Genomic DNA, 144179 nt, shown 5'->3' with positions numbered 1-144179 from the left:
TTTGGACATAGCATCTAGGAGTAACTCCCAGTCGAATACAACTCCAAGTCTACGCTTGACGGTCCATGCCCATACCTGCCAGTCTGCCACAGTGAAGGCACAACTAAAGTGCCAATACGATAATGGAGACTCCGAATGTGGCCCTGTCGTTCATTTTTCTTGTTTATCTCCAAGACTACAAAGCGCCGTTGAACGAAATTTCGGACATAGCATCTAGGCGTAACTCCCTGTCGAATACAGCTCCAAGTCTACGCTTGACGGTCCATGCCGCTACCTGCTAGTCTGCCACAGTGAAGGCACAACTAAAGTGCCACTACGATAATGGAGACTCCGAATGTGGCCCTGTCGTTGATTTTTCTTGTTTATCTCCAAGAATACAAAGCGCCGTTGAACGAAATTTTGGACATAGCATCTCAGCATAACTCCCAGTCGAATACAACTCCAAGTCTACGCATGACGGTCCATGCCGCTACCTGCCAGTCTGCCGCAGTGAAGGCACAACTAAAGTGCCACTACGATAATGGAGACTCCGAATGTGGCCCTGTCGTTCATTTTTCTTGTTTATCTCCAAGACTACAAAGCGCCGTTGAACGAAATTTTGGACGTAGCATCTAGGCGTAACTCACAGTCGAATTCAACTCCAAGTCTACGCTTGACGGTCCATGCCGCTACCTGCCAGTCTGCCACAGTGAAGGCACAACTGAAGTGCCACTACGATAATGGAGATTCTGAATGTGGCCCTGTGGTTCATTTTTCTTGTTTATCTCCAAGACTACAAAGCGCCGTTGAACGAAATTTCGGACATAGCATCTAGGCGTAACTCCCTGTCGAATACAGCTCCAAGTCTACGCTTGACGGTCCATGCCGCTACCTGCTAGTCTGCCACAGTGAAGGCACAACTAAAGTGCCACTACGATAATGGAGACTCCGAATGTGGCCCTGTCGTTGATTTTTCTTGTTTATCTCCAAGAATACAAAGCGCCGTTGAACGAAATTTTGGACATAGCATCTCAGCATAACTCCCAGTCGAATACAACTCCAAGTCTACGCATGACGGTCCATGCCGCTACCTGCCAGTCTGCCGCAGTGAAGGCACAACTAAAGTGCCACTACGATAATGGAGACTCCGAATGTGGCCCTGTCGTTCATTTTTCTTGTTTATCTCCAAGACTACAAAGCGCCGTTGAACGAAATTTTGGACGTAGCATCTAGGCGTAACTCACAGTCGAATTCAACTCCAAGTCTACGCTTGACGGTCCATGCCGCTACCTGCCAGTCTGCCACAGTGAAGGCACAACTGAAGTGCCACTACGATAATGGAGATTCTGAATGTGGCCCTGTGGTTCATTTTTCTTGTTTATCTCCAAGACTACAAAGCGCCGTTGAACGAAATTTTGGACATAGCATCTAGGAGTGACTCCCAGTCGAATACAACTTTAAATCTACGCTTGACGGTCCATGCCCCTACCTGCCAGTCTGCCACAGTGAAGGCACAATTAAAGTGCCGCTACGATAATGCAGACTTCGAATGTGGCCCTGTCGTTCATTTTTCTTGTTTATCTCCAAGACTACAAAGTGCTGTTGAACGAAGTTTTGTACATAGCATCTAGGCGTAACTCCCAGTCGAATACATCTCCAAAACATGAGAAATTGATGTTCTCAGGCTGGGGGAACACATAGAAAGGACAAGTACATACAAAGCCTCAAAGTGCCTAAGAAATTAATGATGAAAGATGGAAGTTACTGAAAAGGTTAGCCAGCTGTAGGACTCGAACCCTGGATTACCGCTCCAGGGCTCTACCAATTGAGCTAAGCTAACACACCTCCCCCAGCGACTTCCAAAGGCGTGTCATCTGAAGGGACAAACCAACCACTCTCTCACTCATCCCCCTTTCACTCTTACATTTTTCTCCAGGGTGTCGGAGCGAACCGAAAACCGGAACCGAAAAAAACCGCTATTTTGGTGCGAACCGGAACGGAATCGAAACCGTATACGTTTTTTTCGCTCAGGAGGGAAACCGAAAAATATATTTAACGGTTTTCGGACCAAGAAAAAACTTCGCCGGTTTGGACTACGGATAGGCGAATGAAACAGACGTCGTGTGCTCTGAAGTCATGTCATGGATACTATAGGATTACGGTTACGGTGGACTGTATGTCGGTATACTATGACCCTTAGGCTCCCTTTGTAATGGTTTATCGTTCACGCACGCATACAGACTTAGAGGTACATGTGACTCCATAGCAATGTGCCGTAGTGTTCGTTTTAATTTGACCCCCGCAAACTCTCCTCAACTAAACAGCGACCCAAGGGGGCTGCATAACGGCTTCTTTATCGGTAATGTCGCGCAACGCGTCCCTTGTTTGAGAGCAGCTAAGTTGAATACATTTACGTACACGCAAGGCAAGCCCGTGCGAAGTGGCAACTCTTTTGTGGACAGGACACGAAGAAAATAAAACGGAGCCGTCGAGCGCGTTTGTGAGTGAAGGTGTTCCTCGATTTGCGTCGTACTCGTGCGGTGGTACTTGCTGGCTAGACACTAGCAACAGACATTCGGATGGGACGCGATCGCTCCAGTCCAGCAAGAAAGTACTTTACGTATGACATCACGACAAACAAGTCCGTTTGTAGCATGTGCTTCAAGAAAGGAGAAAGTCCATTTGAACAGACAGTAACTTACAGAAACCAGGAGCTACCAATTTCACAGCTGTCTATTAATATTAAATACCATGTATGCTGAATAAACGGGTTTACATTTTGTAACATTGATTTTTTTTTTGTGGGGATGAATATTCCCAGGAGAAGCGGAACCGGTTAAAAACCCGTATGAACCGTTATTTTTTGCTCTGGAGCAGAACCGGTACCGGATCGTTTATGATGTAACCGGAACGAAAAACGTTTCGGTTCGACACCCTGTCTCACCCCCTACCTGCCAGTCTGCCAGAGTGAAGGCACAACTAAAGTGCCACTACGATAATGGAGACTCCGAAAGTGGGCATGCGGTTCATTTTTCTTGCTTATCTCCAAGACTGCAAATCTCTGTTGAACGAAAATTTTGAAAATGCCATCTACGCTTAACTTACAGTCGAATACAAATCTAAGTCCTAAGCGTGGCGGTCGAGGCCACTACCTGCCTCAATGAGGGCACAATTAAAGTGCCACTACGATAATGAAGACTCCGAAAGTGTGTGTGTGGGGGGGGATATATTTATTAGACCAAAGGGAAAAAGAACGGGGGAAAGGTCAGCCAAACGGGACGTCGGCCGAAAGTGGGCATGTGGTTCATTTTTCTTGTTTATCTCCAAGATTACAAAGCTCCGTTGAACGAAATTTCGAAGATGTCATCTACGCGTAACTTACAGTGGAATGCAACTTCTAAACTTGACGGTCCAGGTCGTTACCTGCCACAGTGAGGGCACAACTAAAGTGACACTACAATAATGGAGACTCCACAGGACCGCAATGGCGTCCGAATCGTTGATATCACACGGCAGGGTAAGGAAGGTGTCACAAATGTGAATCGGGCTTTTGGGGTGACCAGCAAGCGAAGCGGTACTTTTGTATGCGATACTTCTCAATGAAATTTCGTACCATATGGGTCCTGCACATTCCGAACAGTACGTGGTATCGCTTGATGTGCAGAAGCGTGCGTGGCCTGTCACACCTTCAGCGTGTTCAGATACCTTTCTTCCGCCCCGTATGCTGAATTGCCAATAACGGGTGCTAACGTGCGAAAAGTGACGCCTGGACGTGAGCGACGAACCGGAAAAGAGCTCCAGACTCGAGACAAAGTTGAATCGATTCACTTGCAGGGCCTGACTTCTTTTCCTTTCTCTCTTTCTTATCTCGATCTTCTTTCTCTTCACAATGCCCCATAATCAATAGAGAGCGCACGTCTATAGTCGATCACAGTTGTTTTGTAGAACTGCTATGCTACACGCATGGTAATTTAGAAAACTTCCCTTTCCCCTCTCGAACCCCTTTCACTTTTTGAAATTGTTCCTTCGGAGCAAGTAAAAAGTATATGGATACGCACAGGACTTGTAGAGGTATTTGCTCGACAGCACAAGGTACTACTTCTTTGCATTTCCATTAAGTCAAACATTATGTGTTCACGCAGTTACTTGCTGAAGGAGTAATTCGAAAGAAACGACTTCCCGTTGCACTAAGGAGAACTAAAGAGAGTACCATACTATATAATTTTTTGCAAGGATCATGTATCTTATCTGAAGAGTCCAGCAAAAGAAGCGAAAGAAACTGGCTCCTATGCAACATTCCGTTTCATCCAATATGTACACACACGAATAATTCATCTAGGCAGCGGAATGTCTCCAGGGAGTCAAAAAGTAAAGTACTTCCACAAGGCACGTAAGGCATTCAACGTGATTAGCAAACTGGAATCCGCTAATGATACATTAGTATGATTAGGGCCTGCAGTTGTGCTACATATTACTTTTCATTAAGTTAGTGGACGTTATCCACATAATGCGAAATAAATATCTATCCTCAATTACCGTGATCCTGTGTGACCTGATCAGATAGTTACACAAAACGTTTGGGCCTTTAAAGAGACAATAATCAATCACATAAAACAGGGGGAAAGAATGAAACAAAAATACTATTAACACGCTTCTTTCTAACGGGTTTTCTGACTGTAGCTATTGGTGCATCATCTGGAGAAGTTGAGTTATGAGGAAGGAAATGTTTGGTTAGCAAGTTCTTCATAACTCGGGACCTACACAAACTAAATCAATCACCTGTAAAGGATGAGGTGGGGGGGGCGAGAATGTTAGGAGTAGCAGAACAAGTCGGGAGACGGGTTCAATTTCTCCTCTTATTTTCCTGACAAACAAACTACAAACAACCTGTAAATGGTGTGGTCTCCGATACCGAGGCTTCCCATTACTTTTTAATTGTTTTTTTTTTTTCATTCCTTGTGTGCTGCGGGCGTAGACAGCGCAACAATATGGCTTGTTGGTTGGCCGCTAGGCTGCAGTCCAGGACGACGACAGGAGCATAGGGGTCACTATATCACTCGCTGATAACATGATATTGCTTATGGTTCAAATATTTCTACGAGAACCAATCTAGCAAATATTATCTACGAGCTGGGTTTAGGAACCAGTGGTTCGTGGCTCGTTTTTCGCTCTTTCTTCTCCGCACCATGGGGTCTTCTCCTGCGTACCGATTCGTTGAATCCATTCGTTGATGCCATCATTTTTATCAACATTACTACCGGGAGCGTTCAATAAGTTTTGAACTACGTATGAAGCAATACAGTGACAATATTGCAATGTTCCATACGAGCCCCACGTCCCGAGATTCGAGTCACATATCAGTGCGCTCTGATACAATTTTGTGTTGCACTGCGTTGAACTTCACAAGACGACAATTTCCAAGGCGGATGTAAGCATTAACTAGGGATTTGCGCAGGATTTCGAATTACGCAGGATGTTGGAATTGAGTGGAGGGGGTGACACCTGTATACCTGTTGTCTTTGCGAGCTTTACTGGCCTTTTTTTCTTGCCAGGTATTTCAGGAGGGTGTTGTGAGATCTTTTGGACAGGGTTAGGGGTTTGTGTGTGGGGGGAGGGAGGGGAAGATCCCTGGCATGGGTCATCCTGCAGTTATTGCATTTTTGACTAACGAAAGAACAACACCGGTCGGTATTCATGTGAGCATGATAAATATGCAGTGTGGAATCTGCACCTTCGCATGCGACTGTCACAAGATGGACAGCATTTCTTAAGCGTGACGGGGAGTCGTTGGAAGATAACACACCGGCAGGTCACCCACTTGAAATACTTACTAAAAACATCGGTTGCAAAGTGCAAGTCACGATTATGGGTAACAGGCGCGTGGGGCTCTTTAGAGTGCTACAGAGCTGGGTATTAGTATTTGTATGTGGAAAGCACCTCACAAGAATGTTTGGGAACGTGGAAGGTCCCTTCACGCTGAGTACTGAAAATGCTGATGCCTGAAATGAACAGGAATCGAGTGAGGTGAATGTGAGTGAATATCGAACGAGAATCTATGAAATGTTGGTCAAGATGAACACTTATGAGCACTTCTTTTACGGCCGTCTGAGGACGGGGGATAGAAAGTGGATTTACCATAGAGACACTAAGGGCAAGCACGAGAACGTGACGTGGAAACATCACGATTCTCCGCCACCCCGAAAATTCAAGGCACTATATGCAGGATAGATAATTACAAGAATTTTTCTTTTTCTTTTTTTTTTCTGTTTTGGACGAGGATGTTTTTCTGCTCGTTCACTACTTTTCGTCAAAAACGAAAATAACAGGAGCATATTAAAGTCAACTACTCAGTTGACCGCGCCAGTCTGTCTTACAGAAAAGGGAGGACATAAATTAAGCCGAAAAACTTACGGTTTTCCGTCTATCCCATCGTCTACCGTCAAATACAAGAACGCAGCCTCGGAGTTGCATTTCACCTTCCTTTTCTTGAGACCTCATGATAATGATAATTCATGGCTTTACCTCGCGAGACAACTGTGATCATGACCGATGCCACAGTGGTCAGTCTGTGGATTAATTTTACCTACCTGAGCCAGAACCTTGCACTCAGTTTCTTTTACTTGTTCCGTCAGAGTCCGGTTGTTGTCCGCTGTTATTACATCATCAACTGAAGGAAGTGGTTCAAGAATATTTCAGGGAATGTATCACAATACAACAGAGCAAAGGCAGCCAAAGAGCCAATGTATCACAATCACAATACTCCTTTTTATACGTTTATTTGCACACTAGAATACCTACCATTTCATAAAACAACCGAACAACAGACAACATAAAACAGAATACATCCCTATCTAACAACACATCCAAGCCAGTCAAAGAGTCATTGTATCTTATCACAATGTTCCCCCTAATAACGTTTCCTAGCACACTAGAATACTTACCCTCAATCACAATATGACAACGCAGCCAAGCCAGCCAGAGCGCCAATGTATCCCAATCAATGTACTCGCCTTAATACCTTTCTCACCACACTACAATACTCACACTCACAAGAAGTGAAAATACAGTTAACATAAAACAACAGAATGCACCTCAATGCAGCACAGTCAAGCCTGCCAAACAACCAATGCATCCTCGCATTACTCCCCTTGATGTATTTTCTAGCACATTACAATACATATCCTCACGTGAAACACACACCTCAAATGGAAATGTAGTAACATAACATGACAGAATACATCACAATATAGCAACACAGCCAAGCCAGCCAGAGAGCCAATGTATGCCAATCAGAATACTCCCATTAATACATTTCCTAGTACATTACAATACTCAACCTCACCTCAAATGAAAATGCAGTTAACATAAGACAACAGAGTACATCACAATATAACAACACAGCCAAGCCAGCCAGAGAGCCAATGTATGCCAACCAGAATACTCCCATTAATACATTTCAACATTAATACATGTAACAACAACTTTCCCTCACCGTTTTAGCCCGCTTGTTAACCGTATCTTGCGTATTGCTCTTCCTGAGTCAACAACTGAGACAAGTTCTAAAACATTGCCACGTTGCACAATTTTTATTTCAAGATGATGAATGGGGAATTTCATCGCCAGGGGCGACACTCTACCCCATTGCTGGTGGTGATGTGAGGGATGAAATGGCCTACGGTGTCCAAAAAGGTCAGAAGAGCTTTGAGGGCAGAGCGTTGGTGGGATGGATTTGGCCATGAGCCAAGCAATTTCGAAAGAGAGGGGGGACGAGAGTCCAGCTGGTTAAGAGACCCAGTGAGTGCGGTTCGGGAAGGTTGGTAGTGTGGGCAATGAAAAAGAATGTGCTCTAGATTTTCGACGGCACCGCAATGAGAGCACCTGAGAGAGTCAACTTGCCCTAGGCGGTAACGCCACTTAGCTGTAAAACCCACATCGAGTCCCATTCGATGGATTAGTGCAGCATCTGGACGAGAGCAGTTTCGTGGCATGCGGAAGGCTAGCGTTGGATCAACTCGTTTCAGCATAAATGGGGGGAGAATCTGAGTTGTCCATTTGCGGGGTGCATTGTCCATTGTTAATATAAAATAACAGAATACATCGCAATACAGCACAGCTAAGCTAGCGAAAGAGCCAATGTCTCCCAACCACAATGCTCCCTTAATGCATTTCCTAGAACACTATAATGCTTACCCTCTCCTGAAATAGAAATGCAGTTCAAACAAAACAGAATGCATCGCAATACAAGAACGCAGCCAAGCCTGCTAGCGAGTCAATGTATGCCAGTCAGAATGCACCCCTTAATACGCTTCCTACCACACTAGGATCGATACTCACCTTCGCCTGGGTTAATAAAAATGAAGTTAACATAAAACAACTAAGCACATCGCAATAACTAACAAGCTGACATATAACTGGCGTTAGAGGCTTCTAGTTAGCACCACCACCGAGAGCAATCGTAATGTAAGTCGGGATGGCGAATACTACCGCAAGCAGAGCAGCAAAGCGAAGAGATGCTCATTGAATGAATATTTAATACACTGTCGTTCTTAAGAAGTACCCGCGACAACTTTAGACGAAAAAAAAAACGTTATCGACGTGTATGGATTTTGTGAGAAATATATGAAAACCGGGCAGCAATTTGTCTTTCTTGCAGCGCAGCGTGAGCGAAGATACAAAAAAAACATGACTGCCGACGGATGAAGCTCATTTTGACGAGCTGGACTGACCCGTAGGTACAGAATAGTGTCCTATAAAAGTTTACTCGTGCCGGCATACCGTGCTTAATTAGTAAATGCTGGTGGAGCATTGTGTTGTCCGCATGTAGAGCTCTGAAGATAATTACATCCTGGTAAATTTCAAAGTGATTTAGCTACAAGACTACAATGCTGGACATACGAAACCTGTAATCAAGCGTATCGAAATAGCGCTGTTGCGAAGAGCAGTTGAGACGGTGCGCCCCCAGGCGCACAAAACTGAAGCGGCTGTAATTGCAGAACAGCTGACTGTGATCCCAGCCGCTTCAGTGTGCTAGTAATTGCTGAGCATGGCATGTCAGCACAGGTAAACTTTTGTAGGTTGCTACCCTGTCGACAGAACAAACTTAGGATCCAAAATATGAACACAATGCGCTCGCAAGTTATTCGACGTCAAAGAACAAGAAGTCTCGTTGAAAAATGATTGCGCGATGACGATGCACGAAGATAGCGAAAACCTGCCTGCCTTCGACAGGAAGATACGCCATCTTGACACCGACGAACTCGGAGTTCGGTAGCACGCTTCATCGTACATAGTAGTTCAAGTACTGTGCATCACATTATGAATCAACATCACAATGAATCCCCTCCAGCTTAGTTGTCGCAACTTAAATCCGTATTCTTTCGGGAGAGGTTCTCAACATTACTGTTAAAAATAGTATTGTGAAGAAAGGATACTTGCTAAGTAAAGGGCGGGAGGGACTTCAAGTCGGGATGCCAAAAGTAGCAGCAATTACGGAGTGTAGGTACGACGAAATTTCTTAGCATTTTCGTTTTGGAATTTGACGATTTCTTACATACTTGAAAACACAATATGCAATAGCTTTGTCTTCAAAATATCTTTCAAACAAACTGTTTCGAAACAGCTTCGCGCAAGCACAACGCTCCGCCGGAGAACGCTTGGAAAACTGTCGTCTGCAAACGCCCCACTTGTGCGCTCCCGTGTCGTCGTCTGCTTTGGTTTGCGACACGCTACCTTCTAAAATACGTCCTTGTTCACTGTAATTAGCATGCACGAAAGCGAACTTTACCTATTAGTAAAAGAAGTTACATATTACAGTAACACTGAACACATTCATGTGCTAAGTAGGGAGTGCGGCTGCCACTTGCGTAGATTCCGTAGATGGCGCTGCATTCGACGCTGAGAAGTTCTGCAGACAGAAGCCTGGAAGCGCTTTTTTCGTCTGTGTTTTAGTATCTCTTCAGTATGCAACACTTTCTGCACGCATCGGAAGTGCTGCGCAGGGTGTGTGCAGGTAAAGTAGCCCCACATTTCCGCACATAGCGCGTTCCCTGCATACCGTACGAACTTCCGGCGGCGCACGACGGTGCATTTGTGCGATGAAAATCGAGAAGAAAATTCGTGGTAACCAAACTCTGCGCAATAAAATCGTAAGCGACGCGAACTTCGCTCCGTGTATTTCCAATGGGACATGGCAGTGTAGCACAGTTGCGTTGCCCTACCGCTCGGGGTGCCACCCACGCAGAAACAAAACAGTGCCGTGTATGCCAAAGGGAGTCTGGCCATTAGGAGGAGCCTAAAAAAGAGGCTCGACCTGTCAATCAAACTTAGGCGTATGTCATTGGTTACCGTTTTCTATGGGAGCTTCCATGACACCAAATTTTCACCAAGATGGAGGATGGTGCTTGGAACGGCGAAGCGGAAATTTCGTGACAAAATATTTTCACAGACTAATTTAATTTCATACTTTGAACATATATCCTTATGTACGTATCTGCAAAATCAGCTTCAACTTTCGCTCCGCCATCATTATTTACGCGAAAATGGGCTGTTTCGGTTCTAACGTTAGGCCTATATAGTTAAGACCGTGATACCAAGAAAATAGCAAGAAGGACGACCCTTATACGTAGGATTTTGCATTATGTAATTGCATTTTATTTATACATACATCTTTGCTCATTTTTTATCTACAGGGTGTGTGCAGAAAAACATGACCCCCATTTAGGCACATAGCTTGTTGCCTACCTAACTAACGAACTTCCGGTGGCGCACGATGGCGCATTTATGCGTGCGAAATCTGCAGAAAAATTGTGGAAGCCATACTCAGCTTAAAAAATAAACGGAACAACGAAAACGTCGGCTTCCGTGCATCAGAATAGGGCAACATGGTGGACAACAGGGTGTATGTGAAAGGGCAACACGGTAGACGTAGGAGAGTTGTGTTCAAGTACCGCTAGGGGAGCTATCGGTGCATAAATCGAAACGATGTCCCACATGGATGCTCATCGGCAGTACCCCTAGCGGTGCCTGCACATAACTCTCCGGAGACCGAAATGCACTACCATGCACTGTCATGCCCGCCCTATTCTAATGCATGGAAGCCCATGTTTTCGCGCACTGTTTATTTTTTTACACTGAGTATGCCTTCCAGGATTTTTTTGTAGCTTTCGCACGCATAAATACGCCGTCGTGCGCCACCGGAAGTTCCTCGGCTAAGTAGACAACGAGTTACATGTAACGAGTTACATGCGGGTCATGTTTTTCTGCACACACCCTGTACTTACATTACGCGATTTAAAACTTCACACCGGCAGTCGTCTGCTACGAAGAAACGGTTGTACAGCTCTCTTGGCCAATCACTTCTGCCAGCAACCATTCCTGCAATTCTGAGCCTTCCCAACATGCCTCTATCCATACCAGCTCTACTACACCGCATATTGTTCTACACCGCATCTTGTATATACCATTGACACATTAAAATCAGTTTGATTGAAAAAAAAAAAAAAAAAAAAAAAAAACCAGCTCCGGTGGCGCAGCGGTAACGCGTGCGCTTGGAGACTGGGAGGTCCGCGGTTCGAATCCGCGGGCCGGCTGTGCCGTCTGGGGTTTTTCCTGGGTTTCCCTCAGATGTGTAATAGGCGTATGCCGGCACAGTTCCCCTGAAGTCGGCCCATGGACGCAGCTATCCTCCCCCCGAGCGGATTCCGCTCGGTCTTCCACTTCACCCTCTCCTCCTCTCCACCACCTTTCCCTTCCCGAGAAACATGCCGCCTAATCAGGCAGGCAGACCTCTCGGGTTCCTCCCAACAACACTCCTCCTCCTCCTCCTCGCCTCTATCCATGCAGATGGTGTTGATAAAAGTGGGTGCAAAATCCGTCGTTTTGGTTTGCCACCAGTGATATCCGTGTCAATCCAAATCAATCGAGTTTCTCCAAAATGGTGGCACCCAGTAAATAAGGGTGAAGTATAAGTACTGGATGGATGTAGTAATAGTACCTATGATTGGCTAGATACCTCAAAAAGTGGGTGGAGCCTCAGGTATAGGCAGGTCCCATTAATGGCCAGACTCCCTTTGGCATAAACCGCACTGAAACAAAACGATATCTGGTATGCCTAGCGGTAGCGAGACGCAACTGTGCTGTGACCGCCATATTGACTTCTGCATAGGAAAATCGGGATGCACGGAAAGCAACGTTTGCATGGATAACTTTTTTGTTACGTGGAGTTTGGTTACTATGATTTTTTGTTCCTTTTCATCGGATAAATGCGTCATCCCGCGCCACCGGAAGTTCATGCGGTAAGCAGGGAACGCCATACGTGCATAAATATGGGGCTACTTTATCTGCACCCACCCTGTATATATTAGTCCAGATAGAGAAAACTGAGGTTCTGTAACACAACTGGCGATTTCGCATTCGGTGATCGGTGCTATACAAATGAACGTGGTGTATGCTTGCCACTTTCACTTACAAGAAATCCAATATTCGTACCAACACCAATATTGTACATGAGAGAACTGATGTTCAACAGTTGCCGCTTGCGTCGATCCCGTCGTATGATTGTGTGTATGAGTGAGAAAAATGTAAGAGTGAAAGGGAGATGAGTGAGGGAGAGTGGTTGATTTGTCCCTTCAGATGACCCGCCCTTGGAAATCGCTGGGGAGATGTGTTAGCTTAGCTCAATTGGTAGAGCCTTGGACCGGTAATTCCAGAAGATGTGGGTTCGAGTCCTACAGCTGGTTAACCTTTTCAGTGACTTCAATCTTTCATCATCACCAATATTGTGTTCCTCTTGATAGAATTATATATACCGGATTTCCCCTAGTATGTTCTATGCGTCGTTGTGACAGAGTTTCTTATCCAATAATATTTCAAAAGCACCATCCATTGCTGTTAGCACGTACTGCACCTTGTAACTAACAGCAACTTGTAAATCTTTTGAGCTACTCCATGACGCATGAATGAAATTTCTAGCGAATCCCGCGTTATTTGAAGGCAAAACGAAGGATTACGATGTTGTCGGGTACAAATAACTTAATAAGGAAAAACAAGAGCGTATACGAAGAGGGGAGTCAAGTCCCTGTAGATCACATAAACAAAATACAGAAGCCGACACTGAAGATTTTTGTTTAAGTTTAATTTGTACAAGCTTTCGCGTGGAGGTCCACGCTTCCTCAGGTACAAAGTGAGGTGGTGACACACATAAGTATATATAGTATACAAACACACTGCTGTACAAAGAAAGGGAAGGGGAAAGGAGATATGGTGCCACATGTCTGTGTACCATGAATAGCTGGGCAGACGGTGAAAAGCAACGAAAAAGTTTTATGTGAATCACCTTGCAATAAACGGCTGTACTTTAATAGAAAAACTGGGCTGCTCTTGCACAGACGGAAAGGTAACCGCGAGAAAGAAAAAAAAAGGAAAGAAAACTTGCTTGGGCGCTTAATTTAAAAGGAGCGGGGCATGCAGTCTCTTAAAGTGGCTGTTTTAGTGCAACGTTGCGTTTCTTCTAACTGCACAACTAAGCAACTACGTATGTTTGTAGGTACACGCAAACAGGACACAACGAATCCCAGAAGTCACGGTGCTGAGAAAAAGACAAGAAAGCCGCCAAAGACGAGCGAAAGTTTTCATCGTTCTGTTTCTGCTATCTCCAAGGGCCTTTCATATACTGTTTGGGATATAATGTGAATCTCGGCAGAGTAAAGTGAGGCAGAATAATCAGTGTAAGCGGTGAGTAGATTAATGCTCCTGTTAACCGTTGCGAGAGTCATATTAATGTATCAAATTCAGTTTTGGCGAGACGGCAAGGCGTATTCTCCCTTGTTCGCATATATTCTTCATCCCACATGATATATTAAAGATTCAGTGCTGGTTTTTAGTCTCTCCTGTCCACTCCGTTATGTCACCCGCCTTATTACTCAAACTCAAGGAAGTTATGTCTGTTTCACGTAGTATATAAATCGGGGGGGGGGGTATATGTTTATTAAGAAGAAAAAAAGAAAAGGAAAGGTTAGCCTGGCAAAGAGCCGGCTTGCTATTCCAAAAAATTTAAAAAGAAAAACAGAAGAGAAAAAGAAGGAGAAGGAAAGAAAGGAAAAATAAAGAAAGAAAGAAGAAAAGAGACACTAGAACAACGTCACATGCTGTTAACGAGTCCTGCGACTCGGAGAAAACCGAGGAGAGCGGCAGTGACAGCCCACTGGTTGGGGTGCAGGACGGGGCCAAGGAGAGCGACCAACGAAAAGTCGTTACTGCCTATCTGGAGCACACGGCAACGGAGGGTGTTCCTATGGTGAAGGTGCTGGTGACAATGCAGGAGCTGGTGTGGGATGTCAGCTTCCACGTCACAGACATTGCAGTTTGGTGAATTTAGCCGACCCATTTTGAAGAGAAGTGAGGGTGTACGGGCAACATTGAGTCGTAGGCGGTGGAGAAGGGATTCTCCCTTACGACTGCTGTGGCAAGTGATGCCAAACTTCATCAATTGGTCGATAGACCGTAGGAATGGATTGTAAGTCGTAGTTTCCGCCGGGAACTGCTGAGCACATGTGGCGCACCGACGGCGAATATGTAGACGGCATGTGGAGGCTGTAAGTGGCAGAGGTGCCAGGGCCGAAGTGACATCAGGCCCAGCGCGTCTCGCTACTGCGTCTGCTCGGGTATTTCCATACAGGCCTATGTGGCCAGGGACCGCACTTCTTCTTCTACCTGAAGAAGTACAGTCTCTTGCACGAAAGTTCTTGTTCAAATAAATCTTAGTTGCTCCTAACCGTTTTTCATGTTACGTGTGTGACTCCCTCATCGCGGGCTCCTTGACAGTGTTTCTCTATTTTTTTCCCCTTTCCGACGTGGCCAGGGACCCATTGAAACGTAATGTTGTAACCAGGGGGTAAAAGTTGATTAGAATTTCTGAAGCGTCATGATGTGCAAATCGCTTATTATGCTGCGGCGAGATGACAACAATATATCTAATGATGCCTTGCTGTCGGGAAGAATGACTCACGTTTCGTGCCCTGATCCGATAATATGCTCCAGTGCTGCCAGGATACCGAACAGTTCGGCTTCTGTCGAGGACCTGCATAGGGGAGTTTATGCAGGTTTTATAAAATGGTTTTATAAAACCACGCCCCAGGTCTTCATCCGGGATGTAGAAAGCCGCGCTCGAATTATCATGTGTTACTGAGCCATCAGTGTATATATGGCGACTTAGACGGTGTGTTGAGGCGAGATGCTCCAGTGTGAGCTGGTGGGCCACGACGGTGGGGACGTCTTTCTTTCGTTGGATACCAGGGATGGTAGAGTAAATACGGGGCCTTTCAAGAGTACACGTCGCCGGTGCATAGGATGGCGTAGACGCGGGAGATGGAATGTTCCCTTTCAGACGAGCAATGGCACTGCCAAAAGCAGACTCCGAGCAGTCCTCATCAATGCGACAAAGATAGTGGAGCGGGTGCCGTGTAATGTAGCGTGTATAAGCGCGAAGGGTATCATCGTCCCGCAGAATGTGAACAGGCTGCTCTCGCGCCTCTGCCAAGACAGAGTACGTCTCCGTTGTCCTGGGGACTCCCAAACAGACGCGGAGAATACGGGCCTGGATGTTGAGTAGTTCCTGTTCTTGGGTTCCACTTAGAGCATGCAGAATGGGTAAGCTATACCGCAATGCCCCCAACACCAGGGCCTGATGGACACGATAGAGGTCAGAGCATGATAGGCCCCAGGATGCACCAGCAATACGCCTGAGTACATTTACAAAACAGTTTGCCTTGGTAGCAAGCAGCTTCACATGGTGGGACCACGTTAGGCCACGGTCAATTGTAATACCCAGGTATCGACAGGTCGTGACAAAGGTCAGGGGTGAGCCATCAATGAAAAGCGGGTACTTACGGAATGATCTTCGTGAGAATGCCATGGCTACCGTCTTACTAGGCGAGACAACCAAGCCGCGGTCAAGGAGGTGTCTTGAAATGATGTTTAATGAACCTTGTAGTCGGCGTTGGATCGTGTCACGCCGAACGGCCGAGGTCCAGATACAGATGCCGTCAGCATATATTGTAATGTGAGTGTGATTAGGAAGCTGCGCAGGCAGAGAAACCATAATGATATTGAATAGGAGGGGACTGAGGACGCTCCCTTGTGGGACACCACGATGCACGCGGCGCAGTATCCCCGTCAGTGGTGCGCACAAACAGGGAGCGGTGAGCCAAAAAGTCTTTGATCCATGACCAGGGGCAGCCCCCGACTTCAGCTTCTGAAAGCGTCCCCGTGATTGCGCTATGGAGGACACTGTCGTACACTTTCTTGGCGTCGAGGAAGACAGCTGCTGTCAATAAACCGTCGGCCCTTGCCTGTTGTGTCTTACTGATTAGAGAGTTATGACGCTGTCCATCGCTTACCGGCCTGGGCGGAATCCCGCCATCACCTCGGGAAAAAAAACGTGCTCTCAAGATACCAGCTCAAGCGATTGAATATATATTGAATATAGAACGCGAGGTGGCTAAGGACAGGGAGCGGAACGGGTGCAGTTGAGCCACCGGAGCAGAGAGTCCCTTGAGCACTCCCCAAATCCAAGACATCGGGGTACGGGGAGACAGAGATGCCGGGAAACGACGCCAGTGATCCCGTCCGAGTTTACACAAGTGCCGGTGAACAGCCTTCTGCACCCGTCGCGCTTCTTGGCGGTCGTGTGGTAGATAGGTGCGTCGCGCACGTCGTTCCGTGCGGCGACGAGGGGCGCGGAGCCGCTCGTATTCGGCGTCCACAGCAGAAAAATGAAAAGGAAGCCGGAATACCCTTGTAGCCTCCTACGTTGCATTAGCCACTGCGCGATGGAAGTCCCGCTCATTTCGGCGCCCACCACTTGAAAAAGCACTCTCGATAGCGTCTTGATAGTGTTGCCAGTTTGTCCGTCTAGTGCAATGCGAGGCAGAGGACTGGCGGACATGTCGTATGCTGATCAAAATCGGTAGGTGGTCACTATACCAAGTGTGTCAGCATCCACGCGCCATAGAGACCGGCGGGCTACTGATGGCGATGCAACGGTGAAGTCAAGACACGATGAAAGGTACGGGGTGTGAATAAACGTCAGAGAGCCATCATTTAGAACACATAGACTCCTGTCGACAAACAGACCCGCAAGTCTTTCACTTCTTGCATCACAGCGTATGGTGCCCCAAATCACATTGTGGGCGTTGAAGACCCCACAGAGCACAAAAGGCGCAGGGAGCTCATCTATAAGTGTGCCCAGTTCGTTCACGTTATAGTTGATCGCCCGCGGGAGATAGAGAGACACGATTGTAAGGTCAAGAGAGGCAAAGCGAACTGCGCAGCAGACATATTCACCAATTCCAGTCACACGCAGATGGCGTTGGATGGCCGGAATATCAGAACGGACAAAAAACGCCGCACGCTTGTCCTACCACAGGGCTCAGAAACGAACGTAAGGTAGTTAGATAGTCGAAAGTCCTTGGTGATACCACATTCTGCGATGTACAGCACGGGAAATTTATGCCTCCATACAAACTGGCGAAAGTCCGACGTCTTCGACTTCATGCTCCGCGAGTTCCATCGAAAAATAGCCGTTTTTGTAGGTGGTGCTGCATTATTCATTGCGGGTTGCAAGGGAACCACTAGTACTTAGTAGAGGTTCGAGAGCGAGCACGGCTTGAACCGCTGGTTAATTAGTTCGGCTGACGCAGTGACTTGCTGGACGATGGTGCGTAGCGCAGCAAATAACATAACGAGTACAGAACCAAAGACGTTGTCTTCTCCCTCCGGTTCACGGCGAGTTTACTGCTTGAAGCTGGTCATGCGCCGGTGCGTTCGCGCTTGGCCACGTGACTCGTAATTATTACCTAGAATGATTATGCAATATGCATGCAACATGGCATTACCGTCACTCTATTCATCATAATTAGACTTGAAACTTATTGAACGCCCCACGTGTGTTTACGTAGCGAAGGAGCGAGAAGAAGCATCAAGCAGACCATCTGCATCTGGATGGCATTGGAAGTAGCCACTGGCTCGCAGTTAACGTTGCTCAGGGTAGAAGTCGTTGTACTGAATTCTATAGACAGACTTAAATGAACACTGTGCACCTTATGCTAAGGAATGCAGTGAACATACCTGCATTCTTCAACAACTGCAGTGTAAGGCCTTCTCATCTTATTCACGTGGTCACCGCTGTTTGAGAGAATTCATTGGTGGGTGTGCGAGCTGTCGTTCAGACTTCTGGTACTCTTTCAAAGAGTAGGAAATGAACTGCTTAAAACGTAGATAGAAGACCGTGAAAAACCGGCTTCCGCACTTTCTCCTCTTCAACGAGAAAGCAATCATAAAGTGATCAGTGAGCATGGCTCCCTCGTACGAAGTCAGAAACCTTTAGAATAGGTAAAGTGGTGCCAGCGAAAATAAAAATGTATAAAGGAGGATAATTGCCTTCTGTGTCTGAGAAAGGGACAAAGAAAGGCTTCCCATGGAAAAGGTCTCTTTCGTTAATCATGCCTAGTGACCAAGCAGCACCATTAGATAGAGAACACAGAAGGGTCTTCAAGGACCATCTTTCGACAACAATACTTCACACGTTGTTCAGTTTCACTTGAACAAGCGAACAAAATGAAATTGCCTATTAAATTGCCTGTAACTTTCCAGATGACGAGGGCGGTTCCATAAGTTTCCGACCCGAGGTAGAAAATGCGCGCGAATTTGAAAATGCGATTCAGGACGCGTGGCGCCATCTGTTGGAGGGCCGGAGCACCACCCTCAACCCTCTCCATGCTTTTGTCGGTTGGAGAGCGGCATTTCAAACAGCCAGGGTGCCCTCTTCAGTTAAAATGGAAAAAATCGAGTACCGCGCTGTGATGAAATTCTTGACAAAAGAGGGACTTTCGCCTAAAGAAATTAAAGCGCGACTGGACAACGTGTACAGGGAAGCCTCTCCGTCGTACACAACGGTAAAAGACTGGGCTAAGCAGTTCCGACTGGGGCGAGAGTCCATTGAAGATGATCCACGCGATGGTTGTCCAGTGGAAGTGGTGACACAAGAAAATTTGTCACTTGTCGAGGAGGAAGTGCTGAGCGACAGGCGTCTGAAGGTCAAGGAAATCTCAGAAAGGCTGGGGCTTTCCAAAACAACCGTTTTCGGCGAGGGCCTTCACATGAAAAAGGTCAGTGCGAGATGGGTGCCACGACTTCTCTCGTCAGTTCAAAAGCAACAGCGCGTCGTCTGTGCCAAAGAGTTTTTTGGAGCTCCGTAAAGAGATCGAAGAAGAAATATTGAAGTCAATTGTCACAGGGGATGAAACTATGGTGCTCTACTATGATCCCCTTTCGAAACAGGAGTCGATGGAATGGCGCAAACCAGGAGAAACACCCCCAAGAAAAGCCAAGGTCACACAATCCACAAAGAAGATCATGACAACAATATTTTGGGATTGTCACGGGATCCTCCTCATCGACTTCAAGCAGAGGAACACCACAGTGAATGCGACTTATTATGCTTCACTCCTGCACCGACTGCGAGACGCCATCAAGGAAAAGAGGCGCGGCAGGTTGAGTCGAGGTGTCCGGTTGCTCCAGGACAATGCTCCTGTCCACATGGGTTCTGTTGCCAAGGCTGCACTGAAGGAGTGCGGCTTCGAAGAAATCCACCTCCCACCCTACAGTCTTGGCACCGAGTGACTACTTCCTGTTCTCAAACTTGAAGAGGGATCTCAGAGGACGGAGATTTCAAAACGATAGTGAGGTGCAAGAGGCAGTTTTCCAGCATTTTGCGGACAAAACTTCGGACTATTTTTTCAAGGGTATATGAATGCTGGTTGAAAAGTGTCAAAAGTGCATCGAAGTTAAGGGTGACTATGTCGAAAAGTGATACACTTGTTTCGTCTCTATGACTTTTAAAAGTTGGTCGGGCCGGAAACTTATGGAACCACCCTCGTATCTTCACCTATATCTGATGCTAGGTGCCGGGACTGTGGAAGCAGAGTCACGAGGTAAATTTACCAAACGCCTGAAAATGAGTCAGAATGATTCAGCAGCACCGTCACCACACATCGCTAAATCACCGTTTAGGGAGGCTGAAAATTGCATCTCTAAACAAAGTGTTAACGACAACACCAACAACACTAGATGATGACGATGAGATGGGGTGTTTCCCCGCGGTGCTGCGGTACCCTACCCCGTTGCACGTGGAACATTATATGAAGATGATGAAGGAAGGATGAAAATACGAGAAGGAATTAAAGCGTCTCGAGCAATCCAGTGCACGACAGTAAGTCCATGAACAGGTGAACAACCAGACGATGGAGCACAGGATCTTCATAGGGGCAATGAGTGCAGCTAAATTGAGCGTTCTCTTTCTGATTCGGGCAAGCCTATCACGTAGTATCCGCCTTTGCGGGCAGTAGAGTGCACATTCCATAAGAATGTGCTGGGTGTTCGCCACGACACCGCAGGAGGAACAGAGGCTTGTGTCACAACATCTGATCATGCACTTGAATTGTGAGGTGAAAGCCACATTGATGCGGAGTCTACGCAGGAGGGAGGTAAAATGGCGTTATAAACGGGCAGGGAAAGAAAACGACAAATTTGGGTCCACCGAATACATGAGAGATTGAGCCGTGATGTCCCGGAAAACCTCCCCACATCGTCACAATATAAATGTTGTTGTTGTTGATGTAGATACACACATAATGATGTACAATAATCAATGCGGAGATGCCTCGGACTGGTCCCCTGAAACGCTCTCCCATGATGATTGGACGAATCGTTTGCGGAGACCAATGAGAGCGTGCTCCGCATTGTCAGCCTTTTTGAGAAGGAGATGAAGGAAAGCGTAAATTGCATGTTCTTTCGATCATAAATCACGAAGGACACGTTCCTTTCGTGTTAGTGTCAAGATAACGAAATCTTTTATTCCGCGTGGAGAAATTTTTGCACTTTAGTGCCCCATTTAACGTCTCACTATGTATTTTTTTTATATTCTGTCTCAGCGCCGCGAAGCAACAGTCGCTATGAGCGGCGTGCAGACGTGGACAAAGGTACAGAGGACAGCAGGAAGGAGTTGGGGGCAGGAGGCGTAGTATGCGTCATGGACCGACTTCAGGAGAGAACTGTGTCACTCCCTTTTACTCATTTTTGCCCAATATCGACATCAACAACGTCTGGAAAGTCTACTGGAAGACCCAGGGAAAGCCTGAGACAGCATAAGCGGTGGAAGGATTCGAACCCACGACCTCCAAGTCCTCAGCGCGGCCTTGGCTACCACCAACCAGCGGATGCTTTTACTCACTCGGCCATTCCGCAGGTCACCATCTATTGAAAATGTTAGTGAAAATGAATTATAATTCAACTAGAGGGTGACTTACGTGTGTTGAGATTTCGGCGCACGTTAAAGAACCCCCAGGTGGGCAAAATTATTCCACAGAGCGACCGCTGTGGCATAATTCATGATCACAGTTGTCTCGCGACGTAAAGCCACGAATTATCCTTATCAAGACCTGTGCCCCTACGTCATTGATTACGTACTGCCACCGCACAAAGCATGCTGGTGGGCACTATCAGCTTTAAGCCGTCTATGCACGATCCTCTGTTTACAGACATGTGACGTCAGAAGAAGACCGGTTCGAGGTTATATTTTGCTGTGGTGGGCAAGAAGCGGGAAAAACACGTCGGCGGATAGGCTGATAAAGCTGATAGTGCTCACCAGCATGCTTTGCGCGGCGGCGTTACGTAATCAGTGACGTAGGGGTGCCGGTCGTCTATTCAACGAGAACTATCAACTAGGCAAAATGATAAGGACACTACAGGTTTTCCCGTCCATTTTAGTCCAAGTGCCATCTGAATTAGTCCAGGTGCCATCTGAAATAATCCGAGCGCCATTCAATATAATCCGGGCGCCATCTGAAAAAATCCTGATGCTATTCAATTTAATCCGGGTCCCATCTGAATTAATCCATGGCGTTTTTAAGCACTATAACCGTGTACTCACACGAGGCGAGGGACATCCCCGTAGAATATTCTACAGACATGTAGTGGAAGGAAAAGTAAAAAGCTGCTGACAGGACTTATATTCTGCTGCATTTTATGTTGAGCATTCGCACGGCGCCGAGATATCGAGAGTTAAAGCGGAAGCATAGCAGACGACACCATTGGTCATGTCGTCTGCTACAGAATATCTTCTGACTGAGCTGCAGGAGATTCCACACGGTTAGGGAGCACGAAAAGGCATGACTCCCATAGCAGACGACACCACTGGTGCTGTCGTCTGCTACAGAATATCTTCTGACTGAACTGCTGGATATCTCGCGCAGTTAGAATAGCGCGAAAAGGCATGGCTCACATAGCAGACGACACCGGTGCTGTCGTCTGCTACAGAATGTCTTCTCACTGAGCTGCAGGATATTCCACACGGTTAGAAGAGCACGAAATGCATGACTCACACAGCAGACGACACCAATGGTCCTGACGTCTGCTACGGAATATCTTGTGACTAGGCTGCGGGATGTCTTTCCGTGCTCTTCAAACCGCAGAGAATATCCTGCGGCAGAGTCACAAGATATTCCTTCGCAGACGACAGGAACACTGGTGTCGTCTGCTATGAGCATCATGCCTTTTCGCGTTCTGCTAACCGCGCGGAATATCCTGCAGCTCAGTCAGAAGATATTCTGTAGCAGACGACAGCACCAGTGGTGTCGTCTGCTATGTGAGTGGTGGCTTCTCATGTTCTTCTAACCATGTGGAATATCCTGCAATTCAGTCAGAAGATATTCTGTAGCAGACGACAGCACCAGTGGTGTCGTCTGCTATGTGAGTGGTGGCTTTTTGTGTTCTTCTAACCGTGTGGAATATCCTGCAGTTCAGTCAGAAGATATTCTGTAGCAGACGACAGCACCAGTGCCGTCGTTTGCTATACTTCCGCTCCAACTCCCAATATCTCAGCGTCGTGCGAATGTTCCAAATAAGACATGGCACAACTTCAGTTCCATCAGTAGTTTCTTTTTTACTTTTCTTCCACTAAAGTACTCTACAAAGATCCCTCGTGTGAGTACACGGTTGTAATGCTTAAAAACACCATGGATTAATTCAGATGGCACCCAGATTAAATTGAATAGGATCTGGATTTTTTCAGATGGCGCCCGGATTAAATTGAATGGCGCTTGGATTATTTCAGATTTGCACCTAGACGAATTCAGATGGCGCTTGGACTAAAATGGACGGGAAAACCTGTAGATATCTGTATCGCACGCGGAAGACAAGATATGTGTAACAATAGTGAGTTTTAGTATACCGTTGATAAAGTTATCGTCTCTATCGGAACCAATCGCACTCGTGCGTCACTCAGAATCTTATCCACCGATTGGTTCCGATTGATAAAGTGAGACGCTAGCCACGTTATCAACGGTCTGCTAAAACTCTCTAATGATAGTGATGACATCGGTCGGGAGGGCGTAACCAGGCTGCCCTTCCGATAGACTGTTTCCCTAAAACGGGTCTCCTGCAGAAAATTCCTGCTTAGCGTGTTGTTTACTGTCCCGCAAGATCGCGTCGTTAGACCGCGCACGTTAGATATCAGCATTTTCATCAAGCCAACCGTGACAATCAACCCGTGCACAAAGTTACGCCGTTCATCCGGAGAATGTTGAACGTCGTCGTGTATGCCACTTTGCTGTCTTTCTGCTACGCTTGTCCCCACCCACGACTTGCTAACGGTGCGAAGATTTCCTATGGCATGGAATTATCTTCGCGGGACGGATTCAACGAGAGAACTGTTGCTTCTTACAGCTGCGACCCAGGGTACAAAATTGTGGGCCCCAGTGAAGCAATTTGTCAGCGCAATGGTTCCTGGTCACCGAGCGAACTACCCGTTTGTGTTACCAACGTGGCAAGTAAGAAACCGGCTTACCAGTTGAGTACATCGGATGTTTCCAGACTGGCCGCCAATGTGGTCGATGGATCCCTAGACACTTGCTACCAGAACAGTCAACATAACCACTCTCTGTGGCTTGTCGACCTTCTTCAAGTGTTTCCAGTCGTGGTAGTAGAGCTTTCTTTGGATCTGCCTACAACCGCCATACTGGTGGCGGTTCGCGTTGGAAATAATTCGAAGGACCCGCTACAAAATCCGATATGCAGCATTTTCGACCATTTTCTCCCGCCAGTAGAAATGAGCCAACCACATTTTTATCTTTCCTGCGTAACACCAATAGTGGGACGTTACGTCAGCGTCCATGACAGAGGCGCGTTGTCTATTTGCGAACTTTCCGTTTATTCTACTACTCTTCGTCCAGTTCCTGCCGGCACGACGACACAACGTCCGACGCAGCGGAAACCAGTTCCGAAACCAATGGAATCTGCCATCATACTAACGGCAACTTGCATTACCCTAGGAATTGTGCTCTTGGCGACAGCGAGCTACTTCTTCTGGAAGAAGGGTAACCGAGTGCGTCCACGCTGGTTCAAGAGAGACTGCTCCGTGATTGTGCGAGAATTCCCAGGTGAAACAAACTTGGCCTTCGAGAGTTGTGGTGAAAGGAACCTGGAGCTTGGGTATCAGATGGCATGGCAGGAAGTATCGCGGAGCGGAGTGGCAGCGCTAACTCCGGTGAACACGCGACGTGATGCGTCCACGATGACAACTCCGTCTGAATTTCTCTCGCAGGGCTACATGTGATTTTATGGGTTATGTTTTTAGCTGTCTTAGAAGACGTGTGCTACATGTGTACTTCATGTAAGGTAGATTATGTTAAGAATTTTGATAATCGCGCTATAATGTAATGTGGTTCGCTTCGGCAACTCGTCTCTGCGGCATCTACGGTATCCTGGGTTGGTACTTAAATACGGTTTGTTTAGGCGTTTAAGAGGAAAAATAAATCCATTACTTTTGGCTTGGCTGACTTTCGGCCTCATAGCAAGAGACGTATTAACTCGCGTAGTACACCAGTCCAGTGGAAGATCAGTGCATTCGTTCGTGTTTTACATGTAATCTTTGGGTAATTGTCTAAGTTCTTGGATACCACTGTGAAAATTGCAACAGACTGTCTGTTTCTCGGCTGCTCTCAGGAGAACATGTGATATCTTGAAAACACGTACTCATAAGATCGTATTATAGAGCGTCAGCACGAATAAACTTCACTCTATTGGACGCCTGATAGTAAAAGTGATGCCTTGCTCAACCCACATTGTAGCAGTTAAATGTGGTATCATGCTGTAGAACAATATACTGCAAACGATTGCGCGAAGAGTGATCGTTGATTTCCGGATCCCAGGTATAGCCGAAATTATCCGCAGTCCTACCCTGCGGCATGTGCAGTATGTAGCCACACAAATGTGGGCGGACTCACTTTGCGTGTAAATCTAATTCCCAATTATTAATTTCTTCAGGAATACTAATTTCTTAATTTCAGGAACTTTTTTTTTTCCTTTTGGGAGGGGGGGGGAGGGGGAGCCGTTTAAGTGTACGTGCAAAACAAAGCTGATACATAGTGCAGGGAACGACCAGTCTGATCTGCAACCACTCTCTCACATCGTATAGCTGTCGCCCGAAGTCCGTTAAATGTGGCATCGTCAAGTTTCTAATATCCTCAGTAGTGATGCCAAGCTATCAATAAATTGAAAATTTATACTATCGGTGTTTTTTTTTTTTTTTTTTTTTCAAAACAATCGATAGTGTCGAAAAACTATCGATAGTGAAAAAACTACTGACTGTTGACTATCGATATTACACTATCGATAGTGTTGAAAAACTCATCGATAGTTTTACGATAAGCGACTATGGATAGTACTGTCCTTTTGTTTTTCTTTACCACCGATGGCTAGATTTGGTCCTCACTATCGATGCCTCGTTGCAGTCTTCGTTTTCGCACAGGCACAGAACCAGAAAACACAGTCACGTGCGAAAGCAGGTTCTTTCCGTTTAGCTGTGACGTATGAATGATGCACTGCACGCAGCGAAAGAAGGTGCTCATCATAATCGTCGCACTCATGAGACTGCAATGCTGCAGACAATCCAGTTCAGACAGTATATCACGTGACCTTGCGGTTGGTTTGAGCGGCATTAGAAGCTCAAGGTCAGCGTCATTAGGGAGTTTTAGTACATAGGAGGGTGTTCACGGTAACAGTTCTGGAAACATGATAAGCCAATCACCCTCTTTGGAGGGAGTGACATCACATTGCTAAGCTTTGATTTGATCTCTTTTATCGTATCGTTTTCGTATAATTCTTCCGATGCACTAAGGCTGCGTTCCAATACCTCGCGCCCGCGAAGCCGCCTGACTAGGCAGCTGAGTAGACCCCTTTGCTTGTCACTATTGGAACAGACTTGCCTAGCCGAGGCGCCTCTGGCGCCATTTCGTTGCTCACGCAAGAAATACGTACGGCGCAAGCGCAGCAGGACTCTAATGCGTTAAGTTTGTAGGACATCGTGCATAAACTGTCACCTTCACAACTAAACATGTGTTGCAACTCTCCACGCAGTTTTAAAAAACATACCACTATGTGCAACTTTACATTTAAAGCCAGCAGAAACAGCGGGCACGCTGGTACCGTCAACGCGCGTCTCCATCCCGGCTGTCAGATGGTCAGGCGTATAACTAGACTGCATCGATGCGCACTAGGCGGTAGCCGACTGAATGGCGGACTTGGCGTGATTTGGAACGAGACTTAACACGGCGGCACTTCCGGTTAGACCGCTAGGCAGTCGACCATGCAGTCGACTAACCGGGGTATTGGAACGCAGCCTAAGATTCGCTATTTTATGTTTCTGTTTTTATCTGCTCCCCGATAGTTTTCCTATAGCCGACTATCGATAGTGTACTATCTCGCTTTGCTACTATCGATGGTCGACTATCGATAGCGCTATCCATAGTTTTCTTACTATCTATGTTTTGCAGCGACTACTATCTTACTATCGACTATTTTGCATCACTAATCCTCAGCCATTTAAAAAATTCTGTTTCAGCAGCAGCATACACAAAGTTCCAGCTGCCGTTTCCCACCAAATCTCCCACCCTAACAAAGAACTTCCACCTATAACCTCTTCGGCCCTCTCGGCAAGACGCATGAGCACCCAGAATTTAGGGTGCTTTCTTTGCATAACAAAGCTGCGTTCCAGTCATCTATAACGACTCAGGCCCACCTCAGGTTACTAATCGGAAGACGCACAGAATCCCTGAGCCTGCCTACTCACTCCATCTTTTTGTCATCACATCATCTTCTTCAGCTACAGTCGTGATGATGCTCACAGGTCACAGCTGTGAAGCCAATAATGGCGAGCTGTTATCACCGCCACCATCACCCCTCGGCCCTTAAGTGTTAGTTCCGCACATAATAACCGCCACATTATTCTTTAGGTAAACTACGGTAGCAGATACTATATATAAAGATTCAACTATATAGTATTCGAAATTCTAAATGTGTATTCATCTTCTGTCGTTCTAATGCGGGTCATGCAAGAAGGGAGCTGCTTTAGTATTTTGTTGGGCGAATTTAAGTTGATAACTACCATTGTACTTCGCCGGTGGAGAGGTTACATATCCTGATCTGTACAGGGTTCGCCAAGATAAACTACGGGATTTGTAACGGAGATAAAACAAATAGAAACAATGTCAGGAAGCTAAAATAGATGTTAGAAGGCGTATTATTCCCCCAAAATTTTGTGTCGATACTGCCACTTGGTCTGTTTCTCAGCGGATAAACCGTGAAAATTAAAAAAAGAAAACGCCGCTGCCTGACATTTCCAATGGGCTATAACTGTGTTTCAACTCCTTCCATCAGATGGCGAAACGATCGAACGCGGCGTTGCAGACGATATCGAAACCAAGGCTGCGTTCCAATACCCCGGTTAGTCGACTGCCTAGCGGTCTAACCGGAAGTGCCGCCATGTTAAGTTTCGTTCCAAATCTCGCCAAGTCCGCTATTCAGTCGGCTACTACCTAGTGCGCGTCGATGCAGTCTAGTTACACGCCTGACCATCTGACAGCCGGGATGGCTGACAGCGGGAAGCGCTAGTACCTGCTGCGCTTGCGCCGTACGCATTTCTTGCTAGGCAAGCCTGTTCCAATAGTGACAAGCAAAGGGGTCTACTCAGCTGCCTAGTCAGGCGGCTTCGCGGGCGCGAGGTATTGGAACGCAGCACAAGTGAACAATTGGAACTGAATGCAGATTAGTCCCCTGCAACGCCGCGTTCGACCGTATCGCTACCTGACGGAATGAGCTGAAACACAGGTGTTTTCACTATTTATCCGCAGAGAAACGGGCAAGTGGCAGTATGGACATAAACTTTTGGGTCATAATACGTCCTCTAACACATACTTTAGCTTCCCGACACTGTTTCTATTTGTTTTATCTTCGTTACAAACCCCGAAGTTTATCTTGGCGAGCCCTGTACATAGTACTGAGTTGAGTTGAGTTGATAAGAAAAGAAAAAAAAATGGAGAAATAGGAACTCATTACGAGAGCCGGCTACTCCAGATCACTTAGGAAAATAAAAAAAAAAGACACATTTGTTTTTAGTGCACATAGTCTCATTCATACTGGACTGTTCATATTCATCCTCGTTTTGTGTTCCCAGTGGCACCCTTGTGTGCATGTTAATACCACGTTCTATTAAATTTTCCTCAAACACCATACATGAGCGCGACCTAAGTTACTGTCCAGCACTGCCGAATGTTCATCATTCCCGTTACCTACCTCTCACACACGGGCAAATATAGAAGGAGGAAGGCTCAGCTCTAGAGGCAAGGTATCCTAAATTAGAGCGGTTGTGGCACTTTCATTACGTGGTTCATCAAACCAATGCATGCATTATATTGCGCGCCAGGGTACTGAGGAGAAAGGAATTAGTTTTCTATACGTCGTAGTCGGCGAGATCCAAACCCTTGAACCTTGAACCTCCGCGTCGATCTCTGGCATCAGAAGAGCGGGGACCTCTGCCATTCTGTAGGAAGCACGTTACCTCTCGCGAGGTGGCCGTCTCGCTAGTAGAGATGTCTGCTGTCGGCCTGGGCACGTGATGTTACACTTGGTTTAGTTGTTATTTGCAGTACAGATTTTTCGTCTGTTACTTTGGTAAAATTTTGAGGAGCAACGGCAGTCCGTGTATTCACACGAGCAACATCCCCACGGAATATTCTGGTGGAAGAAAAGGCTAAAAACTGCTTACGGGGCGGAAGTTCTGCCGCGTCTTACGGTGAGCATTCGCACGGTGCAGGAATATTGGGAGTGTTTTTTGTGTGTATATCTTTTATTTACAGTGTACCGCGCATGTAGCAGACGACACCATCGGCCCTGTCGTTTGCTACAGAGCATCTTGCGGCATAGTCTCATGATATCCCCTGTGGTTTGAAGAGCACGAAAATACACGGTGTGTAGAGGTGAGGTATACTCACAACGCTTTACAAGCGCAGACGTGGGTATACAGCACCCACCTCGTACGTGACATTGCCCGCGTTGAGTGGCGGCCCCAGAATCAAGAGAGTCATGACTTTCGCAACTAAACGGCCAAGCGCACTTCCGGTGCCCGTAACTCCAGTTAGAGCCCTGCGCGGATGAGATTTTTGGCATCCGCATCCGACCCGCATCCGCGCAACCGTTATCCGCATCCGATCGCATCCGCAGCGCACACAACAGTTTACATCCGCATCCGATCCGCTGACCAAAACGCACCATCCGCATCCGATCCGCAAAATCCGCACGTTTCGAAGGACGCGTAAAGACCGCCGGAAGCATATGTTGGTATAATTTCGGATGCCTCCATGCTGTCACGGAACGACTCACGACGACAAGCAAATGTAAACATTGCAAGAAACGCGTTATGGAGGGACTTCTGGAACGCGTGGAACGCTACCTCGTCGGTGCTCGCGCGGTTCGAGATGCCAGAATGCCTCCTCTCCCGTCTTGGCCCTGCATGGTCAAAGGTGAACCCGAACATGCGCTCGCTGTCGCAGCGCAATACAAATAAATTGCTGGTGGAAAAATTACAGACGCGGTATATCCGCATCCGATCCGCTACCGATCCGCTTCCTTCGTATCCACATCCGACCCGCATCCGACTTCGCGCCATCCGCGTCCGATCTGCACACCGCAGGAAAGTTCTGAATTTTCATCCGAATCCGCAAGTATCTTGCGGATATCCGCGGATATCCGCTTCCATGCGCGGATGGTGCAGGGCTCTAACTCCAGTCACAATTTCTGACACTGTCGTAGTTCCGCCAGCTAATAGACGTGTTCTGGTGCATGGATGTCTCGTTTGACCTGCACGAATTTGCAACGACGAACGATGCTCAAAAGAATCAATCAAGAACCAAGTGATCTATCGGTTGATCGATCCACTAAAGGAGAAAAGGCGGGATAGTTGGTAAATACCCATTAAAGTTGTTCAGTTGAGAGTACGCAGTTGTCATGTATTGTCTTTGTCCGCGTCTTTTGGGCTGCGCTACATACGAGTGATCGATCCACGTCGGGAAACTAAACATCGCTGATCACCTGCGTCAGCGGTGGTGTAAGAACGCAACGACTCAGCCTTTCGCAAGGTCAAGTTATTCAATGCTACGATTTTAAAAATCACGTGCCTTCAAAACTCCGAAGCGGAAATAGGTTAGAGCGGAAGCGTGGATCCTCGCCAAGCAGGCGAGGATTTGGAGCGTTAAGCAGAGGCTCCTTGTGGGGTTAAAGACACACGCACGCACACACACACACACACACACTGGATGATGATGAGGTGGGCGACTCACTGCCGCTGAGGCGGTACACTGCCCTATTGCGCATTGGAAACGGATGAGGGGATGATGATGGGGGAAGCACTTTCAGAGATCCGTCACCAGACCGGTGGAGCGCAAGTAGAGGGGGGTTAAAGAGAGTCACAGCCTTTGGAACGCAAGAGTCGCGACTCAACGCGACCATTGAGCGTTCGCGCCCACGTGGCAGCAGGAAGCTGTGGTATTCTGGGAAACGTCGCTCCTGTGAATACTACACGGAGTGGCCTCAAAATTCCTTCATTTCGTTCTACACTTCAGTTGTACATCACCTAACCAATCCGCCTTGTACTCACGCGAGCTGAGATTATTCGCACGAGATCGATCAATGAAATTTGATAGTCTAAAGCAGGGGTCCACGATTACCTATTCTGTGGCCCGCGGGCCCTTGACCACCAAAGAGAACGAAGCTACTCTCAAAGATTTTGTCAAGATTTAGGAATAAAACCAGACTTGCAGGTATTGTTTTTGGCCTTGCCCGGGGTACTGACGCCCCTGTCCATATTAGGCAGAATATACGCATGCGAGCACTTGTGGCTTATGAACCTCATCGAGTTACGGCAACCTGGTCTTCGCGTGCACTTTGGTAAACTGCCACCGTAACTAATATGAAGCTCGTCTTAATTCCCACACTAAGTCAAATAGTGACACACTAAAAAAAAGAGTGACGGAACACTTATGTTTAGGTACAAAGGTCATTGTATTTTAATTTGTTCAAAGTCATATTAACAAGCCCGAATTAAGCTATCTGTTGTCAATAATGTCAGCTAGCTGTTTCTTTCTGATTTTTCCATTTCTTTTTCCAACTTGAAACTGTAGGCAAAGGCAACAATACAGTGTGTAAACAGGAGATAACTTCAGTGCTCCTGAGCATTGTCATAATCGTTTGTGAAGGACTACGTATTTTTCTCGAATCGTTCTTCGTATTTTTGGTACCCGATTTGAAAAGCAGCTTATTTATTTCTCTTTGTGTGTCAAGTGGAGTTTTTCAGTTCTGCACACACCGTCGGGCTCCACAATAACTACACCGCTCCTGTTTTTTGTGTGTATATCTTTTATTTTATGGTATATCAGGGTATTTTATGGTAATTATCGCCATTTCTTTTCTGTGTGGCCCTTCATGACGTGATCTAAGGTCAATGTGGCCCGCGACTCCATTTGAGTTTGAGGCCCCTGTCCTAAAGAACCATGATAAGAACTTGCTAGAAAGTTGTTAATAGCCTAATACAGTGCGCCCCCTTGAACAGAAACGTTGCTACGTCTTGAAAAGGTTATGGAAACCTATGATGAAGCCTGTCTACAGTTAAATGAGACAGTCAGTATTCTAAACAGTCCCTCTCCCCACCGGTAATAATAAAATATTAAGCAATTTTGTTCAGCAACCGCACAAAGGGCATCTCTAACGTCCATTCATCCACCCTCGGATTTTTGCTAGCATGTAGTTATAGGTGTGGAACCAGTAACAAAACCAGCCAGAAACAAAAGAAAGGAAGAAAAAAAAATGAAAGAAAGAAAGGAGATTTCGGAAGGTGTTCTAAGGGAACCTTATGTGGGATAGCGGACTTCACCCTCGGTTTCCCTCTCCGAAATGTTCTACCAAAGGAACGATTTCTGCAGGCTACGCCTCTGTGTGGAACCATCATAACCTACACACGAGCTACACATTGCTTGACGTTCGTTACTGGCTAGTGCGCCCACCGCTGAAAACAGAACTGGCCTCACGGTAATGTCCTTCTTCCTGACTGCTGGGTGTGTTCGCCACGTAAAAAAGAAAAGAAAGAAGACGCGACCGACTCTTTTGCGACGAGTTCGTTCTCTAGAGACGGTCTAAGTAAAGCAGAATTCCATTATGACACGGTAAAACTATAGAGATAACAAAAGGCGGGGGATTTAGGAGCCTTTGTCGGTCGTTCGCCTTCATTCATCTCGGTGATAAATGGACGTTCCTTAAAAACGTCACCTCAAGACCCAAGGTGCGCACCATAACAAATGGGATCAGCTACGGTCAATCGGCCATATCCGAGCATTACGCTGGGAAGACCGTTAGAGGTTGATGAGGCGCCAGTCCTTTGTATCAGTGCTTTTCTTGCGAGCCGACAAGTCTTAAATAATACCTCAGTTGCGTTTTATTTTGGTCGCACGTCGGAGACCGTTCGAGATATTACATTTTAAGTGCCGCGCACGTAAACCTGTATCAAATGCGTGGGAGCCATAAAAGACTGTTAAGATTGGTATAGTATCACGATATAGAGTGGGTTAGAATGAACAAGATTGCAAATCTCAGTTCGTAATCAAGATGGCAAAATGAAAGTTCGCGGTCAATAACACTTCTGCGCAATGCATATTCGACGCATGCTACAAACGAAGCAGAGTGGCAGATTCCAGAGTAATACAGTGGCCATATGCACATTCTAAGGGGGGATAAGCGCACTTGGGACTTGCAAATGTCAGTATAGACGTTGAAAAAAAGCAAACACACGGTAGATGCGACAGATCGCACGTCACTGCTCCATAAGATGCTCTGTTCAGGTGCTGCTCCAAGGAAACCATTATGGAGAACGTGAGTAATTTGGGTTGCCAACGTGCAGCTGGAAACGCTGAATATGCTTAGGGGTAAAAGCGTATGCAGTTTTATGAGGGAAGATATGCATGTCCCGCACACTGAGGAACGACTCCAAAGTATTACGGGCGCTTTGCAACCTGCGCAACAGTGCGAACAATGCTGGGGTGATATGAGTCCATTTGGGGCGGGGTAATGGCAGGATTTGCTCGCCGTTGTTGGCCAAACAGAAGTGGGCGTCGTCACGACTGTTTACAAACGACCTTAGAAACAAACAAACAAATAAACGGTATAAAGATCCTTGTCTTCATCCTTCACATACAGAACTTTGTTGTTGAAATTACGCTATCCAACAAAGGGTATGTAGGTTTGCACGGCTTCAAGGTTGTGAAGCCCTTGCGTGACATAGCCGTGAAAGCTGGTGTCATATGCGCTCTTCACATCGATAAGTATCGCTGCTGTAAGCTAGCCCTTAGCCCGTGTCATATCGGTATGGGTTACAAGACTCAAGATACAGCATATATAGTGCTTTGACATTTTCTGAACCCTGCCATTACGTGGAGCAAGAAACCAGTCTTTGCAAGTCAATATTAATACCTCCATCGATTCGCAAACGCAACTAGTTTAGCTTATTGAGCGGAACGACTCGGTTTCCCGTAGAGACTTCCCCTGTTTCAGAACTAGGACCACTTGGGAGTCATCCACATACAAGCGTCATGTACTCTACGCCAAGATGAATTCACATCGAACTTGTTAGCGGATGGTGACGGTTCCTGGTTTAGGTTTTCGCGGTTTCACAGTGATTTCACACATTTAATTGATGATTCATGAATGAAAGCAACATCGTTCTCTAAGACCTTCGACTGGGAGTGCGCGTAATGCAAAGCACAGCGTTCTCTTCGCGCAAATTGGTAACCATGTGGCACTATGACACAAGTAGCTCCGCGTTCCCGTAGACCATTCGTGTTGCGATTTGGTCGGTCTATACATTTAGTGTATGTTTCCACGACACTATTTGACTTAGCGTATTCATGAAATATACTTTATGAAATATACTTTAGCCTTCCCATAGCAGATGTTACAATAGTGAGGTGAGGTGTCAAAACCGTTGAAATCCTTTCCAATTTGTAATTCATCAGAATCGGCAGAGACAGTTTATACACTGCCTTTACTTCGTACTGTTACACGCAAATGAAAAAAAAAAAAATCACTCGTTCGCGGAGAACTGCAGAAATATATGATAAGAATACCACTGTAACTCATATATCATAATCAAAAACAAAACTTGCTACTTCTGCCTCCAGCCTTCGCAGAACTTTTCATCCACCCTCGGTATCAGCTCAAACAACCAGCAAGCAGAAAAAGATATGCAGGCAATATCAACCTCAGTTTTCGCCCTTGTCAACTCTACTGTCAATTTGGGGGCAAGTGGCTCTGACGCGTCGTCTATCCACCTCATCTGCCGCCAATAATCAAGCCTAATTCTTCCAAGCGTGATCTATCGACCGTGGCACTTGTTATAACTGCCCTAGGTCATCACCGGTCCCGCTCTTCGCTCAGGCAAGAGAGGATATCAACGTACAAACATAAATAGGTCCACTTTGTTGTTTCTGTGTGAGGCGGCCACTCCTGTTGCAGTGCGTCAAATTTCTTGTGGCCTGCCTGTTTCGGTACACAGCCAAAGTGAAGAGTTCCAAATGAAACACTGTCAAGGAGCCCGCGAAGAGGGAATCACACACGTAACATGAAAAACGGTTAGGAGCAACTAATATTTATTCGAACAAGAACTTTCGTGCAAGAGACTGCACTTCTTCAGGTTACACAACTAAGTGGCAAAGTGCAAGTTACACAACTAAGTGCACTTAGTTGTGTAACCTGAAGAAGTGCAGTCTCTTGCACGAAAGTTCTTGTTCGAATAAATATTAGTTGCTCCTAACCGTTTTTCATGTTACGTGTGTGAAGAGTTCCACTAGGAAATGAAAAACGCCATAAGGTCTTGCATAACTCTTTTTATTATAATGTTTATCACCGAGCTATATTGGCTGACAGATTAACAAATTGTGAGGGCTTAACGTCGCCAGACACCTATGCCCATGGAAATCCATCGCAGTGTCGCTCGGTGTACTTCCCACGTGCCATGCCCGTTATTATTATTTTTTTCCTTTGTTATTATTATTTCCCCTGCTTTTTGTGCCCGGGGTGCTAAATTTTTTACACATAGCATACGCGGTTTAATGTCCCTGTTGGAGACGACATGCCCGAGCAACTCGTACTATAGTAGACAACTCGTACCACGGGACCACCCTACTATATTGCCAACTCAGCAGGACCAGCTCCCGAGGCGCCAGCTCCACCCATCACTAACTGATACGATACTCAGAGCAAAGTTTCTGCATGTGTTCTAGACGTCATGTTCTTGGTTTTTCACTGTAGTGTTCATTGTATTGTTCCCTATTTCGGATTGTTGTGTCACGTTCCTCCCCAAGCAGCACAATGTACTCAAAGTCGAGTGCAATAGGTGTACGGGTAGGTGGAAGACCTTGAACAGACTCTTGAAACTAAGGAACATTGATAAGACACATACCGTCCACCCCTATTGCACTCGACTTTCAGTACATTGTGCTGCTTGGGTCGATTGTCATGCTATGCGGTGTTTGTTGATCTGTGGTCATCCCGCTCGGGTTCGGTCACTCGGTGCATGGAAGAGGGGAGGGGTGAAAGAGAAGACTATTGTGATACAGGAGAGGGAGGCAGCGGTTCTCCTTGCCTGGGCAACGAAGAAATCTGGGCCTGTTGGTAGTTGGTACGAGATCACGATCACACAAGCGCTACTTCTAGCAGGGACAAGACGTGCCTCTCTCGTCTCGAAGTAGCGCTTGTGTAATCAATATCATTGCCGAGGATATGGATAGCCCAACGTAACTACCTACCACAGCCAGCACACTCACATATATATGGGAAGATCCCTGCTACAGTAACCGCCGGGATATACCTTCAAGTTAACCCGTGTAGATGGTAATGGGGAGGATGCTCGGTATAAAGGGAAGGCGTGCGACCCCGCTCGCTCGGGGTTAGGTATACAGCAGGACTACACACCGCAGAAGACATACGGGCTTCCCTCAGCAGCGTTCGCTGGGAAGCTCGCTATACCATGGTAACCGCCAGGGCCCCAATCTTGAACTCGCCCACAACGCGCGATATCGCGTTATTTTTCAAGTGGAGTGGAGTGGAGCTGAGAGGGAACTGGATGAAGTCTACATGTTGTACCCATCGGAGGAAGAGAGAGAGGGAAGAAGGAGGAAAAAGAGGGAGGGTGGGAGGAGAAAGAACTGATAAGGAGAGAGACAGTGCTCTAAGGGCCACGCCAGGAAGGAAAAGGTTGAAATGCGACGGCTGGAACTCCTTCTGACGACGCACCAGACCTTACAGGGAGGGAGGCCATTGAGGCATGGTCACCTCCCTGAGAGTAGGTTCCAATTAGAAGGGTGACTTGTACGTTGTATCCCAGAGGTGGGGCAGTCATAAGAAATCGCTCTCCAGGGTACGGACCAGCTGGCTTAGTGTTTTGAAGGGTATCACATTGCAGTGTGTGAGCTGTCTGTGGAAGTTACAGACGAGGATGAAGTGTGTTCTTCAGGAAGAGAAGGAGCTCTTTTTGTATAATTCTTCGGAAGCAAAGGGGGCCGGTTAAGGTAACTGATGATAACTCAGGTGCAGCTGCAGATGTCTGCGCACTCTGCTTTAGTCTTGTGGTGTAGATGTCCTGGCAGTGTTGGAGTACAAAAATGGTGAACCCCGCAAGTGTGGCAAAAGGCGCCGCTGGACAGCACGCTACGATAGTGTTGAGCCCGTGTACGTGCAGAGGCGGAGGGGCGCAGCCGAAGGAGAAGAGCTGCATCTTGACGGGACAGCCGTTGAGCAGACAGGTGATACGGTTCCTCCAGATGTAGGCGTGTCTGAATAAAATGCCCAGACAGTTTTGGTCACGGCGAAGATGGAACGTAGCTCACGAGACACTTCTTCGTCGCTCGCTTGGAAAGCACATCCGTAATCCCATTACCGGGGATGCTTTTATGTCGTTGGTAGTTCTACAGTTAATGGTCGTTTTTTTTTCCTTACAAACAAACAAACAGCCTTAGCAACGAAAGTCCGCGGTTTGGACCGTGCATTGCAGCTGAGGTGTTACAGTACTAATAGCTGTTGTGCTGCTATGTCAGGTACTTTGTGTTTGTTTAGGGGCCTGGTAGACACGTCACAACGTTGAACTCATTTGATTTTCCTGGAAAGTTTCTTCTTGGAGGCCTTGAGCGAGTGGCGATCAGGCCTTCGAAGGTCAACAAGGTGAACGAGCAAGGGGCTTCGCGGGCGAGACTCAGGCGATTAGCAAGAGCTGTCCCGGAACTGGTCTTGTGCAGTCTGTCTGCTACAGTAGAAGTTGCGCAGAATGAAGGACAGGTAACACGGCGGTCTCCGAGTAGACTGCATTGTTTTACTGAGAGCAATACTACGAGTGCGTGTCGAGTCCTCGTCGACAAAACTGCTCCTGCGACTCAAGGGCACAATGACATCGCCGAGGGTAACGCTGACCGTAGAGAATTCTGGTTGCAGTAATCGCGTTGTGTATGGCTACCGATGCCCTTTAACAGCGAAGGAAAAGCCTCAGGTCGGAAGCTGCCAATATTTCGAAGGGAGACTGTTCAGAACAAACTCTGTTCGAAATATTGGCGGCTTCCGAACTGAGGTTTTGCTTCGATCTACCTTTACCGAATCGCTGGATTTTTCACTTTTCGACTGTCCTTTCAGAGCAGCCAGGCGACGTACCGACGAGGCATCTGGTGAGCTTAGTGGAAGTGGGACACTGGACTTATTCCTTAACAAATGACACGTGATGATGAAATGATTCGTGAGGCTCAAGAACTTATGTATATTGCATCTGACTATTTGCAATGGTATGCATTCAAGAGCGACGGTGTACACCAGACCATCTCGCACGAGGACCTATAGTGACATGAACTCTGTCTTTTCTCCGGAGATGCTTAGTCCTTTGCTGAGTATGAAGGGTTCAGTGTCATTGCATTGAGTGCTTCCTGAACCAGACTCAGCTCAAGAATAGAATGTATAGTTTGGTGGACTTTGAACCAGTGCACTGCGGTCCCCCTCCCCCATTCCCTGAATAACAAACTTCCTGCCCCCGTGCCTACATTTCCAGTTCCACCAAGGCAGCACACTTCTAACCGGACCCTTCCAAGCACAAGGTATAGACACCCTCTTTTGTGGATTAATTGTATGTGGAGTGGGCACACTCCCAAGGTTTGCTGCCTTTATTAATGTCCTAAACGTTTTGCTTAACATTTTCTTACACTGCATTATGTACATGTCATAGCCTATTATGCTGCAACTCCTGCAGAGTGTATACATAAAACTCTTTATTCATCCACTACCACAGCCAAATTATGCAATGAAAGATGCCTAGCAGTGGAAAACCATGCATGTTCACACTCTCTGATAAACTAAGTTTACTCTGCATTCTGCTTGTTTCTTACAATCGACCTTGCATGTCGATGTGATAATCAACATTTTTTACAGCAACATTCTACCTAAAACTGAACCAAAAAATTCTCTGAAAGTAACTAAAGATTTGCAAGTACTATCTCCCAAAGGCAGCAGCACAAGTTCATCGAGGAGGAGGTGTGCTTGCTGACTTTTGCTCCTTGCTTGGTGGTTTCGAATCTTTCAGTTCTTCCTCTGGACCTCTGTTCCATGACTCTAGGCCCTTGGGAAGTGTTGTGTCTTCTTCGAACGATCCTGTTCCCTCAACGAACTCCTCATACGTAGATTTCTCTTTGAATGGCCTCTTTCCTAGCAGTTCCACCATGTCATCACGACTCAGGATTTCCTTTTCAAGCAACCGTTTTGCAATCTAGAGAATTTCAGTTCACAGTAAGACTGGTATAACTACCTTCCAAAGCAGCAAAGTCCACTACAAACAAAATGTGTACCCCAAACAGAGAGCACAAGAGAGTTAAGCTTACCTTTTCAACATTGCCCTTGTGTTTTGTGAGAAGTTCCATGGTGCGGTCATAAGCTTTTTGGACCATCTTCCGCACTTCAGAATCAATTAGTTGGGAAGTCTCCTCACTGTATGGTTTGTCAAGCACCATCTCACCTGGCTGTGGCATGTCAAAACTGAGGTTGCCTACTTTCTCATTCATGCCAAACTGTACAACCTGTGTTAAACAAACCAAGCACACCTCAAGTAAACACCCCACATTCGATTTTAATTCTGCTGGTTGACTGGCAATACTAAGAGTACCAGGTTGCCCAATATGGCCCCTTGACGAAGGTAGATGTGATGGAAGAGCCTGCAAAGACTCACGTGTCCCACAAATCCCTATATGTCTGCTAGTGCCAGACCTCACTAATGATATAGTACTATGGTGTTGTCTGCCCCACACACTTTTCAAGGTTCAACAATAAAGGGCTTGTGGGCCAGTAAGTTCAGGTGTACCTCTCGGTCTGTATGTCTGCATGGAGTCTGCTATGCCTACTTCTTGGTGAAGGTATGTTTTTTGTTCTTTCTTTTTTCTTTCCACGGTTATTGTGTTACTGATGCTCATGACCAAGATTTCATCAAAAACTTTTTGCAAACAATAAGAAAAGGAACATCGACAACTCAGGTGTTCAGACACAAACCCCTTTCTTGGTCACAATTAAGGCCCCAGGTTTTCCGCGACTCCGCGAAATTTCGCGGCGTTTTGCACGCGGAAATGCGATTGGGTCGAAGGACGCGATTGGCGCGACGTGTACGGTTACTACGTCGTGCAGAGTCTCCGGAGAAGTATTGCAAGCTCACGCAAAAGAGCGTCAGATAAAGGCGCGTGCTGCGCAGGCTCCCAGATGCCCCAAAGTACACGTGACCCTACGACGTATTTACTCGCATATTTTGTGCCATCGCATAATTTGCGCACCCCTAGTTTAGCACTGAAAATTACAAGAAAGCAAAAAATCGCGTAATTTGCGCACCCGCGTTTTCGCGCGCGGATATCTGGCACGCGCGTCTCAGCGATCGTGGCGATTGACGGCACTGACTTACGGCACTGACGGCGTTGCGAAAAGCAACGCCGTCAGTGCCGTAGTGCTACCGAAGTTATTGCGGTGCTTTTGTTTGATTTGCGCACACTTTCGGGTGATAGTCCACTGACGCGATGGACGATACTGTCACTCGAACTACAAAACGGGGAAAGAAACGCTGGACAAAAACGCTATGACAAACCTTACAGCACAACACGACAAAATTGGCGAACATAGCGTGCTTTCGGTTGTCAAGTGCGACTAGCGGCGTCTCGACGGGACTTTGCCGGGATTTTGCCTCCCAACCGTCGGCAGTTGCGCGGTATTTGGGTACTTCTTTTGCGCTCGCGCAATACAGTGATAACGTAAATATCGGCTCTACCGAGAGCCTACATGACCGGCGTACTAAAATTCTGAAATTTTGCGTCGTTTGAATATCGTAACGAACGTTCCTGCTCAATTTGCGCACCCCCAACTTTTCCGACTTTTTTTCGGGGAGAAAAAGTGCGCAAATTATGCGAGTAAATACAATTGGGTTTCAGAACTGAATGAGGGTGCTTGCTCCGAATTCAGCGTCTATTGCGACGAAGTATTTTTCAATTCCTATTAACTCTGTAGATGCTGGAAGATCTTTCAGCAGGTATAAAATGATTGTAGGCGACAGACGGCATCGCTGTCAGAGGAGAACACAAGATATTGTGTAATGCTGAGTCACAACGGTGCTTTGAGCTTGTAAGGTTATAAAATACTTTTTGTTCCCACATTATCCAAGAAAATAAAGCGTTTTCCGTTTCAAGCAGCCGTCGACTCCTTGCCGCGGAAAATCCCGAAATTTATAAGTCGGTGTCGCGGAATTTTGAATTTGCCGCAGCAGAAAACCAGGGGCCTTAGCACCATACACGACGCAGTCATGTTGCGCATCCGACAAGGTTGCAGTTATTCTCCATGTAGGGCACAATTCGTAATCGCTTAAAATTTCATTTAAAGACGTCAATGTTGAATTTGTGTGGTCAAAGCCCAGCAACTTCACACTGCATCAGAACTGATGAAAACCACTGCCTCATTATGTGATTAGCCTCACATGAATGCACAAAGTAAAGAGTTATTAGAGATATAATTTACACACAACATGCAGATGACATCCTTGAAAAGGGAATTTCCTCATGTGTAGGGGTGAACTTGAGGCATCCATGTGGCTGTTCTGTGTTGCACACTTAACTGAACACACTCCCCATTTTCACTGCGGAGCCTGGTGCCTGAGACGTTTGAGAGGGAATGACCGAATGCCTTTTTCTCACTCATCATGTCAGCAATCATTGTTCTCCACGTAAAACAATATTCATGATCTAAGGCGCCCAAATAACTACCTTTCTAAAGTGTTGTAGCTCATCAACAAACATGAGCAGATGCAGCTGCCATAAGGGGTTGTTATGGCTGCAAAGAATGCCCTCCATGGCAAGGAGTATCACCACATGCGAATGTTTTAGCAGTAGCACCTATCACACTCTGGAAGAATGAGCAGTACTTTCTAGCAAACCTCCGCACCGGTAGGTAGTTTGATGCGATGGGCGATATTACCACTCGAACCACAAAACAAGTGCAACACAACGAGACAAAGTTGGCAAACATGGCACGCTTTCAACTCTCAGTGCACATAGCGGCGATTTCTAGCAGCTCATCATCCTCCATCCTCCATCTCATCATGTTTCACCAGTAGGATGAGAGGTAGTGGGCTTGGTATTTTGCCTCCCGACCATGCCTACCGACACCAGTTGCCCGACAGGCGTGGTAGGCCAGTACTGCTTTCGTGCTTGCACAGTGCCGTGATAGCATCAATACTGGCTCTATTAGTAGCCCACATGACTGGTATACTAAAATTTGGGAGTATCGTGTCCATGGGCGTACCAAGAGGGGGCAAGGGGGGGGGGGGGGCCACGGCCCTCCCCTGGAGCTCCAAGGTCGTTTGTGAAAATAGTGCGCTCTTTAGTCATATGTCGTAATTATTATTCTCAGATGTCAGGAACATCTGAACACCCTAACAGCTTTTTTTTTTCGAAGTGCAAGTTGTTTTTACTTTTTTCTAGAGCTGTTCAAATAGCAAAATTTCTATTGTGCATAGTTTACGAAGATTTCACTTATACTACGAATCGAATCCAAATAATTACTTCAGATGGCGAATCGAACTCGAACAATCAGACAAAGCCTAATTCGAATAATTTCGAATACCTCATGGTGAAATATTTTTTGGTGTTGTGCTCATTAGATGATGTTCTGCTCCAAACATGTGAGCCTTTTCACCCAACATAACATATCGTGAGAGAAGGATCCCACTGTGTTATGTATGGTAGACTGCATTAGTTGGATGAACTGCAGTGGGATGAACATGTTCCATGCAGCCTGCTTTGTGTGCATCTCCTCATTTCTATGTTTACATTGTACATTTCTTGCCCTTTCTTTAGAAACTGCACATATTTCCATCTGTTGCTGAACATAACTCTGAAAGTTGGGAGTATATTTACTAGAACATGCAGTGCCCAGAGTACAGCCTTGACCATGAGCTCACAGAAGTTGTAGACTTTAGCAGCAGAATATTGTATACAGTGTAAAGCAGGCTTCACCTAACCCTCGAGAGTAATGACATGAAGCCGACTTGCAGAATGGAGCTGCACACTAAAAGAATAATGGCAGTAACTTGAAGTGGGCTTCACCTAACACTTGGATGTAATGAGGCGAAGCCCAACTGCAGAATGGTGAAAACGATACCTCACTTCAGTGCTATTCGAAAAATATTCCAAATTTTCGAATACTGAAAATAGGTTGCGAATAGCATTCGAATCGCATTAGACACACATTTCATATTCGAAATTTCGAGTATTTGCACCGCTCTACTTTTTTCAGTTTGCCTCATGAGAACACATTCTTTTATTGCAAAAACAATTTGACTGTATATGTGAAGATAAGCATGTATGCCTTGTGTAAAGCAAATACATTTCCTTATTAGCCCTTTTCAAGTGCATGTCCTGGGGCAGTTTTCTAAGGATCAGTGGCACACAATTGTGACCATGCTAGTTTCCGGGGCTTAATTGTTACTCTTAGAAGCCTTTTTATGTACTATGATGTGATATACGAAATTCGATTCGATATTTGAAGGGCAATTTTGCAGATATTCGTATTCCATTCGTATTCGAAAATTTTAATATCTGCACACTTTTGGTACTACTACTAAATTCTACACATTCTTATATTCCCTTGCTTGTGTCTTGCTGCAAGTGACTAGTTGTGGTTAAATGATGAGGCAGCAGAAGGCAACAAAGAACCTTTCTAATCTGTGGCTGCCAAACCGCCAACTGAATATCCTATGCACGTGCTAGCATGCTCCAAAGCTCTCGCGCTCGAGTAGCATGTTGCATAGCGGTTTGGAACTTTGTTGTCTGCCTGCAGCTGCTACAGGATGATACATAACTGGCATGCGTCTTACCTGTGCATAAGCGCTTTGTGTGACCTTTTTAAGATCATCCTGTGCTCCTGTGGTAATCCGTCCAAAGAATATCTGCTCAGACACTCTTCCTCCCAATGTCATACACATTCGATCAAACAGCTGCAAGAAGTACATAAAATAAACACAGAATATTCACTGGTAGATAATGCAGGGCATGTACCGTTTCTACACAGGCTTAGCACACAATTATATCGACTGTGATGTCTTCAAGTGACTTGTTTTCACCGAACTGTGGATAAGACCTATACAGGGTGGAATTCTTAAAGGGGCTACGGAAGCATTTCTATGTACTTTATTTGGCAAAAGAGGTGTCAGGAACATGACCCAAGACTTTATGTTGCAGGAGGAATTAATCTTCTCATGGAGGAATCTAAACAATATGAGTGCTCACAATCCATTTGGCATGGTTCTCCACAATGACACAGCCCAATATGCTCATGGCAAACAGGAGCACCAGTGATGATGTCTGTTCCCAGTAGTGTGGTGTTGCTTCGGTTTACTTATGCATAATGACAGAAATGGTTACTGTGCAGCTTTACTACCGTAAAATAAGGTGTCCTACAGTGTTGAGCAAGTGTGTTCTGATTAGTGCCCCACAAAAGGGCTCCTTAATGAAGACAATATTTTTACATGAACTGAAAAATATACAAAATTTTGACATAGTAGCCTTGTCTGCCAGAAACACTGCAAGGGGTACTACTTACTACTGATAGACTGATAGTACATATACTAGCTACAACATTTAGCACATTATTTTCCTCCAGAACTGAACCCTGTTGTACTGCATTTGTGAGGACACATTTCCATACCTCAAAGGTGCAGGAAATGATTATATGAGCTTGAATGGTGCATAAGTAAATTCAAATTAATTTGTCATAAAAGATGACAATAAGAATGCCATACAGTCTTTCCATGTCCTCACAGCCATGTTGTAAAGCATAGTAGTGGTGAGTAAGTAAACACTGTATTGCAACTCTCTAAGCAAAGGGGTAATATCAGAGTGGAAGTCGAGAGTTTGAGCTTCTGTTTCCTAGGATTGTGTTTTCCTGAAAATCGGGGGAGAAATCCCGTTTTGCTTCAGGAGTTGTAAAACAGGGTAAAATCAGGCGATACCTGCTAGGAAGAAAGCAGATTTTCAAGTGGAAAATTACACAAAGAACTTCTTGTGTTTCAGATGAACGCAAGATGCCGAGGAGCTGTGCTGAATGTGCAGTGCTTAGTCTTCTCCCCTTCTGTAGTACCTGCATACGCTATGATACTTTGTCTCTGCACGGGCAAGAGCGTAAACTTTAGAGATACTGCTGTAGTGGATGAGGCAATTAAACATAAAAGGAAAAGCACAACACAATCCTCACAACACCCAGTTGCATACTTCAATTGAATGATGGCAGTTGAAGAAAAGGCACGTTGAAGAGAGAGGGTGTGGGTCCGAATCCCACTGCTGGTGCCCTTTCTTCAACTGCCATCATTCATTTGGAGATACCACGAGACAAAGTGCCTGTCCACTCATAAGGCAGCAATAAAGGGGCATTAGTACACCGGCATGGGTCCACAGAAGAAACCACATGCGTCTCAACATTGAAGTGTTACACCTTATTTGGGAGAGCGCCAAATGAGGTCACTCCATGGGCAATACGGGAGAGAGGAAAACTGGGGAGCTGCACAGACAGCTAGCCTACTTGCACAGCATGTTAGTGGTTGAATTTGCAGTTTGGCAAGCTCGTTTTTGTTTTTAACTCCAAGTGAGAAACAAACAACAACTCCATTTTGGTGAGGATAATGCAAATCGGGGGTTAAAAACAGCTTCCACCTTATTAGTGGGTTCTACAACTTTTCAACTAGTTCTAAATAGATACATAGTTCAAGAATGCCACCCTGTACAGGAAAGTAATTAAGATACAATTCAGGCAGTTAATACAAACCTGTTCAGTGGTGTACAGGTACTGCTCTTTAGGCAGGTACTGTGCATAGCCCAGACCCTTTCCACGTGGGATTATAGATACTTTCAATAAAGGATCTGCGTGTTCCAGGAACCAACCAGCAACAGCATGGCCTGCCTCATGGTAAGCTACTGTTTTCTTTTCTTCTGGTTGAAGGACATTAGTCTTTTTCTCCATACCTTAATCACAGAAGACATTAACAAGCATAAGCATATGTCAACATCACAGTTATAAAAAGCAGAGCAGATGTATATGAATATTAAAGATATATTGAATACAGATTGAATGATATATTTAAATATAAATTTACATTTTAATTTGCAATGATATATGAATTGAATGGGGAAATCATAACTGGAGTGCAGAACACATTTTGTGAATAAAGCGTAAGCGAGGACACTGCATCTTATGTGTCGCCAAAGTCTGTGGAAGCACTATGTTGACTAGATATTCTGTCCATTTATGGCCTACAGTGACAACATTTGTGACTAACCTTTGTCACGATGTTATACCTCTGTCACAGGCAAAACACAGTGTAGGTTTTCAGATATCGCTCCCACTCCCGTATAATGCAATTTCACATATGACTTTTACACACTCAAACTTGTACCACCGTGGTCTCGTTATGTGCCATACTACCCCCTAGATGTCTGTACATCATCTATAAAGGCCCTTACCAGCAACTACACGTTCAATGGCCTGCTCAAAGTGCTTCATATTGATGCTGTCATTGAGATCTCTTGCAGCAATAAGAGCAGCTTCATTACACACATTCGCAATGTCAGCTCCTGAAAGAATGTTTAAATAGTAATTTCCGCAACAATGCAACATACAATAATAGCAGCAGAACTCATAAGCAAATATGTAACCTCAAATAAAACTGCCAGTTAAACTTTTATGACAGCCTCATAATTAATTACTATTTATGGCACAAACTAAGCACTAATTTAAAGAAGCAAATACAAAGCTACTGGTACAGAAAACATTTTCTAAATCATTGCCCCAGTGGACTATAGATACAAATTTGCTAGAAAACTGTAGCTAATTTTCTTGCAATTCCCTTTGTACATTGATTCACTACTTTACCTACATTACCATAGGAGATGGTACAGATTTTTAGCAGTGCTAGATAACAACACAAAAAGGACACTGAAAGAATTGCTAAGAAGCAAGCAAGCTGGTGACCAGGATGACTAGACATGAGAAATGTTGACTGCTGATACCATTCGTTCCGCTCAGATGTTCCATGTGTATTCTTTTTTACCACTGTTAATTATGTCTACTAACAGACGACTGCTTTGTTCTTGTTATCCTAAAATCTTCAACTACGTAATAAGTAGCAGAAGGTTTAAGTAATCTTGTCTGTTACCACGAGGGTGGAAGGCGTGAGTTTGGGCACACACGGAGAAACAAACACAGACGAGGAGTGCAAATTGCCTACCACTGACTGCCAAATGTATGCCATTCAAGTTGCTTTCTGCTAATCTGCTCACTTCCACACAAGCACTCATGAAGCAAAAACACTGTACTTTGGTGCAAGCTTCTGCACATTTGATGTCTTCTATGTCAGAAACTCTTGTTATTAACATTGACTATGTGACAAAGGAAAGACAAGAAGAGATAAAAAACGTGCACTCATGTTTGCCAAAACAAACGGTGTACAATATATAGCTTCTCAAGCTTATATGAGGTTGTCAACTGACCACTGTACTTTCATTTTCAAGTGTTTTGGAGTAGCCTGATCCTGTGTTTTGTAGGAGCCACCATCTCCATATTTTTCTTTTCTAACTCTAACTCTAACTATATGCGAGACAGAGAAAGAGAGAGATTATGCGTTTAATGGCACAAAGGCAACAAAGGCCATAGAGCGCCAAAACTATGGTGAGTGTGTGGGAGATGATTATAGGAGAAATGATGTGAGAGAGGGTGTGTGTGGTAGTTAAAAGCTATCTACAGGTATGAGCGATGAGATGGTCCAGGATAAGAGAGAGAGGAGGATGACGATAACAAGCGAGTATGGCAGTTAAAACCTATCTACAAGTGTGAGCGATGAGGTGATCCAGGATGAGATATTTACATGAGGAGTTTGGTGATAATGGATAAAAGCGGAGCAATGCTTGACATGCAAGTTTTCACTCAAACACAGACATAAAGCTCTCACCATACCTGTGAAACCAGGCGTCAGGGCTGCCATCTTCCTGGCCAAGTTTGCTTTGTCAAGTACAGTTTTTAGTGGTTTCAAGTGCACCTTAAATATAGATGCCCTGCAAGAAATTGAAGAGAAAATAAAAGATTGCTCCAAAACCATGCAAGCCTAATTTTTGTAAACCATGCTCACTCACCGGCCTTTTATATCTGGGGCAGGTACAAAAATCTGTCTGTCAAAGCGGCCAGGTCTCAAGAGAGCATGATCCAGAATATCCACTCTGTTTGTTGCAGCCAACACTACAACATTAGTGGTTGTGTTGAATCCTAAGGGAGTACAATATTGTACAGGTGTCATGATGCCATTGTCAATGAATGTGTCAATGTGTGACTGTGTCAATTATTACCAAGTAATATGCCTTTCCAAGAATAATGCAAATCAACCCATTGTACAGAAGCAAAAGTTGGAGTCGTGCAGAATACCCTTTTCCTAAACAATTTTGCAAGACACCCATTGCCACCTCATGCCACAGTGACGCATATGTCTATGACTCAGCCATAACGAAGTCATAGTGAACCGAATTTCATCAGCGCAAAGGATACCCAACTTGGAGGTGAACCAAATCTAAGAATTCTTCGTTTGCTGGGATACTACATGTTTTTACTTCAGAAATGAACATGACTCTCCATTATATGGTTCTTCACACAGATTTTCAGATTCATTTCTACACAAGTGATCCACAGACAAAGTGTTGTGCTGCTGCAGAATTGCTAAAGGTTTCCAGCACGTGACAATGTCCTTGTACGTGCCATGGTTATGCTAACTAATCTCTGCATACTTGACTTGTAGCAAAATTCCTTCCACATTATTTTTCCAAGACTGGAGAAGAAAACAGTAAATCTATTGCAGCTTGCTGCGTTACAAATCAGCCAGAAATTTTGGTGTATCCCATATGTGATACGAGAATTCTGGAACCCTAATGACATATGTTACCAAGTAACTGAAACTTTGGGCCATTCGCAGCTGTTTCAAAAATGTTCCTGGTCACGTTCAGTTTAATTGCAGGCTCGATTTTGCAAATGAAGTAGAAGAGAAGGGAGGACAGAGGAGGGAACGAAATGGTGCAGGCAGATATAAACAAATATATACAAATAAAGTTGCATTCAAATACATTACACGGAGGTTCAAAGTAGAAGTACAACACTGAATATCGCAAAGTCACTTCTGCATTGTAAATGAATTGGCAGTACAGGTAGTACAAGGATATTACAGGTATTAATTGAAAGTACAGGTATTACATAATTAAATAGTCTCCGATGGGGAGGCTTCTGAAAAGAAGAACGTCCTGAATGTACCAACTACCATGACATCAGGGTCCATATGGCGACTATGAACTTCATTAAGTAAACAAGATAAAGTGAAATTTAGCATTTGGGCACCATAGTTAGTTTGACAGTGATGGACTACCCATCTTGGTGTAACAAGAGTATAATTACACCAAGATGGGTAGTCCCTCACTGTCGAACACAAGTTCATAGTCGCCATATGGACCCTGACATCATGACAATTGGTACAGTGCTGGACAAAAGTTTACGGAACACGCTCTGGCGCGTTCCTTCCTCAGAGTAACATGCTAGCAGCGAATGGGACCATACGGACTTACAGACATGAGTCTAGGTAACCCAGTCACCTGTTTGCAAGTGCGTACGGTACCATTCGCTGCTAGCGTGTCACTCTGAGGAAGCAACGCGCCAGAGTGTGTTCCGTAAACTTCTGTCCAGCACTGTACATTCAGGACGTTCATCTTTTCAGAAACCTCCCCGTCGGAGACGACTTAATTATGTAATACTTGTTCTTTCAATTAATACCTGTAATATTCTTGTACAGCTTGGGACAAAAGTTTACGGAACACCGGGGTGTCACATTTCTCCATTGGAACGAAACACCATCAGCAAACAGGAGCGGACATGCATACTACGAGATGGATAGAATAGCCGGTCACCCGTTTCTTATTCTATCTCTTCCTGACAGCTTGCAGGAGACCGCTCGGATGAAGAAATACGCCGATGCCGTGTTCCGTAAACTTTTGTCCCAAGCTGTACTACCTGTACTGCCAATTCATTTACAATGCAGAAGTGACTTTGCGATATTCAGTGTTGTACTTCTACCTTGAACCTCCGTGTAATGTATTTGAATGCAACTTTATTTGTATATTTGTTTGCATCTGCCTGCACCGCAGCTGTTGGCCAAATGTAACGCAGGGAGGCTGGGCCTTATCAAGCATACTTCTGTTGCTTTTTGCCCCCCAATTTTCAAAAAATATAATACCAGAGAACACAAGGCCCCAAGAATGATCAGTCTGCAGCAGCCAACTATCACTAGATGCCATTAATCCAATTATCCACTAGAATGAAGCCATTAAATGACCCACTAACATACCAACAGTGTTAGCATAGCACCCCACCAGTGCTATAAAGAGATTCCCTCCTGTGAAGTGTTGTAACATAATGCACATGTGTCTAGCCATTTACTTACCATCCATTTCAACAAGAAGCTGGTTCAATGTGTTTTCTTGTTCACTGTGGCCTCCAAAGCTGCGTCCGCCACGTTTGCGGCCCACAGCATCAATTTCGTCGATAAAGAGTATACAAGGTGCATTTTTTCGTGCCATAGAGAACATGTCGCGCACCTTAAAAACAGTACAGATTAATTAACTAACAATGGCGTAGGAGGCAGGGGCAGTTGGATTGAAGGAAGTAAAAAACAATGCGAGGGTGTATAAAATCATGTACAACAGAAATATTTTGAAATAAATGTAATCCTAATTCTAAATCAAGATTGGTAACTAGGGCCCGGGACTTTATGCGCAAAAATCTTCCAAAATATGCATGCAAATATGCGGCACAAAATGTCTAAGTATGCACAACATATGCTGAAATGTTATGATATCAGAAATGTCGCTCAGTAAGCTTTTGCAAAGCTTGGAACTATCATGTATACATATCTATCACTATCTTTACGTATCTATACTATCATATATACTATATCAATACTTAAATTGTCTAAAAAAACGTTCTACAAATGAAAATTCTCATTCCTTATTGGAAGTTGGAACGTATGTTCACACACATACACTCAGGTATTTCTCATTGGTATTGCAGTATGTCACCATAGCCATACTCAGGTTTTCAAAGGTGCACACACATAAACATATGCGTTTTTATGTTGGATGATTTAAAACTTCCTGCTTGACCGGTTAAGAAAGGCATGTACCGCAAAAATGTGTGCTCTATGTCGCTGGATGTTAATCCGGCGAATTCGCTAGCTACCTAGCTCATTTACGCTATGTGAGACAGCTCTTCATTGTGCTGCTCATTGCTTTTGAGAACGGCACTCACAGAGTGCAATACTTGAAGTCCCTTATTTTTTATCAAGCACAACTTCAAGCATCTCCAAGAAACTCCAGTTATGTAAGTAGGAAGAAATTAGCAGGACTGGCCGCAAAGTCATTTTTCACGCCAATATCTTCTAAAACATGTTGGAACACACGTATGCTTACAGCATCTTCTTTCTTTTTTTTTTTCAACTTCATGACTACTTGTCACACGTTCTGTATAGAGAAGCTCATTCTGAGTGCTAGTGATGCTAGCCAAATCCACCGACTGCGCACCACAAAGCAGCTTAAAAGCAGTACAGTACATAGCAGCACAGTTGTGCAGCTGGAACACAGGTTTTGAGCCCATGACCTCCCTTCTGAAATAATGTGAGCTGTGGCAAATAACAGCAACGGCAAACTTTAAAAAACGATTCAAATGGCGCCGAAATGTGCAACCGTCATATTAGTATATGAATACAGTGAACCCTCATTAGTATGACCCCTGTTAATCTGACAGGCTCGCTTTAACCGTTTTTTTTTTTACCATTTCACTGCCATGTAAATCCACCTCGTTAGTATTCGCTTATCTGACAATGACTGAGATTTGTGTCACAAGTAGGGTCAAACACAAATATTACTTTCTCATTATTATGACCGCAGCACTTGACTCTCAGACTAGCCCCATGGAGAGGCTACCATGTACCTCAGGCAGAGGAAGGCACATGTTAAAGTAAGCCGACAAGGTTTGGGATGACTCCTGATGTTGCTGACCTCAGGATTATATGTACATAGCGCTTTTCGAACTGCCGAAGTGCTGAAGTGCTCAAAAAGGCAGTGACCACAGGACCAGGTCACACAACCGTTCAGACAACTGTGTCCCCAACAGTACATAGTAAACATTTATAAATATTATCACGAAATCTTGGGAGCAGCATAAAATGCCATACTTTTCTATATATAATGCTTGTAGGAAGTTGTGGGAAGATGTGGTACACATTAATGTACTGGTACAGACTATATGTACTTGGATACTGTAAACGGGATTACTTTTGTGGCACTGATAAATAGGGCCTGACTTTTTAGGGTTAAACCCGTATCCGCCCGATATTTACGCCCCGAACGAAATCTGTAAAATTTGGGTTTAACCCGAATCTACCCGAAAACATCAAGGTCGCGTGGCACACTCATAAGCGTGCATTCAAATAAAGTTTGATAACATTGCTAAACATTAGTTCCATGTTAAGACAAATTTTTATTAAACAAAAAAATCACCCGAATACACCCGAATTCCTGACGACAGAATATGCCGTAACGGGATTTACCCCGAATACACCCGAATTTTCAAATGAAAAATATCACCCGATATTTACCCCCCGAATCTGGCCAAAAATAAAACCCGAAAAAGTCAGGCCCTACTGATAAATCGCGAGTCCAATAGAGGGGATGTTCAAGGAGCACTTTGTGGGACTTCAACTTCGCAATGCACGTTCACTGCAGTTGTATAATGGAGCTCATCTGGGTCTGAATAGTAGAAAGTGCTAAAACATAGGAGGGTTGGTAGCTCATATTTAAAGTAGCACAGAAGTCATTTTTAACACCCAGTTTTCTTCCTATAAAACTGTTAACTAGGCCAGTAAGACGCACCATGCGAAGTAATTTACACCACAGAGTAATAATTATCGCAGAAATTGAATTTAAAATATGCCGCAAAAAGCGACCGTGCCCAACGGTGGTGAAGAGCACTACCAGCCTGTGATCTGCCTGGAACCTCGCGCCGACGCTATAAGGAGAATGCTCGCTGATTGGCCTAGAGAAATGTTGTCTGCTACTCGGCTGTTCGGGGTTCTGATAAAGCCTTTCTCCTTGCTTGGTAATGCTTCGGCCGCTCCTTCTATCCCCAATTCTTTGGGAGAACTGGCAAAACAGGTTTACGGCGGCAAAGGAACAAGGCGCTGACCCCCACTGACCGGCGAACCAAAACGAGTCTCCTTATACCGTCATCGGTGACGTGGCATCATACCTCCTCATCCTCGTTATAGCTGGAGTGGCGAGTTAAGGGTGAACGCGCGGAGCTATGTTTATGTAAGTTTTTTTCTGGTAAACAAATTGCACACATCAAAACCTTTCGCGCTATTCGGTATAATGACACACACACACTTTCATCATATGTCTTAATTTGAATTTTTTTTTGATGGCCCTCTGTACTCCTTTAAAACTGATAAAACCTTCAGTGTGAGCACAAGAGGCAAAAGACAAACATAAAGCATGTTGTCATTCTCTTTGTGTTCGTCTTTGGTCTCTTGTCCCCGCACAACCACTATGTTTTAAGATACCATCATGTACAACTCGGCTTTGTGATGACACACACAACTCACCAGCACTCAGTTCGTCATACTTTTCCTACGGATTAATTTTGAACATTTCTAGAAACTGGACGGTGGTGACTCTCCACGTTCGTTGAGGAAAACAGTGAGAGCCCGTCCCAGATTGCCGGACAGGCATCATGTGACATGGAAGTACTACGTATGTATTTGAGACAGGTTACTAATAACTGTCAGACCTGTTTTGAAGAATAACAGCAACTCTTGAGAAGTTTGGTTTTTAAACTGTTGTGACCAGTAAGAATATCTGCACGATGTGTTACATCTGTTGTCTTTTCTCTCTCTCCGCGTTTCTGTGTCCTCTGCTCCTCTGCCATTACCCACAGTCCCCGCGTGTGTAGAGTAACCAGAAGATGAAAGCTGTGAAAGTCAATTGGTATCGCTGCTGTGTGCAAAACCTCGCATCCAGGCGATTTCTACAGACATCTGGTTTACATTCTAGTGTTCCGGGATGCGCCAGCCATGCACCTTCGACGAAGAAGCGCACGTTGCAGCTGGCCACGACCTGCCAGATGGCTAGCCTAGTTGCTTGTGTAGGATTTTTGGATATACGTTTATATGTGTACGTTTACCATTCCCTTTACAGTCCCTTTAAGTAAGAATAGTAGAAGTCCGAAGCTTCACCAGTATAGTGGGAACTGTCAGTACTTCTACAACACCCACATAGAATTAAACCCTTCCTTTGCGAGTTTGACTCAGGCATACATTGTCAAATCGAGAACGTGGGTGGAATGATGAAATTACATTTGAATAAGTGTTGAGTCGACATCCTGTGTGTGTAAATGTTACCAAAGTGTGCTAAATGTGTACTAAAAGAGTGCTACAAACTGAACAATAAAAAGATTTGTTCCGTGGGGTCACGATTAATGGCCTCTATGGTTCCTTTAGTTTAAGAGTCCTACATATCTTGCTCACAACTAAGCACCAAGAATCAATGGTACACTTCAATGCTAACAATTAAAATTTTTGAGACAACGGCAAGGGCACTGAAGTCTGGAACTGGAGCATTTCAGTAACCTTTATCTGTATGGTGTACATAGTGTAAAATAGTAGGTATATTAGAGTCAGTCAGTTGGAACATATCAGTTGGCTAAGCAAAGTACATCAGCAGGTTTCACTGGTGCACATCGTACATCAAACGTGCTTTCGATTTCAGCCTGCGTTCGATTTCGAACGTCTCGTGTTAGCCGTCCAAAAATATGATAGTGGTTGGTAGGTTAATCCAATTGGATGAGTGATGAATTTGATGAGCAACTTACCCTTGATGGACCAACTCCAACAAACATTTCAAGGAACTCTGAGCCTGATACAGTAATGAATGGGACATTTGCTTCCCCTGCAGTAGCTTTCGCGAGAAGTGTTTTTCCTGTTCCAGGTGGGCCAGTTAGTATAGCACCCTAGAAGAAGGTGTTTTCAGCATACCACAGATCACCACATAGTGACTGAAACAACTGAACAGCATCCACATAAGGCATCTGCTCAAATATAATGCGAGGATAATTCTATTGCAAAAACCAGCTTTTGTCTGCACACAGACAGAGACAAAACTGAATTTCAGTTTGAAATGTAGGAGCTCAAGGAAATAGGCAACAAAGAGTTTCTAAATTCATAGTACACATACACGGACTACTATGTACCAACCCACTCGCTTGCCAACAGCAATAATGAATCACGCTCAACGCAATTTCTGTACCTACGGTTTCCACTTCGCCAGGTATAGCTAGACAAAGCCAGTTTTCCCCACCATTGTTGGTCATCATCTTGCATAGTGCAACAGCAGCAATATGCTAAATATACTGCTAAGCTGAAATCAGATTTTCGTCCATGTAGGTCTAGTTCTTCATTTAAACATTGAGAGGCTTCTCCTATATAGGGCCTGACTTTTTAGGGTTATACCCGATTACGCCTGACATTTACCCCCCAATTCAACCAGCAAAAAAGAGGGTTTAACCTGATATTTTTTCGAAAAATTGCTAGACCAGGGAGATCTGAAGTCATCGCAACTAACACATAACTTTGGAAACTGTGTTGTAAATGCATAAATGTGCTCGTACAAATTGTCAAAACAGGGACCCTGCTGCATCTCAGATGCATGGACTAAATATTAATACTATGTGTCTACTGGTGTGTAACGTGTATTATGCCAAGTAAACGGAAGATTCACACCTAATTCAATCCGATTCAACCAGAATTGGATTGAATCAGGTCCAGTTCAACCCGATTACACCAGAGTTACACTGCTAAAAAATATAACCCGAAAAAGTCAGGCCCTACTCATATACCATATGCAGCATTTTTATAGGAATTTGATAAACTACACGCCTCAGCGCACTGAAATAGTAGGGTTTGGTGATTCTTCCAGCAGTCTGAAGGAGACTTGGAGGCATCTATCATCGTGGGAAAATGTAGCGTGTTGATCTAAATGCAACCCATAACTAAACACGTCTTACATTATGCATGCACTAAAGAGCCCCCAGATTATAAGAAATCCTGTGGTAAACTGGTACATCATCATTACTATCATGTTTCGTGTCATGATATTTATGAACTGCCCACGCACAGGCTTTTCTTATCTGATATCTACCCACCAGCCTGATTGCATTTATACTATTGTATCTCCAATCATAAGTTAGTTAAACACATAAAGATGATGAGTAATGATGAGATAATTTTGGTGAACACTTCAAATACATTTTGTGGCCTTTTTTTAATATGTTGAGTGTAGAATACCTTGGCAATGCCACACTGTTGGGACAACCGAATTGAATTTATTTGACATGCAATCTCCTCCACATTACATACCTTTGGAATCTTGGCTCCTAACTCCATGTACTGTTGGGGATTTTTCAAGAAATTAACAAATTCCATAATTTCTACTTTGGCTTCCTCGCATCCAGCGACATCCCTAACAGAAAAACAAAAATTACAGGGCCATGAACAAGCATTGCTGTGATGTGTCACATGATCTAGGGCACTGTGTTTTGCAGTGTACAGCAAAGGAACACATGCTCATAATACTGAACTTACTTGAATTTAACTCCAATATCACTGGGATTGATGAGTTTTGCAGTCGTTTCTCCCATGCCAAAGATGCCACCACCACGCCTGGCTCCACCACCTCCCATAAAACCAGCTGACCGTCTCATTGTCCAGAACAGGAATCCAAACAACAGAAGGGTTGGTAGGAGGCTGATTACACTTGACCTAGAGCAAGTTGGAGAACTCACTGTATATAGCTCCTAAAACCAACTGAATTTCAGATTTGGAAATATCAGAACCCTCTACATATACTACACTTTTTCTTTTCTTTTTGCACATTGCTCTGTATCATACTTAAGACCCCTGGTTTTCTGCTGCGGCAAATTCAAAATTCCGCGGCACCAACTCGTAAATTCTGCGATTTTCCGCTGCAAGGAGTCAACGGCTGCTTGAGAGGGGAAACACTTTATTTTCTTAAATAATGTGGGAACAAAAAATCTATTATAAACTTACAGATTCAAAGCACAGTGCTGGCTCAGCATTACATGATATCTTATGTTCTCCTCTGACAGCAAATACCGTCTGTCGCCTGCAATCATTTTATACCTGCTGAAAGATATTTCAGCATCTACAGAGTTTATAGGAATTGACCACATCGCGTCAATCGCGTCCTTCGCGACCTAATTGGATTTCAGCGAAATTCCGTGCCAAACGAAGGATTCTGCGATTAATTCCAGATTCTGTGAAATTTCGCGGAATCGCGGAAAACCCGGGGCCTTAATTATACTAAGCAATTATTCAAGTATCAAAATGTTCATTTGTCAAGGCAATTAAAGAGACTGTAAAGAGACTGTAAAGTGAACGGTAAACCTATAGAAACTGTGTTCTTTTCTGAAAGCTTGTAACTTGCAACACTTTGGATACGTAATAGCTCTGCTGCACATTGTGCATTTTTTTGGCAATCGAATTTCAAAGATTGCTGCACTAAGCAAAATCTGCAGACTCCGAGACGGGCCAACCCTGGTGCGACTTGTGTGCCATCTATGGAGAATGCGAGCAACTAGGCTAGCCACCTGGTGGGTCTTAGCCAGCTGCAACGTGTGCTTCGGCGTCGAAGGTACACGGTTGGGGCAACCCAGAACACCAGAACGTAAACCATCCACAGAAATCGCCTGGATGTGAGGTTTTGCACACAGCACTGATACCAAGCAACTTTCACAGTTTTCATCCTCTGGTCACTCTACTCACGCTGTCACACAGGGACCATAGATAATGGCACAGGAGCAGACGACATGGCGAGAAAGAAAGGCCAACAGATGGCGAACATCACGCAGATATTATAACAGATTACAACAGTTTAAAAACCAAACTTCTCAAGAGTTGCTGTTATTCTTCAAAACAGGTCTGACAGTAAGTAGTAACCTGTCTCAAATGTGTTACATAGTACTTCAATATCACATGATACCTGTCCGCCAATCAATGGCGGGCTCCCATTGTTATCCTCGGCGAACATAGAAGGTCGCCACCGTTAAGCTTATAGAAATGTTCAAAATTAATTATATAGTACGAAACGAGAGAACAAGAGAGAAGGAAGAACTGAGAAATGATGACGTGTGTGTGTCATCACAAAGCCAAGTTCTACATGATGGTATCTTAAAACATGGTGGTTATATTTCACTTTACAGTCCCTTTAAGGGAGATGTATAAACCGGAAAGAGCACTCGAAGACATCTACCCTTAGACAGAATCGACACGTTGTGAGAAATGGTGGTTTCAGAACTCAGTATCTACATAAAACAAGAACAGAAAGTGCTACAAAGAAAGAGAAAGTGCTGATTTAGGCAAAGTTAGGGTGAAATAATCCAAAGATAAACCAGCTGAATTTCACAGCACACTGCAAATGTAATCACAACTTCTTACCTAGATCTCACTACATTTACAATCATTCTGCAGCAAAGCAAAGAGATGATGAAAATCCACCATTAGGCTGGTCACACTACACCAGAAGTTGGGAGGGAAATGTGTGCACAGTAAACACACTCTCTGCATTCAGTGTAGTGAGACTACTTTCTTTGCACATTTCCTTTGGTTCTCTTATTTAGGGAACCACAAACATGGAGCAACGACATCTGGGTCCGAGGGTTCGCAATGGGTTCGCAATGACATCTGGGTGACATGGGTTCGAGTCCTGCAGCTGGCTAACCTTTTCAGTGACTTCCTTCCTTCATCGAGCAATGACATCAATGGAATTTCTATCCCTTTTCATATTTTTTATCAGCCTGAGCTATTTTTTCTATTGAAATTAAATTGAACTGTTATCTATATCATTTGTTTAGTTATCCTACGCCATCTCTTGATTTCGTTGCACTGCTTCACCTATGCATTTCTATGGCACATTCATGTTAGCTTGCATGCGGCAAAACTGTGTCACTCATTACTTTCAGTTTCCTCATGTTGTTGTACACTCCTACAGCTAACGCCACTTTCGAGCACACATTTGGGAGAGAATTAAGATTAATGCAAAAATTCTTGCCTGTATATATTGAGCTAGTTCATCAAAAAGTAATAATCAAGAATGACTGAGGCCTGCTCAATTTTTTTTTTAAAGGAGTGATACAAAGTGATAACCACGTCTGCAAAGTGCACACATGCATTAAGAATAAACTAAACAGAGAGACAGCTGTATGGTCTTACCCATCCATTTCATTCTTGTAAATTACAGGAACAAAATTTGGAGGCTCAATGTTGAACTCCAACTGCACATTCTCCAAATTTCGCTCAAAGGTATCAACACTGCCAATGTTGAACCACAAGACATTCTGCAAAAGTATAGAACACGAAGCATAACACATTTGTAATTTGCCAAGAGCTCAACAAATGCATATAGATTTCTATTTTCAGCCTGAATAACAATGCATCTGACTTGAGGCTGCATCAAACTGAGATACTTCAAAATACTCATGTTTTTCTGGACACTTGAGTTTACAGGGGCCTCTATGTGTTCACAGGATCAGACATTGACGTGGTACAGAATAGAATTAATTTGCACCTGAATTTGGAGAAGCAGCATAGCAGGAAGAGGGTGCATTTACTCTATCACTTTCAGCACAAAAGTGACACGGGTAAAATAAGAAATGTAATACATATTCTTTGCTCTATTTACTTTGTTACCATTATTTCTGTGCTTGACCTTACCACATGTACTGGATTTCTTCCAATAAGTAACACACTTCTGTGAACAGTGGCACTACCAAAGAACTACAAAAACTTCAATGGCAAACTATTTTCATCATGAAATGCTTTTATAGCCTCTTATTCCCTTGTTTGTCACATAGATATCATGTCATGTCTCACATCATAGATATGCCACGTCTTTACTGAGGGTGACTGCCTGTGGTATTTGCAGAGATAGTGGACTTTCAAAGTGAATTTTAGTTTCACTGTCAACCATATATACAGTGTAATTTGTTAGGAACTGAAACATTTACACACCTTAATTGAAATGACTAATAAACCGTACTTACATTGCCATCAATCTGATTTCCCGGAAGCAATCTAACCCTCACCCACTTTTTATTGATGACTTCCAACTTCTCAATCTATAAAGAGTGATCAATTTATTACATGATGTACACTGACACCTGACCCTTCAAAAATAACTTCAAGCAAGTAAAAAAAAAATGACTCATGAGATATCCTTCAATAATATACACACTTTCACTCATGCTACGCATTGTCCCAGATAAGTACTGTATCTCCATAAAAGCTTTCATAGAACTCTGGGATTGCAAAACTTTGAAGCGTGTTGTTCGAAAAGATGACTAAATTTGGTGAGAACTGTGGTTTACAACTCACTGGAATGCAGCATCAAGCTTCTGCAAACTTAGAACAGAACTAAAATAGCTCTAAACTTCTTGGAACAAAAATGTACATTTGCCATAAATTGGTCACAGTATTGTCCATAAACTGATTCACTGTATTCATTCATGCCACAAAAAATATGCATCAAAAGAAGGTCCCTCTTACTACATATTTGGGAGTGCAGGAGATAGACAAACCACGCCGAAAGACACTGTATCTGTGTTTTTCATCATGGTTCATATATCTGCTGCACGTGTACTGTGTGTCACTATCAAGGCCAAAGTTCGCCTTGCTCAAGGTTCCTTTTCCATAATATTTTACAACTACAGTTGAGCTCGTTTATTACGATCTTCACGATAATGATAATGTCACCATTACACTGAAATTTCTCATTTCGGTCTGCTTGCCCACTGAAATACATGTCCACAAGACATCTATATAATAATTGCAGTGAAACCACTTGCTCGCGTACCACAATCGGATATCTCGTGAATGGCTCGTAAGCTCGTAAAGTTGCAAATCAAGATTTGATAAATAAGCGAGTAAATAAATAAAAAAATGTCCAGTGGTGTTCCATTGTAGAGTTGTAAACCCATTATTTCGAATGGCAATTGTGCGAATGCTCATATACAGGGTGTTTGCTCTAACGTGTCCAGAAATTATATTTAAGGCGAGCGATAAAAGAAAAGCAAGTGGTACTTTTCTGCTACTTGAGTAAGATACAGGTACTGCTTCACTAGCACCTGTCTCTTAGTCAAGTAGCTGAAAAGTAGCGCTCGTTTCTCTTTTATCGCTCGCTTTAAATAAAATTTCTGGACACATTAGTGCAATCACCCTGTATAACAACATAATGTAATGTTACGATACTGATACTAGGAAGTACTCTGCAATGAGTGAATTTTGTTATCGAATCGAATACAACCTGAACAATAGATGGTTCAAGTGGTAGGACCAATGTTAAGCTACATTTTCAGGGGGTGGTTTCAAAAAAGTTGAAAACAACTAATTTCACATACTCATGCCCAAACGGTTGAGAGAAAAGGAAAATGTGAAGAACTCACAATTCCCCTTGCCAAGTACGAGTTAACAAACTCTTTCCAAGTAATCTCCTTGTAGCGCATTTCATTAAATGCGAGAAGACCTAAGATGCCAAGGGTTGTCACAAGAGCAACAGTCACCATCCGATTTTGGTCATCTGGGTTGAACGGATTGCGGCTGCTCCTGCTAGATGTACAATATCACGAGAAAATTCATATGTAGTGCTACACCCTGAAACACGTTTTGTATCTGAATAGTAATATCTAAGGCATAGGGACAACTGAAACTCCTGTGATTTTAAGCAAGTTTTGAATGCTCAAGCTGTCATGTGTGCAGTCAACAATCGTGCACCCAGTATAAGAATATGATACTTCGTTCTGCTATCAAAGTAGCTCGATTGTATATCACCTTACTTTATAAGGGATGGCACTACGCTTACGACACTTCAGCTGTAGACTGTAGGCATATATTCCATTAGGTCAATGAGAGCTGGTCAGATGCTCAGGCTTACAGCAGCACAACACTTCCTACAGAGGAGCTTGTTATGGTGGAGCTAGTTGGTGCAACATTGCTTTATACAGTGCAAGGTAATGAGAAGATCAACAAATGCAGCTGCTACTGACACAAAGTTTCTCTACATATCTTTTTCTTTTTTTGCTTAAGTGCAACAAAATTTTGATTCTTCTATAATTCATAGGGAATGGAAGGTAGGTGGCTATGCAGCATTTTGTGAAATTACAGAATTGCAGTAATAACTGCTGTACTGAATACACAGTATATACAGAATTACTAATAAACAATTCCTCTGTGCTACAAGGTTATTCCTGAAGGCCTGGCCATTGAAAACTATTCAGCACACATACTCAGATCAACAGTTATTCTTACTTCCCCTGTCCACCAAAACTGAAATTCCACTGCGGTGGTTTTGAAGACGGTGCTCCCTTAGGCTGTGCACTCCGAGAAGGTGCATCTTTTGGTGCTTCTGCAAATGAAGTAATATTAAATGTAATAGCCTAAACAAAAACTAGGGGAATGTGTGCCATCTCACTGCACCAGCTCTAAGGAGAAAACCGGTTCTCTGAGAGAAATGCTTTTGCGTGTGTGTGTGAAAAAAAAAATTGTGTGTGTGTGTGTGAGGACCTAATTTTTGCAACTGTGCATGATTAATTTACTAAATATGCGCAATTCATTGTTGCCATCTCACAATTTTATCATACATTTCACATACTTTGGCAGCATTTCCAACCAATGAACATTGATTCCACACCCATTCCCAACATCATTTCATCATTCTATGCACATTCTCAAACTATATAATGCAAGTTTGAATGGTGATGTCAGGCTAACTAATAATAATAATAATAATTTATTTTCGATTAGGTGCCCATAAACAACCCGAAGGTCTGGGGAATGGTGCACCAAACATGAATGAATTCAAAAATACAAAGATGAACATAAATACACATAAATACAAAGAAGCTACACATCAAATACAGTACACAAAACAGCAAACGTTAAAGTCCGCCGCAAACGGCGATAGCCAGTCGTGGGAAAAGCGAAACAACTGAAGCGAACACTACATAAACTATACATGAAAAATTTACTTGATGGCATTAGTAACATTTGAAAAATCAGTGAATATGTCAACACCATGATTCTCGAACAGTTTGTTCCAGCACGTTAGTAGACGACTGATTGGACTAAGTTTGTATATGCGGTCGACATGAAAGATGGTATGAGATCTAAGGGAACAAGAAGGTGCACGGAGATTAATTAACTGTAGTAAATCAGGAGAGTTGACGACGGAGTGAACCAGTTTGTACAAAAGACACAATCTCTAAAAGTTCTACGATTTGACAAGGTTTGCAAGCCAAGTTTCTCCAGGATATGCTCGTAGTTGTAATATACTCTCACACCAATATGTCGGTCATAAAGAACAGAAATGAAGCGGCGCTGGACATGTTCAATATCGTCAGAAAGCGCCTTGCTTGTACAGTTCCAGGTGACAGTGGCAAATTCCAGGATGGGCAGCACAATAGCAACGAATAAGCTAAACAGACACATTGGTTGAGCAAACGACTTAGTGATACGTGCAATGATACCAAGTTTGCACATCGCTGAACTTGTTATACTCGACATGTGTGGTTGGAATGTTAGAGAGCTGTCAATGAGTATACCAAGATCACGAACAACGGAATCTCTTCTTATATAATTGGTGTCAAGTGTGTAATGGTGAACAATGGAATTAGTTTTTCTAGTGAAGGAGATAGCGAGAGACTTCCGAATATTGAGGTTTAACAAATTATTAGAACACCACATATGAATGCGAGAAATGTCATCTTGCAGTATATCACAATCATGATAACTTTCACTGCATCTGTACAACTTGATATCATCAGCATAGAGGAGCACCGATGAGTTATGTACACAGGCTGGTAAATCATTAATAAACACATTGAAGAGGAAAGGACCTAAGGTCAACCCCTGTGGGACACCAGAAGACATAGTAGGGACGAGAGCAGGAGCCCTTGTACCGAACATAGTTACAGCGATTATGAAGGATTTGCCTCCACGGGGGCAGTGGCGTCACTGGGGGGGTGCGGTCCGCACCGGGTGAAGCGACGGAAGGAGTGACGCGCCGCACCAATACTGCTGCTTCCTCTCGTTCTCTGCGGAACGATGGCGCCAAAAAACAACATGAGGAGCCTTTTGCGAGGGCACAATATTGTTCTTTCTGAGTGTGGTGTAATATGTTTATTTATCGTGAATCGCCTGGTACGGAACGAGGGCATGGGGTGGGGGGTGACGCAGAGCTCCCGCACCGAGTGACGCATACCCTAGCGACGCCACTGCTCAGGGGTGCCGTGAAAGCACTGGGCGTCGCAAGAAAGGGGTGAAACGGCATGCGTCGCAAGATGAAGGTCCCTCGAAATATTCCGCAAAGGTGCATCCTTCTGAATTCACAAATTACTAAAATGACGAAATTACACTACTTATACGTTAACTTGTTTAGCTGTACCATCCTCCCCACTTTTAGTTCAGTAAGGTTAGCCAGGTTGCTCATGCCCCTCTGTTGTTTGATATGGACTTGCTGTAGTTTCATAGGACAATATTACACGATCAAAGCGTGTAAAACATACATACCAGAAGGTTTATCTCCGGCTTGTTTAGACCCCTCTTCAGATTCAGATTTCTTTGATCCTGGGAAATATTTCTCAAATCCTTTAGGAGGCTTTTCACAAAGCTGTTGTAATTGTGCCAGCAGAACATGAAGTGGCGGCAAAGGCACAGGTAGGGATCTCATCAAGTGCAGATTGCTTCGTATCTGAAACATGGCAAAAGAGTGAGACCTCATCACTGTTTAGATCTGCTGTCTGTCAGAGATTCTACGGTGAATTGCTAACATTGCTAACAGACATAAACAGCAAGGTTCATGAGCCAGTAGTGTACACATCATGTTTCCTCATGTCCTCTGATTTTTCTTCGTCTTTTGTTAAGACTTTATGTTGTGACGAACACTGCCATTATACTTTGGGTCACAGGATACGATCACAAGTGGGGTACATTTTCACAAGTCCAAATGAAAACGTAATGCATCTTGATTAAGGAGCTAGATTGCATGTTGTGCTCTGCTGAAACAGTATTTCAGTTTTTACACAAAATTACAGACGGGGGTTCCCTGAAGAAAGCCTTGTTGCGGTGTTAAACTGATGTTCACTTCTTTCTTTTTATTTTATGACTATTCATGACAATGAAGCGTGATGCAACTTTAGCAGAGCACGTTGTGAAGCTGAACGACTTGAACAGCAATCAGGAGCCAACTCCTGCATACATATTAAACAGATCCTACGACGTAAAAACTAACCTCGGATCGTGTCATCCTCGAATGTTGTAACGTCCTTAGCAGGCTCCTTTCTAGGCGCTTGCCCATCTGAAGATACCGGCACACCATCATGAAGTTCACAGGTGCCTTTGATTACGTATATCAGTATGTAGAGGGTTCCTGTCGTCTCCCAATCTTTATTTCTTAACAATTGACCCTTTCCGCATTATGCGCCCATGCAAAATGCACTAATTTACAAACGAAATACAGTAGGCATGAATACACTAGTCAGCAGCCCACAACACCAGCAGAAACGCAGAACACATTGTTTGCCGCCGCGCTTGTTGTCTCCATCCGTTCGTCCGTTCTTCAGAACATATAGGGGGCACTCGCAACAGTACGCAGCTCATTATTCAAGTTATTTAATTGTACGTATTAAACTAAAAAACAATACCTTCTTTTATGATGCCATACGCTACAGACACTCTGACAATCTAACGAAACGTTTCGGAGAACACTGCGCTAACAATTAAACTGCGCCGCAGCGGTAACTGTAACCGAAACAACAGAGAGGCACGTCTTGCACTCTAGCTTCGAAGCATTTCGATTTCGTCCTCGATCTGCTGTGTGAAAAGCGAAATAGCCCGAAATAAAAAGCACCCAAGGATTTAATATTTTAAATATGAACACCTGGAAGTTACTTCAAAACATCATTCAGTTGTGATGTTTTCCTTGAGTATAAGGAGAAAAACGGAACTAAGCTCCTCACTTGGGGTAGTTGATCTGTTGATCATCGTGCTTCATAGCAGCACGCCAGTATTCAACACACATACACAGAAAAAGTGGTTGTCTGTGTCGCTCGTATTCTTTTCTGCGTGTTTAGCGCTGCTTTGAAGTACGAAGAAGAACGGAGACAGCCACGAAGGGAGGAGACATCCCTCCCAGTCTTGTCCATTCGTGCTGTCCCCGTTTTTCCTCTCATACCCAAGGAAAGTTATTTACAACACCAGCTCGCTTGCCTCCTACTACTTTGTTCAACCACTCAGTTGTAGTATACTTTGGACTGCGCCAAACGTAATACTTACAGAACTCCACACATTTGTTTTACTTTCTTCTCAGTAGTCCAGGTATTACATATTTTAAGAAGTTTTAACTGTTGTCTTCATGTTGTTCATGCAGTCTTTTGGCGAGTCTTCATGTATGATACGGGCATGTAAAGGTCACATTACATGCCACTAAGAGCAACACCCTTGCCTACGAGAGTGAAATTAAAAGCGCTTGGAAGAGGGGAAGAATTCTCTGCAGATTATTCGCAACAAAAACTAGTGAACTTTGTGCTGCGTCCATCAAAGAAATTGCTGAATTTTGGAAGGCACATTTTTTATAACTCAAGCAAACTCTCCAGCTAACTGCTAGTCAAATCCATTTGTACAGTCTTGCAGTCTTGGAACATACATCAGCTGCATTTGTACCACAGAAAAAATTGAAAGTAAATAGAAACCCACTTTAATGTCAATAGTTAAAGCACCAATCGGCTAAACAGGAACAGTCGGAACAGTTCATGCTTAGCTCCCATTTTACAAACTGATGCTGCACATACAAAACAATCCTGTCTATATCATCAGTGTGGGGTGCTTAAAAAAGTGGCTTTTAGTACTTCGACCTCTGAAATTTATTTAACTAAAAAAAAGGGGAGGTGGGGTGGGGGAAGGCAGAACATCATAAAGCTGGAGATGACGTTTCCACTGCAAAGAAAATTTCGGTGCAAAATATTCAGTTGCAGTGTTACCGTACTTCAAACTGTAGAATTACAAATTCCTTTGAATGACCACATGCCGTCCTCAACAATAAAATCCTATTAAATATCTCTTTCAAACATGTGCATACATAAGATTATTTCCTTTGTAATTTACAGGCAACTATCAAATATAAGGTAACTATTTTGTATCAAAGGTAAACATGATTCTTCCTGTCGAACTGAAACCAGATGTTTTGTGTAGGTGGCATACTTACATGTACAGTGTGGTTATGTGTTGAATAGCACAAAAGATGGTATTTACAAGCAAAACCCATCTCAATCCATTTCAGTTCTTGAATTTCAGAAAATGGGAGATAACAGCTGTACTTCCAGGGCACAGTACAGGGGCTGAAGAATGTCTCTTTGAAAAGCTGTGCTAGCAGAATGAACGATGTTGCACTGAATATGTGATGACAGTCGATGACAATTGAAGAGGACAACAAAAAAGGGAGCAGTAACGAAAACAAGCAGGAAATAAACTATAACGATCCCATGTGGCCTTCTGACATCGTACACATCTTTTTCGTAGTTTTCTCCAGTAACAGCACAGTCTTAGTGCTGCAACATTTTTCTTTTTTTGATGGTCTCTAGTTCTTATCACAGAAATAGCAGTACCACTTGTAGGGCAAAGAAGGCAAAGGCTACAGGTATACAAAACCAGTGGGGGAAGAGAAACCCTGGCAGTTATAAAAAGTGTGTATAGACATATATACAAACTTGCACTTGCAAACAACTAACAGAAACACAGCAAACATATAACCTAAGTAGGAAGATGCAGAAAGGACAAAGACTTAAAAATTAAAATGGTGCTCCACAACTGCACACAGCAATGTCACAAAGAGGTCGGAGTTCACAGTGGTCATAGACCGTCGCAAAGGACCCTGCACGTAGCAACAACGTCGGCCCATCAACAACCAGATGCATGGCAGGGCAAACACCGGACGTTTGCCCCCAGGTCATGGTGGCCATAAAAAGCAGTTAATTACTTTAAAAACCGGGAGGGACGGCACGTCCTATTAGCGCTCCCCTCAATGGCCCCATGGGGCAAGTGGTGGGGCTGCACATGGCGACCCTGGCCACCAGGGGCCAGGACGGACACATGATTGGGTTCAAGAAAGCACTTGTCGCCTACTTCAAATAGGACTTGTAGAGGAAAGTGCTGCGAATGCTTTCCCTTTCCTGCTCCATAAGGAACAAGATGTCTTTCAGGTTGACTCGCTTTACCCTTGGCCGCATCTGCAAAGCAAGTAGTGCACAACGAATTAAAGCTAAAACTAAGACTGTTGGTTTCGACGTAAACAACGAGAATTGGCCGAGGCAGACCACATTTTGGGACAACACAGACACGTAAGTCTCACACGCTCAGAAATTAACGAATTCAACCAACTCAGGGAAAAGAGACCCAGGTTCGATTCCTAGCGTCAGCACCTCTTTTCCCTGAGTTGGTTGAACTGTTGGTTACTTTGAGAATATTTCACGAATAATGTGTTCATACTAGACAAAAAATAGTCCAGCAGAACCAATACAGCCTGATCCAATATATTATGTATAGCAGAAAGCATAGATCCGCTATGGTCAGTGTGAACGCTATAGCACCAGCTCGAAATAAAAATGTTACGTATTCGATGAATCAATGAATAAATTTCAAGCGGGCAGTTACATGCTGCAAAACAGAATGAAACTCAAGTGGTGTGACTTTTCAAGTATGATGTTTCTATGCACACAGTAAGAGTCCCTGTAATGAAAAACAATCAAAATTATGCAATATGATTTGCTAGTATTACATACTAGGAAACTGCTCTCAATGTACACATTTCTTATGGTATGCAGTCAGTCACTGACACAGGTTTAGGTTCACCATGTTGAATTCCTGTTATGCTTAAATCACCTTTAATGGCGACAACATGAGGATTTGTTTTGCACATGACAGGCAAACAAAAGTAGCCACAACTTATACGTCATACACAGCACAGTTTGCTGATAAGCTGTGTGTAAACCTTCTGGTAGCATTGTTACTGGAAAAATGATGCATCGTTTTCTCAGGTCTGTCTGTCACAGGCCAATTAAATGAAAAAGTGACATAGTACAAGCTATGCCAGGTGGTGATAGAAGGAGGAGGAAAAACCTGAGACAAGGGAATAAAGAAAATGGCACAATAAAAACGTTCTGAGAATTTTGTTGTGTTGTCTTCATCCTCTTGTCTCTGGATTTTCCTCTTTACCAATAAAATACCTTGTGCTCAGATTTTCTTAGTAAGCACATAATGTAAATGACAACGTACGGGTAAACAGGTCTGCGTGACTAGCAGTTTACGAATATTTTTCTTTGGATACTGTGGAACTATCACACAAGCCCGAAGACGAAAATTTAACGTTACAAGAGGACTGGGCGCAGGTAGTAGTTAGTACCTTTATTTTATTGCCACCACTGTACCATTTGATAAGTATGTGTGACATTAGCCAATGTATTAGCAGAAAATTTTGTTGTACATTGAGGTGGATATCATATGCAAGACTTGTGAGGAGGTGTATCCATTATGCTCACAGGGCTCAAAACATGACACCTGCAAAGAGCATGCCAGGGCTACCAGAACCTATGTCGAAATCACTATGAATATGGCTCGCAACACACTGGCCAAGAGTGTACACAAACTTTGTCAGGCTGTTCATGAAGAAAACTCCTGTTGTTCTAGTAGATGCATTTTTAAAATGACTAAGAATGTGGATCATGCCTGCAGCAACATGAAGTGCAATACTCAACAGGTAACAGTCACTGGCCACAAGCTGAATCCCTAGCGGTATTATGCGGTTCTTGAGATACTGCTTCGTCTGTCCTATATGACGTTGGCTGCAGGAGAAGGAAATGGAGCATACACAGATATACTCCTGTGTTTTGCAGTTTGACGTTTTTTGAAAGAGTGGGCAAAGATTGGGTTTTATTTCAGGAGCTGTAAAATGGAGTAAAGTCATCAGGCAATATTGAGTGGAAAAGCAAGTTTCCTCACAAAACGTAAAGAAAGTGACTCTCACATTTTAGATGAACACGAGCGGAGTGCACGTGCTTAGCGTTCTCAAGTCCCCGTATTGGTGGCTGAATTTGCACTTTGACAAGTTCATTTTCTTTTTTTTTTTTTCTTTTTTCTTTGCATGTGTGTACGTGTGTAAGGGGGGTGGTAGTTTACCCTAAGCGAAGATGACACAAATCCGGGGGTAAAAATGGGGTTCTCTGGGTTTAACCACAATGCTAAACCACAATGCTCTAACCATACAGTGCTTTTGGAGAACATAACGAGGGTGTCTGGTGCATTCCCCGAGTAAGTATGTAGTTTTTTCTTGGCCAATTAATTATCAGTTAATCCTGATATGTAGTAATTATTAAAATGCAGATAACTCAGGGATAACCTGCATCACAGAGGTTTTGTACTGATGCACTTTTGTGCTTCTGTTCCTACTTCTCTGAGCTTGCATTCAGAGTACCCCAGTTTTCCTTACAAACACACAATGCACTTGTTAACATGAAGCACTATAAATGCAAACAAAACTCAGGAAGGTGCAGCATTTGGCTGCTGCAGAAGCCTTCCACCTAAGTGAAGGCAACCCATTTTGGCACTGAGCCTTTAGAGAGCACACTTTATATCAAGTAGAAAACAATCAGAATAATGCTGAGCTTTCGTTCACTAACATTTAATACAAACACAAAAAAGAACACCTGTTTGGTGAATCTCAAACATTGCTTCAATTTGCGTTTAGGGGTAATGTACACCAGAAGAGTAATTCATGTGTTACTGTTGTGGGGATGATGTACTAGATACTAGAGTACCCTGTTTTTGTGATTGCAAGATCATGCTCTGTTGAAAATGTGTGATATTGAAGCGAGGAAATCCTCTTGCAATTGATAGCAAATGATTTATCACTTGAAACAACCAAGTAATGCTGAGAACATCACTGGCCGATCACTGATGCATTACGTAACACCTGACCGCTACCCCCATAGGTACAGGTAGCTGTAGAAATAAGGCCAAAGACATACAAAAACCCTTTCGTACTAACCGGAAGTTTTGATAATGAATTGCCAAGGCCAGATGCCGCTCCAAGACCAGCCTGAAATAAAGTAAGGATGCAAGAGCTCTTCACAAATGCGTACAAATCAAGGATCTTAATAAGGCAGCTAGCCTGTAATGGTATACTGCTACTATAGCTACTACTTTTTGGTAAGCCCTTGAAGTAGACTGGATAGGTTTATATGTTGTATATGGATTTATATACTTCAAAGATTTCCACATTTGAGAAAAGCTTTTAACCAAACATTTTATTTCGAATATTCTTTTGAGCCCACCCAGGAAGAACAAATAGGGGATACATACGCCACCACTTCCATTGTCTATTTTCAGCTTTTTTCTTGGACCTATCGCCAAAAGTGCTGTCATGTTGGCTTCTCGTTGTCGCATTTCCTCCATTTCTGCCTTTTGCATCTGTACACAAACACACAGAGATGTTACTGTTTTTGCAGACATTGATGGCATCAGCTCCGCATGCATAGGAAGGAAGGGAGGAAGGGATGAATGAATGAGTAAGAAACTGAATAGTTTATGGCTTGGGAATGCATAAACCAAGAAGTGACTCACCTCTTTTGCTTTTTGCTTTAGCTTTAGCTGTTCTGGATCCTCCATTTTTGACCTACTCTAAAAATAAAAGTAAATTTATTTTTAATTAATTTACAATGACAGACACATTCAGATTTTACAGATTGCCACAAGACCTCCGCACTTTCTTTCAAACCTGACTTCGAACAGAAGCCAAAAGAAGCAAAACAAAGGTGTGTGCCATTCTGAACAAGAGCACACACCTTACTGAAATTGCAGGAAGCAACTGACAGTTTACATTGGTTTCAGTTTTGACCTCTTACAAGCCCACTTCTCTTCATTACAATTAGTAATAATACAACATTCCACATGAGATTTCTTTTCTTTACACAGCTTGTATTTCCTGATGTTCTAAAATGTGTAGGTGCATGCCTAAACAGTGCACTGTGTGGACAGATGAGCTTCATGACAATGGAAAGCGAGCTCACACTTGTGTGTTCAGGGTTGTGAAAAGCTAACATGTTTATGCTGTGTGACCACTTTCCTCTATGAAATATATATACAACATACACCTTGCATCATGAAACCAATGCGTGGCGGCATAGCAACAGCAGTAGCCAGTATAGGATGTGACAACAGGCATGAGCGCGCACAATTGAGGTTGCAGCGTCTAATTTTGCAGTGCCATTTGTTCACATTCAACAAAAGGGCTGAAGTGGACATAGTTTTTATGGAGTTTTGTCTGCATGCCCGACTGTCTACTTTATCCCTGCCGTCTCATTCTTGTCTGCATTGTGCACTGCAGTTCACCACGCTGACAACAAGTGTGCTTTTGAGAAGCAAAGCCCAGTACAATCAGCATAGAATCAGTAGAATGCATGTGGTTATGCTAACAGCTTCCCATCCCACATTGATGATTTCAGAGAGACACAGGGTTTAACAGGTTGTGATACTTTATTGTGTAACTTCAAAAATCATGCACATCAAAACAACCTACAAAAAATCCTATTCCTCATCTATACTCATATAAACAGACCACTGCTATAAGTGTACTGCTGACCTACACTATCACAATGAGCTGTCAAGCAATTGATTGTAGGATTTTTTTTTATTGATTTGCTATTATTGTGTAACCATAGTATTTCATATTACTGTTTATGTTTGGACGTATAAATGTTTTGTGGCACATATAACATATACATACATTTGCGTACTTTGACTGGATGGTTTTGTGTTGTTCTTGCGAGCAGGGACACCGTTAACGTGTTACCACAGCTTCCTGCCCTCTCCCTCTATGTCATGTCATTGTGGCATATAAAATGGTTTTAATTTAGTTCAATATAGGGACCTATGTGATCAGTATCTCGAAGAAACTTCAGGAGGAGCAACAGAAAATGTAAATGCATCAAACATACCTTTGCAGCCCTCAGAAGAATTTCCCTTTCTTGTTCCTCATGTCTTTTTTTCTCCAGCCTATCCAGCTCCTCAAGGAATTTCAGTTGCCCTTTCACATCCTGTGTTACTTCATACCGAGAGTCAGTCTGCAGACAAAAACACAAGTTTTGTGTGCAACCAGCTGTAATTTGACAGGCCACTACTAAAATGAGACGCAGTAGCTACAGGCAATACCTTTATGTTTTCCAAACGATGTTCAGCAACGGCCCCAAGTTTCTGCACCAGTGTTTTTAACCGCTCTTGCGTTGCATGAGAGATTAAGGCTATTGCATCTTGTGGGATTTCTTCAATTCCATGTTTCGTAGCTAAAACAAAGAGATTATACTGTTGCTGCAGCAGTGGGTCCTCACTCTTTATGTGGGGCACATTATTTTTTGACTGTTCAGTCGTTTGGAACAAGCATTTATACCGCGTATAACATGAGACTTACAGTGTAAACCTGGTCATCTTAAAGGAAAGCAGACCATATTTACTCGAACATCAGGCTAGACTGCAAGTTTGTGTCAACACTTGAAAATGTTGAATATTTTTTAATATTACAGTCACCGACTGATTTTTCGGGCTTGAAGGAGCCACAACATCAGCCCGCATTATCGAGCACTCCCAATTTTTAGACGAAGGCTTAAATCTGCAATGTTTAAAACAAAAAAGAACTTCGTTTGAGCACTCACACTGGCTTGAAATAGCTGTCGACACGAGTTTGATTCGCCGCGCGGACACGGGATAACGCATCGCGGCAAATTTCTGCTAGCGTAGCCTTTTCGTGATACACTTCCATGACCGTAGTAACCAGTAGTAACGGCCATAAGAATCGCTGCGGTTGACGGGGGCGCAAGAGTAACCTCTTAGTCGCTGCCACTGTCATCTGAATCTGCCGACGGCGGATCGAGCACCTGACCGACGATGTCGTCAACCGAAAGTTATGGGCAGAATTGGGCATTGTTGTCCATGTCTGATCATCTTGACTTGACAATGACATTCCGTCAGCTGTCTTGAAGTTTCGGAACGCGTCTGGAACGGAGAGGCAACGCACGCGCAACTATAAGCACCGCCTTCGCGAATGCGTTGGGTCGGTGCATTTCCCTTCGTAATGTCGTCCAAAATATCGAGTCCCAAAATACACTGTAACGCGTTTGTGTTGGCTCTTGGAAGACGAAAAGTCCAAAAAAATAGGCATGCTCGGAGTGAAATGAGTACGAAAAACCGGGCACTCCGTTCGAAACAGAGTTCGAATTATTGGAAGCTGAAATACATTGGTTCTATGGGGCGTTTGACGGTGCCAAAAGTTTTGTCCCCAAAATTGGAAAGTCTGAATTTTTGGAGTCCAAAATATTGGTCGGCGACTGTAGTATGTGCCTCAAGCTGTATAACGGTATCCAAAATTTTCTGTATCTGAAGCCTTTGCACAATCTCTGGTGGACACTTTTTTGCATTGTTTACGTTGAGCTTTAACTCTCATGTCAATAACCTTCAACTTTTAGCTCTAACAAAAAGAGTACAAAGGAGTAAACAGGACAAGCACTATGCTGATGTTTGTTGACATCGACACAATCCTCGTCACCTCAGACACTTTGCCGCCTGACGTACTACCATGCCACTTCACCATTGACCCTAGCTTAGTGAGTGGCTGATGCCTGGGGCCCTATCCTGGTCAAAGTAATCTACCTCGATTACTTGAAATTTCTTCTGTCATTGGTGCACAATCAAAAAAGGCGTGAATATTAAAAGCGGGTTGACACCTTCTATCAACCAATCGCCCCACGTGTTATCTTGGAAAGCGACCCGCCTTATCGGTGTTTCCTCCTGAGAATCCGAAGACCACACCTGTGATCTGCCTGCCCTGCCTTGTTGCTTCGGTTCTTAGGTGTCGGAAACAGAAAACTCTACCGGCGTAAAGCTGAATTTCGTGGAAAATGCGTGGAAAAGAACGCTGATAATTTCCTTTTTTGCTGTTTGTCATTTTTCTTGACGTACAGGTGTGCAAGACGGCAATGTTTGTGTGACACCGTGATTGTACTTGGCATTTATAATTCGGTATGTACCCGTGAGATGGCGCTGATGGCAGGCAACAAAACGGACAAAACGATAAAAGCGCGAAGGATCATTGCAAAGGGTCGAACGGACAGTGTGGCGCGAGCCGTAAACGCGTTTATGACAAATCGGTTCGTGCTTTAAAACTTGAGCTTTATTTATGAGCTTTTCTTTATATTTTTCTGTGTGTTCGTGTGCTCGATATGCGGAATTATAATTCGCATTGCAATATGCTTCTTTTGCTCGTGAGCTGTGGGGGTGCGAATGATACCGCAAATGAGCATTGATAGTTTTACTCAAGAAACAGTGAACTTTGATCGATGAGTTTTTTGTGTGCACACCGCTACGTTGCAATAACATTGATTGTACGACGTACGGCTCGGACGACGCTTCGAAAAGCCCGCCGCTTTCACGCATACGATGCCGCGATCGGCGCAGAGAAACGGTGTTACGTGGTGCTTTTTTCTCATCATTAAACACAAACGAAGAACGACATGAATTTTTTGTTGTGACGAGCACATACAGACTTTATACAACACAATAAACGGAAATGCACATGCGGACCCATCACGAAACCCATCGCCGCTCAAAGTAATCGACCCTCTTTCGCTAGATTACTTTTCAGCTTTGAAACTAATCTTTTACGTCATTGTTACGTCAAAATGACGTAGGGTCACGGTCCGAGATTAGGGCTGAGAGGCTGCGAAGGAAAACTAGGTATAAATTTCAATTGAAACTGGCGGGATTTAAGGGCGGGGTATTTCGTGGCAGCCCCGCCCTACAGCTTGTGACGTAAAGTAATCGAGGTCGATTACTTTTGACGAGGATAGGGCCCCTGGCCAACTAGTTCCTAGAACACCATACAGATGTGATGCACCACCCACTAATTTCACTAGAAGGTGAAATGATGGATAACTCCAGGAGTGCAACATCAGTGTTATGGCTCAGACGTCAGTAGCCCGTAATCTTATGAGCAGTATGTGACATATAAATATTGTTTCTAACATTTGACCTTGCTTGTATTCAAGATGAGTGAGTAATTTCATGCACCTTTCTTATGTACCTTCATCATACATTTGGTGCTGCCTCAAATTTCAGTAGATATCATGCATGCTCTAACTGATTGAACATAAGAAAGATAAGTCTTACAGCAAGAACACTGAAATGAAACCAGAATGGGAAGTATGTTAAGTCAGTGAGGTGGTGTAGGGATGCTCACCTATACTAGTAATTCTTCTTTGAAGGGTATTTGTGAAAAGGAAGTTTTCATCTTTACAGGAACGAATTTGGGTGCCAACGATTTCTGCATTGGATGCCAGGATGCGTTGGCTTTCTTCCACAAGATTGACGCCGCCCATAGCAGCTACATCGTTGATGTCATCATCGTCCCTGCATTAGAGCCAATTTTTATGCATTTCAATTTCTTTTGCAGTTCTTCATTACACTTACTTCAATTCTTTTATTTACTACTTAATGCAAAATGCTTACACTTAACATATGCATGATATGCATAAAATAGATTCCAGGTGGACTCGCTAACCATCAAGAAACAAACTGTGCTACAGGTTGTTGCAGTCAAAATGACAAGGATACACAACTTCAAAAAAGTGGCGTAGTTAGAAGTGTACCTCAGTGACGAGTAGGTTCGTTTTTCTTTGAGAGCTGTTGGGGCCCGAGTAGTTACAGTGGTAAGTGGAGTTCCTTTCGCTTGAAGAGCCCCTACTGTAGCCGGAGATAATGCAGCTGCAAGGCTGGAAGTCTTGGCTACCAATAAGCTTTTAGTTGCCTGTGCTACTACTGTTGTCGCAGGGCGAGGCTGCACACACAACATAGCATCCAATCATAACTACTTTAAAAACTGTATTCACACAACTATTCCTTCATGGATCAATATAGAAAATAAATCGGTAGGAACGTGCAAGGACACAAAAAATATTTATGCATGCAAATTTCTTGCATTTTCTTTGTTCTCCCATAAATCACATGTGTTGCTATTGGTTAAGCATCAGAACCACAGACATATAATGGATACAACTTCACAGCTTCACAACTTCACAGATAAACCACAGATGGGCACGAAAATGTCTAGTGTACTTAGTTGTAAATATATGCTGCTTTTGCAGAACGTACTTAAGCTCCCAATGTAAATACAGTACAACCAGGCTATTTATAACATATCTATAGTTTTTCAGTGCCCTAAGTACTCTTAAATACTTTCATGAATAAGAAATACAAAGAAAATCCCAATTAAGTATGATGTTGCCCAGAATAATTTGGGTTGCATCAATCTATACTGTCTGCTACTGATTTCCACTTTTGCATCTAGAGATTAGCACATTTTGCCTTACAAGTTTTCTCTTCAATATCTGATTTGATAACAACAGGGGCTGTACAGACCACCAAGTGTCATCTTTCAAAAAGGCACATGAGACCTTACTATATCTGCTGCATACAGAGGAACAGGGAACTCATTACTCTATACACGTATCAGTACAGCTTTGCGAAGCATTAGAGAGCTGTGGGGCATAACAATTCCTTGTTGCCGTGCTATAGACAGTTGTGCAACTTTGCAAAAACAGTGTCTCTGCTGTTTTCATAGCGTTTTGATTAAAAAATCTGTGCTGAATAAAACCAAACACATTGTGTCCATCAGTACTAAAGTGATAATCGGGCAGAAACATAATAATCCTTTTCACAGCTTCCACTTTTGTTGTTTAAATTTAATGAATAACATCTCATGCTATACCAATCATACATTTGTTGATCATTTGTTGCTCTGAGCATGATGAATGTTACCGCCGCTGTTATCCAAGATATTTTAGAAGTGGCCAAGTCTATGCCATTTCTACACCTCCAAGCCACATTCCTAAGCTTTTCAATTGAAGTGTTTCAGAAAGCCAACTTTACAGATTTGTTGCTGGATTTGAAAAATCCGGATTCAAAATGATTTGATTTGCCAACACAAATGGCCTGGGCTTGATATGGGTTGGATTTATTGTCATTAGCACAATGGTAATTTGATTAGAATCTGATCAAATTCACATCACTGCTGCCCACTGCTGAACCCGATATCACAGCCGAACCATATATGAGGTGAAGAAGACAACAAGGACTTACTGTAACAAGTCTCTGATGTTGAGCAAGTACACCCTGAATCCCTACAGATCCTGCCAATTGCGCAGCAAGTCCCCCTTGCACAGGGGTCATAACCCGAACCTGGGTTGTACCATGAGGCATACTTGGCCGGGAACCTGCCACTTGCTGCAAATTTTAAAAAATATGAGAAGTGCACAAACATTATAAAAAACGAATTGAAATTTTCGAGAAGTGCACAAACATTATAAAAAATGGCGATACCTGAATGTTGGGTATGATCGTCGGTGTACTAGGCAAGGTTACTGCACCCTGTGGTGGAGGCCGAACTCCTTCAATGGTCAGTTCCTTCGTCATGAGAGAGTGTCGAAGGTAGGGAAGACTTTTCTGAAGACGCAAACACAATTACATTTCAGCTAATCATAAAGAAATATAATACAATAAATATAACCTCTCTACACCTCTATATAATGAACCTGCACATAGTGAAGATATGGATATAGTGAAATAAACCTACGCGGTCCCAATGTGTTGAAACCCTGACCATGAACTACTCATATAGTGAAGATAATGCTATCAAGGTTCGTATAAAAATTCTGATCCAAAATTCAAGGATAATTCAAGGACTTCAAGCAACCCAAAGGGCAAAATTCAAGGAAACTTCAGGGGCCATTTGAACTTTTCTTTGAGTTTTGAACGATGTAACGCCTTAGATAACTTGACACTGACATCCAACTGCTTTCGCTTCAGGTATGCATACAATGTTTCATCAAATACATAGTAGCACCAAGTGTTCTAATTTCTTCACTGTATCTTGAACTTGGGAAGCAAAAACAGCCACAGACCATGACATTGAATGTACGCATTCTTTTGTCACCACAAGTGAAGCTTCTTGTGATTTCGATATATTTCACTATGCGAGAAAATTTGTTGGAAAACATAAGCAACGTTTACAGAAGAGCTTTTGGAGAAGTGGGAGAACGCTACGTTCATTGTCCACAAAGTCTCAGCTTGTGTAACTAAATCATGTTTCCAACAGGCCGCTTCAAGGGTTCTAGCAAGAGAGGCACTTTGTGCGTTTTCACGCTTATGTGTCCAACATGGCTCCCTCACGAGAACAAAGCCCCAAGAGGGTGTGCTCTTCTGTGCAAATGCTTTACAACTCTGCATCACTTGCAGTGTGTTGATTTGGCAGTGGTTAAATTAACTAGCTCTGCCCACATTTTCAAAGAATACAAGGAGTGAGCCAGTATTTAAGGGGTTTCAAGGGCCCTTGAAAATCTGTTTTTTTTTTTTTTTTTTTATTCGAGGGTAATCAAGGATTTCAAGGGCCTGTTGTGGAATTGTTCCACTAAGTGTCTCAACCTGTGGTGTTTGGTATACACACTCCGAGGACATGCACAGCGTGGAAACTGACACCCGTGTGTGGGGGACCCGAAGGGAGAGAGCTCGACAGTCTTCCTAGGAATTAAGGCTTTTCCCTCTCTCTGTCACTGTAAATAAGTTAGTTTTTCTAAATGAAAGTAGTGTTTGTCTTCACCCTAATGAGAACGGACGTCCTTGCCTCTTTCTAGTGTTACAATGCGACGCAGTTGAGTTTTACAGCGAGCAGCATATGTCAGGCATTTCAAAGTTCAACGAGCGTTTCCCAGATTCACAACAGGCCTGTAGGAACCCTGTGATATAGTGAAGCTTTTTGTGGTCCAACCAACATCACTTTAGAGAGGTTCTACTGTACAACAGAATCATCAAATAGATGACAGAGATAATACAAAGGATTTGAAGCACTTATGAAGCATGTGCATACTACAGGATAGACCATAGATACGAGGGGGCATAGATTTGCTCTTTTGGTATTTGGTAAGATGTGCTACATATATAGCAGAGGCTCTCAAACTTCTCAAGGTCAAGGAACATACATTTTTGACATAGCGAGGGACCCCTCCCCCATCCTGTCACATGCCCACAGAGGACAACATGTTAAAAATTACTTTATGAAACAATGAACAAGATGGACGCTTCTGCACACATGCATAAAACTATTGCTAAAACCTTGCTGAAAACAACACAGGCAGCTCCCCGTAGTTATAGATTCCAACCAACTCGCCCAACTCTCCACACTCAACAGCACAAAGTGAGTTCTTTTCACGATTCGCAGTATAAATAGTGTAGCACCCACATATAATGACACATCATATTACAATACACATTGTAAATGATCTTTTTTTTTTCTTTTTGCATGTGTTCGCTACCGAAGAGGTCACTGATAACACCACTGAACGGGGCACTGTGAATGCAGCAGAAGCCATCGGGAGACGTCGTGGAATGCAGTTTGAGAACCTCTGATATACGGCACATCAGTGCTGCCACCTTTACACTGTGTCAGTGGAAGCTACTGAATGTATCAACAATGTTTGGTAAAAATTGAAAAACTAGTAATCTTAATAGCATAAACCACATGTGCATGTTTCTCCTTTTGTAGCACAGACTCATCAAAACAATGTATAGTAAAAGTAGACATCCAGTTTGAATTCTGAAAAGATTCTCACTTTTAAAAATGGTACAAGGCATGGCTGTGGTGAAGAATTAAGTTCCTTCTGAAGCTGATTTGTAAAATCTTCAGGTTGGATGGTTCCATCCTACATAAATAACATATGTTCAGTATGACAATAGGTTTCTTTTTACTGCTCTTGTTATCTCATGTAGTGTGTTTGAAATCGCTTACAATCAGGCCTTGAATCAGCCCTTTCACATTAGAGGCAACCTGTTCTGGTTGGTCACTGGCCAAGCGTATCAAAGTAGAAAGGAAATTTTTACATTTCTTTTTTGCAGTGTTAGGTGACATCTGGAAGAGAAAAAAAAAAACAGGGTAAACACCACAGTCAAGTGTCACATATTTGGCGTTATAGAATACAGTCAGTTGAAATTCAAGACACGAGTGTGAAGAATGTAGATGCTATGTGAGTTTGCTGAACAAAAATATGTCAGGTGAAGTAGAAATTAGGAGAAGCCCTGACATATATATAAGCACAAAGAGTATGGCAGCAGCACGCAACCCTGGTGCGCAAGACAGCTTCCGTGGACACCACCCAAAATATGACTGGAGTACTGATGGCAAAGTAACCGAGGTGCATCAAACTAAAGTTAAATAGTGGAGCCTTGTCCAGGACACGCAGTACTTGCTGCACTGTCCACCCAATATAAAGGGAACGCCCTCCCATCATCATCATTCCAATCTCATTCCATCAGATATGCTCCTTCTTTCGGCTGCCAGTCGGCGCATCAAGTGAGTCGCTGAATAGTGAGGCGCGTGCCTTCTTTTTTTCTTTCCTTTTGCAGTTGCATATTGCGCCACCTGTCCCACGTCTCGACTGGTCGCTTTCACTAGCAGGTGATTTTCGGCAGCCAATAAAAAATGCTGACGACCTTGAGGTCACCAGACACCACCGTGGCGCACATTCTTGTAAGCTAATTAACTCAGGAAATTTGTGCTTCCCAAAGGAAATATTTGGTGTGACGGTTCCTGAAGGTGGTGTCTTCATATCAAGCAGTAAAAGAACATCTGTTCCAAGTGCCTTCCAAGCTTCTTTTAAGGGATGACACTACCGAACAGTGTAGAAGAAGTACAGTCGAGCCCGTTTATAACGATATTGACGGAAACGCGAAATCTGATCGTTATATAAGAGTGTTGTTAAAAACGAGCACAAGCAAAATGCCGCTGAACATTCGCACGTTTGTTGCGAGCGCAAAACCGTTTTATCTGGCTCTAGATTGACACAGCTTTGTGTCGAAAGCTTTTCCAAGGACAACATACCCACTGAAACCATGTGAGGCCCCACACCTTTTGAGATCGATGACTTCGTCCATTGCTTGTCATGCAGTGCCGTAGTCATCATCATTCTCACTATCAGAACTGCACTGTGCAAGAGAACGCGCCTCGTCCATGGGTAATTTGGTCGATGCGTGTTTGGGTGGCGACACGCGACTGTCTGCCAACTCACGTTGTGGAAGCCACAGTACCTTGCAACGACGTTTTGCACCAGTACAAAAATCCGTCGAGCATGTGCAACTTCGGGTCCAGCAACGTGCCTTTCCTCGTCAAAACGTGTACCGGAACCGCAGACGCCATCGTAGCACACAGCAAAAGCAAAAAGCTTGAGGGAGAGAGAATAACGTGTAGAGGGACCCTCCTCTACCATTCCCCTACTTCTCCTGGACCTCTTCGAAGTCACGCGCCTTGCATAGCATCGAATTCCCCGATGTCATGCACGGATAAAGGCACTGCGTTCTCACTTGAATGCTCACGGAGGCCAAGGCACTTGAAAATGCCTCCGTAATTTATTTGCAATGAAAAAGTGCAATCTTGCGTTTCGATTTTCACACGTTTTACCGGCTGCCTGGAGAATTCTGATGGCTATTCGTGAGCAAACGCATTCGCTGCGATCGTTATATCGATGTCTTGTTTACATGTTCTTCAATGGGTTAGCTGACGGGAACCAGCAATTTGATCGTAATATCAGAGTTATTGTTATATCGAAGATCGTAATAAACAGGCGTGACTGTATTTGTTCGAAATATTGGTGTCGCCTGACTTGAGGCTTTTGCTTCAATGTACACCACTGTACGGCTATAACACATGACAATGAAAGTCATGTTTTTTAACACATGAAAATCCACGAAAGCATGATGCTATCTTACAATACCATACGAAAACATGTCATCCTACCTGAGATGGCGTTGTAGCTGTTGATTGGCTATTGGCAACTGTCGTTTGAATAGATAACGGCTGTGTTACCGAACTTGTGGTAGTGGCCACCTGCACCATATCAGTATAACAAGTACATCTATTACAACCAACAGAACGGACATCAATATGGGCATTATAAAACAAAAAGAATATAGATAAAGCAGTTCACAAAAACCTATGTTGCTTTCTTAAATTTGTATTCTACATCTTGAAAAAAAAATAATAACAACAATACCGAGTTACCTTGACAGTAACTGTCTGTTGGCCAAGTGCCTGACTCATGACTGGGACTGGTGAGGTGCTGGCTACTGTTGGAACAACATTAATTCCTTGTTGTCCTTGTGGAATCACTGCACCAACCATCTGTGTTGGGGTTGTGTTGCTCTGAAATTACACAGTTCACAAAAAGCTAGTACATAGCCCATTTGTCCTTGTTGCACTATAGTATAATTACATTGATTATATTTACATTAATTTTTTCAAGTAAAAGCCCCCATTCCAATCAATATCTAGCATCAGAATTGAGTTTGCTAGATTTGTTTACAATGTTTCTCATATAATCCTTCAACTTTAGTACTCCAGTTCATTAGGAAGGCACTGAGAAACTGTATAACAAGTATGTTTTGCAACATACTGTAAAACCCTTATTGTTCGTGTGCTCCTAATTTTCACAAATTTTGCAAATTGAAAAATTTGCAAGATGTAATGGCATGCAAAATTGTGAGCCAAAAATTGACACTTTCAAAATACAGTCGAACCTCGATATAACGAAACACACAGGGAACACTATTTATTCTACTGTAGCGAGCTTGACAAAATATAGCAGCCCACTGCTGCAGGAAATACAAATTATTTTGCTGTACCGCAAATTTCATTGTATAGCGTTTCATTATATCAAGGTTCAACTGTAGTGGAATAATCGGAAACTTCAGCCCTGGTTGCTAGTAAGCATTTGAACTGCTTTACAGCATAAGCGTGCACAATACCGCCTTAATTAAATATAGTAAGGACAAATTAAGGCGTATCACAAAGTGAGACAATCAAGTCACAAACTTTACCATCTAGATGTCGCTAAATTTAGTGGTCGCGGATATATGTCCTAGGCCTGATTCGTGAAAAATGTGTGTCACAAAATTAAAGGATTTTACAGTACATGCCCATGATATGTTCGAATAACTCCTACTACCACTGTACAACACTATAAGTTATACAAGTAATCTAGTACACAAAACACACACATTTTCTACTTATAACACAACTGTGGTGTTCACTGTTCTGTATGTGTTCAATGCGTACTTAAACCTTGTTACATGAACCTCACAGTAGAGAAATACTTCGTTTTTATTTGTTAATTCTGTGTTTGCACCACGAAGCAATTGCGGCTAAGAGTAGCGTACAGATGTGGAAAGATGGAAAGAAGACAGCAGGATGAAGTGGAAGAAGAGGGGTGGTACGCGTCCTGGGCAGACTTCAGGAAGAACTGTGCAGACTTTCATCTGGAAAGTCTGCCGGAAAACCCGGGGAAAACCTCAGACAGCACAGCCGGTAGTAGGGTTCAGACCCACCACTTCCCAGTCTTCAGCACAACCTTGGTTACCACCAAGGGGCGGACATATTTTTTTTATCCAAGCAGCCATGCCGCTGGTGAAGAAATACTTAAGCAAGACACATTTCACTCCAAATTGTAAAATAGCACCTAGTTTTTATTATGCGTCCTTAATTTCTCAAAAGCAGCATTTTACTGAAAAAAGTCACACACTGTATTTCCATACTGAAGAACCCCAAGATGAGGGACACAGAAAAAATGGGGACAAACACAACGAAGTCTGGGTTTGTCCCCTTTTTCTGTGTCCCTCGTCTCTGGGTTCTTCAGTATGGATCTATATCACCAGCTCGCTTGCTTCCTAACCATTCTAACACTGTATATATCGATGCATGCTGATCAATCCCCCCCTTTAGGCCCCTTGGGACTTAATAAATTAAATGAAATGAAAATTTGCATTTCAGTTTCGCTTTTGCAAATATGTGCTATTCTACTGCGAGTTATAATTGCTTTATGCTGCAAAGTGAAATATAAGTCCAGGAAACGCCTGATGACCATGTCTCCACACTACTTCTATTACAAGATTTTGTGCAGTATACCACTCCTTGCTTACCAATAAGTGTGACTCTTATTATTTTAAATAAAGTTGTTGTTGTTGTTGTCTTGTAATTTTAAGTTGTGCCTCCATAACTATATTAAAGTTTTATGAACATTCATTATTCAACGCTGAAATGCAATTATCCTTACCAGTACACATGTGTGTAAATAGCAGCGCTCATATTGTACAAGTTTTGCAGTGTCAATAATTGGTGAAGGATGGAGGCACATTTCTGGAGTACTGGAAACATATTTTTATTCACGATGTATTAATTTTCGCGAATTTCGCGACCGCTAAAAAATCGCGAAAAATTGTACTTGCGAACAGAGCTTGATGTTTATCCCACGGAAGGAAACAACCATGAAATCGCGAATAACTTCGTAAATGACTGAATGCGTGATTTGCAAAAATTAAACATCGCGAATAAAAATATATTTACGGTATTTAACAGGACCTTAATTTTTGCAGTGCATGTTCTCTCTGGTTGTACCATGGAGCTCATCTGTATGCTCATCATGTGCTAATGCAGTTGTACCTAGTTAATGTAAACACAACCTGTTCTTAGCAGATGTCACCCACAAGATGAGTCATAAATAATAACAATAAAACTCTATGTGAACAAAAAAACATTCTTGGAGGCAAGCAATCAAGAATGCTGTCATGAATGCCAACCTTATAGCTTTTGCAGTACGTAATACTTTTGACGTTGCAAAAGTGTCAACGGTGCCACTAAATGTTTTAAATGTAACCAGTTTGTCAGCACTTCCTCTGCCTTGAATCATAATGAACAAAACATGCTAAAAAATGAGAGAAGGATCCAGAAAGAAACATCAAGTGCAGCAGGGAATTCCAAATGAAACTTTCTGAGATTCCCCTGCTGCATCTGACACACAGAACAGTCAAACTGAACATGTATCTTGCTGTCTTGGATGATACACTGCAAAGTCTGAGGAAGCACAGAGGCAAATCATAGTGTGAGCGAGAGTGTTGGGGTTTTTAGCTAGCTCAACAACGACATGAAGCATTTTTTGCATCAAACATACAGCAGTAAGCACTTTGACTAGCACATGATGCACAGGGAGATGTGAAAATGTTAGTGAAAAGGAACAACACATCCAAATGTATCTGTTTATCATGATCATAGGCGTCAAATATGCGGTGGCTTTTGGTGTTGTTCATTGAGATGAAGGGTGGCATCAGTACTGCTACCTGAGTCATCAAGAATAGCATAAGTTGCTAGAGCACCATGCCAGCTTACCATGTTTCATGCCAATTTTTTTCCTCCTATCTGGTATGAATGCGTATAAATACTCAACCATCCCCAGGAGGGCAATACAACATTTGCAATATTTAAATGAGCCAATCACTTCAGGGAAAATAAAAGCTCTGCCAATGATCATGATAGCATGCCACTCTAGAACAACACTGCATTAGTGCTGCAACAAAAGTTTCAATGAAAGGGTTTATAGTTGGATCAGTCTAACACTTTATCAGCAAATACACACTGGACTAACCTTCCTGCCAGATAACTGGTGCACCGACTGGTTGCCTAGATTCTGCAAATAAATGAAAGAGTGCCTCTGCCTCAGACTCTTGTAAAGATACTTGTACTCATAGAAAGCCCAAGATAATTTCCAGTAATGCTACTGCATGTGATCAATATTTATCTTTTCTTATCATTCTGTATCATCTATAGTGGTAACTATTACAAACAAGGCATCATATAGAACAAGGTGCAACGGCTCAACAGTGACTCTCATTTGCATGTCTGCAATGCTTTTGAAGATGAAGGGTCTGCTTTTTTAGATCCTGGTTGCACCACTCTCCACAAGTCATAACTAATACGTAAGTATTTGGAACATTAAACTATTTGTATAGTGTGAGCAAAAATGCATTTTTGCTTGCAAATACAAGAACAATGTGAGTACTCAGAACAGAAAGCGTCAATGTACAGTTTCTAGCTGGCCCAAGGTTGGCAGTTTTAAAAAACTGTGCTACTCCAACATGCGCCATATATTTACTCTTTGCTTGTCAGTATATGCAGTTGTTTATCTACAGCATTCATCAACTGGACCATTGTGCACAACTGTCTTTCTCTTTTTTTTATGTTGAAATTGGGGCAGCAGTCCGGAAAGCAGACTCTCACATTTTTGCTGTAGTTTTATGCTGCTCAGGGACAAAGCCGGTGTTGTTGTGTTCACTACTTCTTGCTATTTGTCATAAAAATTGCCTGCTAATGAGGAAGTAACAAAAAAAAAGGACCAAGTCACTTCATGTGGTGAATTGTTCAGAAACCCAACTTTCAACTAGTTCAATCAATTAATATGCCATCAAGTTACCTTTCAACAATAAGAATCTGCAGGAACATGTGTCACCATGACATATCACATGAGAATGTTGACTACTGGGTCACTTGAAATCCCTTCTAATGCTATAGATTACGTACTAGAAATATAAAATAGCAAAACCTTTTTTTTAATTCTTTAAGCAACGTGTCTGCATACAGGCATACAGGGGAAATCAGATACACTTGTAGGTACAGTGATAGTCAGGGCTTGCTCTCATAGTACTGATTTCAATATAACACTGAGAAGTTCTGTGTACCAAAACATTGTATATCAGTGCATTTCACCTGACATGACAAAAAAAAAACAAAAAAAAAACTACTTGACATATTTGTAGCTTGTAGCATTATTGCAAGTAATAGAAAGGGAGACCATGCACAAGCAACCCTTAGCCATTCTAAAACAAGAACACTTTTCGAGCTTCCTCTTCAAAATTCTCCTAATCCCTTATTTCACATTACAAAGTTTGTGTGCAGCTCACAGTTGCTCACAGTACCATTTTGCCACATGACTGAAGATTTTGTAAAGGAAATTTAGAGAAATTAAATGAAATGAAAAAAAAAAAAAAACTGGAACCAAACTCATGCAATGAACTAAACTAAACTTGAACTGAACCTTGCATTTATATGGTGCATGTGAGAGTGATGCAACTGCTGCCATAAACTGGCATCGTTAAACTACAAATCTTTCACTGTGACGTTCTCCACATTGAGCCTTCTCACTTTCTCCTTTTTTTCACTTCTTTCTTGCAGTGAGATAAAATCTGTGCAAATTCTCAGGCTGATGGATGCCAATGAGATACATTCAGAGTTGTACATAACGCATTACTAGTAATCAATTACTTTTTTCAGTAATTTTTTAACGTAATCAATTAATTTTGTGGGCAAGTAATTTTCCAAGCAATCTGATTACAATTTTCGGTAATCAATTACTGAGTAATCGATTACTTTTTTTAACTTTCCATCAACAATGGAAACCCTTTTCAGCAAGCCAATCTGTTGTTTTGTTCCACCACGAATTCGACGTACTGAAGCAATGACGCACAGGTCACTGTGACGGCCATCTCTAGCCCACACGTGTTCCATGCATACCACAGTAATATAACAATCCCTTATAAACGCGACCTACTGGCTACCTACTGCTTAGAGCATGTAATTGTGTAAATATGTGATGTGAGTCATAGACTAGTCAGCACGTATTCGTCCACGTATTAGGCACGGGTATATATACATATGTATAAACCTAGGTCGTTCGTAGATAACGGTGTTGTGTACATATATATGTAAATGCGTATCTAAATCTATAATCAAAGTGTGTATGTGTTTTGTACGTTGGTTTCAAATGTATTTGTGAATTTCACTTACCATGTATGTTGGTGTCTCATATTGGAATTTGCAACAAGAGCTGCATGGTTGCATTCACTGCTTGTAGGCTTTGATATGGCCCACAATTTAAAAGTAACAGGAAAAGTAACGCGTTACATTTTTAATCGGTAACGTATTACAATTTTGATGAAGTAATTTGTAACGGTAAAGAATTACTTTTCTCGCAGTAGTAACAGTAATTGTAATCAATTACTTTTTTCGAGTAACGTGTACAACTCTGGATACATTATATTTAGTAGAAATATAGTGACATTTGCTTATTCGCCCACCTGAATTGACTGTGTGTGCCATAATCATTTTACTGTTTAATTACATGAATGCAGTTTTAACTGCAATTAGATTTAATTGCATCAACCATAATACAATGCTTAGGAACTGCAAAAGAGACCATAATGGAATAGCAGACATTAGTAAATTGAACAGCACAATACTGTTTCACCAAGTAGTGATTTGAGAAATAAAGGTAGATGTATCTGGAGGCATCCTTGATGATGCAATATCCATTTAAATGGTTAGCTTTTGGCATAATGCAAAAGAGAAATGTGAAGAAATGGCCACTGATTATGTTGTGTTGAGCCTAAACTGCAACTTGTCTGCCTACAAAAGCTGCACCACACACAAAGCAACAGTGTTTTTGTTTACAGTTGATATTTTTTCATGTTGTTGCCACTGTGTGCCTAATATAAGTCAAATAATGCAAATAAACAACAAAGCATGTGAGACAACTGAACGGGCAGCATGTCTCATGGCAGAGATTATTTATTAAGATAACTATTCACAAATTGCACAACATATAAGAGGTATCTTCAGCTGTTTTTATCATTTGTTTGTTGGTCAAATGTAGCTTGCACTATGCACTATATAAACATTAATTTTCATGTGTTTGCATAGCAAAACAGTTTTGTTGACAATGCTTTGCTCCATTTTTGTTTCCATGGTACAACCCTTTCACCACCAGAGCAAAGAAATGAATAAATCAGTGTATATGGCTGTGACAGGTAACCAGAGATTGATTAGTCCAAAATCATGTAGTACTCACCTGCACAGATTGCAACCGATAGGTTGGTGTGCCCGAAATGGTTGTAGCTGAGGAGTTCGGAGGCAAATTGGGTGCCACATTAACTACTTGTAGCTGGCCATTTTCTGTCTTTACAAGTAATGTCCCCCTCATCATTCCAGGCTGCAGAGTAATCGTGTTCTGTATAAGATATGAAAGAACAGTGCATGAGCAACCTTCCAATGAGGAATGCACATGTATCACAGTGTTTGCAAGTTTCTATAAAATATGCACAGCATAAACAAAATCATTACACATGTGCTCAGAGGTAGTGCTCCTGCTCCAAGATGTTAGCAGATGCAAAAGAGCAGTGCAGAACCCAGAAAATTGCAACTGTTTCAATTTTCTTTTGGTTCCTACATGCAATGTAAAGTCCTTTTTCAGTAACTCCTATTCAGAGGAGTAAACCTCTAGTATACATTGTGTACTTGATTAAATGGAATCAAAACATACAAAAAAAGATGTTATTTACATGCTCAATTTCTTCACAGGGTTAAGCTGGGGTGAAATTTTCAAGGTGCCACGAATGAAACCATTGTAACTAGTGTTCTCGTACCATATGTACTGCTTTATGCCATTTTTAGTTTTATATGAAATTTAACATATGGCATAAAGCTGTACACCAAAGGAATTTGCCTGAATAGGTCGCTTCTGCAGACAATGCACACTGGCCAGCATTAGCTGCAACTCATGGTTTGCAATCAACAAAACCCATCTCAGTTTCGCCAATACACTAGTTACAGAAGCGTGCATCACATTACATATACACAACTTGCACATGTATACACAAAGTGGTAGCTACTTTTACAGCAATTTTTCCATTGGATCCTTTGTAAAATGAGACAAATCATGTGTTGCCAGATACAAGCGTGATCAACAATTACATAAATATTTTTGTTATATATTAATTTTTGTTAAATATTTTTGCTCAACTGTTAAGGTGCATCAAAGGTTCGGTAAGTTTACTTAGATATAAAGGGTAAAAATGCATATACTAGATTAAAAAGGGCCCAATGCAAGTGAGGTATCAAAATAGCCGTATGGGCCGGAGCTGAGCAACAAGATTTGCTGTGAAGAACCCGAAGTTTCTGCTATTTAATTTTGCACGGATATTTTATCCTTCCTACCCATTACAATTTATACTGGCTTATTTCAAAATAAAATGCAACAAAGTTATAAGCTCTACAGTATAAATCAGAATTTGCTCAGTTAGTCCGAAAAGTAGCCCATGGAAAGGTAAAGCGCCAACACATTGCAAAGTTGAACAAAAGTTTGCATACAGCATTTGTACAAACCTCATGGGCAGACACAACATTAACCTCACACATGGTGAGCAACACTTAAATTCATATACTGCAGCTGTTGAAGCATGTAGCAAGATGCTGTAGCATGATTTGCCCTAGCTGACACAAGAGTTCCTAAAGTGATAACAAGAACTACAACAAAAAAAGAACATATTGTGACCACCGTGCCTAGGCTTTTCACTGTGCACACATAACTGAAAAATTAAACATAAAGCTCTTCGACCATTTTTACGAGAAAGTGTTTGCTCGAAGGAAAGACAAGAAGGTCCCTTTTTAACCGAAATGAGGTGTGATGACGTATGGATGACGGGGATGACGTATCAACATGACACATATGACCAGCTCTGGTGGCTCCGAGAATACATGTTGGAAGCAATTTAGAGGTTATCAACTTCTCAAAGCGAGACAAATGCAGAACCGCAAAAAACGTATGAAAGCTAGGCGTACAAGGTCTGTTAGAATGTAGGGACTCTTCCTTCCTTCTTTTTCTAGCATTACTATGCAGTGTTATAGACTTGTAACGTGTACTGTACTGAGTAGTTAAGATGCGTGAAATTATTTTTCTCTCCTGTTATGGCTTATCCGTGGGCACTACCCGCTGACTTAGATTTACCCATCATCTTGGAACCACTAGTTACAAGTTAGTCAACAGTGGGAAGTCGGAAAAACAGTTAAGAATTTCAGACATTATAAGCCAATTACAATTACTTGGTCCTCTGTTGCAACAGGGAGGTGTTATTTAATTGAAGTTTGTCAGCTTATTAAATGTTGTAAACGTCACTTTACAACACTTCACCTAATTCCCACAGCCATCTGAATAAACCTGTAAAGAAAAAAAAGAAGTCCATTCTTCATGATCTTTGAGTGCTGCCAGATGGATGTTGTTGTTTCTGTAGCACAGAAGTCATGTGTAGGTGCAGTAGGCTTTCAAAGAAAACAAAGAGCTACGTATAATTTCTCAGTCATGCGCACTGCAGCAGGAGGAGAAGTGGCTAAAGTCATGCACGGTGTTACACAGTTGATGCAAAAGCAAAAAAATTCCATAACACTTTAAAATGCCAACCAAGTCCAATTTACATACTCAATCACACTTAGTCCTATGTCATTCCCTTCCACAAGGACAGTATATGAGATAACGACTGTTCAGCCAACCCTTCTGCTGTGCACATCAAGCCCTTACGTGCACATTTACTGCCAGGTGGATAACCAGCACACACTAGTCCTTAGCTAGACACTGTGTGTAACTATTCAATGCAGTGCAGATATTGCAGTGCAACCTCTCTAAAAACACCAATTTACTCACATCAGGTTCAGGAGGTCTATGGTAGCGGTACCTCTGCAGAAATAAGCCATAGAAAAACCATTACTGCGTAGAATTTTAAATGACAGAAATAAGGTGAACATGAAGCTTCTGATCACAAATACCTAAAGTATCACAAGATCACAACTCTAGTATACTACCTAGTAACATTCCACAAAATTATAATTTTCAGGGATGTACCACTGCAACACAAAACTAAATCTGCATACAATATTTTTTAATACACTTTTCTGAATACATTACAGTGTTTTTGAAACTGTTCTTGTTGAGTACCCTACCATCAGTAATGTGTATATTATCTTTTGTCCTCTTTTGCAATCTAGAGGTTATGTAACACTTTTCAAGCACCAACTCACTTCATGCCTACATTTATTCTTCATCTTAGGGTGCTTCAATACTAATACTGTCAAAAGATGTTGTGAAATAGATAGTGCAAAAGAAGAGACAACCTTGGACCACAACCAAGTAGTTCTTACACATAATTTCTGAAAAACATAAGAACAAAAGTTCACAATCAGAAGGTCAAGTTCTCAATGATATAAGATTCAGTTTGAAACTTCAGAAATACAGCCTTACTAATATTTCTTACAGGTAATTATCCAATGTGACACACAGACATTCAGCATCAATATATCTTGAGGTTGCGACTCTACCCACGTCAGAAAAGACTATGGCCCATCTCAAGAATTTCACTGGCATCAGACATAATAAATATTTTATCTTGTTTTTATCTCGTGTGATGCTGTACAGGTAGGCTTTTTCATAGCTTTAACGAGAATTGGCTTGTGTGACTAAACCTGAAAGACTTTGTCAACAGTAACATCATCGTAAGCAGATACATATATGGACACTTTACTATGTTTCCAGCACGATGCCTACTGCACCCAATGAATTAATGAGCACAGTTCATACATTTGATTCTGAATTCATTGTATTCTATTTATGTGTAGCTACCATTCAAATGTGTCCGGAGTTACCAAAACAACTGAAAATTCAAGCATGTTCAATAACATTCATATTAATGAGCTTTAGTATATCGCACAAGCACTCTGCAAAAATGATACAACAAAGGAAGCTGCAAAATCCAAGCACAGCAATGTGATGTCAGCTGATTCAAAGTAGCAGCCCAAGTGGCTTGTCACATTTTTGGAACCCATATCGTGAGCATAATCCGATGTACTAAAGCGTTCTACTAATGTATCTACCAATTTAATCGAAGTTGTGCAGACTCAGCCACGATACCTAACGAGAATTCAGGAATGGAGAGAAGGCATCGTTGAACGCAGGCAATGATGGAAGTAGGAATTGTTGGAAAATGTACACTAGACATTGAATGTAATTTGATGATGGCAAACTCAGAAAGTCCGAAACACAGAGGTCCATACTTGATAACCCCAACAAACTTTATTGTTCATTTAATGCCCTTATTTCAAACTGTGAAGTACACTGTGTGATTTGGATTCACTGCTTTAGGTTATGTGTAAAGGCTTGTTTATTATCTGTCAAATATGGAAAATGCAGAACAACCTGGACATTCTCTGTTGATGCAGAAAGAGACCAGCTTGCTCATATTGTCAAAGTTATTGGTGAAAAATGCGCGTACCTGCACAGATGGTGCTCCTGGTCGCGCGGCTAGCATCTGGGGTGCAAGCCGAACTGGGCTTCCGATGACGACTCTAGGAGCCAGCGTCTTCTGACCTGCGACCCCGGGGGCACCTGGTCGTCCTGGGTTTACATTGACTATCTGCACCCCAGGAGGTAGGATGCTCGGACTTGAGACTACTTGCGTGACAACATTGACGGGTTGGGCAATAGGCTTGGACGCCTGTATAACACTGCCTGCTGGTGATGAACAGCGAAGATATTCTTGAGTAACAGTTGTGGTCTGTTGTGGCTCTTGTTTTATTAATATCTGTGGTTTAAATGCTCCTTTAGGATCCTTGGTGTCGAGAACCAACCGTGGTTTGGCGGACTGGCTGATTATGAGAGGCGTCTGTTGCGATGCTACATTTGCCAAGTTATGGATTGCACTTAAACCGGGAGTCGTTGCTGGCGTATGCGGAGAAGAACGAATAGTCGGACTGCCGTTGGGGACACCCTGAATCTTCACATTGCCCCGCTGTTGTACAACGGCGTTGTTGACTGCCAAACCTGCCGCGTTGAAGTGGCCCTGAGGCGAGTACACAATCTTTATATCAGAGTTATTAAGTGGTCTCACCAACGGATTGTTGAGCAGGGCTTGCTGAGCCGTGCCAGTCACTTGATTGATATAGCCGCTGGCCGGGAGAGCGCCAGGCAGGGTGACCATCACAGTGTTCGTTGAAGTAGCTGAAGAAGAAGCGCAACTATTGACGCCAACAATATGAGAAGTTGTCGCGATCGGCTTGCTGAAGTTCGCCACCGCGATATTCGCACCAGAGTTCGGTAATGCCGCCGCCACACTGTGTTTTTGTCCATCATGTTGCAAGCGCTGAATACCGTCAGTTGCAGGCGCACTGTTGACATGATTAGTGGTCGCTGAGCTTGCGTTGAGTTCCTGACCCGATGCATGAATCCCCGATGAAGACAGCTGCGACTCTAAGGACCCAACGATTTCGCTCACGACAGATTCGTCCACATCTGTGGTTAGCATTTCCTCTAGAGACTTGGCTGACGCCATTTTCGAGTAACAACTGAAAAATAAAGTACGCATGCGTGTCCTCGTTGTAAAGGCATTGTGGGTAAGGAAGCCATAATACCTATATCGCCTGAATCCTGAAGACAAAAGTCGCAAAACAAATACACTTGGTTATTCATATTAAAGTACTGCAAAAATGTACTTTCTTAAAATTTAGAATGAAAGTGTAACAGTTATGCAGAATGCACAGTAATTCTGTGTTTAATTTGGGCAATGAAAAGATAAGGCTGAAGGAGGTATTAGGACACTTATAATTTGCATCTCTTGGTCGATGGCAGCGCCGCGAACAGGTCGCGTAAAAAGGGCACTACGGGCGCCATTTCCCTAGTTTATGTACGGTAAAGTTTCTGTTTGGGTAGGGAACGTAATCCACTGTAATCGCTGTTGTCCGTCATTTCGGTGCAAAACTTCACAATGAGCACCGGAATTCCCTATTTGGGCAGTAAGATAAGTCTAATATCGAAGTCTGAAATTCGGTATGAGGGTATTTTGTACACAATCGATACAAAAGAGTCCACCGTTGCTTTGGCCAAAGGTCAGTATCTGGCATTTTATGGAACTGCAAACATCGAGTTCATACGACTACTTTTTATCAGTTATCATTAATTTTCGTGCACATGTAAAGTTTGGTATATTGTCACGTGCTCTATTAACAAACGCGCTGGCTTGTAAACAAAAACAAAGAAAAGTGTTATTGTGGAGTGAATGGTAACGGTTGCATAACCTGCTTCCTTGGAGCCGTTTTCTTGTCCATTTCTTTTTCTCGAACTTCCTGCTGAAATGCACTTGTTTTCCATAGCTTACGAATAGGCAGCATACTGTTAGGGGTTCACAAGTTTTGTATGTTGCAGTGTCATCCTAAGGCTTACCATAATCTACGAATACAAAGGTTTCGTCAGTGCGTGTGTCAGTTTGTTCCATTAAAGGCACCTTTCATGTGCATTCGTACATCAAACCCCTCTGCGAAGTACTATCCTTTTGCCACTTTGAGATGCTCGCGTTTGGTTCTCGGCATTGTTAACTGTCACTGCGATCTGGGGTAGACTCACAGTTGCACATCACTTGGTTATGGTCGTTCGCGCACAGTGTTTTGGGCCTGGTCTCAAAAACATGTCAGTGCTATAACCTAGTAAATAATCTACCTGAATCACTAAAAGCACAGCTTAGGAAATTAAGATGGAATTTAACTTTTGTGGTTGAATGCAGCCAGGTGGTATGCAAGTTCTTAACATGCTTTCCAGGCACTGGTTATACCCGCTCGATTCATTTGTTCGTGTAGGTGCAGCTTTGATTTGGTCTCTCAATAATGTGCAGGATGGAGTTGCATCCATGTAACGCATCCGTGTGTGTGCATAATCTATGGATTTCCCTATGGGGAGCCATTTCTCACTTCGTAAACTTCACTGCTGTTTAGCTAGTGGACTTGTTCACGAAGTAATGTGGGTATTGTAGGTATGCATTCTAGCCATTGGTGCTTGCAGCTCAATGTGGCACGTTGTCGGCTTTAAATCTGACTTATCAATATCCCTATGCTGACAATGAACCTCTTCAGGTGTTTGTGCCCCTTTGGGTCAGACATGCTATTTGCAAGTTTTGTCGCTAGTCTGCAGAAAACTGCGTGCATTGCAATTCCTGCATTTTTTTCCTACCGGGTTATTGTACTCTGGCTAATTCATGGTGAATCTTGGGCAAGTGTATTTATTTGGTTATGTTACAGCAGGTAGAAGATAGTATTCAATCTTTGTGTGTTGTATGTGGAAGTGCTTCTTATGCAATAAGGTCCTCCAGATTCAAATTCATGTACTGTCATTATGTGCCACGAGACACCGTTTATCCCTATCCACTGTTCACCATTCCAGTTTTGATTGCAACCCTGTTGTAAAATTTGTTTCATGCATCTTAATTTAGGTAGTAATGCATGTAGATGTATGAAATGGTGTTGAGGTACTAGCTGCACAGTTAAATTTGCCCATTCTAGTCAGTGGTGCAGACAATTTTCTTTAGCATAGTACAGGTATGAGTCTGTTAAGAAGAGATTGATTCCTTGTTAGCTATATTTTGCCAAATGGTTATGCCAGGATTTAGCCATTGTGGGATGATCAAGTGTCTTGGCACTATTTCGCCTTAGTTGCTGTTATGCTATAAAGCACAAAAATACTATTGTGGGATCTCTGTGGTCTTGAGGTCACAAGCCATTCTTTGACTTTTGGGCTGCATTTGCGTGCTGTAGTTGCCTTCCCTTCGTGGATGTGTGTGGCTGTGGTTGGGTTCAATTTACATTAGTAATGTTTCCAATACTCCTTTCAGTTCGGTCTTTTGGCACTGAGGATAGACCTACAGATCGCCCAGTTGCACCGAGGGATGAGGTGTACGAGTACATCATCTTCCGAGCACATGACATAAAGGATCTCAGGGTCTCGGAGCCCCCGAAGCCCCAGTCCACTTTGCCTGGTGGTTTGACAAATGATCCAGCCATTGTTCAGGTATGTTGGCTTGCTGACAGAAGTTGCTGTCTGGACATCTCGAGGGGCTTCATAAAAATAAGTAAGGAGTCCATGTTAAAGGGACTATGAAATTTCCCAAACACATCATAATGGTTTTGCTGAAAATGGTTCTTCCTGTCGAGAAACTTCTACATTACAATTCTTTCCCAGCCTTCACCATTTTTTTAAATCTCGTGGAGTTGAAATGGCCTCCAGATCTGAATGTGCCTCTATCCCAGTGGTTCATTACATTGGGTCTGCACATGGCTCGCACAAAGGAGCGTCGACCCATTCAGCGAGGGGTGATATAGTGGGGCACAGCGGTGATGAGGTTTCCTTTTATGATACTCCTGCTGCCGCTCGCTGTGGTGCATCACGAGGTGCCCATGAGGAAAACGGCCTAAGCTTGAGCAGCAAGCAAAGACAACACAGACGAGAACTGAATGAGTTGAGCTCTCATCAGTGTCTCCTTTTCTGTGTGAGTTTCCTGCCAAAGCTCAGGCTGTTTTCTTTATGAATCTTGTCCCTCAACTTGCCTGCATCAATGTCGCTGTATCTGTCTCGAGCTGTATCAGCTTTGTATACATTCAGTACTTTAATTCCTCTTGTAAGAAAACCATTCGCTTGCTTGCGCCAGAAAACTCCAAACTCCATTCGCTTGCTGAATGTAAAACTTGAGTTGTATGTTCAGGAATGTCTGTTCTGTCAATGCTTAGATGTTTTAGCACTATTAAACGTCAAACATCTTATGTGAACGACAAGCGAGAGAAAAAATCGTTTCATCGTCCCTTTAAGAGTATGTGTTGCACTCCTATACCATGTTTGTGTGAGTCCCCTCGGAGCTGCTCCAAAATGAGGGCTGGAGAGAGCAGCTGCCTGCCCTGTGCACCTTCCCCAGAGAGTAGCAGGCGTCCTGGAGGCTCCAAATGTTAGGTAATAAAGGGAACAGAGAAGTTTTGTGACGTAGATCATTTTTTTTATAGAGCTTTGAGGAACGAAACATTTATGCAACAGAATTCATAGAATAATACGTAGCTTAAGATGTAAAGCACATATGTAAATTCTACACCTACATTTTTCTTGCCATTGCCTTGTACCGTCTTTAAACCAGGGATCGGAACCGAAACTGAACCCGAACCGAAAACCGGAAAAAACCGTTATTTTCTCCCGAACCCGAACGATTTTTTTGCTTGTCCTGAGCCGAACCGGAACTGAACCGAAAAAAATTGATACGGTTACCGGTTCGGGAATCGGTTCAGAGGTGAATTAATTGTACTACTGACCGACCTTTTTTTTTTGCTCACCTGAACGGTTATCTCACGCCTTTCTCTTACAATCGTGTACGGTGAGCGTAAGCTTGCTTGCACGTAGCAAAATTACTGCCCGTGGACCGGTTAAACCGAGGCCGAAAAAAGTAACTGTTCCAATCCCTGTAAATGCCCCGACCGCTGACAGATTTTTTTTTGTCTGTGTATGTGCGGGGGGGGGGGGTTCTCCCTGAGCCGAACCCGAACCGAACCGATATACCTGAACCGGTTCAAGCTGATAATTTCGGTTCAGCGGAGCTAAACCCAAACCGAACCGATATGCCTGAACCCGAACCGTACCGAAAAAAATACCGGTTCCGATCCCTGCTTTAAACAGTGCTTCACGATCATCCTGCTTCTGGCGCAAGTTCTGAGTCTTCTCAGAATCGCTAAATAAGCTTCGCTTCAGTGTACCAACACTGAGTTCCAAGCGACCAGCAACAGCAGGGACGTTGTGAGTGGGCCACTGTCCAGCTAACGCAGGGATGGTACAGAACAGGGATGCAGTTATGCTGTCATTACATACTAAACCTAAATAGAACTTTCAGGAAATAAGATAAAACAGCTAGGAACTGAAATGCTGTGGCAATGTTACTCAGCTAATTGCTATGCTACTTCGGTGTTCCGCCTAGACAAGCTGTTCTCACTCATTTCATCTGATAATAGTCCTACAAAGAGCAGTCCATATATAATTTTTTGCAAGTGAGGTGTTGTGTGCAAGTGAGGTGCATTACTGTTTTCTTGCCCCATGTTCTCATTGTGCATCTTTTGTTGAATCATGCAAATCTAACATGGATGTGAGGTATATTTAAGCAGCCTTTTGGGAACTAATGTTCATCAACATCAGGTCATCTGCCTGTAGAAGATGAACGCTCTCAGGTGTTCAGGTCCGTGAAGTAGCTTAGGTCTCTGATTCAGATCACCTCAACTTTAACACGGAAAGGCTATATGTAAGACTTTTACATTTTATGGGACCCCACGCTTTTCTGTGGAAAGTCGTGGGATGCGAGTTTCTGCAGAAGCATTGTATTAGTAGTCCACCTGGTTTTGTATGTTCTGTTACAAAATGAAAAAGCCATAAAGCCTGCCTGATGTCATGTGTCAAGATACTTCAGCATGCAACACTCCACATCCCAGATGTACAGCTGTGTAAAACTGTGTGCACAAGTTCTACTATAATCCTGAAGCAAGTTTCAAGTAATTGTAGACAATCTTGATTATTTGGTAATCAAGGCAGGGAAACGAAGGCATCTCTCATGGCCAATAACTGGTACTGTTACATGTGACATACCACAGAAAAGTAGACCTTTGCTTTCTATTGCATGCCCATTTTGCATCCTAATCCTAAAGTATAAGCTGCCATGAAAACTGCACTGAGAGGCTAGCACAGAAGGCTGGCACACTACTCCCAAGTCTGTTCCTTCCTGTACTTGCATGGTAGGAATGTTGCTCTGCCCCTGTAAGATGCCTGAAAAGTTACGTTAAAAAAATTCAGTGTCTGTCCTATTCTGTTTTCTTTTTGTGGTAATATTGTAGTACTCTGTTCATGAATTTTCTAGCAATCTGCCATGGAGGACATGGTTGACTGAACAGTTTGAATAAGAATCTGGATATTTTATTTCAGGTCCCCTCGTTCGAGACCACAAAGGTTGGCCCATTATCTTGCTTCTAATTTGTCACCCAAAACATTGCACAAATTTCAAATCTGAACGTGCTTTTGTCTGTTTCATGTTTGCTCAGTCTCTGTGGCAGGTTTGCTTGAATGTTTCCAGATATAAAATTGTAGGCAGTTAACTCAAGTACTTTCCAATATTCTTCTGCATTATATGAAGCAATCTAGCGTTGGTGGTAACACACCACTGAAAAGATTCTCGTTGTTTCTGTGAACAGGGTGGTTACGGGTCCATATGAGTCATTAAGTTGTCTCCAGCTCAGTTGTCTCCAGTCAATTTGTGGTACTCTGTGCCTTGCTGTCTGATTGTTGTTCCTGTGCTGTGCATCCTAGTTTTTCTGACATTTTTCTTTTACAGCACTCACTGCAGCACACAGCACCCCCTGCTACAGGAGCAAGTTTTCCAGCACCCAGTTACAGTCAGCCTCCGCCTTATGGCCCTGTGGGAACACTGCCGTCCTATGCTCCTCCACAGTACCAGGCACAGCCACAGCTCCCTCAGAGCTTCGTTGGTGGGTCACAGCAGTCGGGTTAGTTCCAAGCATGTCAATTCCTGGTCTTCGCTAATATTAACTGTATGTTCCATTAGAAATGTGTGAAGGATATCCCACTGGGTGGGGAAAGGAGGGTCAGGAGAGGGAAGAATGTGTGGAGTCATGTCGCAATTTAAGTGAAGAGCACAGGTCCAGACAAAAGGTTATGGAATACAAGTGGCATATTTTTCATTGGCATGACATGGCAGCAGCGGGTGGAAGCGGGTCCGTTCACTTGTTTAGAGGATTAGACAAGTGTGCTGGTGTGAGCACTTTTGAGGTTTAGTGTAAGCTCCCATTCAGAGCTGTTGCCATTGTTCACATGCCTGCAGGATGCTTTACATTAACAGGGTTGTGCACAGTTTACAGCCTGTTGCTCCCCATAATTTTTCAGATATGCATGATACATTCTAAACTGGCTTTTACTGAATTTGTTTTATTGCATACATTACTTAAAATGTTAAATACATTAAACGACTGTCTAATTACAATTGTGTTACCTAAACTGTAATCCTGTTTGCTTTGGCTCAGATGGCAAATCATATGTCAATTACAGAATTACAGTGCAAACCTGTTAATTCGAACTCTAAGGGGGCCGAAGATTAGTTAGAATAGAGCGGAGCATCTCTGAATGGGTGCTTGTTGCATTGGTAGCACGTGCTAGCTACTTCAGAGGCGTCATGGCCACGACGTACCAGATTATAACGACAACGTCATAGGTAACCCTTCCCAGCGCCGCATTTTTGGAAGGTACCGGTGGCGCTACTCATTGTCCCCATTATTGCTTCAACTTCTACAGTACTTTGTACTTCAGCTTACCTTCGTATTTCTGGATGGTGGATATTCCACAGATGTTTCATTCTGAGGTTGATTATCATCATTCTACGCGTTTTCATGAGCTATTGCTGTCGTCTGCTACGGTAGTCGTACATCCGTTTCTGCGCGTTCAGAATTCAAATTTCCATCGTCCAATCGTGATGCAGATCTCGCGTGCCGATGAGTAGCGCCCCTAGCGGATCGTGCGGACGGGCGCCTCATAGGGGTTGCTGATTATGACATGGTCGTTATAATCTAGTAGGTCGTGGTTGGTAGCACGTGCTGGCCACGTCAGAGGTGTCATGGCTGACCAGGCCTTGCCGCACGTTCGCGATCACTCAATGGCGGAAATGAGGCCAGTTTCTATCCGGGATGTTTATTTGCAGACAAACATCAAAACTGCTGAGGACAGAAAATAATCTCACGTGCTTGCGTTCATTTCTTCAGCTGCGGCTCTATAAATGTCGTTTGCGATGTTGGGCCCAACCCAGTTCGAGAAAATATCAGATTGCTTCCCTTTTCTTGGCTATGTAGTCAACAGGAAGTGTCTTGCTCCCCTCAAAACAGCGAGGCTTGCTTTCTTTGTCAACGACGAGTAAGCGGACTTGTTCCACAACTGTCGCGTTTGCGCACACAGTTACGATAATTCGTTCCTTACTCCTTTTTCCTCAGGCAGGAATATGGCTTTTATGAGAAACTGACTTTTAATAAGTAGCTATGTCCCTGACACGCCAGCGACACAGCCGGTGCTTCCGAGCCGAAGCATAGTTGTGCGCCGCCCAGCAATAGCCTTCGAAGAAACTATTGCGAACGTTGATACCTATGTTCGAATTACCAGGCATTTTCCCCCATTGAAATGCACAACTTTGCCGGGAACAGAGCGTCAGTTCGAATAAGACATTTTGAATTAACGGGATTGCACTGTAGTAGCTAACATTTGTGTTACTTCACTGTCCTTAATGGTTGACACCTGTCAGGCGAGCGCTCACCAAATAATCCTTTCGCATACAAGGTAGAAGTCAAGTCAAATAATATCCCAGCGATACAAAATCAGCGCTCGACCTCAAGTGAAAATGTACCTATAGTGTTTTAATCCTACTGGGCCTCCATCGCAGCAGTACATTTTTAAATAAAGGGGGAGCACAGTGTCCATTCTGAGAAATGGCAGCCGGCTGCAAGGACTGCGTCGCAGCCATGGACAACCATCTGAACCTGCCTAGAACTTTAATGCTCTACACACTTCAAGCCTGTGTCATGTGACATGGTCATAATAGCGGGAAGATAATGCCTGTTTGACCCTACTTGTAACAGAAATCTTGGTCATTGTCCGATAAACGGATTGTCATATTAACGAGGGGAATTTACATGCCGGCGGAACGGTTCCCGAGAAACAGTCATAACGCGAGTATGTCAGATTAACGGAGGGTCATATTAACGAGGGTTCACTGTATTTGTAAATACACGCAAAGAATAGTTACAATATATTAGAAAGTGTCTGCAGAAATTTAAAACAACGAATCAAGCTAAGCGAACGTAGAGCAGAAGTAAAATACAAATTAAGAACAATCTCTAAGTGCAAGGGTACATGAGCGCTGTGCCATCTAGGCTATGCTGTTATGCTCTGAAGGCTGTTAGTGGGCTCAGCTAGCCGAAAATTCCAGTTATTGCTAAAGGCCATATCCACTGTTGTGTGACACTGACACAAATGTCCGTCACCCTAAACAGTGGTTACTAAACTGACATTTAACATGTCTAGGGTTGCCACCAGGCCGGTATTATACCGGCACTGCCGGTTATTTGGGCGCTCTGCCAGTTGCCGGTAGGAAGGTGATACCGGCAGCGTTTTGCCGATATTTGTGGCTCAACACCTTTCATAGGGGCTTTTACGGGGTTTTCCTTTCAACATTCCACTGCAGCTTCAATAAAACTGGAACACAGACCCAGCTCCGCAGTCAGCAGTTATCTTGGTTATTCATTCTTATTATTATTCATTGTTATTATTATTATTTCTAGCACAATGATACAACCACACACAGGAACACGTGTGTGTGTGTGTGCTCGTCCACCCCTCACCCACTTTCCCTTTTCCACGAGCCTTTCCTCCTTTCCCTCTATTCCACCTCCTCTCCCTCAGCCAGTATTTTTCACTACGAAAGGTGGCAACCCTAAACATGTCGTCTGACAGGGGTATGAATAATGTGCTCAGTATATTCTTGTCAAATCTATAATGCGTAGGGCATGCACTCCCGCACGGGAATTGAAGATTCCCTTCGGAGATGGTTAGTCGAAGTCTGGTGACCTGCTGTTCACAGCATTTCTGCTCTTTGCTGCTTTGCCACATTTATTTATACCCTTAAGGCATAGCATTACAGAGGGGAGTGGTTACACATGGTTTACAATGATCCTATGAAAGTAATTAGGATTAACACAAAAGGCCGACGATGGAAGGTGGTTCCAATCCTTAGTCGTACGTGGCACGAAAGAACTCGGAAGAGAATTAGTACAACAATGCGGGACTCCTACCTTGAATTGCTGGTGAATGCGAGACGAGATGTATGGTGGTGAGGAAAGCAACTGTTCCTTTAAGGTAGGGTCATGGAAATAAATGGCGTAGAAAATAGATAATCAATCAAGCAATTTTTCTGTGTTCATAACGGTTCTAATGACAGTGAGGTCTTCATGGAGGATATGCTAGCTGTGCGGTTGTAGTTTGATAAAATGAAACGAGCTCCACGATTTTGAACAGTTTCTAATTCCTGTATTAAAGTGGAGTGATCGGGGTCCCAGACAGATGACTAGTGTTCTAACTTCGGTCGGACAAGGATTTTATATAGTGTTCAGGTCAGGTACTTTTTATTACACTTGAATCAATCATAACCAGTTTAACTTTAAGTTAACAGGGCACATTGGAAAATTTCTCCGAATGTATCGAAGAGTGCGGTTTGAGTTATTTGTGACGTATTCAATGTGAATTTCCAAGAGAGATCTGTTGTTAATACTATACCTAGGTATTTCTACGCTGAGACTGACTCTAGCTGAAAATTCTTAATGTGGTAGGAACGCGTGGAACTGATGTGTTGACGAGAAACGTTAACGTTGTTAAGGTTAGGTTCCATTCTCCAATGCCTACACCAAGGGAACATCTGTGATAAACCAGACTGCGAAGTAGCTGTATCAGCACTGTTATTAATTTCTCTATATATCACGCAATCATCAGCGGAAAGACTGACAGGTGAGGACTGAGTTTGGGGGGTCATTAACCTATATTAAAAATAAAAGTGGGCAGAGGACCGAACCTTGTGGAACACCGGAAGTGACCGGAAGGCGACAAGAAGCACGCCCATTGGCTATTACATACTGGGTGCGATTGGAAAGGAATGACTAACCATGTTAGTACCTGGTGGTCAAGATTAAGGGCGCGTAGTTTGCGAAGAAATAGGGAATGAGGTACTTTGCCAAATGCTTTTGAAAAATCTAGAAAGATGCAATCCACCTGTGATCCGCAAACCAAATAAGTGTGTAAGTCATGTGTTAGCGGGGGGGGGGGTCCGTGAATTTGTTCTCATCGCTTCCGAGGGTCCGTCACCGCCAAAAGTTTGGGAAACACTGCTCTAGTTAATAGCTCACGTTGCCTCTTTCAGGGTCACGCTCAACCACACCTACTCCAACACCTGGGCAGAGGAAAAGCCCCACCATGGATGCTGGGGTGCAAGTGTCCGGTCCTGCCCCAGGAGAAAACAGGAGTTCACCACGCTCTCACTCTGGAGGTGGTAGTCAAGCCCCAGTAGGATCAAGGCGAAAGCCACAGCAACAACCTCAGGGAACCCAAGGTAGACCGCAGCAGCAGCAACAACTGCAACAGCAGGGGTCTCGGTCACAACAGCATCACATGGCTGGTGCCCCAGGTCAAGCACACCCACGAGGAGGTGGTATTGGTCGTCGAGGTGGATCAGGAGGTGGTGGTAGACCTCGCTCGGCAGGGTACCGCACTGCCAAGCCCAAGGAGCAGCTAAAGTTTGATCGGGAGTATGATTTTGAGCAAGCAAATGCAGAGTTCCAGGAGCTCGAGAGCAAGCTTGCTCAGACAAAAATAAGTGAGTGTAAGTTCCAGGTTAATTTTGTACTTTTTTGCTAAGCCATTTGGTCTCTTGGTATGAAATCAAGTTATGCCTTTGCATTTCTGTAATGAAATAGGTGATGAGAAAAAGGATGACTCTGGAACAGAAACTCAGGTTGGAGATAACCATGAAGATGATGATGTTGTGTACTATGACAAAACAAAGTCCTTTTTTGACAACATCAGCTGTGAAGCCATTGAGAGGTCAAAAGGGTATGTAGTTTCTTTAAACATCCTGGTAATCTTTAACCCACATTTTGAACAGCATGCAGAGGATAGACTGGAGACAGGAACGAAAGCTGAACAGCGAGACCTTTGGTGTAGCAGCGAGCAACTGGATGAGGCGAAATGCATGGCGTGGGCGTGGTGGCTTTTGGCGAGGTGCTCGTGGAGGTCGAGGCAGAGGAGGACCCCAGGGGGCTAGAGGGGGTGGCAGACCACGTAATGGAAGCGTGAGTACGTAGAGTTTCTCTATTGGCGTGCATGGAGCACAGTAAACAAGCTGGCGCAAGTTTTTTCTTTTTTTTTAAGGCATCCTTCAATGATCCTCCTGAGAGTAAGTGTGAAGTTGCATTGAATTTGACGTATCTTTAGAAAGAATTGCAACCTTAGTGAAATATGTGAAGAAAGTACCCTGTAGGTCACCTAGGGTCAGATGTTTTTGCTTATTTTCATTAGGGATAATAATGGAATGTTTTTGTTTGGTTCAAACCTTTTGTAGAATGTGTTGAAAATGCTTTGCCATGATATAGCTTTCCCAAAAGACTCCAGTTCACATCAAGGGATGCATAAAAATTTTCGGAGTATTGTCATAATCTTTGTTTTGAACTAATCCGTAAGATTAAGGGTTAGACCATTGTGAAGTTTCTTTCAATTTGTAATATAAGTTGTAAAATACAAACTTAACTCTAAGATAGAATTACAGGGTTTGGCATAAATACATTTTTGTATTTAAATATAAATACAAAATACTTGGTTCAGGGGATGTTCCAACGAGGGTGTGCAGGTCGTCAAAAACACACTTCGACCGCCTTGGTGAACATTCACCAGCATGTTCTTACACCCTTTGATATTTGCTACACATCGAATGAGCAAATAGTTAAGATCAATATAGATAGAGCCTGAAGTTTTCAGGAACTATTTTTTTTTCTAAATTCGGGTGTAAAAATAGGGTAAATAAAAATGTGCTCTAAATTCATGCGAATTTGGGTGAAAAAACTTCCAGTACGCTAAATTCGGCGAGAAATTGCGCTCAGTTACTGGAACTAACTGTACTGGTTTAGTACAAATGGTGATGTAACTGCATTTGCTGCCAAACAAGTTAGTGTGCATTCCTACAGACTTCTCAGTGAGGGCAGTTTGTCGGGTAAAAATCGGGTTTCACCCTAAAGTGGCAACCTTCAATTCAGGGAAGAATAGGGTTAAACCCTAAAACTTGAGGCTCTAAATATAGACTAAATTACTGTGAGCATCCAGGCAGATAATTAAAAGTTGCAGCATTTCATCATGGTTACTCGGATGGTTAAATGAGGATGAGAGGACGATGTGTAGAGGGAGGAACGTCAGTTACATCCACGGAGGTTGCTTCTCAGGAGTGCCTTCAAAATTGCGAGCTGTGCAACGCATGCATCCAATCAGTGTCTGTTATGCACAGTTAAATGCACCGCACTCGCTTCAATGTCCTTAAAGGGAATATCTCATCTGGGAACGTATGCATGAGACCGATAAGTTAATGTTTGTCACCTCTTCACAGTCAACTTGCCCAAGTTTCTCTTCCAAAAACAGCTTACATATTTAATAAGTTTTAAAGATTCTCACTCCCTCTGCTGCTAACACCATGATGACATAAGCCATGCACACAAACGGGAGTGCAGCACAGACTATTGTCTCCGAGGTAGTCTGTTTGACGTTAGCATCGCAATATACTGTGTGAAGTCCTCGGTAAATACCATTTTACTAGGGGTGTGCGAATATTCGAATTCTCGAATATTCGACTATTCCACGAATATGAACGACACAACCCGAAAGTGGGCTTCACCTGATGCTTCCGTGCATGAGGTGAAGCCTGCTTTACGAAATTGCTCTTGCTGCAGGACCAACACAGGCGGGACGGTGTTTCGTTTAAGACATGGAGGAAAGAAACTAAGGAGAGGGCTATAAGATCGGAAGGCCGTGGGACCCCTCTAGCGGTCGCTCCTGGCAATACCACGCCCATCTAGTTGCCCGGTCACGTGATCCACACATGTTTCAGCGTTATGGCGGTCTGCGCGGAGGCTTGGAAGTTTAGCAAACCTCATCTTCAGCAAATGTCTTACCTTCAAGGAGTCCATTCGCACAATACTTTGAGGTTATGGGTTGTTTCAACATTTGCCGCGTGATAAATCACAGCAAAAGTTGAGAAAAACAGAAGAGAAGCCAGGCAATGTCACGATGACCTACGTACGTACGTACGTCTTCTAGCGATTTAGTGATCCATTGCTTCCACACTGAGATTATCTATCTTGTGTTTCAACGGGTTTGATAAATTCTAATTCCAAAGGTGTTATGAAATCGGAAACAAGTTATTCGGCCGCAGCTCGTCTCTGTATTCAGGTAAGATACGCCGCGGACATGGAGGACGCCATGTTTCATGACGTCTTGCAGTGACGTTTATGGGTCACGTGTGTGGGCAACTAACCACAATGCCATGCGCGGGTCACAGCACGCTCGCTTGCATTGGGAGAGGCGCTTAGGGCATCTCCTTAGTTTCTTACCTCCATGGTTTAAGATAACGTTATCCAAAGTTAGTTTTGTACACATTATCTGTGGAAGGGGTGGCGCCCCTCCAACATGCAGTTTAGTGGTGCCGACGAGGGACTTTGATTTGATGTCTGTGAGGTTGCCTTTAAAAAGTTAGGACTCTCGAATAATGACTACAGCCCACAAACAAGAAGGGTCTCTTAAAGATGTCCTTTACGTCTAAAATTTCAGTAGTGCAACTTCCTAGGGCGAGTGCAAAGAAACTAAAAGGTGTTCATGGCAAAGCTGAGGCAGGATGCCAATTCGTTTGTTTCAGAAATGGCCTGTGGTTGTCTGAAACAATTACAGCCTCATCCGTATAACATGCTACTGCCTGTCATAAAATTTTGAAATGAAGGTAACCACTCCTGTACTCCAGTAAGTGTAGGCTCACCTGAAAAGCTGGAAGCACTCATGTAAAATTAAAGAGTAGGGGCTTTAAATAGAAGAATTGCATGTCTCTCTTGTGACAGTTAATGCCAGAAAAATTACACTAAAGCCATGGGCTACAAAATGGAAACTTTTAGTGCGAAAGTCACATATAGTAAATTTTGCACGAATGTTCGATATTCGATTCGGTATTCTGAATTTTTTCCCTCATTGGATTAGACTTAAAATATTCTGATTCGCACACCCCTACATTTTACTTTAAATACCACTACTTTATCTTACCAGTGAAAGTTCTGACGTGACCATGTTGCGTCTAACACTGTTGCGCTCCTGACTGTACGGACACGTCCAATGCTAACCAAAACCAACATTCCGCAAGCCGATCACAGAGCAGACACAATCCCTTGGTATTCCGGCTTGCCCGCCTCTTTGTCGAACTGCTAATAAGGTGCCTCCAGCCACTCAGATTAGTCTCGTCCACACCAAAGGGCGCTCACTGATTGGCCTTGTCAGAGTGACGTTTCCAGTGAGGGAATCTGGGAATACTGTCAATGTGTGTAGTCTGCTCTTGCCATGTGTTACTACATCAAACTGCACAGGAACAACTCCAAAATACTCAGATTTTTGGCATTATTATCAGTGATCAACGTGGGGTAAAACAGCACTATAGTTTGAGTCGACCGGGACTAATGTGATAGTCCCTTTAAAGGTCCTTTGTTTTCCATATAGAAATTGAATCTTGCTTTTCGATTTTTTGCTTGTATTACTGGCCACCAGGAGAATTATGATTCGTACGTGTGAGCATGCGCTTTCATGGCGATCGTTACATCAGTCTCGTTTGCATGTACAGTCGTGCCTCGTTAATATGGACACTTTCGTCCCCAACCAAAATCGTCCATGGAGCAAATTGTCCATCTTATCAAATACCAAGGAAATCACAAAAACAATGATGGTTTATGGAAAATGCGTGCAGGTATATTTGGTTCCACATCGATTTAAGCGTAGCAAAACGTGCAACACGTAGAGGCTGCTACTCATCACCATTGTCTTCAAAGAATTCAGGAGCTGTTTGTAGTCCCGCATGAGCCATAGCAGATGTGACCGCACGCTTGGTGTTGCTCAAGTCGGCGACGGCAGTGCCTGAGAAGTTACCTAGACATCTGTACCGCCTTTGTTCTCGTAAACTGCAGAGTGATTGCACTATGTTTAACTGAAGACACAAATACACAACTCCTTGCCCGAGGGTCAATTCCACGTGCACATGTTTGGAACAGTCATGACGTCATAGGTGATTTTCCAGCCCTTTCATGTCCAGAGATAATCCCTTTTCCTCATAGTTCTTGTGCACAGCCGTGAAGGGGGACCTAGCTCCCTAAGCAACGGGGCATCATTCTTTCAAAAGTTGTCCTGTAGAATGTGGGTTGAGGGTTGCCCTCCATACAGATACCGTACATAATGAGACCAAAATACATGGACTACATATGGTTCGTACATCGCTGGACCGTGCAGTGTCCGAAAAGCTCGTTTCCATATTAACGAGATGAAAATGCATTGAAAAAGTATGGTCCACACAAAAATCGTCCATAATTCGAGTTGTCCATATTAACGAGGCACGACTGTATATCTATGGGTAGGCTGATGGGAAACAGCAATGTGATTGTAATGTTGGAGTCAGTTATATCGACAATCATAATAAGCTGGCTCGACTGTATTCAAAGTTCACGATATCTTCCTCAACAACTGCTGGCTGCTCGGCATTTGTCTTTGTCCCTAAAGAAATCCTGCAGCTCTCAGCAAGAGCTCTATAGTAGTCTTCTTCACAATTGCCATTTCATGTGAGAACCACTTTATTTTGAAGAGTGGGTGAGACATCTGCTGAGGGTTGAAACACTATTTCATCGGTCTTCATCGTTGTCATTAGCAGACCTGCCAAGTCTCCAGGTTTACCCTGGAGACTCCCGGGTTTGCACAGTTTCATACAGTTGCACGATCGAGAACCAAATCTCCCGCAAAACGCAGGTTCCCCTGCATCTATCAAAACACCAGCTTTTGGTCTAGCCGCGTAGACGTAAAATTCAATCTCAGTGGGGTTGCCATTGCTTTCTGGACAGTTTAGTTAGTTTCTGATGTTAGTCCAGGTGACTGGTACAGGCAGTGCTGTTTAGAGTAAGCTTGTGTTCGGACTGCGATTGTCAGCCCTGGTTGAGATCAAACTGCTTTCGTTGAGCTCTCTGGGAAGTCCAGGGGAGGCTTCCAAAGTTCAGCCACGTAAGCAGTGTAATGCTTAGTATTCTATCCATACTGCATGGCCACGCTGAGGGTGAGACATTTTACTATCGTGAAGAGAAACTTTGTGCCTTAGTGTCTGACAACTCTTGTTTGAGCATGTTCGTTTGACGAAGTGACAGAGGGGTGGACCTTGTCACGGCCAGACGTTCTTGGCGGACTTTTTGAAGAGGGCTATGTCTGCTGCTAAAACTTTTCCAGTAATAAGTTGTGCCTGATAAACTGCTGGGGCCAAGCCTGCTGTTATTTTATGTGTACATAAAAGCCTATCACTATCCTCCTTCCCTTTCAAAAAATTATTTCTCGCACAAACTTGACGCCCCCACCCGTTCGCTCCCTAGTTCGGTTTTCCCCAACTTGGCCGGTCTGCATTTGCAAACGACATATTTGCTGTGTAGCTCCATTTTGCTTGAGCAAATGACATTCAGTGGGACTGTCATTCATGGGAAATAACACTTTGCCATGTGACAGGGGTAGAAGTCCTGGTCTGACTGGATTACATTTAAAAACCTGTTGGAAAAGGTGGCTAAATTTAGGTAATTTTGCCAAAAGCACTCGATTACCAGCTGCCATTTTGCATAAAGGATCATGAAGTGCAAAGATTTCTTTGTGGTATGAAAGATCCAGACACCTTGTCAGTGAAATTGTCAACGTCACTACGTCATGTGCAGTGCACTCACTTTTCTCAATGTTTTAACCTGTACCACAAAGCCTGCTGTCGAGGCTACGCACTTGGTTCGCCGAAGAGAAGTGAAGAGAGTTTGGGGAACTCACTAAATCGTTAGTGCACTTTCTACAGAGTATAACTAAAATATGCCATGTGATAGCACATGAATGACACCAAGTGCAAGTGTCGCTCGTTGAAAGGGACACTAAATTAGTGCATGTGACGGGTATTACTGCATGGCAGTAAGAGTGTATTCGAACTAATGAGCATTGAGTATGGAATATGTATACCTGCTTCCAGTACTCTTTCAGACTCACAAATGCCAACCCTTTTAGTGTCGCTTTAAGATCAGGCTTGAGATTTGATGAGTCCCACTGCCAAGCTTCTATGGGAGAAAATGCGTATGTGAACTGCAGTGTAAAACAAAAGCTGACACTCTGCTTTCCTCCTTACACTGGTTTGTTTGCAAACATACCAATGTTTGATTTTCAGATGTGATTTCAGCTTTTGTTAGGAGTTCTGGCTTGGCATTCCTGCTGCTGGTGGAACAGGCACTTTCTCTCCGGTGAAATCATTGGAAGAGAAATGCTTTTGTGTGAGCCCAGAAATGTGTGGATGCTCAATTAACCTTCTGATGTGTTTGAATTAAGCAAAAGAGAAATCAGTTAACCAAAGTGAAACAAGTGGAAGTTTATTCCATGTGCAGTTTTGTCCTCTGCTACAGTTTCTCTGTTACTGAGTTGTGTAAACCCCAACAAATTCACCTTACAATGAAAGATTCTTTTTTTTTTTTTTTTCTGTGAGCTTTGTCTGGAACCAGAAGGGCTGCAGCAGTAGCTAATTGGAATTAGTTGATACAATACTAAACCACAAACATGCATGCAGGGTACTTCTTGAAGTGGGCCAAAATTTTTCTGAATTTGATTTGCATTTGCTTTGAAAATTGCATTGCAGACATCTATTTGCAACATGGCCTGTTTAGCGTAGCGGATGAAGCAGTTAAACACAGGATAAACACAACACGGGCCTCAATGCTCAGTTGCATACTTTGACTGCCATCATCCAGTTGTGGCCTACTTAGACTTAATATTGTTGGAATAGCCAGTACTAGGTTGAATGAGCATTCAAAATTTATTTTCCTTTCCGTTATTTATTAATTTCTCTTATTGTTTCCCTTATTTATTTCTCCTCCCTATAATTCTGGTAGAAGTGGTTTAAGTTAGAGTTACACTGCAAAACATTGAGGTCTCAAATCTGCAAAAATGGAAACTGCAGCCTCTTTTGTTGCAGTTTCAGCCATGCTTTTTCCTGGAGTACAGTACAGTACTCGTGGATCGTATTTATGTATTTGATACTCATCCATTCTGAAAGTGATCATCCCAAAAGTCCACTCTTTGACTGGCGTAACACAGCAATTTAATTCTGATCACTTGACTGCTACCAAGGTGAATTGTGCTGTTTGGCGGTAGATAGCTGCATGATGAAACAATAGGTCATGGCATGTAATATGATACTGCGCAATTTGGGGATGTATTTCCACCAGCTAGCTCAACTTTCTGCACATGTGTCGTGATCTTTTGTGGTAATTCTGATGTAGTTGAATCCCATTTGTGGCTATGCACGCTTTTAATAAGTTTCTCCAGCAGTGTGATAGGCCTTCCAGCTAACATTACTTGTAAAACCTACAGCTATGTAGTGCATAAGTCATTCTACAATTGCAGTGTTCCGTTCATGCTTTGATCTGGATGCTGTGCTGAGTCCTCTTGCAAGTTTCTGTGGGATCTTCAGCTTTTATGAACCATTGAAGTGCTTGTTAATATCATTAGTATAGTCTACTTCACTGGGAAATCTTCCCATGCTTCACTTAACTTGCTTTGCTTGTTATGTCGCTTCACTTTACTAAAGGATGTGAAAGAATACTTTTGTCCAAAAAGCACTTATTTGTGAACATTACTTGATCAGCATAATGACGAGGTCCCAAAGCAGAGTGTGAATATCCAAATTACTTGTCTTGAGATTGTTTCCAATCACTAAGGTTTTTCCAGAACGTTAGTCTAATATCCAGTTTTTCTTTTTCTTTTTTTTTTTTTGCTATGTATTTCCCAGTAAGGTCTGAAGGCAGTCGGGAATGTTAATTTCTTCCATTGCAGATACCCGGAATGCCTGGAATGAGGATGGGCCCAACACAGGTGCCTACACGGCGTACTGAGAAGCAACCTGGGGATGAACTGCATTAGTGCCATTGGGAGGGATTCAGAACATCGCACACCGAACTTTGTACATATGTGTGGCATCATGTTAACTATGATCCTCTGCTGAATCACTATGGGAGAAATTGGGAGCATATCTTGGTAGAGGATATCTGAACTGCTTCCTCACTTTTTTTTTTTCCTCCTTTTTGAACATCATAAGTTTGGTGTCACTTTTACAACTGTCTTAATGTACCTTGAAGGAGATGGCTGGGTGCCATCTCTGGAGTGTCATGTCTCTCACACGGGTGTGGAGTGTTCGTGGTGCTGGGGTACCTGAATAATCTTAGTAAGCGTACCCCCTCCAATCACTTCAGTATGAGATGACTTGAAGATCTTCAAAGAGTAACTGTTAGGAGTGGGCCACCTTCTATTATAGTACGAACTTTTTGTCCCTCTCTGCCTTACCCACACCAATAACTTGAGCACAAAGAGCTGCAATGACATGTGCTGCTGTTTTTTTTAAGTATGTGGCTATTTGCAAGGGTTAAAGCTCTTGCATGAGATTACATTGCATGGTGAACAATTGCAGCATTAATATAACTGTAATGGGCCAGATGGTTTAATACAAGGAGCACAGGGTGGAATGCTCTGGGGCTGGAAATGCCTAGATATTAGTTGTGGCCCTGTTAACTATATCCCCCCAGGCTCTTCAGAGCTTTCACAAGATGACAGATTTCAAATAAAAGCTGTATCTGTATTTGTTGGTCTCATTGTGACTCGATTACAAATTGTGGTTTGCTGGGGAGATGTTATTACGTAGTTTGGGTAGGGGAGGAGGAGGCTGGCAGCTCTGGCATGCATTAAATAATAAAGGAACGCAGAAAGCAATCTAAAAAAAATTTCAGTTCCGAACGCGTTGTGAAAGCTGGTAACTTAACTTGATGATTACCACACAAATTTTCTCTACGCGATATTTTTCATAGAAAAAAGACTAACATCGCCATGCGCGTTCTCGCTCGACTCGCTCCGCAGGGTCAAACGAGGTGGAGGAGAAAAAACGTCATCGGTGATGTCATTAGGGCTCAAAGCGGCGACCGCGCTTCTATCTGGGTGAGCCCTGCCCGGGTTCTCTCTTTATTGCTCTCTCTCCCTGTGGAGTGGTGAATAATGGACTTCGAAGTGCCCGCGGAATATCAGCACTTGTTGCCACTTTCAGAGTGGGAAATTTGGACGCTGCAGAGATGCAGGATAATGAGCTGTTCGCCGTACGGTGATATGCCTTACATGTCGGCGGGCGCAAACATAACCGGCGTTGTCGGTCACCATGTGGTATCCAAACAAAAGGCGCCGGTACAGCTGGGATGAAATCAAAATGAAATCAAAAATCATGTGTTTTTGTCGGCCATGTTTGTAGCCTGCATCGGCTAATTCTCGTTTAGTTCGATGATTGCTTGCAGCACCGTGTGTCGGAGATTTCCGGCGCACGTCAAAAGAATCCCAGGTGGTCGAAATTATCCGCAGTCCTACTTCTACCCAGCGGCACGTGCAACATATCGCCACACTGCGCAGACAACCCTTACGTGTAACATCACGGTATCATTATTCGATTATTGGGAAGTTGACCATAAATCATGACAAGTATAATTGCGTTACTATAGTAATCAATAGACCTCTACCTGTTTGTAAACAAATGACGTCATAATGTTCGACAGCGCCACCAGTTTGGTAGACTTGAACTACGTTCAAAGCTAGTGGCGAAGGTTATATCTCATATGGCCCGAGTGTGCATAAGGCCCGAGTGACCAAAACGTCCAAATGTTCATAAGACCCGAAAAAAAATTGGGCCTTTTGCGCATTTGGGTCAAATGCGCAGGACAGGATAAGGTGTCCAGAAGGCCCTAACGCCCAGAAGGCCCAAATGGTCATATGGCCCGAAAACCAGAAAGGAAGGCTCACAGTGTATTTTTGAGTGTATAAGCGCCGTTATACATTGAAAGAAGTTCTCTGAAGAAGTCCTGCGCGTCGTCTAATGTCATCATATGCGCGTCATCATCCTGCGCAGGACTTCTTCAGAGAACTTTTTTTTATACATAACGGAACTTGTACACAGAAAAATGCGGTACTTTTATCAGTGCATAATAGAGAGAGAAATATTTTTCTGTAAAATCGCTTTTCAGGTGTGACTGCGCAGGAATTCCACACTTTGCCGAGAATCGCTACGGCTTGGTATTTTGCTCGGGACTGAGATTTATTATGTTCATCAAGCAGTGCCCATTTTGGACAATTGCACTCGGTCACTCAGTGGAATATGCTCCTTCTGCAGCGCGCATCTCACGTCAACACAAACAATGCGCTTCTTCCGCCTTGTGAAATGTAGTCTCCAAAGAGTTCAGTTACAGAATCAATTCGAAGGTGTCCGCCTATTTGATAGAGTGCCATTTGGTCAAATGGCCCCGGAAAATTTGGTGACGGAACAAATGGTCTCGGAAAAAATTGCACCGATGGGTTAGAGCGGAAAAAACGGTCCCATGCGTAGGCGTGGTTTGCGACGTTCAGACCCCTCCCGAAATCGTACCTTTGGTACCGCATCTGGAAGAGAGAAACGAGGAGTAAACCCTTCTGTCCTATGCAAATTTCCTCCTGAACCCCTCCAGAAATATTTTTTTCTGGCTACGCTACTGCCGTGCCCGGCTTGGATACCTTCGCAGAAAAAGCGCTACATATTGTGCGTCATAGCAGTATTCAAGCGAAAGTTGAAAAGCTTTTAATGCGGCAAACTAATCACTTGTTCAATAAATATATTAGGCACAGAGCTTACCAATCTGTACCGAGCGAAATATTGAACGCTGTAAGGATTCAATATTTATTTGTATTTTACATTTTGTCACATTTATATCTTATTTGCTTGAAAATTTGTTTCTTCATTTCAGTGCTTTTATTAATATTTTTAGTTCAGTTACCTTTTTCTCCTCTGTCGCATTCAGCATTTAATTAATATTGCGCATATGTGCAAAGAAAATACAGTATCTAGGTCACTCATAGTCTTCCCTCCTGGGTTTCGGGCCATATGACCATTCGGGCCATATGAATATTTTGGCCTTCTGGGCATTTCGGCCTTCTGGACACCTTGCCCTGCCCTTCTCATTTGACCCAAATGCTCAAAAGGCCCAAATTTTTTTCGGGTCTTATGAACATTTGGGCGTTCTGATCACTTGGGCCATATGAGATGATACCAGTGGCGAACAAGGTCGCGCCTGAAAGCCACGGTCTTGAGGGGATTACGATGGTCTCTGAAAGGGACGCGACCTTCGGTCCTACTTTCTTTCAGCCGAACAATTGCTCATTCGTGGAACCCAGCGTTCCCCTTCCGATCTGTTTTGGTTTCGGTTGGTCTACCAACGTCATGATGACGTTTGTCGGGTAGATGTTTATTACTTTTTCGACAATTTTGCGAGTAATCGAGTAGTTCTCCGAGCAAGTTTTTTTTTTTTTTTTTTCAAATAATCTGAGGTAGTATGGCATTGCTTGGCTCTGTTGGGCTTTGCAACAGTCAGTCGCGTGGGCTAGGGGGGGGGGCAGAGCACCCCCCTTTCCTGCCACTGACCCACCCAGGCAAATCATGCAAGTCCGAGGAGAAAATAATATATGGGGGGGGGGGGGGGACCAGTGTGACGATCGCGAAAGTTCTTACAGTTCATGGCGTCTATCTAAGCGGCACACTTGAATGGTTTCCAAAGTATGAGCTTTTCAAAATCTTTCCAATCTCGTGACACCACCTCATTGGACATCACAGTATAATCGTATTGTGAATGTCTAAATCGATTATTTTCGTTTCTTTTCTTTTTTTCTTTTTTGTTCAACCGCATGCTGCGGTGTGCACAAGTATTGTGTGTTGTCGCACTCAGGATCAGCGTCGGGGAGGGAGTGGGCGGGTTTTCGTATAGATGCCCCCCTACCTCGGCGGTCTGGCTACGCCACTGGCAACAGTCGATCTGGTTGATTTTTGGTCAACGTCTGCATTGCGATAGATTTCACTGCATTGTGTTTGACAACTAACGTATCGCCAAGTCAATGGCGGATCCAGAGGGGGGGGGGGGGGGAGATGTCTCCCCCGAAACGTTAGTTTAGTTTATACATGGGATTTCCCTCTCTCCCCTCCCCCACTACGCGCTTCAATAAAGAAACCCCCCCGCCCAAACCCAGGGTCTCGATCCGCCCATGCGGCAAGTACACACCTCCAGCTGCATCAGACATTAACTGAATGACTAACAAAGTTGCTAATCGAAGCGATGGGCGAATTAGTGATCATAGCGATGCGACGATCATGTTGAAGCGTGAACTGAAGCAACGCTTAGTGTTGCGCTGTGTTTACACCAGAGCATCAAACCGAAATTCTTTCCGGTTCGGTTCGGGTCTAGGCATAATGGTTCGGTTCTGGCTCAGCTCCAGGAGGACACACATATCGCTTCCGAACCGGTTCATTGTACAAGGTCCCTAAAATAAACTTTAATAAAGTAAGTTCCGAAATCTTTATTTCTCTTCGCATGTCCTAGCTGGCCGCAAAGCTGTGACAAGAACGCTTGTCCACAGGAAAACGAAACTATAGAGCGCGGTTGTCTGACGTTGTCTCCATCCATGCGGGCGTCCAGCTATGCATTTCCGCTTGTATAGACCTCTACCCGAGGAATGTCATCATGACGTTGGTAGACAGACTGAAAACGAAACAAACGGGAACGGGAGGGCAGGGTTCCACGAATGGGCACTTGTTCGCTGCCTCATAGACCTCTCCCTGTTTGTAAACAAATGACGTCATAGTGTTCGACAGCGTCACCAATTTGGTAGAGTTGAACTACGCTCGAAGCTATAGGGGCGAACAAGGTCGCGCCCGAAACCCACGGTTTTGAGGGGATTACGATGGTCCCTCTGTATACAATATGTATAATCCCTCTGTCTGAAATACAAATTGTTGGAGTACGTTCATCAAGTGTAACGTGGCGTACCACGTTTGCAACGGTGACAACGTCTTTGCAGTTAACTTGTGAGTCTTCAAACAACGGCAGCGTATACCTGCGAATGTTCCTGCTACCCCACACTGGCAAATATCGTGTTTTTAACTCAAGCTACCGTCTATAATGTAATTACTTGGTAAATAAAGTAGTAAAACAAAACATTTTCCCCGTTTGCTTACGTCATGCCACTAAGTGTCACGTGTCTCTGAAAAATTACACGCGCTTGCTCCTTTCTTTTTACATCTACAGGATGTCCCAGGGATATAGAAAGTAAGACACTTTTCGAAGTCACATTGTGGACGTACAGGTAACCTCGGATAGACGTCGCGGACATATGCGACGTGTGCGACCTTTGAGGGATGTACCTGGGATATTTCTGGTTTACTGGGACCTAATGCGTTCTTGCAGCTACAGTGATATTACAATACCTTATTTTGGGTCTACAAACTGTTTACGTGCGACGGCAGAAGCAGACAACTTCCCACAATCCAAACATGCAGCGACGCACGACTTCCTGGGATGAACTCCGGAAGTAGAGATAAACTGATGTTCTGAGGCTGGAACAACATAGAGGGGACAGATACAAACAAAGCCTCAAATTGCCTAAGAAATCAACGATGAAAGATGAAAGTCACTGAAAAGGTTAGCCAGCTGTAGGGATCGAACCCACATCTTCTGGATTGCCGGTCCAGGGCTCTACCACCATTGTATCTGTCCCCTCTACGTTGTTCCAGCCTCAGAACATCAGTTTATCTCTTGTTCAACAGGTGCCGCTTGCGTCGATTTCCGTCGTGTGTATGTGTGTATGAGTGAGCAAAAATGTAAGAGTGAAAGGAGGGTGAGTGAGAGTGAGTGGCTGGTTTGTCGTCCCTTCAGATGACGCACCCCGAAAGTCGCTGGAGAGGCGTGTTAGCTTAGCTCAATTGGTAGAGCCCTGGACCGGCAGAAGATGTGGGTTCGATCCCTACAGCTGGCTAACCTTTTCAGTGACTTTCATCTTTCATCCGGAAGTTCTCTTTCTACCAATGAGAGCCTCCGAAAACTGCTACTGCTCGTAGCCACGATCCACCTGAGAACACTTAACTTAGAGCGTTCGTCGAAGTGTTCGTGCAAGCTGCTTAACTGCAACCCTAAACTTAGTGCACTAACGCGTTAGTGCAACACTTGCCAAGAGTTACACTTAGGAAGGTTTCGTGCAAGCGGGCCCAGTTCTCATTTGGCGACGCCCGACGCGGCGTCGTGAGCGGGCGGCGGACATAGACGCGCATTCCCGGAGTCTGGAGAGGAGAGACGTCGAGTCAAAAAAACTGCCACGCCGCCCTTCTTTCACGATCGACGTCGGCGAGTGCTGCCGAGAACGACAGCTGGCGACCAATTAGGTGACACAGAAAGGCCACGCCTCCTAATTTTTCGTCTGCTTTGGACGACGCACGAGCGAAACCTGCTATCCCCTGGATAGGCAGACCTCGCTCGCTTCACTACGTCAGGCGCCCACAGCTCCCCATAGAGCCCATAGTTTGAGATAATTCAGGCAACACTGGACATACGACCAATGAAAATGCGTCGTGATGCCTAGCAGCCAACCAATCAGCAACCTCACAGTTTGGCTCGGCTTTCGGCCGGCCCTGGCTGCCATTGACTTCTACTGGTTTTCATACCTGGCGCCCGTTATTCCAAAATAACTAAGACATTTTTGATAGGCTAAATACATATTTATTGATGCAACGTATAAACTCAAATGTTTGACTCATATATTCACCGTGCGTACAGGACGTTTCGTTCCTTGAATAGACAGTAACCAAACCAAGTTCGAACTTGCAAAGCACACACACAGTCTACTTCTGGAAGCGAGCGATGTCCACGAGTGCGTGCGTTTCACAGATGAGCAGCATCTTCTCACTCTGGAGATGCACCGTAGGTCACACAGTCATGCGAAATACTTTTGTTGTTACGAACACTCTCTTCTTAGTCACTGTATTTGAAAATGCGACAGCGCTCGAAAGTGTTCCTCAGGCGTCAGCTCACCAATCATTCCAGTTCCGACCCGGCAAGAATGTCCGTAGGTTGACACTTTATCGGGGATCAGTACATGGCCAGAGTCACTATAACTCACGAACAAACCCGCGCATACGCTTCCTGTTTGGTCGTTGTGGTCAAACGACATCGGCGAGCTGCGGAGACGCAGCGACCTTGCTTGGAGCTGCCCGCCTAGCCGACTGCCCAGACTGCCCGCGAAAAGTGAGCTGTCAGATATTTCGAAACTTTATCAACCAATCCCGGAGCGCGCATCCTCCTTCGGCCAATGGACATCCGTCATGATGCCTGACGATATAATACCACGTGACTGTGACGTGATTTTATTTTTCTACTGCCACAAATGCGGGGAGCTGTGGAGGCCTGACTACGTCACTCCACTCCACTTGGACGACGGAATGCAACGGAATGCCACTGTGTCTGTGGTGGGAACATGAAAATCGTGCGCGCTGACGGAGCGGCGGAAATGCAATGCGCCTCTACTTCCGCCGCCCGCTCACGCCGCGTCGGGCGTCGCCAAGATGAGAACTGGCCCTAAAACCTCAGAAGTCGGACACCGCCCATGAATTGAAGAAGCGGGACATTTCTGGCAACACAGCTGTTCTTTTCCATTTTTTTTTATTTCCCTTGTAACTAGGACACCTCCCTAAGTAGGACACATTTCGGCTGCACCGCGGGTGTCCAAAGGGACGAGGTTTCGCTTAGTTGAAGAGCGAAACGCGATAATGCAGAAGCAATGTGCTGAAGTGGTGAACTGACACCTGTCGAAAGCACTTTCATAACTTTTTGTTTTTGTTTAGCACTGCAATCGGCCTTTTTGTTTATTGGACACACACAATGGGACATTAAAAAAAAAGGGGGGGGGGAGCGACACAGAGAAGTTGTCCTTGCCCAAAACACCTGTGGCGCACATGGAAGTGGTGCCTGCCCCTTTACGGTAAAGATTAGGCTTTCCTTGATCTGGACTGATAATTCGAAGAACTATCGCGTTAAATTAGATTCCGAACCATTACAGCAATTACTACAATATGCATAGCCCGCCAGGGGTCTAGCGTGTGGTAGGTCTTCCGCTTCCGCCCATGCCGTCTATGTCCTCCTAGCAAGCCTCTGATCTCCAAGCTACGGATGTATTTCTTGTGCTCTAGGCACAACTTTGGAATACTGCGCGTATATCGTATATCTTGCCCTATTATTGAAACATTTCAAACTCGTCTGCAGCGTTAAAGATGTCGTATAACCAGGATTACAGTAAACAAGGATCATCAGGCTACAGACACTTGGGTTTTCGTAACCGTGGACGCGGTGGCTTCAAACAGACGTTCCGAAATAGTGGCGGTCATGGTAGCTACAGTCCAGATTACCAGAGGGGAGCTGGGCCACCACGTCGACAGATGCATTATGGTCGTGGTGGAAGAGGGTCTGCTGGGTTCCGTCACGATAAAGTATGGGGCAGTGGGTATCGGGATAACAGCGGATTTAGTTCGAACTACCATCGTGGTTCGTATAGAGGAAGGGACGTATCACACACACAAGGAATCGGCGTTGGAGCTGAAAAAGGGCAGAAATTGGACAGAGAAACTGAAGAGTACTTTGCAAAAGTGAATACGCGATTCAAGTCTGATTTTGAAGATGAAGAGGACAGAAGTAAGACATTTGTTACTGTGTTGTGTAATCAGGGAAATATGCTCTGCACATTGTGCATTGTTCCTGTCCAACTAGCCTGCATCTTAGCAAAATCCACACTATTGAAGTTGTGCAGGTTTTCAGTATTTCCAAGCTAAATAGGGGTATATGTGCCATGCTGTTCCAGTAGGAGCGTTATATATAAAGGAGCGCAATGTGTGCATTCTATATTGGTCTTATTTTCAGCGGTGTTCTTGGCCAATGTAGGAGAGCAAACTGTCAACAAAGAATTGGAGTTGGCACGCAATCGATCAGCCAGCTTTTGCATACAAATGCTGCTGAGTCAAACGAAGGATCCCAGTGTACTCACTCGATTCATGACCGTATTCTCCGATGACTTGCGAATGGTCTGCACACACTTCGCCATCAGCCATGTTACACAGACCTTGTTGCAGGCTGGTCTGAAATACTTGCAGTGCCCGTCATCGGTGAGTATTTGTGATTTATATGTTGTCATATCTTAAAGCAGTTGAGGATTTTTGTGGCTGCTTGTACCCCCAAGAGGGCATTAGAAAAACTATCCTGCGTAGCACAACATCTTTTGTGTATAAGGGTCTGCTTTTATGTTCTAGAAATATTATGCATGGCTTATGCAAAGCTTGCACAAGAGGCAGTGTTTGTAACTGTTACTTCTATCTTCTGAAAGAGTGGAATGCATAAATGGTCTGTACCTGCCAGAAGCCACAAGCGCATCTTGATGAGCATCGACTAGCGCAGGACTAGGTCACTTCCACATGTGTTGCTGTGTAAACATGATTGCACTATCTAGTTCTTGCCCAGTTGACAGGCAGGCTCAATTGACAGGCTAACAGGGTTGTAACTACCCGAGCGTAACCATCTAATCTGCTTATCGCACTTCATGGCATTACATATAGAGCACCATCAGCTGACTTCTTAGGAGGAGTGTTCATAATGATATGCTACATGGGAATGAAAGGCAGTTTGCTGCATGAGAAGGTCTGAAACACCGAATGAGGTACAGGTTTACAGGGAGGTTTTGTTCAATCGTGGTAGTCCTCTATGAAGGGGAAGCATTTATATGAGGCGTCATACCTTTACTTGAATAGAATTTGGCCCGACTGGGCCTTTAAACACCAGTATACTCATATTCATTTTTACCAGTTCTTGCCTTAATGCATCGGGTGTAACGTGTATAGGCTAATAACATTTATGATATTGGCAGTACACAGTAAACGAAGAGGAGGACATGGCGTCTCAAGAAGAACCTGGCGACAGCGGCGAGGATGCCACAGAAGACGCAGAGAATGAAGAGTGTGTTGCACATGATGAAACAACAGATGATACATTAGAGGGCACAGAAGATGATGATGGAAAGGAAGGCAAAATAGCAATGGATGCTTTGCTTAACCATGATGAGAAGGTAACTGATTTATCGGTGTAGTAGAGAATGTTTAGTTGATTGCATTTCGAAGGAGTTATCCGCACATCTATAGAAATAACTTTGGTCTGTGCCACGATGACAAATGAAATCCTGAGCATGAGCAACAGAAAAAGGTGCTCAAGCTTCTCTAATCATGGAGCGAACATATCAGGCTGCCTGTGTTTTGTGTCGTTTTATCTAACTTTGATATGTGCTGCTACTGTGTACAATTTGTTGCTGTGTAGCAATGGGCAACGCTCATTTGGTGGTTTCTGAATACAGCAGGGCCCGCTTGCACCAACGTTGGGAGTATTCCTCAGTGCTATGCTCCGTAGCTTTACCAGTGCTAAAAGAAAGTGAAGCGTCGAAGGCAGTATCGTGTGCAAGAAGCACTACCGAAGCTACGGCAAATGAAATACATTTCACTTTGCTAATTCCCAGTGCTGTTATGAATTTGAATTTGTATTCTTTTTTGGTTTATTTGTTTGTGTAGTAAGTTTTAAAGTGTGTCTAGCTGAACACTAATGAGGCCGATGTAATGCAGGGTGGGTGCAGATAAAGTAGCCCCACAACGCCATACGTGCATGCATGTGGGGCTACTTTATCTGCACCCACACTGTAGGTGTGCATGAGTCTCGGGCACGAGTCTGTATTCTTGAGCCAGATTGTATTTCGTTTGCAGCATGGTGATTAACCGTCATACAGTTCACAGTTTTCATACTGCCGAGTGAGCATATTTTTAAATGCACCCAGTTTCAAAAACAGGGAAACTGGATTCCCTCAAGTAAAGAAGCACGTGGAAATACACTACTCAAATTGTGCACATTGTTTTGCTTCCTAGGACTAGGCTGCAGATGTTCTGAAGCAGGGTTAGTCAAAGAATATCTGACATTGGTGTAGCATTGTTTTCTGAAGCTTGGGATGGCAGGTTGTGCAGCACACAACATCCTAGTGCCCACAGTGATAGTGCTAGTTCTCAAAGTTCAGGGGGGCCCACTGAATGGGGGGCCAGTCTGAAGTGTGTGTGTATTGCTGCTCTGTACATGGTATTATGCCATATTATTTATTCTAGTTTATTAATTTGACATAGGGTTTGCATCATTGCATCATTATTTTTCTTTTACGTGCTTTTCAGGTGCCTTATATATACATCTTTCTGTATAAAGCATGCATTCCTAATACATTGCAGGTAAAATTTTGGACGCTTCGAGTGGGGCGCTTTTGTCTCAACAATTTGAAGGAGTTCATGTTCAATCCGCTAGCGTGTCATGTGACTCGAACTGTAATACAAGTTCTAGGAGGTTGCATGGTGGATGATGAGATCATGCGCAACAAGAAGGCTAAGCAGTGTGACTGGGGTAAGTTGTATTCACCACTATCTTGTTCATCCCATCTTCATAGAAGGTTTTATCTCTTGTGGTTTTGGGTATCTGTATCAGCAAAGTGCGACTTGTGGTGGAGCGTGAGTGAAAGCGTTTCATTGGGAATGTTGGAGCCCCATCCCCGGTCTGTGTAGCTCACAAAGCACATATAGCTTCTCCAGTTGCATTTCTATGGTACATGATTTCATGTTTTGAAACATCCTGCTGAGTAAAGCAATGTCCAAATCATGCAGAAGTGTTTCTGACAGGCAAAATATTAGCTTTGATGTGGTTCGGTAAGAAACAACATTGGCTGTTGCTATTTGTACATGGCTAAACCCCCCCATCATAGTGCAATCGACATGTTTTTATGCACAGTGCTACATTTCCTTTTTGAGTTCATAAAATATATAATAGCTGTCATTTTCTTTGCGCACGTACCTTCTTGTTTTTTGCAGTTTCTTGCACAATATATAGTTTTTTTTTATTGCAATCTATATTACTGTCATCTAACTAAAATGCAAGCTTGACCAGCTTGCAGTTCAGTTAGATGACAGTACAAAATTACAGTTTAATTGAAGTTCACCTGATATGACTGTCCTTGTTTACTGTGTGCCTCTAGGATTCTACAGCTTCACCTGTGCTTCGTCAACTTGAGTTTTTCACTTTGGTGTGATGAGTGAGCAAATGAAATACATGAAGGTTAGTTCAAAGAATACTGTATGATGATGGACCTGATAGGTGCTGATGGTTTGGTCATAGCAGGATAGAGGGAGGCAGGTGAATGGGCAGTTGGCTTTGAAGAATGGGATTCTGAAAACTTTTGTGGGAATGATGGGAAAATCTTAGTGGTGCAAACAGAAGATTTTGGAAAGTGGACTCGCCAGTGACTTGCCGGTTTGAGTGCAGCTGCTGTTTTTGCCTTGTACTTCACTGGCAACATCTTGACATGTAAGCAATTCATCTGTTATGCATTCTACCATATTACCTGATCGTAGCTATATTGCAGTTCATGTGCGGAGTGATTAGTCAGTTCGTCTGCAGTTTGGTCTGCTCTACTGTCACCACAACCGTATTTAACCCAACATGAAGTAAAAATTATGATAGAATCATCAATAGTAGGAGTCTGCATCAGAAGACAGGAAAGATAACAAACTTTTAGGAAGCTACTCAAGATTATCAAAGGTGCTGTGGTTGTGTTCCATGCCATACTTTGTGGGAGGAAGGACAACCCGAATTGCAAGACTGCCCCTTACAGGACTAGCGTGTCTGTGAACAGGAAGCTTTTTTTAAAAAATAAAAATAAGTTTATAATCACTACAAGCTCACTGCTGTTTTTGTCATTATGCTACTTGTGGGATTTCACCCTAATCCCATGTGGGTCAAGACCCGACCTCTCGCAGCCCCCTCAACCCAGGAAACCTGAAGACATGTTACAACTCAAGGGAACATTTATTTCTCACATCTCTGCTAGCCGCTAGCCATGTCCGCTTCTGCTGTTTACTTTCCCCAGTCTGTCGGCGGCCTTTTCTGAAGGGGATCCTGGCATTAAAGTCTCTGGAATTTTTTTCCCCCTTTTTTTTCCCCTGAGTTTTCTCTTTGTTGCCGTCCCAGTGGATGAAGTATAGCCACCCAAGTAGAGGATTGCTCACGTGGATCCGACGATCGCGGTACTTTCCAGAGACTTTTCAGTTCTAGAGACCATTGCCTTCGTCTAACTGAGGTCTCTGGATCTCGAGAGATACCACAATCGTAGGACCCCATTCCAAGTTAGAGACCTTCGTCTAACTAAAGTAGGACTTGTCTGAAACTCTGCTGCTCATACACTGAGCCCGGATGTCCAATATTCTGGTTCTGTATTAGGTTGTCTCCCTGCCAATACTACCCTGGTGAGGCTTATTTACTGTGTGTGGCAGTTGCTGCATTTGGTGCAACAATAAATGATCCAAATGTCTGTGCACCTTACAGTTCATGGGTCATATTCTTCACTTGTACTCCTGTGAACACCATCACTGCCTTTTTCGTTGAAACAAATGTTATCTAGAATGTCTTTCAGAATCCTGTTAAAATGCAGGCAAACTTCCTTTTCTAAATGAACATGGGCCATAAGTTTTCCAGATGCCATTTTTAAGCACGCTTTATGCCAGGTGTGCAGAACGTTGTTTACATCCATTCAGTTTGCTTTTAGCCAGTTTGATGCTGCCTCTGTATCACACCAAGTGCAATATGTGTGGCGTGAGCCAAGACTATTGTAATTGAGGTAGTGTATGAAAAAGGCAAAGTACTCTGGTTCAAGGACATAAATCTGGTCCTCTCAGATTTCCATTTGATGTGCTGCCAATTACATTATATTGGTATGCCCCTCTCATGAACTATGTTGTACCAAATATGTGATGACCAACTTATCTTGGGGCAGTTTCATTTTCAATTGAACAAGGTGCGGAAGCTGTATCTTTCAATTTGAACGAAACTGTATATGTTGAAGGGGACCTTGGATAATGTAAAAAGTGTCCTACAGTAGGCCCGTGCAGGTGGTAGCTTGTGAAGTGGAGAGGGGGAAACTCCGAAGCCTCTTTTGTGCACTTTCTTCTGTGCCAACTTTGAGCACTTCCCGGGCTGTTGGCCTGTGAGACGCAGTGAAAATTCTTGTTTTCACAAAAGACAAGGCTACATTCTGTATGTCACTTGGCTAACACTTCAGTGTTATGCATAGTTAATTTCAGTACAAAAAATTGTAAACCTGGCACGTACGTCAGAAAATCCCAAACTTGCCAATGATGTACCTCCGTAATGGTTTGCCCCGCTACACTGGGATGACTGCCATTCCATAGCTCGTGAAAGGCCCTTTCGTATGATTTAAAGGGTTGTTTATGTTACAAATTTGTTTTCCTTGAACAGCGTTCAAATGTGCACGGTATGCTGACTTCTGCCATATTTGACTTCCGTTATGAAAAATGCCAATTCCGTTTTTAATAATTTATGGCACAGCTAGCTGAATAGCTCCATACCCCTCCTTTACATTGCCAAAGAGATATTTTTTTATTTTCTGGGCCTGAAGCGTGCAGCGATTTTTCTCTGAGACACTGTTCCTGAGTGTGGCCCTTCCAGGTGCCACTCGTTTCTACGCATACAACAAAGCATCTTGCCGGGTAACTCAGTTTTACTGTGGCCTTGCCATATAGACCCCAGTCCATTGTGCATTTTTTGTGTGGTGTATTTTAGGAATATGGTGGCAACCTGCAGTCTGCATGACCTGCGCTGATGTAAAGGAGAGGTGTGGAGCTACTCGTGTGCCATAAATGATTAAAAACGGGATTGGCATTTTTCAGATAACGAAGGTCAAACATGGCAAAAGTGAGCATACCATGCACGTTTTCAGACTGTTCAAGAAAAGCATACATTTGTAATATACGTAACATTTATGTAATCTGTAAGGTTCTGTCACGGGCTGAATACTAGGAATGTAAAAGTAGAGACAAGTAACCAGGATGTGCTGGTAAGTGAGGTTCTATAGAGGGCACGATGTGGGCTCAGAAGAAAAAAAAAATCTCTGTGGTACTTTGTTAAATGTAATCACTGTAACAGGGCTTCTTTACATTTGATTTCAGGGGTAGAAACTGCTGAAGCTTGTGAACCGACTGGAGAAACATATGATGTTCCTGAAGAATTTGTTGTTCTGCTGCATCAGTTTGTGTCTGCTTTTATGGAAGATACTGACCTTGCTAGTAAGTTTGCGTGCTACAACAAACATCCTTCAGCTTTACTTCATGTGTGCTTCTTATATTTCCTCATTGCCTGATACTACTCTGTTTCAACTACTTAATGGCATTATTTTGTTGTCCGGAGAATTAGTATGTAGCCAGCCTGTGAAGGAAATCCACTACTGTAAATGGTATTATGAGGAATGTGCTGCTCAATTTTCCAATTTGTAATTTGTAACAGGTGTTATGAAAAGTAGCATGGCATCACCGTTGCTGCAGACACTTTTGGCTATCTTTCATTCGAAAGACAAGGAAGCACTGGTATCTCTCCTGGACTACATTGGAAATTTTATTTTCAGCGGATCTAGCGGTGAAAGGTATGGTGCTGTTCTGTCGCTAGTGGGGGTAAGGCACATGGGGCTCACGATGTTACTGGCATCCATCACTGGCATGCTGAACGAATCTTGCAGTGGATTTCCGCCAGCACTTTCTGACACCAGTGCTTCATACGTCGTGGAGAAATTGTTCAAGTATGGGCCACCAGAGTATATATCCAAAGTGTGGAAGGAGCACCTGCAGGGCCATCTCCTCAAAATGGCCATCCACCCAGTAGCCAACTTTTGTGCTCAGCGTTTGCTCGAGTCTGTGAGCACACTCGATGAGGTAACGTTCCCGTTTGCTCAAGACTTTCATGTAATACCAATGTAAGAGACTGCATAGCATAAAATTGGGCTAATAAGATTTATGTGTGTTTTGCAGTTCCACAACATGTATGAAGAGCTGGCTCCAGGATTTGATAGCTTGATGATGTGCCGCAACACTACTGTGTTGGTGTGCATAGCAGAAGCATGCAAGAGACTGTCTACTTACCAGTCCAAATTCATCACGGTACTTGGTTGCTCGATCCTTCATCTTATGCCAAAGTTAACATAGGATTAGATAACATGGGATATTTAGGGAATATGAAGTGACGACTGAAGGCACATGAGTAGAAAGCACACAATAGTGAATGAGATTATTTGTTTAATGGTACCCATATTACATAGCACATAGAAGATAGAGAAAGTAAAACATGGGTATTAAATATCTTACGGCACCTGTCAGTTTTGTACTACGAAAGGCCAAGTATAGTTTGTTAACAACGTTTTGTTTTCTGAACATAATTTCCATTTACATGGCTACAGGCAGCTATTGAAGCAGGATGAGTTGGGGCGCTGCTTTTGGGGATTTTCTAAAATCCTTGGAAAGCATGCCAGGGCTATATCTAAGGCCCTGTCTTTTTCATGAAAATGAGCAGAATTTTAGGTGTATTACGGAACCTGGGGTTTTATATGGAATTTCGCGGAACTACGAATCTCGACTGAGGAACGCAACTTTGGTGCCGGAGATGAATGTACCTACGCCTCATAACGCTGTTTCCTGTACCACCTAACTGAGAGGAAAACAAAGGTGTACCACGCATGTCATGTTGGCAACACTGGTTGAGCTCACATCCATCCTGTCTTTACTACTACTGTTTTACTCCCATCAGTGATATCCCGTCTCGTGCATTCCTCACGGCGAAGCGTGCGATGACTAAACTTTCCCACTTTGGGGAACAAGTGCAGAGGGTGCAAAGATTAGTATGGTATGAAGGCTTCTACAAGAACAACCAATTGTTTTTCTGCCATTACTGTGCTAACTCTGTTACGCTTCTGTTAAAACTGCACAAAGTACCATGCGATGCTTAGCCACAACTGTGTCTTGGATTTGTAGACATTTTACTTCTATGTCATGCAAGTTAGTACAGATTTTGTCTTTGTATACCTCTGTCCTCCCAGATGCGCAAGCTCTTGCCACGGAAAATTGCAGCATTTCTGATTCCCTGCCGCAGAGTTCGAGATTTTTCAGCAACAGAAAAACCAGGCCCTTAGCTATAAGTAAGGTTCTGGGTCTCCGGAGTTTATCCTGGATTGATAGACGCTTCCCTTTGGAGCGGCATTGCTCCTCGTTGTGGGTGACATAGCACGCACGAATGAATGACCCCGGTGACCTCGGAATACTATTGTGCCCTGGTCATTTCACCCCACCTCACGTTCTCTAGATGACCACTCTGGTGGCAGACCTGTACTTTAAAGCAGAGGCAGTACCTTGTAGTAGTAGTAGTAGTACGTAAACAAACTATAATTATAATAATAATAATAATAATAATACGTATATGATAGTAACAATATTAGGTAATAAACAATACTTGTACTTGGCGTGCGTGCTTCCGTTGCTGTACAATGAGGGCGATAGAGAGCCTAGCTCCTGCTCAAAAGTAAAGAACTGGGAATCGCATGACGTAGGTGCGTGTTATTTATCGATGCGCTTTATACACAGAACTTTTTGCAATTTTTGCCAATTTTAAGGGGTGCGCGTTATACACCGGAAAATATGGTATTTATTTATTTTTGTTTTTCCGAAAAATTTGAAGAGAACTAAATTTTCATTCTTGATCAACTTCAATTGATTAGCAAACATCAGAGCACAAATTGTAGTGTAATACAAATTATGCATATAGGTTTTGTTTGTTTAGCATGCAAATACGAAATAGTATACAAGTTTCAGTGTAATCTCAACTGTAAGGCTTGACGACAGGACTTCCTGTGCGTTTTAATGAAGTTTAAGTGCAAGTTTAAGTTGCATTTAAGTGAAATGCCATCGAGATTAATCCACGTGCCATTCAATTTAATTTGAGTGCCATCCGAATTAATCTATAGGGCTTTTATGTACTTTAAATGTAATTCTAACCTCATTATTGAATCTATCGCCTGATTTGATTTGTTGATGAAGGTTCATACAGATGGGCTCACAAGAAATGCCTAATCAAGGCAGGATAGTTTGCATGTACTGGTGATAAATATTCTGTTGAGGAGTTGCTGATAAGTACTGGTAACCCCTGAAGCAGCACAATGTACTGAAAGTCGAGTGCAATAGGGGCGGATGGGTAGGTGGAAGGCCTTGAACAGACTGTGAAACTGAAGTACTCTGATAAGACACATACGGACCACCCCTATTGCACTTGACTTTCAGTACATTGTGCTGCTTGGACCAAGAGGAACTGGGCATAAAGGTTGGCTGAGTGATAACTGATAAAGGCTGGCAGACTGATAAGGAAAGGATGAACAAATTCTCATCCTCTTATTGGGGAAAAGGGGAAGAACCTGTCCCCTTATAAGCACCTACTGATAAGAACAAGTGACTGATATGGGCTCACTGATGAGGACACCTGAAAATGAGCAGCTGGCGAGGTACAACGATAATTGCCTCTTTGCCTCTTCGTTTGCGTGGTTCAGCACTTAACCATGACCAAAGCTTGAGACTTGTTCATCATTCCATTGTCAGTTTAAGTAAAGTTATCAGTAGGGCCCGGAATTTTAGGCATTCGCCTATAAAAGCCTAAACGCGACATTTTCAGGATTGCTTGCCTTTTTATCGACTCTAATGTATTGTAGCCTTTTTGAACATTTTTAGAGATGCAAGTGCAAGTGCACCTTTCAGTCTCATGCTGAGTGCTGCGTTCTGTTTTTCGTTTCTGTGTTTTACACCTTTTATTCTTTTTTTTTTCTCTCTCTCTCTCGTTTGGTTTCCTTCTGTACCTTAGTTTGGTAGAAGGAGTTCATGTATATTTGAACAAAATATTTGGCCTTTCGAGATCTTCAAGGGCGGAGAATGAAAAGTAGTATTCAGTATCGCGTGGTTCTAGGCCGCCTCAGCATTCGTATACAAGTAGTCGAAGCATATACGGTACCGTAGCCTTTTTTCCTGGATGGAGCATTCTGAAGCACCAACAAAGCCAAGGAGTGTACCAGATTAACATTCCTATTTTTGTATTTTATTGCCTATTTTGCTGTTTTTGAGGGCCTAATTGCCTGCTTCTTTTCATCGTTTTTAGTGCCTAAATTTCCGGGCCCTAGTTATCAGTCTCCTAGCCTTTACCAGTTACCATTCACCCAACCTTTATGCCCAGTTCACCAGGCTGCAGCAGCCCCTATAAAGTCACTGAGTTCGTGAGCCCTTATCAGGGACTCCTCAACAGTGGATGCCTCCCCACTGTCTCATATATAACACCAATAACTTTGTTGGTTTCCTTTATGGGTAATTATCAGTTCTTATCAGATCTTATTTTATCAGTCCATAGCAGATTATCAGTAACCAGAATCGACTGGTCAGCCCAAGCCCAACTAGCCAGCCCAGATCCACATGGACGTCAGCATTTTACCCCGTATAAGTGAAGTAGCTCTTATCAGGAATTATCACTGACAGAATATTTGATCGCTAATCCGTGCAAATTACCCAGCTTTGATTAGGCATTTTTTGTGTGAGAACTTCTATGTGAATCGTCATCAACATGTCATGGTAGATTCAATAATGATCCATAAAACACCATGGATTAATTCAGATAATTGAATGGCACCTGGATTATTTCAGATGGCACATAGATTAAATAAATTGAATCCAGATTAATTTTGATGGCACATGGATTGAAATTAAATGCATAAAGTTGTTACATGGACGTGCAAAATTTTCAGTAGTAATTTTTACTGTGTGAAATGGAAGAACAGCTTTGTGAGGTTTTCTGTTGAGGAAGGGTTTAAAAAAAATCTGGAGGTAAGCTATAGCTTTCTGTTGTTCAGTGACTAATATCGATAACAGTACGATTATTCACAATATAAACAAAATGTGCAATATCTTTTATTTATTATCAAAAATGAAAATATATGGTACAACAGCCAATGCATATTGAGAGAACAAGTGCAATAGTTGACTGGATTGACTAAACAGGCAGTTTTGGTTTTAGTTATGCGTTATCTTTTGCCAGAGCTTTCTTTTTCAGTTGTTATTGGAAATTTTGGGCAGTTTTTTGGACGCCAAAGAAAAAAAGCTAGAGAGACTTTTCTTTTTATACTTTTTCAGTTTTTCCTAGGCCGTGCCTCTCTGCATGCGTTGTGCATTCAGCTATGACTTATTCAGAAGCTCTCTGTGGGTGACATGACCCCCTTCCTGCAGATTCACTGGCAGATTCATAACACATTTTATAGACTACATCCTATTTGAAATTGGAAACTCGATATGGAGTGTAGGCAGGGTATAACATCTATCTTGATTCTTGAAGCATGTCTAAATTTGATGCATTGTGATTGTTCCTTACAGAAGTTGCAGGAAACTCTGAATTGTGCCAGTCCTGAAGAGCGAAAACATCTTCTAGTTCCACTCACCCTATACATGATGACATATGGAGACTTTGAACGAGCAGGGGCACATATTGGAATTGTACACCAAGGAGCATTGATCATACAGCATACCTTGCATTTCCAAAAGCCAACAAAGGTAATCTAACATTTAGAAAGAACTGGTCTTGCTCGTACAACTAAAGTTGCAATAATGCAGTTGAATCTGCTGCTCTACTTGGATTCTGGTGCATGTGAGGAAAGAGACTACTGTCATTGAGGGCAGTAGCACAACAGGTACCAGGGTGCATGTTTTTCGTGCTAAGACGTTAGTTTCGCAGACAGATACACACACAGTCATGTAGCCCAGCAAAGTTGTGTGTGCTTCCCCATTTTGCCCCTAGCCATACGTACTAGTTGGTTACTTTGCCAACCTCTCATCTGACCTAACTGCTCTAGCAACGCAAAACGTTCTGTTTCTCCTCAGCTGTGAACAAAGCTAGCATGAGGCTAATGCCCAAACTTGCACTCCAAGCTTGAATTTGAAGAAATATTGGAGCTGGGTGTCATGTGACTGTCCTCCAGCGAATGGTCTTAAGCATTCCACATGATAGTTAAAAGGTCTCCCAGTACTACCAACTGTGAGCTTCATTACGTCTCTACCTCAACTGTGGCTGCATCCCGGCACCTACCCAGTGGACCATAGAGGCATCAGCTGCATTCCAGTTGATCAGAATCACTATTGCTGACATTGCAATGCTTGTCCACCCATGGCCTAATGCACCTAGATCCCTTACAGCTGGTGCCTCCTATACCACTGTTTTGTGTCAGCAAGCTTGAAAGGAGCCTTCAAATGAAAGGCAGTTCACTGTTTTCGCTGACCATAGACCTCTTCTTGGTATGGGCCCTGGTTCATACATTGCTGGTCCTAGATCAGGCTCGAGCCTGTGTTACCCCACTGTTAGTTAGCCATGGTTATTTTCGACCTGGGCCGAAAAGCCTGGAAATTTATTAGGCTTGGGCTGGGCCAGGCATGGAGCCTTTGGGCTAGGCCCGGGCAGGTAAATATAAAGGAAGGCCGGGTTCGGGCCTGGCCTGGGCATGGGCGTCTGCAGGATTTTGTCTTGAGACGGGCAGTGCAAGAAATGAGTGAAGAGGGAGAGGATTTTGGGAGAGGGTGTTTTGAGAGAGAAAATCCGGAAACTCAACAACTGAACGATTGCACTTTAGTGTACATGTTCAACACCCCTGACTGTTACACAGCATACCTACCTGCGATATATTTACTTCAAAATAAGCTCTGACCTGTCTCTCAAACAGGCCGCATTTTACGAATCTTCATCTTTGCACTAGTAGGCTGAAACGTTTAACCATCACATACTGCAGAGGGCTCTATGGCTTTGCATCATCACTGCATGGAGTTTAATGCTTACTGTTCATCAGAGGATGGAAGGAGCATTCGTCGAGGTGGCTACATCAAGCATGCAAAAAACAAATTCTGCGGAGTTGAAGGGCGGTATTAAAAGTCGACATGTCGAATTATGCGCATAGCTGCTGCACGGATCTCTTTATGAATTTTTTCGTTTCGTGTCAGCAGCCAAGAGCAAGAAGTAATACGGCAATATTTACCTTCAACATTTGCAGATGGACACGCACGCTTAGACACCGTAACAAAGAAACTGCTTATCCTTTTTGAGGCACGGACGTATAAGTGAGAGAGACAGTGCGATACCAATGGCAATTAACAACATTGACAAACGAGGATAACGGCTCTGCTGCTTTTCCAATGCCTCCTCAATCACTGCACCCATTGGACAATGGAGACGCGTCACGTGTCATCTCTGGCGCGAAAGATCGCCGAATTGAAGGACTCGAAGCATTTTTTATTGTGTATTTTCTTTTGATGAAAGCTGCCCTGTTCCTTCGTAGGGAGAAAAATACAAGATACTTCGGGAGGGGTTCTATGGAAACTTACACTGAGCAGGAGGATTTCACTCTCGTTTTTCTCCTCCCAAATGCACTATCGAAGATACGAGCTCATTTGGACCTGAACCCCCCCCTTCTTTCCCAGTTACAGCTGCAGTGCACAAATGCTCGAAGGCCACCAGTGCAGCATCATTTCTGTTCGTGTTTTCTCTCTTTCCCTCTTTGCACCTCTTGTGTATTCCAGAAGGACACGGATGTTTTATGGCCCAGTTTTCTTCGTTCACAGCATTCTTCTTTCACGGCCCTCTTCAACGTTTGCACGATCTGACTTAAGGGGTGGCGAACAGGAAGTCAAACCGCAGCTTCGGAACTGGCCGATGGGGCTATGTGGGTCTAAAGCTAGAGACGCGAAAATCACAAAACAAAGTCTCCAACAAGCGCAACATGATTGCAGCACTTCTACATGTGACGCGCAAAAGAACAATATGAAGCGAAAGCCAGCGTACATATCAGTGACTGTTGTGATGTGCGTGCCCTGAAGGGGGCAGCTGCCCCTTTTGCACCCCCCTGCCGACGCCCATGGGCCTGGGCCTAAGAATGCAGTGGTCTTCCTTGTGTATCACAAACAGCATGTGTATGCCGTGCATTTAAAAAAAAAATTGTCATGCTGTTCTTGTTTCAGGTGGTCAATAGTTTGTTAGCTATGACAGCAGAGGAGCTGACTGCATTAGCATGCTGTCCAAAGGGATCTCATGTGATTGATGCTTTCATTATGAGCCCATCTGTGACTGTGCAACAGCGAGGCCAGTTCGTAAGCAAAATGAAGGTAATATGATTTATTCGCTGCTCTATACTATAGTTAGGGAGTGACTTTTTCGGGTTAAATGCCTTTCTCAGATTCGGGGGGTAAAAATCGGGCGCTATTTTGAAACCTGTAATTCGGGGAGAAATCGGGCGATAATTGTGCCCTCTGGTGTTAATGGGTGTTTTTGTTTGTGATCTTGTCTATGAAGTCCTTTCCTAATCTTTTTTTTTTTTTTTTCGCGGTTTGGGGGTGGTGGGGGTGTGACCTGCCAGCGCTAATCCCCGAAGGCATAGACACCATCTTGGCCAAATAGTAATGGGGCAAGATGTTGTGCTCCTTGGGGAGTGCTGACAAACATGGGTGTATTGCTGGGAACGTAAGTGACCCATTCTTACATGTGTTACCTTTGTTCGTCTTGAGTAAAAAACGTCACTTGAGGGTTTCATAGTGACTGCTGGAATTCGGGGAGAAATCGAGTTTAACCCGAATTGATCGGAGGTCAGTTCGGGGGGGAACAACCGAGCAGAATCGGGTTTAACCCGAAAAAGTCACTCCCTATCTATAGTGGGCAGTTACGTAGAAGGGTGTATGCTTTTGGTTGATCTATCTAGGTCAAAATTTGGTTAAACTAGATTTTTCCTGAATTACGAAGGGTGTCCCATATGTTGTAGGCCTGCACCAAGAAGGAGGTGGCCAGGTTGAATCAAATAAAGTTGCTTTTCAGCGTTGGTCTTCAACGACGTCTCTGCTTCACCCAGCAGTGCCTGTACCCATGTAAAAAAAAAATCAGAAGATTGGTTCTCCAAAAAACAGGTCATTGCGTCAAGGATGTCGTCATCACTGGAAAAGTGGACGCAACAGAGTTCCTTTTTCATCTTGGGGAACAGATGGGGTGAGACCTGGCGCATATGGTAGATGGTTCACCACAGTAAAGCAACACGAGTGGACGACAGTCATTGCCACAGCAACACAGCATGGGGGCGCATTGTTCTGATGGAACACGACTCCTTTCGGGAGCATAATGCGTCATTTGGCCTTAATGGCGCCGTGCAAGTGATGAACCAATGTTTCGTACATAGCAGTCCCCCATGATAGTTTGCTGTTTCTTAAGGTAATCTATGAGCAGCACGCCCTCCAAATACCCAAAAACTGTAGATATCACCTAGCCAGTTGAGTCAACAGACTGAGCCTTGTTTGGTGGTGGGGGAGAGGCCCACTCATTGCTCTGGGCTTTGATCTCGGGCGCTCGCTGTAGCACATGTGTGTTTGGTCAGGTGTGTGTTATCTTGAGACCCAGAGGCCTTTTGCATGTCAAGGTATCAGGTCAGGATATCAGGTCAAGACGCACTGAACTGCCCTTTTGGATATGCCTGTGACCTGATCGATTGTCTGGATATCGACTCTGTGATCTGCCATAACCTAATCTTGCACACAGCTGGCTGAGTAATCACGTGATTAGAAAGGTGTCTCTGCTGTGTGCTAGATATATGAGCATGCCAAGTATGCGACCTATGTTGCCATGTGTGTTTGAGTGTTTCTCAATGGTGTATGCAGTCCAGTTACCACCAGTGCCTGTCACGCATAGTGCTGTCACTGTGCATGCCAGCATTAGCAGAATGAAAATCGTTCACGATAAGCCAGCCGGATACTGTATGGTGAGATTGCAAGTGGGTGTCTCTCCTGCAGATGCAACGTCATATGTTGTCAGCATGACATATCTCTGAGAGCTGTTCTTTCCAGAGCACTGGTAAGAACAGCTGCGAAACGTCTGAGACAATGGAATTTTGTGTTTGTGTTCTTGAAAAAGCCACGAGATCTGATTCGTATTTTATCTTCTGCATAGTTATCTTCTCCATAATTGCTTCGGCAGCATAAAACATCAAGTCTCGTATGTGCCATGAAACAAAGTATTGAAAGGGTCCATGAAGAGATTCCAAAAAAAGTGGAGTTCTTAGTGGAGAACGACTCGTAAGGAGGCTTATTATCTTAAATATATCCTATTTTTGTCATATTGCATTTAACGTGGGCGCAGTTCATGTGCAAAAAATGTGTCAAGCGGTCGCCCGACACCCTCCCAAGCGGATTGACGTCAATCTTTTGCTCACTCCAAGGTTGCACGAAGCTAGCCCGCCAGTAGCCAAGGTCACCTGCTTTTGACGTGACAGCCTCTTTCTCCATCGTGCCAGCAGCGGTTACATCGAAGCAGTCTCCTTTTTTGGCTGTGGTTTTTAGTTAATATCTCCGCTATTCTATCGAATGTTGGGTTCATACTCCACTTGGTTAATGGATTAGTGGCTAAGAATGTATTACATATGCTTGCAGAGGTTTTTGGGATCTCTTCCTGGTCCCTTTAACATATCCTCACAAGAAATTATTCTGACACTTTCTATCGTAGAAATGGGAGAAGTGTTTAAAAATTAGCTACAGTATCCTTTCAACAGTTTTGGCATGTTATCCATACCCTGTTCAACTGCTGTGTGCACTTTTTTGACAAGTTGCATCATCTTTTCAGGGGCATTTCTATGATGTGGCAACAGATAAGTATGGGAGCCTGGTGATAGACAACTTCTGGAAGATGGCAACATTAGCGCAGAAGGTTGAAGTAGCTGAAGAACTGTCGCAAAAAGAACATCTGTTGACTGCATCCGTGTATGGTAGCTTTGTTGCAAGGAAATGTGCTGTGTACCATTTCAAACATCGTCGCAATGAATGGACACAGGTACAAACTGCGAAAGAAAAGACTGCAGAACTCTTTCAAGATATCCTTGAATGATGAGGGATGGTCCATTCTGCTCTGTGTCACGTGGTTTGATGGGCCCGGGACCCCCGATGACACTGGGGAGCTGCTGTGTGTATCACCCGACGAATGAACAGACCAAGTCACTTACTCGTTTTCGAAAACCTGCATTCATAAACGGACAATTCAATAAATAGTTGGAACATCACTAGTAAAACCTGTTATGCAACTAAAACAGTGGAGTAAATTGCATTACAGTACGTTTGAATATTACATGAGCAGGAGGTACAGTGCTGGACAAAAGTTTACGGAACACGCTCCGGCGCATTCCTTCCTCAGAATGACACGCTAGCAGCGAATGGGACCATGCGGTCTTAGACGTGTGCCTAGGCAACCGTCACCTGTGTGTAAGTCAGTACGGTACCATTCGCTGCTGAAGTGTCACTCTGAGGTAGGAATGCAGCGGAGCGCGTTCCGTAAACTTTTGTCCAGCACTGTACAAGTAAGAGTGCGTACAGTGCAGTCCCGTGTTAATTCGAACTCGAAGGGGACCGAAAATTTGATCGAATAAAGCGGAGTTCGAACTAAGGGAACCGCTCTGAATGAGGGGATGATGCGTTGGCAGCACATGCTATAGCTGCGTCGGAGAGACTGCATGGCGCGCTAGGTCTTGCCGCACGTTCGCGGTCACGCGATGGCAGAAATATAAGAGGCCCATGCTTTCCAGAATATTTATTTACGGGCCAGCATCAAAACAGCTCAGGACGAAAAATAATCTCATACGCGCTTGCATTCGTTTCTTCAGACGTGACTATAAAAGTCGCGAAGCCCGCGAACGCAAATGTCAACTCAATTCGAGAAGATGTCGAATTTTTGCCTTTTTCTTGACTGTGTAGTCGACAGGCAGGGTCTTGACACCCTTAAAGGATCACTAAAATGCCATCACAAGTTCACTTCAAACAATGTTGCACGGTGTGTTAATTTCGCATTTGTTGTCGTAATTCAAAACTTTGATTCCGTTACGAAGCTACAGTCAGAATGTTTCCGGACTCTTTCTTGCCTCGGCATTACGCAGTGAAAGTCATTTCAGCTCGTGCACCAGCTACTCTATGCTGCGCGTCTGCGCGTGGAGGCTCCCTACCGTGAACGCGCCTGCCACGCCATAGGGCAGTTCCGGCGGAAAACATAGCGCGACTTACGAGGCACGCTGGTGTCGCTGTCCGGATGATGTGAAGATAATTGTTGTCACTAGAGCATTGGGGATTACTGTTGTGGGCTACAATTCAGTAAATCGGTATGAAAAATGCAGCAACGCACATCATGCCGCGCATGTACACAACACTACGGCAGGACCCATTCCACATCCACGCGCGCACGATAGGCATGCGTGCGCTTCTCCTGCTGTCTGATTCGGTGCCGTCAATCTTTGCTTCCTGAGGGTCCTTTCGTTGCCGCCAAAGACGGCTCTGTTTTCATTGCGTTTTTCTTCCAAACGGTAGCGCCGTGTGAACTAATTTTGCGTGCATTTGTGAACAAGTTGGTTCTGCACCTTGGTAGTGCCCCTTTAAAACAACGAGACTCGTTCAGTGCCGGTCACGTTCGCGCACACCCTTAGCGCGCACGGTGATTCGTTCCTTGCTCCTCTTTCCTCTGGCAGAAGTATCACTTTTGTGAAAAATTGACTTATAAGCAGGGTGTCGAACCGCAAAAAATACGGGTTCAGTTCGGGTTCGCGTTCCTTGGATTTTATTCCGGTTCAGTTCCGGTTCGGCCACGCCAAAAATCGGACCGGTTCGCAGCCCCGAACCGGTTCAACGACCTTCCATTTTATACGACGGCCGCTTCCATTTTATACCTCCTATAAAACTGCTTGCATCAGGCTGTTGTCTGCATTGACGTTTTTAGTGGTCAGGTACTCCCTTTAGCAAGGGAAAGGAGAAATGCATGAACAGTTGCAAATGGCGTCGACGCTGATGAAACGGTGTAGTCCTGCTACTTTCTGTTCCCAAAATCTCTTTCTTCACACGCACACTGCCAGCAAGATACACTTCAAGGAAGCCGAATAAGATGGACAGCATTTTACATAGACGACGGCAGTCTTGGGAAAGTTACTTCGAAAAAGTAACTTACAGTTACAGTTTATCTGCCAAAAATAGTAACTAAGTTACAGTTATAGTTACTTTCTTGGTCGAGTAACTATAGTTACAGTTACTGAGAGAAAGTAACTTAGTTACATTACAGTTACTTTTCATAAAAACGACCATGATGGGTGATACAGTTGTTAAAAACATACATTTATTTACATTTACTGAAGTGCGATAAAAGTTGTCTTGCAGTGAACCAGAAGCAGTATAAATTAATGCGCGGTTACCCCACACGGAAAAATACGACATGTGCATGCGACCTGGCGCATCGCGGTGAAAAAGAGGAGCACGGTGACACACGCGTTTCGTGGCGTGTAGCGACACCGATTACGGATAAAAGGAAGGGAGACACTGTTAGGGGGAAGTAGGGTAAGCTAGGGTAAAGAAAATAGAGAACGACATTTATTCGAGTAATTATCTACATTTTGCAGTTACATTCACAGAAATAGTAACTAGTTACAGTTAAAAGCTACTTCTCTGGAAATGTAACTAGTTACTGTAACTAGTTGCCCCCCAAAGTAACTAGTTACAGTTACAAGTTAAAAGTAACTTAGTTACTACCCAAGACTGGACGACGGTACTTTCCGGCACGCTGCATTCGCGGCGTCAATCGATTTGAAACCGTACTGAAGCATGTCGAAAATAAGTCTGCCAGCCTTGCTCTGTCCGAGCTCACAGCAGTGTACCAGTTAATCCACAACACAAAGGCAATGTGTCACGACACAATTGCACTACCAGTAAGCAGAACTACATTTACTTTTCAAACCACGACCAATCAAACAGGCACCGTTCTGTGTACGCTCCTTCCCACTTCTCATGTTTCTGACTTGTTTAACTTTTATTGCTCACGTGTAAAGGGAAATGTTGGGCGCTTCCTTAATCACATATTCGCCCTATAGAGCTACACAACTGGCCTACTTCATTCCTGCTTCATTCGTACGCGTGGAGCCTCCTCTCTAAGGAGCAGACGCCGCAGCGCGTGCGTGGGGCGCTAGCCACGGCGCTCACAAGGACAACTGCGCTACAACGTGTTAAAAAAGACGCTGAAAGCATACTTACTATACGTCCTCGTTTGACTGCTAGGTGAAAATTTGCGAAATCCATGATATGGAGACCGATGTGTCTTCGGTCGGGGATTGAGAGGCACTTTAACTCTTATGCTGACATCTTTTATGTCCGAACCGTTTCGTTGCGAACCGGTTACCGCTATTAGAGAAACTGCGTCCTCCCGCACGGTAGATTACCGTCGGCACGGCCACGCAACTGCGCATGCTCAGATGACGTCACCCTCACCGTATCTCTCCGGCCGTCGCCTGAGCTCCGCTCGCTAGCCGCTATTACCGGAGACATTTACGGTAGCAAATTTCATCATGGCTGTGTCGTCTGCTACGGTGGCACCTGCTAGAAAGCGATTTACAATCGCCGACGACACGGCATTCAAATGCGAAAGAACGACCGGAGCCCGACTTTTTTCTTCTTCTTCTTGATATGGGTTTGAGAGCTTTCTTTCTGATCTCCCAGTGGCCTACTTCCGAAGAATATACAAGGTATCCCGGCAAAATGTATGCATGATTCTTAAAAATAGATGTATCACTTTTTCCGTGATGAAATCAATTGCAATATAGTATAT

General features: G+C 43.6%; 5 protein-coding genes across 10 annotated transcripts; 3 read left to right on the top strand and 2 right to left on the bottom strand.

Annotated features, from left to right (window-relative positions):
• Positions 1 to 23406: 23406 nt before the first annotated feature.
• On the top strand, positions 23407 to 25117 carry LOC135398392 (uncharacterized). Its single transcript, XM_064629802.1, has one exon. It carries the CDS (start codon positions 23612 to 23614, stop codon positions 24644 to 24646), a length of 1035 nt encoding a protein of 344 aa, XP_064485872.1. The 5' UTR covers positions 23407 to 23611; the 3' UTR covers positions 24647 to 25117.
• A 13577-nt stretch (positions 25118 to 38694) lies between these two features.
• On the bottom strand, positions 38695 to 65748 carry LOC135378032 (AFG3-like protein 2). 2 transcript variants are annotated; one of them, XM_064610860.1, is made up of 17 exons: positions 65442 to 65748; positions 64721 to 64901; positions 62462 to 62558; positions 61600 to 61759; positions 60202 to 60276; positions 59372 to 59496; positions 56726 to 56902; positions 56501 to 56603; positions 54958 to 55095; positions 50477 to 50630; positions 48138 to 48267; positions 47962 to 48059; positions 46473 to 46583; positions 45778 to 45974; positions 43835 to 43954; positions 39318 to 39512; positions 38695 to 39205 (listed from the first exon to the last, which is right to left on the bottom strand). In XM_064610860.1, the coding sequence occupies exons 1-17, from the start codon at positions 65529 to 65531 to the stop codon at positions 38960 to 38962; spliced, it is 2397 nt and encodes a 798-aa protein (XP_064466930.1). In that variant the 5' UTR covers positions 65532 to 65748; the 3' UTR covers positions 38695 to 38959. The 2 variants fall into 2 exon arrangements, with proteins under 2 accessions (XP_064466930.1, XP_064466929.1); XM_064610859.1 differs by having other exon boundaries at positions 61600 to 61762; positions 65442 to 65747.
• A 1138-nt stretch (positions 65749 to 66886) lies between these two features.
• On the bottom strand, positions 66887 to 95351 carry LOC135378031 (transcription initiation factor TFIID subunit 4-like). 2 transcript variants are annotated; one of them, XM_064610857.1, is made up of 18 exons: positions 94262 to 95351; positions 92641 to 92673; positions 90016 to 90174; positions 86761 to 86802; positions 83349 to 83489; positions 83085 to 83174; positions 81084 to 81203; positions 80908 to 80997; positions 78623 to 78745; positions 78383 to 78526; positions 76894 to 77081; positions 76485 to 76654; positions 73409 to 73539; positions 73195 to 73320; positions 71822 to 71878; positions 71561 to 71668; positions 71247 to 71297; positions 66887 to 68433 (listed from the first exon to the last, which is right to left on the bottom strand). In XM_064610857.1, exons 1-18 carry the CDS (start codon positions 95348 to 95350, stop codon positions 68326 to 68328), a joined length of 2970 nt encoding a protein of 989 aa, XP_064466927.1. In that variant the 5' UTR covers position 95351; the 3' UTR covers positions 66887 to 68325. The 2 variants fall into 2 exon arrangements, with proteins under 2 accessions (XP_064466927.1, XP_064466928.1); XM_064610858.1 differs by lacking the exon at positions 92641 to 92673.
• Positions 95352 to 95615: 264 nt separating this feature from the next.
• LOC135378030 (protein LSM14 homolog B-like) lies at positions 95616 to 115333 on the top strand. Of its 4 annotated transcripts, none has more exons than XM_064610856.1 (8): positions 95616 to 95870; positions 97643 to 97818; positions 100750 to 100773; positions 101156 to 101327; positions 105788 to 106246; positions 106341 to 106476; positions 106529 to 106719; positions 114535 to 115333. In XM_064610856.1, the coding sequence occupies exons 1-8, from the start codon at positions 95750 to 95752 to the stop codon at positions 114591 to 114593; spliced, it is 1338 nt and encodes a 445-aa protein (XP_064466926.1). In that variant the 5' UTR covers positions 95616 to 95749; the 3' UTR covers positions 114594 to 115333. The 4 variants fall into 4 exon arrangements, with proteins under 4 accessions (XP_064466926.1, XP_064466923.1, XP_064466922.1 ...); XM_064610853.1 differs by having other exon boundaries at positions 95617 to 95870; positions 105788 to 106240; positions 106529 to 106715; XM_064610852.1 differs by having other exon boundaries at positions 95617 to 95870; positions 106529 to 106715.
• Positions 115334 to 122706: 7373 nt separating this feature from the next.
• LOC135378029 (nucleolar protein 9-like) lies at positions 122707 to 140613 on the top strand. The gene is made up of 11 exons (XM_064610851.1): positions 122707 to 123263; positions 123489 to 123730; positions 124486 to 124683; positions 125873 to 126041; positions 129653 to 129769; positions 129987 to 130122; positions 130216 to 130408; positions 130505 to 130633; positions 134921 to 135097; positions 137546 to 137689; positions 140181 to 140613. The coding sequence occupies exons 1-11, from the start codon at positions 122846 to 122848 to the stop codon at positions 140439 to 140441; spliced, it is 2184 nt and encodes a 727-aa protein (XP_064466921.1). The 5' UTR covers positions 122707 to 122845; the 3' UTR covers positions 140442 to 140613.
• The last annotated feature ends 3566 nt before the right edge of the window (positions 140614 to 144179 follow it).

This window comes from Ornithodoros turicata, chromosome 1, assembly GCF_037126465.1.
Source record: "Ornithodoros turicata isolate Travis chromosome 1, ASM3712646v1, whole genome shotgun sequence".
NCBI lineage: Eukaryota > Metazoa > Arthropoda > Arachnida > Ixodida > Argasidae > Ornithodoros > Ornithodoros turicata.
The sequence above is the reverse complement of the archived record's forward strand: the minus strand, read 5'-3'. Positions and strand labels throughout refer to the sequence as shown.

Bases quoted from the DNA above. Each gene is read 5' to 3' on its own strand.
- LOC135398392 (XM_064629802.1), top strand. From the start codon at position 23,612: ATGTTGAACGTCGTCGTGTATGCCACTTTGCTGTCTTTCTGCTACGCT.
- LOC135378032 (XM_064610859.1), bottom strand. From the start codon at position 65,531: ATGATGGTGTGCCGGTATCTTCAGATGGGCAAGCGCCTAGAAAGGAGC. The intron at 64,902-65,441 runs GTTAGTTTTTAC...GCCATGTTTCAG, and splicing joins CGAGGATGACACGATCCGAG to ATACGAAGCAATCTGCACTT. The intron at 48,060-48,137 runs GTGAGTGAGCAT...AATTTCTTGCAG, and splicing joins GCCCCAGATATAAAAGGCCG to GGCATCTATATTTAAGGTGC.
- LOC135378031 (XM_064610857.1), bottom strand. From the start codon at position 95,350: ATGCGTACTTTATTTTTCAGTTGTTACTCGAAAATGGCGTCAGCCAAG. The intron at 81,204-83,084 runs GTAGGATGACAT...TTTCTCTTCCAG, and splicing joins CAGCTACAACGCCATCTCAG to ATGTCACCTAACACTGCAAA. The intron at 76,655-76,893 runs GTACACTTCTAA...GCTCTAATGCAG, and splicing joins CGAACCTACTCGTCACTGAG to GGACGATGATGACATCAACG.
- LOC135378030 (XM_064610852.1), top strand. From the start codon at position 95,750: ATGAGCACCGGAATTCCCTATTTGGGCAGTAAGATAAGTCTAATATCG. The intron at 97,819-100,749 runs GTATGTTGGCTT...ATTTTATTTCAG, and splicing joins ATGATCCAGCCATTGTTCAG to GTCCCCTCGTTCGAGACCAC. The intron at 101,328-105,787 runs GTTAGTTCCAAG...TGCCTCTTTCAG, and splicing joins TGGTGGGTCACAGCAGTCGG to GGTCACGCTCAACCACACCT.
- LOC135378029 (XM_064610851.1), top strand. From the start codon at position 122,846: ATGTCGTATAACCAGGATTACAGTAAACAAGGATCATCAGGCTACAGA. The intron at 123,264-123,488 runs GTAAGACATTTG...TCTTATTTTCAG, and splicing joins TGAAGATGAAGAGGACAGAA to CGGTGTTCTTGGCCAATGTA. The intron at 130,123-130,215 runs GTATGGTGCTGT...CGAATCTTGCAG, and splicing joins AGCGGATCTAGCGGTGAAAG to TGGATTTCCGCCAGCACTTT.